Genomic DNA, 140519 nt, shown 5'->3' with positions numbered 1-140519 from the left:
TTAAAATTCATGGTGAGGGAGGGGAGGGCTGGGTATTCTGGCGGGTCTGGGCACAGAGCTGTGCTAAGGTTCAATGAGGGAGCTAAACAATGTGAGAGCGGATTCAGATAAGACAGTCTACTAATGTTCTTACAAGTGGGAGGGGGAAGGGGTCCGTGGGGAAAAAGCATACCTGATTACTAGAGAGCTCAATGAATAGGAAGGATATTATACACATCATAACATTGTCACAGCTCATAAAAAAGAAAATCAACATTAACAAGAACCAAAAAAAGGACATAAAATCTTCACAAATGTCTCAACAGTATTTAAAAATAAAAGCAGAAAAGGTTGTTCAGGCGTTCGTCGAATGTAAATAGTGCAAGACGACAACTGCTACAGTGAGGCACGATGTTTTGAGTGGTGTTTGTTTGGGGTTTGTTTAAATCGGCCACACGTCACCGGTGAGAGCGTGTGTGAGATACGGAGATGAACAGATGTGGAGTCGGTGGTGGGCTCGGACTCGCGTGTCCTTTAGTCTGAACTGATGACAGCAGTGTGGATCGATGGCTTTGTAAATGGGCAAGAAGCAACAGGCAAGAGTTTAACCAGTGTCTATTTACAATTATAGCAATGTGCCGGCAAATCAAATCAAGGGCAGAGAAAGAGCGAAAGGGGGGAAAAAATAAAATATTGATACATTTATTATAGTTTATCTCTAGGGAGTGCAAAATAGTGAGAGCGAACGCCTTGAACAACCTTTTCTTACGTCTTTTGTACAAGCTGGTAATATCAATTCATCTTACATTAACTGGATAAAAATTTAGCCATAGTTTACAATACAATCTTTTTTTCAAATCTGATCATAATTTACTCTTAGTACAAAAAACGCCAGAAAACAGGTCTTTTGTGGTTCATATACAATCATGTAAAGACTGAGTCTAGATTTCTATTCTGTACAAACACTTGTGAAAAAACCACTGCTTTTGTGTATGGAATTTATGGCTGGGGAAAGTCACTACTGGCCTCAGAGATAGTGCTACAGATCTGCCTTCAAATTACTTGTACGTGAGTGTGTGTGTGTAAGTGTAAGCTTGCATGTGTGGAGTTGGATGGCAACTCCAGACAGTGAGAGGAATGCTGGTTTTACTCCTGGTATCAGCCATTACTCTCTCTCTGCTTAAAAGCAATCGAGATAAAAGGAAAAGATTTGTAATAGCCCCTCCATCACATTTTCCATCAGCCTAAATCCCCTCGCCTCAAATGAAGGTGATAACGTGGGCCACACGAGCTCCTAAGCACAAGACTAGCCTAACAACTATACAAGCTGGGGGTGAAACAGTCTGCAAACAGGATGGTAGCTGCTCTAAGTCTAACATTCCTCCTTGATAAATTAACACTAGATATTGCCCGTGTGGAATCAGGTGAACGTAGTACTCGGACGTGTGGTTCTTGAGGCGCCTGTGGGATGGTAGCTAATGCACCAGGGCCGGGGTCCGAGGTGTAGACTATCTTGTAGCACCACGGAAGGCCATGAGCACACAAAAGGCCTAAGCACCACAGAATGACAGCAGGAAATCTCACCTCGTAGCTGCCCTACATCCACCTGCAGGGACGCACATCAACCAGCTAAAAGCTGCTCTGAGCCGGCCACATCTGAAATCAACCAATGTGTGTGTATCCGAGAAAGATTCAGGAGGCGCCTGCCCAGAGATACAGGGGAGTACAAGCACAAGCCAATATTGGAGGTCTGAGACTGACATGTCCGCTGTCTTTGCTGGTTTTAGATTTATACAGGACAGACGGACAAGCAGACCATCAGCTGTGGAGCTTTTCAGGTAGATGTCATCCCCGCAGCCACTACAAATCTCCCACAAAACAGCGCCCCCATGTGATAAATCTGAATAAGCTACCATCCCCACTAGTTTGGATGACAGAAGCAAAGTGGGTGGGTGGGTGGATTTTGAGGAGGAAAAGGACCCAAAACACAAAATATGACGCACAGGACTGAATCGAGCGGTTAAAAAAACAAACCAAAAAAAAGAAAAATAGAGAAAGAAAAAAGAAAAATATAGAATATCTATAACATTATACGAAATCCCTGTCGGCCAGACCTCACTGTACGAATATTTTACAGGTTGTGGTTTCTTTTGTCTTCCTCCTCCGGTGTGGTGGAGGGAAGAGCTGGTAGTGGGAGGGAGGAGGGTTGAAAGGGAGAGGCTGTGGTTGCAGTTCCCCCTGGCGGTGTGGCAGGGACTCACTACCTGCGTGCAGGCAGATGGAGCCCATTGACCTGGGGGGGCAAGTTGGGCAGGAGCAGCTCCAGCTGGGCGAAGAGGGAGAAGTGGTCGGAGGGGATGTGGGGGTGTGGGCAGCCGCTGACATTGTTCTCTACGAGCCAGTGGGGGTCCAGGGGGCCCAAGATACCCAGCACGTTCAGGTTAGGCTTGGAGTAGAAAATATAGTCAATGACACCCTGTGGAGAGAAGAAGATAGGGGGGGGTCACCTCTCCAAAATCAAGTAAGAACATCCTTGATAGACTTCCTGCAAAAATAATCAAGCCCACTATTTCTATTGTGCGTGTATTCTAAGAGTCTTTAATACAACAAGGTTCATGTCTGTTACTTTGTTTACATTTGAACACAAGACTTTTTCATGACATACATAGGTGGGAAAGCACCCTAGGTAAATATTGGTTTGTATGTTTTGGACCACTCTGCATATACAAGGAGATTCAGAGAGCGCATACCACCTCTAAGGCCAACACCCTGTCTTAACATGTTTAACAAAGTGAAAGAAAATTCCTAGATCCGCTCATTTATATGTTCTTTCTTGTCATGCTCCACCCCTCATCAAAAAAAAAAAATCGGTTCATTCGTTTGTGTAATCCTGCTAACTAACAACTGACAAACAAAACCGCTGATGAAAAAATAACCTCCTTGGTGGAAATAATCATTTTTTGTCCCATCAGTAAAACCTACCTTGAAGTCAAAGGTGTAGTTGGTATAAGGCATCAGGCCGTTCTCGTAAGTGCTCTTCAGCTTGAAGCCATGGGTGATCCTGCCGTTGGCCGTGCTGCTCTTGCCGTTGCAGTTAAATTTGGTCAGGCTGTCGCTGTAACGCAGCTCCTTGAAGTCCTTGTGGGTGCAGTCTACTCCGCCAGTACTCAGGTACTCCACCACGCCTGAACAGAGGGGAGAGAGGAGAAAGTCTTCATCAGAATCGAGAAAAGTCAAGTGGCACTACAAGGTCCCAGCATATTGAGCCAGGTCTGTGCATAGAAACTATTTTATATCTCCTTCACTCTTCTGGCACAGTTGCAGGGACACACACCAACATAAATCAGTGCAATACACACAGAAACCTATCGTTTAACAGCAGGGGCATGTTAACACCTTTTCAGATCAACTCTACTTTCAACTGCTGCACCTCAAGGAGATGGACATGTAAAGGAAACAAGATCATGATGATATCATCTCCTCACATAATGGGATTGATGAATTTGGGGCAAGTAGGTGAGGTCGGGACATCTTTTGATCCAACCAAATATTGATTGACATTATGAGGTTAGTGCTGAATTTATATTTATAAGACTCTACAACTACATAGTTAGAGCAAGAAAGTGACTGACTAATGATGACTTAAATTATCAATTAGTCTGCACATTATTTTTCCATTATCTGAAAATGTAAAACATGGACCATACAATTATCGATAGATCACGGTAACGTCTACAAATTACTTGTTTTGTTCAACCAACATGACAAAACCAAGTGTATTTCATAGAAGATAAAAATCTGCACATTCACATTTGTGAAGTAAGAACAAGTCAGTTTTGTTTAAGGACACCAACACTCAGGAGGAGATACAGGAAAACAAACGGTATCATCGTTGCAGCAATGATAGTATTGTTGTATCTGTAACACACCAACAGCTTTATTCATATCGCTCACTTACCAGAGTCAGGCAAGGAGTTGAGGTCAGCGCACAGCACCAGTGGAATGGCATTAGTTTCACCAGAGACAGAGGACAACTTGAGGCTGCGGTTGGCCTTGTCCACTATGTTCTTCACCTCCGATAAGAACATCATGGTCTGGACCAGCTTCACGTCAGAGTACTCTGGGTCCCAGTGCATGTGGGCATTGGCGATCAGGAGCAGCTGTTTCTCCATACCGTGCAGTGACTTTCCAGCTGAAAGGAGAGGAAAGGTTAAGCAGTGATACAAAGAGGACTTAAGAGAAATGAAAACATTCTGTGATAAGGAGTTAACACTTTACATCTATTTTGCTGTAACTGCAGCTTCACACAGATACACAAGTCAGTTCAGTATGAGATGGACAAGAACATCTTAAGCCAACACATGCAATTCCAAGGATCACAATTGTGTTTCTACTTACAGGAGAGCTCCATCATCTCTTTACGGACTTCAAGCAGTACAGCGACTCCGATGTTGTCCTTGGTCATCACCCTGTTCAGCATAGCCTCTGAGCCCTCGGAGTTAGCCATGGCCAGCTGGTTGAACTCCACTGTGTGCTTCTGCACTGCACTGAACCTGGAGACAAACGGAGGGAAACAAGAGAAGAGAGAACTTAACGACTTCTGAGAGCTGTAGTGGGCATGGCATGGGTCAAGCACATAATTAACTACTTGCAGCAAACAGACAGAGTCCTGGATTCCAACTCTCACACAGACTAACATCGTTGACAAGTAGTACAATCTTCAGAATCAAAATGATTGCAGCCGTGTCCCATAGGGCCTCAAGAGGGATAATATTTTAATTATAATTTCCCCAACTAACCACTTATGATTTTAAACAAATAATATTATTCTTTCAAAGAACGATCAGAACTCTCCATTCATTTGGTTTATTTGGTGAAATTAAAATGTTTCTCTCTATCAGAGCAAATGGGACATTATGTAATAATGTTCTAAGGTAGAAGAAGCATTACTGTAATTAAACTAGACAATTGTATATTAGTGTAGAATTACAGTATTTTGTATTCATTTTAATTATAAGGCTCAAGTGACTTTTTAGCTTCACCAAAATACAGAGATGAGAGCTGGTGGGTTTTTAATTTTAAGTGAAAAACATGCTCTTGTATTTACTACAGGCAAATGCTAATCACACAATGTTGCACTGCTTTAATTTCCCCAACTCAAAATTGTATGCATTAGAATAATGCTTTTTAGGAGGGTTTAAATGCATCTATAAAAATCATCCTCTTGTACTAACATTACTTGTTTTCTATCTATTCAAAAAAAAAAATTCCCATCTTGTATTATTTAAAGAATACTCCATTGATTTAGCATTGCACTTCTACAACACAGACTCATAATAGACAGTTGGGGGGGAATTGATGCAGCAGAAGCAGGCCACTGTGTTTATCCAAGTATAATTCTTGCCAAACCAGTTTCCTATGTAACAAAGAGAGTGACTTGAGGCGTGTTGTGCTAATCGCAGTTAAAGTGGCCTCAAACTGCTAACATCAAGCAGGCATGAGGAGAGGGCTGCAGAGGTCTGGTAACTTCACTCCTTTCTATCTTCACACCCACAGAAAGCAATTAGACTTTGTGTAGCTCCATTAAGAACCATATACTACTTTTATCATATGAGCAGCGGTACACCACAAACACCAATAACTGACTTAATTATTCCCTTCTAGTTCAATCGGTTATTGCAGCAAATTTCAACAACTAATCGTAATGTCCCAGCAATACTTCATGTGTGGTCTGATGAGTACTTTAGTCTGAAAGTAGCTATGGTAGACTCAAGCATAAGACCCAACAACCTCATTCATATAATCATATTTTTCGCCAATGTTTTTACAAAATGCGAGAGAGGTTAGTGCTCAGCTAAGTGACACGGTATTGACAGTGACAAACGTCTTGTTTATAATAATTTGTATTCAGTCTGAAGCCTAGGGTTTGTGTTTGGTTATGAATGCAGATACTTTGTGGTTTTACAGTTCCTGAAACCGTATTAAGCAGGAAAGCACCGTAAACAAAGGTTATAGGAGGTCATCTTTACCACGTCGAGCAGAATCAATGTTGACACGCTCTGAAGGCTACAACAAAAACTGTACAGGCCTGATAAGATTTAGGGTAATCTGACCGGTCAACGGTGGTACACCCACTGAACAAAAACAAGGAACATACAAGACACAGCAATATTTAAAAAAATAGCATTGGTCACAGATTCCCAGTATTACAGAGCCTCTGTGATCAAGATGATGTTATTGGAATGAATTGACACTCAGTGTTAACAGTTCAGCAAATATGGCCTATGTCTTAAAGTATTTATCAGTTTCTGGGGAAGTATGAAAAACTATAAAATTCCCTAAAGCTACTGTATCTCTGAACTATCTCTAACCAAATAAAAGGTATTTTTAAACTACTCTGATCTCCTTTTGATAACTAATATCATTTGTTTTTTAAACTCCATTCACTGAGCAACCCCTGAAACTCACCACTTTAAAAACCTGTGTGATCTAATAACTCTTTGTTACAGTTACTGTATCTGTTTAATGATCAGCTATAATTGAACAACAATTAAGCTAAATGTTAGATGCTAACTTTTTTGTGGCTCTGATTGTCTTAGAGCTACAAGCCAGTGATTGAGTGCTTTTGAAAAACAATTAAAAAGTAGGTTTAACTGTAAAGAAGATTTTAAAACAAACTAAACAAAAGCAAATTGTAAATACATACTTATCTCCCTTGTAGAAAATTGCACATCCATCTACGTGTTTACGGTCTGACTCTGACATAGTCCTAGCTCGTGACTTTGGACTGAAGAACCCTTCATATCCCTGCTCCTTCAGCTCAGGCAAGAAGAAATTGTAGTACTGCTCTGTCTCAACTTCCTGTAATCAACAAAAAGAAAATATAAAAACACGCGTTAGGATGGACATCATCATCACAATCATGTAAACATAAACACTTATTCCAAAAAGAGCAGACAGACAACACGTAGAAGCAAGAAATGTTGAAATCGCAGAGAAACAAGTAGCAGCTGTAATAGCAGCAAATAAGTCTAAATGATTGGGAGTAATAATGTTTTTAATTATCCCTGCTCATGTCATGAGGAAATATGTAAAACTAATTATTTGAGACAAACATTTCAATAGAATTATCCAAGTTTCTCTGAACATTTTCTTGTAAAGAGAAACAAAGAACGATCCAAATATAAACAAAGATGAAAGTTCATTAAACCAGACCAACAGACCTTGACAGCACTGATAAATCAAAACGCAGCCCTCTTAAACACATCCAAACGTCAGAACGTAATCAAATCAACATTTTAAAGTAGTATAACAAAATCACATATTTCAGGAAAGAGAAAACAGCCTCACATCAGTGTTAATACAGTGTGAGCACTGAACTTCATGCTTCACAAAGGGAGCATTTATTGCAGGGTTATTGGATTGCATAACAATTTAGAGGCATTTCTTTCATGGTGTTGACTGGATGTGTGGCCAAAAATGTCAAGCTGACATAAGCCAATATTTATTTATTTGTGTTTTTGTTTGATCGGCCTTGAAACACAAAATAAATGTTTTGCTAATTTATGTAAAAAAAAATAAAAAAAAAATCAGGGTCATGTTTAAACGTCTGTGTCTCACCTGTAAACTGATGACGTCTGCGTTGCAGCCCATGATCTCCTGCATGATTGATTTCTTCCTGTATTCCCAGTTCAGAGCCCATGAGGGACAGTAACCATATAGCTGTCGTGTGGCGTACTTATCACACAGCACATTGTAGCACATCACAGAGAACAGTGCTGAGGGGAGAACAGACAAAAGATCACATTTTAGAAATGCTGAAGAAGCTCAGGACTTTTGGTGTCTTTGTCTTTTAAGGTGAAGTATTGACAGTGTCACACTGGTTTAAATAGACGACCAAAATAAAATCTACCTGTGTGCTGTATACTTTCTTTTGAATGTCAGTGTTAAAAACATTTGCATTTTTTTTTTCTTTTTCTACCAGTGTTCACTGAAATACAATTCTACATACATTTGCAGCTGTGAACAAGCCTAAGAGCAGTCGTTTTTGAGTTAGTCAAAACAACATGATCAAACCAAGGGTTCCCACAGTAGTCGTGGTTACTGGTGTGACATGGTGCTCAGGCACATACCGACTGTTTAACTTGCCCATCGGCCCTACGGTTTGTATCAGTTTCATTTTTTTTTGTAGTGATAACATTTGTTTGGTTAACTTTTTGTATCAGTGGTTGCTCCCATGTCACCAATTTGCAATACTCAGTCTGACACTGAAGTTATATCCTGAAAATGAAAGTGTCAGCAGCAGAGTCACATCACAGAGCAACTGTCTTATCACATGTTGAGAACAGAGTTGACCAAGGAGGATTTGGTGTTAAAAGATAATTCAAATTTTGGATTTTTTTAAGGGTTGACCATCTCAGCAATAGATAGGTCAGTGTGTTTGAGAGAGTGAGGCTAGGGACGAAATGTTCTGTTTGAAACTGTCAGAACCAGAGAGAGAACCAAAAACAACAGATTAATGTATCCGACAGTCCATTTTTATGGATAAAAGCTAGATTCATATTTATGGAACAGTTAGGGATTCAAAAAAGGGTTTGATGTTTCTCTTACCTGAGGGCCGTGCTCGGTCTGGTTCCAGGAGTGAGATCCATGACCGGGCTGGGGGCTGCTCTGTTGTTACTGAGCAGAGAAAAATAGTTTCATATGGGTGACCAGATGAACACAGATGTTATATAGTAAACTGTTGCGTTCACAATGTTCCCATCTACAAATACTGGCAAACCTATCTTTAAAGAAATGAAATGATTGTATCTATGCAATTCTTGTGCCAGTCTCAAAATTGCAAGAGAGATGGGGACTCACTGCGCTTGACAGCCCCTGCCAGATTGTCTAACAAGTAGTTGAGCAGTCTCCGCGTGCCGTCAGGTTCCTGGTAGAGGCTCATAATTTCTTGTGCAAGTGGGTTTCCTAGTGAAGGAAAAGCAAAGTGGCTTGAATTGTCGCTAAGACAACAATGGGATTTCAAGGCTAGAATGGCTACAAAACACATTGATAAGCCACTCACCTTTCAACCCCAGTGTTTGTAACTGAAAGAGTTTCCCCAATTCAAATGGCAGAACCCGCAACTGGTTGTTATTTAAAAGCAGTTCCCTGTGGAGCACATAGGGGGATTTGATTATTAGAAATCAGCCCTGGGAAAACAACCATCTGTGTTACCTTTAGAAAAATATTTACCACATTGCTGGCATGAAAAATATCAATGACAAATGCCAACTTTAGTTTGATTGTATACAAGGACTTTTCATCGTAAATTTAAAGGTCCCATACTGTAGAAAGTGAGATTTTCATGTCTTGCATGATTATAAAGCAGGTCTAGTAGTATATGAATACTGTGAAACAGCAGACCTATGAGGGTCCTAGTGACAGACACAGAGGGAATGTTGTAAGCCGAGTTCTGCCCCACTGCTGAGAACTGCATGTCCATTGAGGGAATGTGCACAGCTTAAACATGAAAACTACTGGTGTTATTCCACAGTAAAAACTTAATGGATGTTTTGACGGCCTACCCATGAGGCAGTATTTCTACCAGTGCTGCTGTTGGCCCGTCTGACAGGGAGAGATGAACCGATGGGTTTGTGAGGGAGACATTGGGGCAAAGAGAGCTGCACACAGCTCTACACAATGAAGAAAACTAAGTTAGAGATCCTCTATGTTATTATGAGTGGAGTTTTAAAAAAAAGGTTCATTTTGAGTCAGTGGAAAGACAAAATAAGGCAAGGTGCTATAGTCTAGATAATTTAAAAAAGGAAAAATCTATAGACTGCTCCTTCTCTTGGTAATCAACTCACCATATTTTACTCCTGCAGTCCCAGCTGTAGAATCACCCACCACCCTTAGACCTTGGCTACACAGTTCATCCCAATGGTCTATGTGGCCATGCACACTTCCTTGGCTGGCCACAACGCCTGCCTGTACAGTGCCAGTTCAACCTGGGGGTCGCGCAACTGAACTAGAGGCAGTGGCACCAGGCTCTGCAACGCTTGCACTGGACTGGGAACCAGCAACACAGTGGATAGCCAGTGTGCCTCTGCCACATGATCCAGGGGTTTGTAACATAATTAGACCCAAGGCTCTGGAATTAAGCTCCACACCAAATCAAGCAGTAGTAGACTACAACCTGTAGTTTGATCGACTTTGTGTAATTCAGAAAACAGCAAAAGAGTGTAAAGTATGGGACCTTTAAATATTTCAAGAGATAAAACTTAAATCTGAGATTAACAGACAACTCACATTGCCATGAGTGAAAACACTGCGCAACATGTGTGGGTGCCAAAATGAAATTCAACAGCAACCCTGTGACAGCTATCCTTTTGCATTGTGCCCACATTAAGGGGTAAATGTCTTGCCTGAGATCACTCACCTGAGAGACACCATGTTGCCGAGCTCTGACGGCAGGCTTCTGATCTTATTGGATGAGAGATCCAGGTACACCAGGTTGTGTAATTTGGCAATGTCTGGTGGGATGCGTGACAAAGAGTTGTCACCTAGGTGCAGGGCAGTGAGGTGGGTGAGAGACCATAGGGCTGTGCTAAGACTCCTTACTCGGCCTGTAGAGGCAGTGGGAAAAGGACAGACACGCACACAAAAGGAGAATTAAGTCACCTTATCCGAAGAACGTTCCATTCACACAAAAGGAAAAAACAGGAAAAACTGTTTCCCATGTGAATGGGTCAAAGTGGGTTAACTGAAGCCACAATGATTAAGATGATGTTCGAGTGGAATTTCGTAATATAACAAAGATCAAATAGAAAGAAACATTTTAGTTTACAGATTGTCGATGCTGCTTTGCTATAAACAATTTTACACTGACTCATTTAAAATCTTGGAACACCTACAGAGGGCCAAGAGCTGCAATGAGTAGTTGATTAATCAATTTGTCAATCAAGAGAAAACAAAATGCTGACAAGTTTGATAATATATACTACATAAGTTTATTTTTTTGCATTTGTGTTGAGGTTGAAATGTGGTATATACAGTTTGTGGGCTGTGATACTAAATTTAATGTTTGGTTTATGGACTATTTGTCAAAAAAAAAAAAAAAATCTGAAGTGGTCATCCTGGAATCTTCGAAACTGATGGACATTAACACTATTTCCTTTATGTATAAAGGTCAAACAGTTCATCAAGAGAATAATGGGAAGTTAGTTGATAAAGATAAATCCTCAGCTGCAGCTCTGCATGGGTCGGATGTGTTCAGCACCACAGTCTAATTTGTGAAGAAACAATGAATATTCAATAAAACTATTCCAACTCCCTGATATTACTCACCACTGATTTCAAGCTCAGCCCAGTATGACTTCTTCCCGTTTGTTGCATCTTCGGTAGACATAATTGTATACATCCGCCTGGGATCTGGCGGGTCATATTTTTCCTTGGGCATTCCTATAACACTACAAGAATCATTTGGATTTTAAACGGGAGTCATGATCAGAGCAAACAGTTTCACAAGATGGCATCAAATGCGCACCAGTTAAGTACATTTGGCTTGAAGCTGGAACAACTTTAAAACAAATGGAGGTTAGAGGTTATGAAAATAGCTCATCAGGTGATCACATTTGCATTGAGTTTTAAAATGCTAACATGTGTACACATGATGGCAAAAGGTTTAAATACAACCCCTGCCAGCGGAAAACACGTGGGAGACCGAAATATGATTAAAAGCAGTAAATTGTTTCCAATCGGTTAGAATGCAGATACGATTAGATAACATTTAAACAGCTTTCTATGAGAACTGAATTCAATGGAGTTACATAAGAAGCAACATCAAAATTAGCAACGTAGTGCAATATTTGTCAGGCTACACTTGGCTATTTAAACAGTTAACAACTGACTGGATAAATCAGTGACAAGATGAAACAGCGGTTTCTTTTTGAATTTGCAGGCAGAGGTAGCTATGGTTAGCCGATTTTTCCTCTCGTTTATGCTAGCTGGTTATCCTAGCCTAGCTGGACCTAAATAGGCAGCTATCAAACTGTGCATAACATACGCTAAGTGGCTAACGCTAGCTCCGTTGCTAACTAGCAAGGTGGACACGGACAAGCGAAGTGGGTTCAATTAGTCCAGTTAGCGCAGTTTAACGCCGCGTCCAGGCGGAAAGGGATTCACAGCGACATGTAGAGATACGGCACGATAGCTGTTTACATAATAGCAAAGCACCGACTTGCGTATTAACACTAGGCCACGACGCGGCGCATTAGTTAGCCGCAGCTAGCTAGCTAGCCCACCAGCAGCTGCAACAATCCCCACCGCGGAGATAAACACAGGAGCAAAGGGGCTACACGGCGCTGGCTCCGCGAGCGACGGCAAGCTATTTAGCCTAGCTCGAGTTAGCTCGCTGGCTAAAACCTCAACAGACCCCAAATGGTCGAAACTGACCGACGTCCTGCTCAAATAAGCCGTTTCTCCGGGGAGCAGCCGCGGCGGGTCTAAACATCTACGCGACACAACGGTGGAACTAGTTCAGGTCCTGGAGGGAGGATTGCACTTTTACCTGCCAGAGCATACCAGACCGCGAGTACGACTGCGTGTTCCCTTTTGTTTTCTAGCTACTTCTCAGCCGTTTCCGCTGCTGTATCATGGCGACTGTGAGGGTTTTTTTTTTTTTTTTCCTCTGCCGATAACGGCGCTCGATCCGATTGGTCAGCGTGCAGGCGCTCCAACCAGCTGTTGAAGCGGAGTAAATAAAATCCCTGAGACCGGGGGAGGATAATGAGATGGATGATTGGGATCGCACACTTCACTTCACTCTGCCTCATGGAGACTGTACGTGTAGGTGGCACAATGAGCGGGCTTAGCAATTGCAGCCATGCGGGCTCCAGAAGTAATGATGTCATGGTTTCATCACAGATTGGTCTTCGTTGGCTAAAGTAACAACACATGCGTTCACTCCACAGCACAACCTTTATTTAAAAAAATATACAAAGGAACTTGTACAAAATAAATTAATTCAGGACCTCCTCTGAGAAAAAAATGGGCTCAACGAAGGACATTTCATCAATCCAACGTTCAATTCAACACTGGCAGACATCCAGCAGGTGATTCTGTAGATAGGCGAGCGACTCTTCCACGTGGAGAGGTAACGCTTGGCCAAGGTCAGCCCGGGATCTGGACAGGAAGGCGTCCACAGCTTCATGAGTGGCTGACCTGGATATCTTATCATCTGGCTTGTAGACCATGGTGCTCACCCTGTCCCTTCGTTCACTGACAGAGCTGCACAGGAAGTCTGGGGAGAACATATGAAAGATGTTAGGAGTGAACCAAAGTGGGCTATATGGGAGTCAAGCTAGAATTTGTATTTGTTGTTGAAATGCTTTAATATTCAGGTGTTACATAGACATTTGGTATCAAAAGGTTCATATGTAAGCCTTGTCCTGGAAGAATTTTCCAGTAGAGTCGATACATATCAGCTTTTAAACACTATCCATAATTTACTTGCACTTTTATGGTAGCCCAAACATTTTAATTAGGAGTGGACAAAAATCAATAGTTTAAAAACAAAAGGGCAGAGCAGAGAAATGTAAAAATATTTAGATTAACATAACATTTAGATTTAAATGTTTGCACATTGTGTAAAGAAATAAAGACACTTCTTTGCTGAGATGAATTCAGAAGTTGTCAGTGGGAAAAAGACGAGACTAAGGCCCCGTTAAGACCTGGTATTAACTTCCATCCTGAGGGATCTGATCTCACCGCGTTCAGACAGGAACTTTGCGCTGACCACGTGTGATCGGGTCACACAACACAGAGGTTAATTCCAGGTAAAATTATTTATCAAGATCAGTCCTGCGGTAATTCTAACCACAGTCAAATCTTTGGCTTCACCCTCTTTCCTCTTTCTGCTGTAAAAAACAACAACTGCAGACTACAGTCCCAAATGGCATCAAAGCACACATTGCACATTCACTGGAGTCTAAAGTTTCCCACAGGCTCCATGCACTGTCTGCTCCCTGGCAGCAGGACACCAGCATGGACATGGTGATAAGATACTCCAGCTCACCAGACTTTAGGGAGCCGGATCATGCTGTATATAACAATCATTTATTGTATTTTACATTACATTTGATTTAGCTGACGCTTTTATCCAAAGCGACTTACAGTAAGTGCATTCAACCATGAGGGTACAAACCCAGAACAACAAGAATCAAGAAAGTACAATTTTCTCCAAGAAAGCCAAATTGTATAATTTCATATCAGCCTTCCACCATCACATCACCTGTTATTTTTGAATATTTATGATTTACAAGAGACCCATTCCATAGTCACAGCTGAAAATACTGTTGAGCCCTGCGCTGGTATTTGTAGATATGAGGAAACCAAACGTCTTCACGCTTTCCCAAATTCTCACCTTTCATCGCTACGTTGTAGCTGAGCAGAAACATCCAGAGTAGATGGACCAACTCTTCCCACCTCTTCCACCTCTCCGCACCATCCTGAAGAATGAAATGATCTCATTCACACTGCCACAATCTTGTTCTCATGAATTTATAAGCACAATAGAAGTCAGAAATACCACTACATCTGAGAAGAGTCTGGCTGATGAATGTGAAAACAAGAAATGAAAAACCCTTTACACGAGTCTAATATTCACCGTGGGGTCTGGTGTGAGAGTGCAGTTCTTCAGAAAGTGCAGCAGGAGACTTAGCGACATGGGCAGAGAGGTTTTCAGCGGACATGCATAGTCCAACAGATGTTCCAACAGCTTACATGTCAACAGCTTGCTCTGCAGGCTCTCCAGCAGCAACATCCTGGGAGTTGGAAAGATATCAGTCAGTTATAGCTTGAAAAACAGGGGAACTAGGCATAGTGGACCTTTGGAATGATTATGTAATTCTTCAGTGTTGTACGAATTTGGAAATAATGTGTAAAGTTATTAAATACATTTACAATGTTATTTTAGACATAAATGTATTGTAACAAAATACGCTTTTTTTAAATAGATTTTACTTGAATCAGCAAAGGCTTCCCCTGAATCTTAAATCTCTTAAGAAGCACGGATACATTAAAAGACTGAATGGTTTTGGAGGCTCAGCCCCACAAGGCAATCACATGAGTTCTCACTAGCAAGTCATTACTTTCACTGTTTTGAGCAACAACAAGTAAATCCTCTCTCTTCAGGTGGCTAATGAGAAATCCTGTAACTGCTCTGTGGGCTGAACACAGTTTAAGTTTACTTTGGTGCATTGGTTACATCATTTCAAGTTAACTGTGGAAGATCTAAAGAGAAACTAGTAGATGCCATTTAAAAAGTAAAATGTATAATCCAAAATAATTTTGAGTGAATGCACTCATTATTTATTCATTACCTGAAGACTATATAATGGAATGGAATTCATCATTTACACATGATACTTTAAAAGCCTAGGCAAGGAATTACACCTCGCTGGTGGAGCACAGATACATGAGATGTTTTGTTGCACAGATTACAAAAAAAACAAAACATAGGCAAGTGCATGAAGCCTTTGCAGAAAGTTCCAGGGCCAATGTAAAAATAAATAAATAAAAGTGACATCACTCAGCCTGCTAGCTGACGCAGAGAGAAGGTGAGGACATCTTAATTGGGAAGATTAAATATTCTGATATTTGCTCCCAAATGCATCTGCATTGCATCCAGTCAGGAATCTGTGTTATATTTAACATTATAAAAAGCTAGAATTATGCCAAGTATATCGTGTAATTATGCACAGTTAAAGAAAACACTTCTCCCACTCTCCACCTCTTCACCTTCCACTTGAAAGGTGAATACAGAAAGCTGCTCAACTTGCTTCCCGCTCCTCCTCACCTGCATGCTCGCAAAGGCTCACTGCTGATGAGCATATGGAAGAGCTCCTGGGCCAGTTTGATAGAGCTGAGAGCTGGAGAGTGGTCCACCTCCAGAGCCAGAGACAGCATCCTCTGGAAGACAAGCACCATTCTGCAGGAGAGAAAGAGAAATCTGAGTGAGGCCACACATATACATGAGCCTGGAAACCAAACCAATCAGCAAACTCATGTTTATGCACTTGTCCAGACGGTGAATTGGTCTGGCAATGCCAAGCTATACAAACATCAGTTATTCACCTGATTTGTTCATCTTTCTCTCTGACTGCTTCTCTACTCTCTCCGTACTCTGTCGATTTCATAATGGCAGAAAACAGCCACTTGATGACATCCCTGAAAACAAACAAACAATAAAACATCACCAGAAGTGTGAAAAGTGCTAGCAACTGCTATCCGTGTACTATAACGTGATCACATTAGCGTAGGTTATTTTGTAATGTGTATGTCATGTTGTGGCTCACATCATGAAGCATGTTACAACTTTGAGCTGCCTGTTCATGTAATGTAGCTTCAGGGCGTCTCATACTAGCAATCTAAAATAACAGGCCTCACAATCCTGGTTATTTACCGGCTGTGTTCACTATTGATTCTCTATGCAGGAGTTTGTTTTACAGTAAAGAGGTGGAGGTTTTGGCTGTACTCTTTAAGTAATATGTCACTGTAAATACACTCATTGCCGTAACAAAGCACAAAGCTAGGTGACTGTATAGAAGGCAGTGTGTAGGAAAGATCATTCATGTGATCATTTGATGTGATCACTGGAAGGCAACATGCTCTGAGGTATTTCTAACATTTTGTTCACCTCATTTATATCAACAAAGGGTGGCTACAAAATAGAAGCAACTCAAAGTAAAATAGTCCAATTAAATATCTCCACCAACCTGAAAATGAATGTGAAAGCAGAATTGACTGTTTCAAAGCTACATTAGTTGTACCAAATAAATTGTAAATAAAATGTATTTTACCATGGGAGGGTGCAATGAAACTAAAAAACAAGGTTGAGTCCAACATTGTCTCTGGTTACCAAACTTACCTGACATGAGGAAACTGCTGGTCGCATGACAATGTGGCTTTGGTGATGGTACGATGGAGGGCGGAAACAGAGCGCTTGGCCTGCAAGTCATCCTCCAGTGTCTGCACGACGTACTCCAGGAACATGCGCACAACCTCGCATTGTTTACTTGTACAGTCCTAAGGAAGGATCACAGGGTGTGACAGGGAGACATGTCAATATTTAAGCTGCAACGGTAAATAAATCTGCACATTTAAATTGTGACTATTATCAAATATTTGTATATTAGTATGATGTATTGAATGGCCTCACAGGCTACTGCCTTTTAAATAAGCGGCCGCTTCTGCATCTTTCTTAAGAAGTACATCATCACAACCTCCACCACCATTGCCATGTTTGTAGTGTCAGAAACTCTGTTCTCTGTACTGCCCTCTATTGAATGTATTGCTGAGCAACTATCACAACATAAAAGGACACATGGAAGTACGTGGGTAGTGACAAATATATCATTTGAGAAGGACACATCTCTTTTTGTACGTGCAGGCAGCATAAATGAGCCTTTCCTTGACAATACTGATTGTATCAAATACTGATACATCACCCAGCTTTACTGCATAGTCTCATATGTTGCTGCCTGGAGTATTACCTGATTGGCCATGACTGAGGACAACAACTCCCAGTCCCATGGAACTGTGGTTTTATCAGCCATGTGGTGCCTGCAATCAGACAGCAGCTTTAATCTCTGAATTCAAAGACTTAATAAGAAGAGAGTAGATATAAAAGGCAGATTCAATATTTCTATAAAAAAAGGATACAGATAATATATTACTATTAACTCTGACTCCTATGATTTCCTCACCTCTGTGTCCTCATCAGCAGATTAAACGCCTGCACACACAGGTGATGGGGACGCTGCGGGTTGAGCAGAATGTTGTGCAGTAGATGGGTAGAGATATCTCTGGGGGGATAGAAACCAGGCTGTAGTAGATCAGACAAGAGCTCCAAAGTGCCCTCTGGGTAGTCCTCCTCAATGGTACTGTACACTTGGCTCAGGCTCTGACGGCAGAGCACCTTCGGAGTTCCAAAAGCTTCATATTCCACATTATTCTTAGAAAAAAGAAAACATTTCATAACATTGAAAAGAGAAGCTCGACATTCCGCGTAGAATACAACATATGACAAGTAATGAGAGCTACAGAAAATTACATATACAAAAGCATGAAGAATTGTCTCTCACCAGGCCCCGGTAGGATCCAGACATTATTTCCCTGAGTGCATCGGGGCACACAAAATGCCTGTCCTCTTCACTGGCTGTCATGATGTTGCTATGAAATCGGTTGTCTTCGTTAACTTCGTCACTTTCGTCTTGCCAGAAGAACGACAGTGGACTGTCAGCTTCCAAATCCCCTCTATACGCCTCATTCCCAGGCCCTTCATCCATGTCCTCGGTTTTAGATACCGACAAAGAAGGTTCACCGGGGATGCTATAGTAGGAGTCAGGGCTGTTTGAGGTCCTTTCGACTTCAGCCTCGTCCGACTGACGTTCAGATGTGTTTTCGGCGGGTGTGTGTTCAGACGTGGGAGGTGGATCGACTTGAGGTTCGCAAGAGACCGGTCTTCTCTGTGGCAGAGGGTCAGGGTCCAACAGCTCAGAAGGGTTCAGTCTGGTGGTGGGAGAGTGATGGGATGTGTGATCAGCGAGGTAGTGTAAATGTGTGCTAGAAAAACCGTTAGTGTTCTCCTGCTGTTCCTCTATGATAAGAGACTCAGCGACCTTAGGAGAAGACTCATCAAGTGAAGGTTCCATGCATTGAACATTGGATTCTGTAATCATGGATTCTGGTGCACCATTGTTAATGCCCAGTTGTTTAAAGCTCAGTGACATTTTTGTACAGTCTTTGGTTAAATGGACAGAAGATTTGGATGTTTCCAAATCTCTAACAAGCGCCTCGAGAAATGGCAGTCGTCTCAATCTTACTACTGGTGTGTGATCACAGGGTTGTACGACATCGTTCTTCTTTTGGTTTTGAGTCTGAGGATCCAAACCACTCAGCTCCGGCTTCAGGTCACCACAGTCCTGCTGTGGTGCAAAAACAGTTGAATCTCTCAAAGAGCTTTTCTCCAAGCTAAAATCTTGTTTGATTGAGGGTTTCATCTCTTCTGTCCCATCTGCTGCTTCACATTCAGTCAAGTCTATCACTGTCAAGATAGTGGTAGAATTTTGTCTTTTGCGCTTTCTCTGCTCTGAAAATGTCCACCTTGGATCCGTGAGGTCGATAATACCCTAGAAAAGGGAAAAATAAAGAGAAAACAGTTCAGGTAATAATGTGGTTACACACATAAATCACACATATTAGTAATACAGTTTCTGGTTCTATTTATTTAAAAGGATTGATGCATTAACACGTTTCTCAAAAAGTAACCTTGGATAAAATGTAAGTTAAAGTTTTGTCATTAAATGGACCATGGCACAAATGAAAGTCATGTTTTCAATGTAAGTTAACTGTGTTGTCCATGGCTCCCCTGTCAAACTTAAATAGGAAGCCATAAAAGGAATACAATGGACCTTTTGGTCTCAGCCAATGAGGTAAAGTTACAGAAGCCCTCTTTTTCTCATGTTTTTATCTGTTAGTTTGTTTGTTATTTCGCAGGATTACACAGAAACGATTGGATGAATTACCACAAAACTTGGTGGAAAGATGCCGTACGGGTCAGGGAAGAACCAATACAATTTTGTTAGGAATTTGGATCAGAGGGCACTTTCTTTAATATTGCAAGATAGGAAGTTTTTGGGCAATTTTAAGAAATAATGCAGAGATCTGGATTTTTTTAAGTATCAAGCATATTAAGTAGAGTGATATCTGTGTGTGCAATTTTGTGCGGCTGGATTTAATTTAAGGGGCTGTGGAGGAAGAGTATTAAAACAAAGTGTTACTATTCGTAGTTGTCAGCAATATTACAGTTTCTTGACATTTTTATCTGAAAAGTATTACAGTGTATGGTGTGTACTGTATAAAAAAATACTGCAATATGTATGCAATATATGATACAACAATATGCAGGGGAAGAGTATTGAAACTAAGCGTAACCATTCGTAGTTGGTAACAATATTACAGTTTCTCAACAGTTTTATCTGAAAAGTATTACAGTGTACAGTGTGTACTGTATAAGTAAATACTGCGATATGTATGCAATATGCGATATGTTACAATTAGCTGCGTGGACGTTGTAACAGAACAAGTAGATGTAGCTAGCATACAGCTAGCATAATTGTTAAGGGGATTAACTACGGACTAAAACGCTTATTGAAATCTAAAATGCCCCCCCCCCAAAAAAAAACAAACAGGGGGGAAATACCCTCCTGTTTTATCTGAATATTAACATATTCAATGACGTGTCATACTTATCACCTGACTGAGGATGGCGCTAGAAAGCAGGTTGTAACCATTGCGTGCGAGTGAATTGCGGTTGAATAGAGGAGGAGCTGTTGCTATGGTAACGGCAGGAGTAGATTTCTTACCTTGCCGGTGACGTCAGAGGAGAGGGGCGGCGGCACGGCCGAGTACATGGAGCCGACGATCTCCACATCCGAGTCCTCCGAGCTGACAGAGATCACGTCCATCTTCTCAGCGTCTCACACCCACACCACACGCAGCTCTCTGCGGCCACTGTTCGCTGCTACATCGGCTAGAGCGGGCCGATGGTAGCCGCCATGTTGTGTAGAGAACACAACACGGCTGCTCCAGGGAGACATGAAGCCTCTGGATTCAGTGGCATGTCTTAGTTAGTCTGCTGGATCCGACCAATTCACGATGCTCCGCTAGTTCAATACCTCAACACTCAGCTACATCCAGAGATGTGTTATCCCGCATCATGGTGTGTGTTTGGTTTGGCACATGACGTTTGACGCTTCCTGGTGTTGGTGCCCGCTCATTCTTCTTCTGCAGTTTTACAGATTACAATCACGCACTGAGTTATTTTGTCGCCAACTGCAGGACTGGAGTGAGAAACTGTCACCATCACTAACAGAAGGGCACTTCTATCCTCCATAAGGCCCAATCCTAGACTGTGTATAACAACAGAACCCCGAGTTACTGTGCAGAAGAAAAACTCCCATGATTACTGATTTTTGTTCAGAGTGTGTTTCATCCCCAGAGACCTCGTGGACCTGCTGCAGGACGACCCCTCTGCCTTTGAGAACCTCATTTTATAGTTCAGAGAAGTTATAGGTCTCTAATCCACAGGGCTGCTGTATCTCTGTCTCCTTCTCCGTCTCTCTGAGGAACATTCCAGCTAGAATGGCACTCAGTACGTCACATACCTCAACAATCATGAATATCAGTAACCTAATATTGATTTTCTCTTTTTCTGAGAAATCAACAACAATGTAAAAAACAAAGAAATTAAATCATTGATCCACCCCCTGATCCAGATCGGCGCCAAAACTGAATGGGTTGTTTCCTGATCCTTAACGCATCCTTCAAGTTTTGTGGTGATTCAGTTTTTGTGTAAACCTGCTAATTAACAGACGGACAGAAACACAAATGAAAACATGGTCGCTTGGAGGAGTTAATAAAAACTATTCTCCAAGAAAAGTTAGATAGGTTGTACCTATTTAAAAAAAGGATGGATACATTTATATACAAAACAACTCACGCTGAATATATGAACCTGAATTTTCAGCCAGAAATCCATCAAGATCAAATGCAATATTAAGATGGAGCAATACGTCAATGTTTTTCCAAGTGTTTAATTTGAAGACGTTTGGATATGTTCATCAAGCAGTACTTAGAAAAAAAAAAAACGCAGTAGGGCTTTGGGTTTAATAGATATTTACTAACTTCCTAACTCTATTCAGGTGTCGTTCAAGCTTTCACTTCGCACCCTGCCACAATAAAAAACACTACAAGTATTGATTCAGAATGAGTCAATATAGTGAGTCCTAGAAGTTAACATCTTAGATTGATGTTCATGATGCAATATAGTGAGTCCTAGAAGTTAACATCTTAGATTGATGTTCATGATGCAGACACACTTTTTTGCTGCACTAGACATATTGAAATGTCCCAGTAGGAAAAACCACAATGTAAACAATAACATTATTGTTGGGTTAATTCTGTCTAAGTGGATTGATTTCCTGCTGTTGTGCTCATGTGGAATCATTATAGTTATTATTATTTAGTAAATAGTATATTTTACTACTAAAAATCACTCAGATGATGAGCAGTCATTGTGACTAAATATGAAAAAGAATAAAAGGATGTTCCTAAACCACCTTTCTTTTTAAGGTGGTATTTTTTCATCTTGTTATTTACCAGAATATTCAGTCACAACAACAATTGAACTCAGAGGAGGAACAAATAAGCAAAGTGAAACAAATTGAATTGTTTTAAGTGTAGATTCACAGTGTGTGTTACTGGAGTTGTGTATGCAGCACAGGAGATTCGTGTCAATGTCAAACACCACATCTCCCAGTGAGTTTCTGTGGAAACGTGTAGTCTCACTTATCACCACTGGAGTGCACTCATGTTGTGCAACAGATTTGGGAAGTTGACAGACATTGTCCAGATCTAGAAGCTATCACACATCTGAATGTTCTTCATGTGAATTTCCCTGAAAGTGAACTGTGAACAGAACCAACACAGCTCAGTGTAAAACACATCACTCAAACAGACCCTGCATCCCTGACCTTTGTCTTCCTATGTCTCTGATCCCTGGGCGTGACTTTCTGTGGGCCCAGTGGACATGGACCAAACACAGTGTCATTGAAACCCATGTGTGACAGTGATATAAACACGCAGTGTCCAGGCCGAGAAGGCTACGGGAAATAGATGCAATAGATTTCTGCATTAGCAAGCCAACCACAGATGACGTATTGAGCCGGGGTACACAGTAGCTTACTTCTCTGTCACCAGCCCAGATGAGAGCGTTGAGTGTTTTATTTTGTCTGTGTGGTGCATGGCGTCACTCAAAGCTGCTTCCTTTGGATACAGTGCTGTGACACATAAACACAAACTGGTGTTGATTTGATAACACCACTGTAATTGTGAAAGGCACATTGCTTAAGCTGTCGAAAAGGGGACAATGAACTGTTTTCAGCTTTCAGCCTTATTTATAAAGCCATTCTGTAAAATGCAATTTTTCTTTTTTTTTTTTTAAATCCACGTATTGTGGAAGAGAAAATATTATTCAGTAACTTGTTGCTTGTTTTTCAAGGAAAGGTAAATTGGATGAAAGTAGCTATTAACCTCAGACGGCTCCAACCATTACACAGTGATGAAAACCAGGCAGGATGAGTCATCAGACTCAGACGTTCTCAAGCTCCTGACACCTATTCAGCGATGCGAATAACTTTATCGGGATGGTTATTGAGAGAAACAAATAATATGTGCGCATAAAATGCTTTGTGCGTTTATGTCTGCACACCAGTGTCTGAATTTTGAAAGTCATCCTCGTCTTTTCCACTCATGTCGTGATGCAATGGAGGTTTCAGCTTGAAAACAAACCAATTCTTATTAGGGCCCGAGCACCGACGGTGTGAGGCCCTATTGAAATTGTAAGGATTATTCTTATTAGGGCCCGAGCACCGACGGTGGGAGGCCCTATTGAAATTGTAAGGATTATTCTTATTAGGGCCCGAGCACCGACGGTGGGAGGCCCTATTGAAATTGAAAGGATTATTATTATTATTCAGGCAAAAGAAGGGGCTTTTTGAGGGCTTCAACATGCTCAAAAATATTCTAAAGTTTGCAGATAGTTAGAAAGTGGTGAAAATTTACGTATTCTGGAGTATTTGGAAATGGGCGTGGCAAAATGAACTCAACAGCGCCCCCTGGAACGCAGCCCCTAGGTTTCCCTTTGACCGATCTTCACAAAAATCGTAGCCCAGGTGTATCGTGACCAGACAAACAAAAAAGTCTCAAGAGGCATTATGAAAAACGCAACAGGAAGCCTGCCATTTTGCATTTAGTGGCCATTTTGGGTGACATCAGTGTCAGTCCATGTGGCCAGGTTCAGGTCTTTAGTTCTGAGAACACAAATATTACCACAACATCAAATAGTTCAGCAGCAGAATGTGAAATTAGAGCGAGACGGAGAGCTGCAGAGATGTTTTAAATCCCACATGAACCTCCTTACAACTCTGCTGCTGCCCATACAAGGACACAGATTAAGGATGAACCACTTCATCAGAAACAGAGCACGCGGTTTCCTGTTTTTAAAGGTGAACAAAAGCAGGTCTGTACTCATTAGTAGTTACAGTTGCATCTGGAAGCGGTGGTGTCTAATATAAGGCCAGCTGGCTTTAGATAGAAATGATTGTGGAGCTCCATGAATAACATTGGACTTAAAATAGAAAGAAAAAAAGTCTTTGTTTTCAAGGCAGGCTGTGAAATCCAAACTGTGCCTACTGTTTGTTCTTCAAGTGTTGTATTGTGATAAGGGCCTCACTCTTTATAAATGCCAAGTTACACCTTTTCTGAACTTTCATCCATCCATCATCTGTACAATTTATCATGTAAGGGTCGTGGGTGAGGGAGTTGGAGCCAATCCCAGCTGACAATGGGCGAGAGGCGGGTAACACCCTGGACAGGTCGCCAGTGTATCACAGGGCCAATCCGTCATGCTACTAAACACACCTAGTTTCCAATGAATCTAATCCCAGTCTGTATGTCTTTGGACTGTGGGAGGAGGCCGGAGTAAACCTACACATACATGGGGAGAACATGCAAACTCCACACAGAAAGATGCCAATAGGGATTCAAACATCTTTCATGTGAAACAACAGTGCTAACCCCTTGTTCCACCATGCCACCAAAAAAATAAAAGAGTATAAATGACACTTTGTGGTTTCAGACTATTGGACTATTTCGTGGCTCGGCACATTGACTTTGTGATGTCTCCCCTGGTTGCCTGGCAACCTCATAATGACCACAAGTTGCATGGCCAAGAAATAGTCGTGCACATATACGGTGTTGTGGTTTAACACTTTTTTTTTTGTTAAACAAAGGAGATACTGTATATTGTGTTGGTGCTGAGTGGTGGATGTGGTTGTCTTTGTGTTAAGCTGATCCTATCCTTTAACGGACCATCTAAAGTGTGGTAAGGACCTCTCATCCGACTTTCAGGAGACAGAATAAACAAATGTTAGAAATGTTAAACAATTCCTTTAAATGCTGATGCAATAAAGGAAATAAACCAAGGCACTCTTGCTGTGGAAAACATTGAAAACCTTATTTTTGTGTGGGTAATGATTGGCAAAAATGAAAAATGTACCTTTAGCGAGACATCAGGGGGACATCAGGTCGTCTCAAACACTGTATGTGTTCAGAATTCTTCTGGATCTTTCATTGTAGGTTTCTGTGTAACTGATTATTTTTCTCTAATCTGAGTCGCCTGCACTGTCTAATGAGCCACAATATTATGTCCTGATAAATGTACATGTCTAGTTGATTCTTCCATTCAAGGCCAGTGTGGTGCAACGTGTAGGTGCATTTTCTTATCTCCATGAATTAGCCACATGATTTATTTCTTCCTTTTTTCTTGTGTATTAAAATTGAGCACCCCTGCACCACAGAACATCTTGTGTGGGTTATTTTGCATCTCTTTTTCCAAAACAGACGTGCTTCTAATTTAAAAGAAAATGCATTGTACTTTCTCATACTTTTTTATTAGAAATTCTCAAGGTGTCACCTGAATCTTCTGTGTCTCAACTTTTGATTTAGATCCTACTTTACATTCTCTCCCTTAGGCTGCAGTGAAGGACGGTCCAATGAGAGTTGGAATTTGTTTAAGTCCATTTACTGCTGCTAGCCGCCTATTTGTTGAATGCACTGCACATATATTGGCAATGACCAGAAGCTCTCTGACAACAACACAGTTGCCTCAATTTGGATCCACTTTACCTGAAAATAATAGTATTCCTCACACCACACTCACAGCACAAAAGAAAACAAACAGTATTTTCTTATTTTCTTATCTTCTTTGGGCTGTTTCAGACCATATCCTCAAAAAAGAGCAAGGCAAAACCAGGACACTCACCTGAGACTAACAGCAAAGCATGCTGGGAGCATTCATCATGAGTGTTGCAACACCACAAAATTCATTTTTTGTAGGAGTTTTGAAAATAAGTCTTATCTTAATGTTCCAGGCCTTTTATAGAACAGAAATAGGAAATGGATGGAATTTGTCAGGACACAGAGGAGCACAGAATAAACTTAATTTCAGAGAACAATGTAAAATATTCTAGAATATAAACTGCAAAAAATATGACAATATTCCGGAACAGAAGAGGTGGAGAACCATTAGTCAGTATAACTGGTAGTTTGTTCACAAGGACCAAGTAGACAACTGCATGTGTGTGTCGAGGAGCCGACACTGGGTTTGCGACAACTGTGTTTATCCCTTCCTGTCCCGGCCAGACAGTCAGTTCTCTGTGACACTGACAGAGGAGTTAGCCAACACGTTCCGCAACAATAAGTCAGAGGTCACATCTGCTGTCTTGTCACATTTAGCAGATAATGAATAATATTTAAATAAATAACTGGTGAACAAATATCTTCAGGGGGAAAACAAAAAAACCAGAGTGTCCAAAAAAACAGTCTTCATTGTTTTGAGTGTGCTATCAGCGTCATTAATACTCGGAGACAGGCTGCCTGACAGATTTTACGTAAATCTTCAAAGGGCTATAAATAAACACAAACATTTTGTTGCAAGGACTTGGCAAAGAATGAAAGTAGTTTGAAAGCGATGAATAATGATTCAAAGAGTCTGTCGGAGTGATGAGCGAGTCATAATACACTGAGTTCCGATATTCAACAGTGAAAAAAATGTCTAATAATTTCTTCAGGTTTTTATAACATTCTTATTTTTAGGTGAAATATTGAAGAATCTGAGGAGGCACGGTGGTGCAGTGGTCAGCACTCACGGCAAAACGGTTTTCAGTTCAAATCCTAGTCATGCTGATTAGGGTTCGGTTTGACTGTATGTCATGTGTGTTGTTTGTCTCTGTATGTCGGTTCTGTGAATCGCTGGTTACCTGTACTGGGTGTACCCCCCCCAAATGTCAGCTTGGATTTGCTTCCACCGTGACCCTCAAAGGATGAGCAGTCCAGATAATGGATGGATGGATACTCTGCCTTCTTTGTGCATTCAATAGTTTAAATGAAACCAACTCAGAGGTTTAGAAAGGAAATATCTTAATTGGTGGAACTGCTCAGAAAAACTGCCCCCTCACTACTGGTTTGTGTCCCACTCATTTAAATTCAAACAGTGTAATGTGCTTTATAAGATTAACACGGCAGTTTTAAACTAAAATATGAACTTGAATACTAACAGATTGGAGGGTCATTGAGTAGAGATATGAAGAGGCACAAAATGGATGTGCTCACACATTAATACTTGTTTCAAACTTTGTTTATATCCCTTTGACTTACGGTTAGGTAAATTGCAGTCATAGTTACTATCTGGTAATCTCAAGCAGATGTCTAATTGCTATGGCTATCTGCAGTCTAGCACACTTCTCATTGAATTACAGCTGTGAACGGGATCTTTGTTCAACGTACTTTATATAATAGACACCCCAGGACCTTTTAGAAAAATGGCCCAACCAAGATTTGTAATGTTCTTGTTAACTTGCAGAATTTAATTTCACCCTTATTCTAAAAAATACAGTCCTTCTGTGATATACCAAGACTGCAGCTCTGCAAACTACTGTCACCGAAGATGCACACTTGAGGATCATACTTAACTGACTCTGCCTACCAAGTACATTTTACCAGGATGAAAGTAGATTTTGTACTTTGATTCTCATGAATGGTGCTTTGATCTTTGGACCTTGACACTGCAGGGCAACGTGGCAAAGGAGGTAGCTGGGAATCCCAAAAAGCTGCACCAGATGGTCAGGGCAGAGATAGTCCCGTCTCATGGAAATGTGACTCGACAACTGGAGGCAGAGAGCGACAGGTATGGAGAAAGAACCAGGGGTGAAGTGAAACAGCGGCTTACAGAGCCCACAGGTGTCAGCTGTCGCCACAGGAAAAATGAAAGAGACGGCGAGAAAATGGGGTCTGACAAAGCTCGCCAGGGATTGGTGACAGAAGGACGCTGTCTGAAAAGTGTCCAAAAGCCACCTCCTCAATTTTCTGCCATGCTGTCCACATCCATGTCATGCTCCTAAGCTGCTCAGAGGACGCCTGCCACATGTTCTGCTTCACATTGCCGTCTCATTCCGGAGTATTTGAGTGAGCCCAATGACTCACTCTGCAATCCCAGGATCCTCTAATTGACAAATATATAGCTATGAACAACTGGACCCAAGGGCAGAGGGCAGAGCTGGCATATGCCAAAACACACTGAATCATATAAGCTGTTATGTAGGATTATGAAGACGCCTTATTCTGCTACAGTGCAGCGTCTCTCGTGTGGAACATCCTCCTGTTCCTTGGTTGTGGCTTTGATCAAACAGTCTAAAAAAACTCCCAGCATAGATTTTCTGAATGTTTGAAGCTAGTAAGGTGTAAACTTAATTCAAGTGGAAGCCGTTAAACATCAAAAGCCTCAAATAAGAAATAAGGTGAAATAATATTTTTGTATAAAATAAAAAGCCAATCACGACCATTATGTTCTAATTTTTGTTTTGTATCCAACAACAATTTGTTTGTGATCTTTATGGGTAGTTTATATAGAAAGTTACTTTCAACTAATAGGAAAACACCAGTGAATCAATCATAATAATAAACTAAACATTAAAAATAACCAAGATGTTGTCTGATATCAAAAGGCACAACTGCTCTACACAGGCTGACTATAAATGAACAGGGAACGAGGTCAAAGTCAAATTCTAAATTAATGTTTTAATGAGTATTTGGCCTGGTGGCTGGATGCGTAGGTACACCCTGAATACTAACTGTGCACAGTGGTTAGTATTTGAACACAGTCAGAAAGGAGGATTGTTAGCATGAGGCCCATAATCTAATTCAATGTCATCAACTGTGGAGTTTGTGATGGAAATGTATCTCAAAAGGAATGATATAAGTCCGTCTTTTGTACATTTTATTCTGTAAGTATTTGCAAATGGACCCAAGGTCAGCAGTCTGCACAACGAAAAGCAAAAAGTGTTCTGTGTGTGTGACTCTTGTAAACATAGTAAGCCTGTACTGAAGCCACTGTCAGAAGTAACAGCTCATAATGTCAGTTTCCTGGGAGTGATCCTCCCTGTTCCTGCAGCTGCATGCCAGCCTTGACCGCAGCTTTCTGTTATCTCTGAAACAGAGTCCAGCGAAAAACAAAACACGGAGGACTGAGTCAGCTCTTCCCTTCTCATACTTTTCATCATTTCTGCAACCGAGAGTAGAAAGATCAAGCAGCTTGAAAAAATACTTGTTTCTGTCCATTGCATATAAAATATATTTCAGTGTGAAAACTCTTGTTAACAGCCAAGCTAGCAGCTACGTGATTTGAGCACAGCATTGCTTTGAGCTAAATGCAAATATTATCAGGGTAACATTATATGCCCACAATGCCAATACATTGTAATTTTTAGAGGGTGTTAAGTTTAACATACTCACCATATTTTGCAGCTCAGCCATCTGTTGGTGCAATATAGACAGTTTATAAAAATGGATGACACATCTCTACATCCTCCCATTGCCCTGAAATGAAGCCAAAATATCCAGGATCCGTCCTGCCGATACATTTGGTTGACGAATTGTAAAAAATATTTATTGTGTACTTTTGCTCAGAATCCCATTGACTAACTTGGAGGAGGAGGGATTTATAACCTATACAGCAGCCGCCACTAGGGGGCCATTGAGACAGTAGTCCTGTCGTCCATCTTTATTCACAGTGTATGTTGTAACCACACTTATTGACATATACTGTGCACTTCCCTCCAGACTGTGGTGGTCAGTGCGCTGGGGGAGTTTTTGATTAGTAGTGGCGGTTTGTGTGCTGGCAGTCATGTGGTGAGTCAGCCACGTATCTTCCTGACAGTGATGATCTCCTGATTTGTATTATTGATGCCATCACCAGGTCAAAATTTAACGTATTTACTCATTAATCTATTTAGACATTAATTAAATCACACATGACCAAATTCCCTGCGGGCATATGAAGCACAGATTCAATTTTAGTGGTGACATGTCCTTTCTCTGCCCCCATCCTCAGGCCCAACTGCGCAATCAATGCATTTGGGCCGATACATTTATTCAAAGCAACTTAAAACTAAAGGACACCACTGATGCTTCACTACAGCAGGAGGCTTTGATGTTTTAAATCTGTTCAGTAAAACAAGATAAGTGTAGAGATCAGGTAAAGAAGTGCAACAGAAGTTTCAAGTTGGGCATGTTTGGATGTTTTACTCACGGAAAAAGGTGAGGTTCTTTTTTTTAATCTCTTGAACCTTCTCACGTGCATTTAGCAGAAAACAGAACAAATACAATCACTTGAGTCGAGCATTCACGACGCATATATCATCTAAACTCGGAGTCATCACTGAGTTGTGAGTCATTGTTTTAATGTCTCAAAATGAAGCAGATAAAGGGATTTTAAGTTTTGAGGACAAAGGATATTAGATGGAAGGACTTTGCCCAGTCCTGAAAACACAGTGAGTAAACCCCACAACTGAGGACTGTATAAGACTAAAATAGCCACAGGCCCTCAATCCATTTGTTGCCTCTTAATCCTCATCCATTTTTCTCTGTAGTAGCAAAAGGCCCACTGTGCATTCAACCAAACACCTTGAGCCACTTGCAAGCAGCTACAAATGTGTTCTTTGCTTCAAAATGAGATGAAGGAACTAGTTCGCTCAAGTGTTTTTGCAGGAAGTCTATTCTCTCGGGTTTTTGGAATTGAATATTTAAAGCGCCTTCCTCTGCTGGATGTGTACAAAGTCATTACTGCTGTTATTGAAGATGAAGCCCTTTAAACCACATTCAAATTCAAAGAGCAGCTGATGGAACAAGTTGATCAGTTCCTAGTTTAAATGCATTAAAAAGGACTTGAATTACCTTCAATAATTACACAGTGTATTTGTCAAATTTTCTTGTCATCGTCCTTCCCAGCCGGATGAGGATGGTGATGATTTTAGGTCCGATTCAGCCCTTGTGTTGATTGCAGGGGCTTTGCCAGTTTGAGTCTGATCTGAACAGATTATCTGGCCGAATGATCCTGTAGTGTGACGGTTTCACAGACATGATCAACAGACAAAATGCCACTGACTGAATCAGAGCAACATTTTTGATATTTATGATTCGAAATCGAGGAGACTGGTGTAGCATGAAAGTAGCAGCAATTTGGCGAGTGAGCAGAAACCTGCAGTAACCAATAAAAGTGAGCTGACCGTAAGCGTCACCATATGGATGTTTTTATTTCGAATCGAAACACGGCTGCCTCTAGCGCAAATAAGACTTTTGTTTCATATACCAGGTGGACAGTGTAAAGGAGGACAAACTTGTAGAATTCAGTGCTAGATGATTGCTTTTATTCTGAAGTTTGCGGTCCTGCGTCTCCACTGAATCATCCAGCGTGTAAGTTCTCACGATAAAAATATTTAGAAAACGGTTACGTGTGTTGTTACGTCTGTGGTCACATTTTCCAAATCAGTTGAGATTTGAAAATCCTCTCGTGTGCAGCAGCAGGCAACAAAAACTTCCCAGAAAAAAAAACCCATCCAGAACCTCTGCTGCTGTGGCTTCAATCAGGGAATGTGCTGACATGTCTGACCTTCAGCCTTCATTAGCCCGACCACTGACGCTCTCAAATTCCAGAGTGGTTTTGTCCAAAGCTGTGGAAAAAACTATGTGGAAAATATTATTTTTGGTTGGTGCACAACAAAGGTCAGCAGTGATGCGTTCATCTAGATCCGCCAAGCCCACTGACAGCATCAGCAGCGGCGTTGAAGAAGGTTGGGTATGTGGAGAGATGTGAGCTCTCTGTAAAAAAGAACAGGTGAATCACCGTGTAGCTGTGACATACACACAAACACACACAGAGTCCCTTCCCACTCTCTTGCACACCATCTCACAGAGGGATACACAACAAACGCAACGGATCTTGCAAAACACACACGCGCAAATAAATAGGCATTATATAGTATTATAGAACGAAATCCTGGGTCACGGCGGAATTTCTGCCAACTGAATTCTCTGAAGACAGTGTTTACTATAACAAATCACCTGCAACCTGAGATGAGGTTTTCTCGCGGCCCCTCCAGTCTTATTCCTGGAGCGTTACATAACGCAGCAGTGGGATTCTGCTCACATCCAGCCTGAGCAGCCAGAAGAAAACAGGAAGGTACGAGGGCAGCTCAGCTAACACGGCCATCAGATGCCGCCCTCCCAAAGGAATCTATTCTGTTTATCTTTCCGGTCGTGTATAGTCAATAAACAGTGTTATCAGCTTCATCTCATTGTATGTCATCATACCATACTCCTGACACCGCCTTCACCTGCAAAGGAAAGTCAGCCTCTCCTCTAGTCTCCTGTCGAGCTCTTCTCCACCATGTTCTGTTTTAGTTGCAGCTAAAAAGCACCCACAGGTCCATCAGCTGTCACCTCAGAAGTGAGAGAAAGTGTGTGTGGAGCTTATAATAAGTACAGTCATTGGCAGAGAAACTGTGTTCAGGGACCATATTAATAATCACTGCTAAATGAATCATTTCTGGGAGCAGTAATTAGCACTAAAACCTCATCACTCAACACATTACCTGTTGGCAGAGGGACAAGTTGTTAAAATCACAGTGCATAGCTAATGATTGATGAGTTGACGACATTGAGTGTTTGTGAAGCTTCCGACGCTCCCGTGGCTTCGGAGTGCTGCTAATATTCTCAAATGCCACAGTAGATGAGTCTGGCTTTCCGCTTCGCAGGGGGGTGCTGCGTGTCGCAAAGATATCAGACATGTCACACGTTACGCAGATAGAATACGGATATGGGCCACTTCAGGCAATGATGCAGCACTTCAGGCTTTCTTATGGCACAGACACAATGCATTTGAGCCAAATGTAAAATAGCAAATGTGGACCAAATATCTCAAAACAAATGTGGGCCTTTTTTGGCAAACACGCAGCGCTCTAGACAAGGTGTAATCTGGATGTGACCCTAAAGTGGCCCATGTGGTGTATGTGGCCCAAATAGCACAAAAGAAATTCGGGTCACCCTTGGTTGACATGCGATATTACTATGGCTTACTTGAGGCCCAGATCTGGCAAATAGGAGCCGACCACCCAAGTGCCATTGTTCTACGTGGTATGTGGCTGGAGTGACAGTGGGGCAGTGTGGGCCAAATCTGGGCCAAATCTGGGCCACAACATTTTTGCTGTGTGTGTATTTGATGGCAAAGGCTTAAACTTGAGTTGAGGACACATTTGATTTGTGCAATTTGCAATTTGTGGGAGAACCATCGCCGCCTCACAGGACAGGCCTGTATATCCATCTCTGATTCACAGCCACTGCACAACAGGAAGTTGGAGCCAAAGCAACAGTGTTCTGGGGATTGTTGTATTACTGGGAATGAAAAGTAGACAGAAGGGTGGAAGGAAAATAAGTGTGATTATTACATTTTTTAATTCCATTTGCCGAACACTGTTTACACACAGACTAGTTTCTTTTACCGCACGAGTTGTTTCTCCACACAAAACACAAACAGTGATACTTTTTGTAGGTGTTTTAGGACCAGACGACATTTTGGCTAATCTCCATTAACAGCTATCTGTGTATGAATGCAGATAAATTAAAAAGCTGATAGCACATGCATTACGGTCAATGTGCTCCATCTCTTAAATGCATGCATACTAAGTAGGATCTTTAACGTGTGCATTTTATTCTCCTTCTCTTTCATTTCTTTCTCTTGGGGCGTGCAGCACATAGATACAGTCTGCATATTTTTGTGACACTTGAAATTAAATGGAGGAAAGTGTGTGGGTATGTGTGTGTGTCAGTGCGAGGGAGTTGTGCATTACCTCACACACACACACAGCATATTGAAACGTCTCAAGAAATATTTGACGTTATGTAACCGAAAATTCTGCATTCATCAAGTTTTGGATTAGAGAAGACAAGAGCGGCGTCGAAGAGCTTTGTTCTTCCTCTGTGGAACGGCTCGTCTGCGGCGCTCTGAGCGGAAAGTAAAGTTAAAGCAACAACAAGACGAAACGTTTTGTCAACACCTGCCAAAGGACAGAGACGAGAATCTTTGCATAATTAGTTTTGTCTTCATGGTTTAAAGTTACAGGTGCGGAAAGTAGCGTGAGATTTCTTTTGCACAGTGCATGTTGACTTTCACAGCTGCAGAGACTTTTTGTCTGCTCTCTCCTTTTGCTGTGGAACTAATCCATACATTTGTAAAATGTCCCTTTTAATGTTGAGGAAAAAAGCTCACAGATGAAAAGCAGTAAAATGTGTAATTTCATCTTCCAGCAGAGGATTGCGTAACAAGACTCGCCCACTTGTAGTAATTATAATTGGATGTCATTTCTTGGAGTGCCCTGCAGGTTATAGAGTCAGACACAACAAAACCCTGCGTTTCTGCGTGGCTGTGTTGGAGGTCACTGGTTACTGAGGTCAGTGTTTTTCTCCCTCTGTTGTTCTGCAGCAGGTAGACACCTAAGGGGATGTCGACAGGCCGCTGATGTATGATGACAGTCACCCTTTAGATGATCTTCACTGTTTTAATGTTCATCCAGGGGATTACAGGGAGAGAGAGAAGGAAGAAAAGGAGAAAACTAGATAACGTGAGGAGTGTACTCTATGTGTTCGTTTTGCTGTTGTTATTGTTATGTCCTGGTTTTCCTGCCTGTCCCCATTTGGTTTCGGCACCTGTGCCTGTGTGCCGCTGGCGGGACGGGGTATCCAGATTTCTGATCTCCCGCCAATACTCCTTCACACTTGAGCTTCATTCCTCTATCTAGTCCACAAGACTCTGCTTTATGTAAGAACCACCTGCCAGATCATTGCTCACCAGAAATGCTTCGACACAACCTCTCTGCATTTTTAACAGAGCTTTTTGTTACCTTGCCCTGAATCTAACCGCTGCTGTTTTTGTCTGCACCGAGGGGATCATACCTGCTTTGCTTTCCACCATCACCTCGAGCTTACATCCAGACTCCTGTCTGCTTCTATGTCAGCACACTTCCACACGTGGATTCAGATTCTCAGAACACTAGAGGTTGGAGTCCATTGGAACCAGAGACTCTAAGAAGACACATTATTATGAAATTATTGGATTTATTTACTTCCACCAAGGAGGTTACGTTTTTGCCCCAGTCCATTTGTTTGTTTGTCAGCAGGATTACATAAAAACTACTGAATGGATTTCCACGAAACTTGGTGGATAAGTGGGATGAGAAAGGATCAAATCTCAGCCCGGATGTGGTCAAAGAGGCAGATCCAGGAAATTTGTTTCACTTTCTTTTCTTGTTTAAAAAATCAGGCACATTTTGGAGACCGATATTTACGAGTGTGTGCAATGTGGTGCAGCTTGACTGAATTTAAGGGGACTGTCAGGCCTTGGCGGCGGTATGCAGTCGACTGAGTGCCATTCTACTTCATTCTGTTTATCAACTTGCACATTAAACCTTTTAAACCCATTCCTGTCTCCGCTCCTGTGCTCTGCTCTTAGAGTCGAGCCATTACCTCAAATCCTAACAGATAGGCAGTCCAAACCCTCCTCCAAATCTGACTCCTTCTGTGTTTCATCCCACTGCAGCCACTAAACTATGTTCTTACTAAGCCTCCAGAAAACTCACTTTTAAGGATAAACACAGTTGCGTACACATACACCAACATTGATGCTGGCAACCATCAAACAGCTTTAACTGGACTGCAAATCCCATACTGACAGGCTTCCAGCAGATGCTATTTACTTTATAAATAGACCTTTTTTTTCCTAATCCAAATTGGGTGACGTGTGTCTGTAGGACAGAGCCACAGTCTGCCCAAAAGCATTTTTTCTAAATCTATATTTCACAATGATCCGCTGACCCTGGCCATGTGTGTGTCTTTTTTTCAAATCATTCCTGACTGGTAAATATCCTGCTGCACACATGTTATATAACTGAACCTCCAGAGCAAACAGAGCCATTCAGCAACAGGTGTCATGTCACCTCCATCTGTGCCACCACAGAACACCTCCAGATTACAGTGTGTGACCGTGCATACAAACAAGTCTCTGCCTCCATCAGAGAGGGGGACCGTGAAAAATGTTCTTCTTTATTTCGGAGATAAAGTTTAAGAGCAGATCATTTAACAGCTGCCTCTCACTTTAATAATTGTGGCCTTGTGTAATTAGTACGCCTGCAGGGATGATAAAGTCCAGAGAAACCTCTGGCTGTGCCGTTTTACCACCAAACGCATCACTGACTCTTAAAGGCCATGTCACCCTAAGTACCTCCATCATATCATGTCAGTGGCACGTAAACGTTACAAAAAAACATTTGCAATGATGGGGCATTTTGTTCTGCAAAACAACATTGTGTGAGTTTACAATATCAAACACAAGCAGCTCGGGGGCTCATCTGAAGAGAAAACACTTCTACTTGCAGAGAAATCCCAAATCCAACTGTTTCTCTCTCTCTCTCTCTCCCTCTCTCGAGTTGAGACATGGGTTGGTCCTCGAAGTGATGTCACCTCACTCCGGTATGGGCAGTCATTCCACCAGCAGTGTGCACTGCAGCTCCAAAGCGATGCAGTTCACCAAAACACTAGAGCAGCATTACGCACGGCGATATTGGAGGAGTGACTATATTCCCGGATCATTGGATTGTAATCTCTAGTTTTTCTGACATTTCTAAAACATTTGGAACTTGCTGTGCGCGTCGGGACTATCTGGACCTGTGAATAAGGATTGGTTATTCGTGGGAGAGCATCTTTGTACTGTGTCTTTCGTGGGCTACACTCTGCATTGCCCAGGAGTATTACGCGCAACGCGTAATCTCCGTACGTTGGTGGGTAGCAGCTCGACGCACCCGGTCTTGTCTCTTTTGGAAAGACAAAGGGTGCAAAACAACAAACATGATACGAAGGGACAAGTTGGAGGCAGAATGGATTTAACCCAGTTCAATCTGTTGGTGGGAAACGTGTCCAACGATGAGAACAGCACGGACGCACCGCTTTCCTTTCCACACACACAGGCAGCCACTGCACTTATCATCCTGGTGGTTACTGTGATTATTTCGGTGACCATTGTCGGAAATGTGTTGGTGATTGTAGCGGTGCTGACCAGCCGCGCTCTCCGTGCGCCCCAGAACCTGTTCCTCGTCTCTTTGGCGTCCGCGGACATCCTGGTGGCCACGCTGGTCATCCCCTTCTCCCTCGCCAATGAGGTTATGGGGTACTGGTACTTTGGAAGTACTTGGTGCGCATTCTACTTGGCTCTGGACGTGCTGTTCTGCACCTCATCCATCGTGCACCTGTGCGCCATCAGCGTGGACCGCTACTGGTCAGTCACCAAGGCGGTGAGCTACAACCTGAAGCGGACCCCGAAGCGCATCAAGTCCATGATCGCTGTGGTGTGGATAATATCTGCGATCATCTCCTTCCCTCCTCTCCTCATGACCAAACACGACGAGCGGGAGTGTCTTCTGAACGATGAGACCTGGTACATCCTCTCGTCCTGCATGGTGTCCTTCTTCGCCCCGGGTCTCATCATGATCCTGGTTTACTGTAAGATCTACAAAGTGGCCAAGCAGCGCTCCTCCACCGTATTCGTGGCCAAAAACGGTCTGGAGAGGCAGCCCTCTCAGTCGGAGACCTGCTTCGTCAGGAAGGACCGGACTGAGACAGAGAGCCCCAGCAGCCAAGACTCCAGCAACCACCAGCAGGGCCAGGGGGAGCTGGATGACATTGACCTGGAGGAGAGCTGCTGCCCGTCGGACACCAAACCGCGCAACCATCGCTTCACCAAGCGGAGGAAGGTGGAGGGGTCGGACTGCTGCCCGCCGCAGAGCTGCCGCCTCTCGTGGGCATCGGCCCGGGCGTCGCAGCTCTACCCGGAGCAGAAGACCCCGGCGGAGCGACCCCAGGTGGCCGCGGTCAACAAGACCAAAGTGGCCCAGATGCGGGAGAAGCGTTTCACCTTCGTGCTGGCGGTGGTGATGGGGGTGTTTGTGCTCTGCTGGTTCCCCTTCTTCTTCACGTACAGCCTCCACGCGATCTGCAGAGACAGCTGCCACATCCCGGTCGCACTTTTCAACCTGTTCTTCTGGATTGGCTACTGCAACAGCTCCGTGAACCCCATAATATACACTATTTTCAACAGGGATTTCAGGAAAGCCTTCAAGAAAATTGTATGCAGGACTCCCAAGCGCACATAAGTCTAGAGGAAGACAATCATTTGGCCTCTAATGCCTCAACAGTGCTGGGAAGGAATTATATTATCAAGACTCAGTGCTCTTGGCTATAGTTCCCCTTCCCGAAATCATTTTCATGTAACTATGAGAAAAAGAAAAAAATCCAGTCTTGTGTACAGATTTAAATGTCCATGAATAAAATGTCAAGTGGTGCAAAAGAAAAGAAAAAGATTAAGTTAATCATCACATTTTTATCCCACTGGAGATATGTAAAGTTTTAATGTAGGCCACTAAATGTACTTTTGAAGCAGAAACAGCATGTATTGGATCATGCTGCAGCAAGCAGGAGATACTTCAGAGTGGGGAGGACATCTTGTGTGTAGCTGTAACTGTAGGTGTTTAATATTGAGATCACTGGACGACCTCTCTCTCCACCATCTCATCTATGTATACGCATGGGGATGTGCAAGCGAGTTCCACAGAGAAAGAAAGAAAAAAAGAGAAATGAAATCCTGCAGATTTAAATGTCTGGCATTGTTGCATGTATAATTCAGATACATCTTGTGTTTAACTGCAGTGAAAGCTCCTTAAGTCTTACCAGCGAACCCCGAAACTTACGTAAGAGTCTAATCTGACACCACCGCACGTCACACCACCAGACACCGGAACACAATTGCCAAGCCCAGGCCTGCGTTTTTAAAACTCTGTTGGACAAATCTGCATATTTTAATTTGAACCATAGCTCAACATTTTGCCAGTAAATATTTAAATAGTGTGGGAGCACGATTCTGCCATTCAACGTGGTCTCAGCGTCGTGGGACAGGAGTTTAAATGTCAGTTATGTTGTCCCACTACATTTATTTTCTATTCTTTGACAAAACTCAAAATACTGGGTTTATATTCAAATACTTTTCTGAAAAACAAAACAAAAAAACAGTCCTGCTCCCTCTCTCTTAAAAACAGCATCTCTGCAGCAGGTATTTCAGGTAAAGCTGAACTTCCATCCAGCATTAAATCTCCTTGGATACAGTGAGAGAGCTTAATATCTTCAAGCCATGCCTCGGGCTGTAATCCTTTATAAAGTACTGTAAGTCCTAAGACATCAGGTACCCAGTAACTTTCATATTTGTTTTAAATATCCAGAAATGATTCACAGCAGGAGCAACTCAACTGGCTTCATTGAAAACTACGGCTGAGGTGGGAAAGTCAAAATGGGAAGAAAAACAGCTGTTCTGTTTCTTTTATATTTACGTGGATCTGCCCAGGTGCAACTAGGTGCTGCCGCAAGGAATTGTAGGACGGCATATTCGACCCCCCTTTCGTAAAGGATGGTTCAATATTTCCTAAAGGAGATGAAATAGGAAGCATTGAAGCTCCTTTCCTTATTATTTAGAGAAATCGAACAAGTCTTTTTATGGAAATGCTTCCAGGTCATTTGACTCAGTGGGGAACCTTCCGAAGCAAAATGGACGCCAGCTATGTCACAATGTTAAATAAAGTGATTCAAAAATTCCTGGATCTGCACCAAAAAATGTAATGGGTTCTTCCCTGACCAATAACCGCATCCTTCCAAGTTCTGTTGTTGTCGACAAAAGAATGGACGGGGGTCAAAATATACAAAGTAGTTTACCATGGAGACATTGCTATAAACTATACACAGGAAGAGCAGTTGTGGATGTTAGTATTAGAGCTGCTCATCTCTGTTTTCAACACAGCCTCGTTATTGTGGTGGGTTCACGCTTCAAGGACAGAAAGTGTAAAAATGTGAAATGTTGAAGACATGGTGGAGCTTCTCCGGGGAACACTCTGGTTAGTGAGGAGAAGGCTGACCAGCCCTCTGTCAGCGTATTGTCAGCATGGGGGTGCTGGGGATAAATACACTATTTATATCCTCTCAGGAATGTCTTCAAAGCAGCTCACTGGTGCCTCGCCAAAGAAAATCACCCCGTTTGAGGCGTGTCACGCTTAAAACTGAGTGCTTTTTGTGGAGAAAGTTGAACGAAGCGCTCTGTTGTGAAGCCAGCTCATATTCACGAGGGTGTTGCTGGAAAAAAAAACGTCGAGGGGTAACAAGAGAGAAGGTGGTTGAGCGTTTCCCTTCTTCTCTCGACGGGCACCACCATTTTATTCATGAGCGGAGTTAGACAGGGAGAGAGAAGTGGAGCTGGTGCGAGGAAGGGAAACTTTACCTCAAAGGGATTCACTAACTCTTGAAAACAAATGAAATGTCGGGGCCCAGTCGACGTCACAGGGGGCAGCGGAATTAGCGTCCTCATCTTTCGCGGCTTCCGAGTGATGCTAATTGGGATGCGTGCAACTTAATAGGATGTTATTGTTTCATGTAGCTTAATTTCTCCAGAGAGCACGGCCATCACTCTTAATGGCTGCTGCATTAGTCATGATTGGAAATGTTTACATGAGCATTCACATGTAATTTTCTTCCTGATGCTATACTGATTACTGTCTGACAGGACACGCAACTCCCTGGTTAAATCTCACTTCCCAATTCAATTATCTTTTTAATCAGCCACTCCATTGCAGCACGGATGGCGCACAAGGCTTTTAATTAGCTGTAGTGTTTTCTGTCACTTTCAGACATGTCTCCTCGCACACTTCACCTGTCCTTTGTTTCAGAATCCAAACTGAGAGACAGCGCGACGTCGTGTGGTTTGACTTGTTTTCACCTTCTAGAAACCTTCACACAGGAATAAACATAGATCCCTTACAATGCTTCGCATTTCATCGGGTTAACGCTGCGCTAATTGCATCTCATCTCATTTCATCCCAGGCAAAATTAGCATTGTTTACACTCTGTTGATTCGCAGGCCTCTCAAGATCGCACTCCCATCTATTGAGCCTTTCATTCATCCCAGACTGTAAACAAAGTTGGAAACTAGTTCAGGAAGAGAAGCAAGCGGTGCCCGGTGCCCCCCAAAAACCCCCTCTAAAGGCTTAATGAGAGAAACAGACCAACCGGACAGAGCCCAAACATTTCCTGGTGTGGGATGCCGAAGGGAAAGCTTTATTGAGGGCCTTTTATAAATGTTAGAGAGAGAGAGGCGACTGGGCAGGGTTGACTGCCGGCGCTATTTAGAGTCAGCAGTGAGGGGAAGGCTATTTGCAGTCACAATAGTCAGAGGAGATGTTGTTATAAATGTTTCAAGATGGGTGCAGCGCGGGAAAAAACACAACAGGATGAGAGAGAGAGAGAGAACGACGAAGAGAGCAGTTGCTTTTTCTCCTCCTCCACATTACCTTGTTTGTCAGACACAATGCAGCATCTGCAGGTAATTGCCTTTTTCAATTGTCTCTAACAAGATAAGGGTTGGAGGTGAGCAAGGCCAAAACTAGCGTCAATCCCAGGAAGCTGTGTATCTGGAGAAGAAGTGCCGGTGTGTCATTAGCGTAAATCAGCCGGTGTCACGTCGAAGCGAGGGTGGGACTGAGATCACCGTCTCCAGGCCTTTCTAATCTATTGCCCTGTTGAACACAAACAACCGACGCATGACGCGGAGTGTCAGAGGAAATCAGACGACTGCAGCGGTAACTTCGAGCCGACAGTCAAATTACTGGCCTCTCGTGTTCTTGTCTCTGAATCTAAACATAGGCAGATGTGTATCCTCCGTGTGGACCAATCAAGTGGAGATGACTCACTAACAGAATTGACTTTAGAAAACTCAAGATCTATTTCTTAAAACAATATTTACTATCAAACATTTGTGCGGATGCTCTGCAGCAGAGTTTGATGTGTGTGAGTTATTATGCAAACATTTGCAACTGTAAAGAAAAAAAAATAATTTATGAAATGAATCAGAAGATGAATTAAGTCAAAGATTTACTGTAGCTAGATATTCTGCTCTGTCAAAGACCTGCACTGTGGTCCAGAAATGACTAAAACACGTCAGTGAGTTGACACATTGCACTGACTCATTATTTTCATAGCTGTGAACATGGGTTCTGTAGTTTATGTTGAGTGAATCCCACATATTCTGTCCTGCTGCTGTAAATAATGAATAATGCACCAAATACACTGAATATTAATAATACATATGTTGCTTATCCTTTAAGGGTCATGGGGGGTTAGCTCGAGCAATCCCAGCTGGTACAACCTGGACAGGTCGCCAGTGTATTGCAGTTCCTATAGAGGCAAATACAATAAAATAATAATAATAATAATAATAATAATAATAATAATAATAATAATAATAATAAAACTGCTTGGTAAACAGTAAACTATTTTGTACAGTCCCCAACTGCAGTGTTCAAATTTTTCCTCTTATTGTTATTTTTTAAATAAATGAAAGTAAAGTTTTAAAGATGCCTTCAAGTAGATAGAATTGGATTTGTGGTTGAGCTCCCCAGGCTAATTGGTTTTAATCTCGTCACAAGGTTTGCTGTAAATAATTAATATCAGCAGCCTCAACCTTACTCCAAATAAGGAAATCCATATGAAATGATTCTGACAAGGTCACTCACAACACAAAAGTACACTTTAGCTCTTTCTGTTCCTTTAACTAAAGAAGAAACTCTGGGTGTGATTGATTACTTGCAGTGTTGGAAACTTTCAGTCCCTAAAGATGTGACTTCTTTCTCTATTCATTCATCTCCTCTCTTCTTCTGTTGCCTTGTTCTTTCATTTTCGGAATTAGCTTCACAAAAGCAGTTATTCAAAGAGAGGGTGGAGTAAACATTGTACCTCTGTCATCATTAATGAGCGCAGTGCTTGTTAATTTGAACTATTGTGCTTCGCTTCAACGGTCGTCTACAAAATGTGACTCTTTGCAGTTTTAAATAATTCACTACATTACTGACCATTACAGGATTTTTTACCAGATCTGTGTAGTAAATTTACATTCACAAACGCCTCCAACAGCACAGACGACAGACGCCATAGCACAGAACAGATGCACATATTGTATGTAAGGTAAACATCGAGGTTTCTGTTATTAGTGCTGTTGTTTCTCTTCACACGTCAGTGGGAGATGTTGTCTTCTTCCCCACACATTCTTTCCTAATGCGATCGTGATTTCAAAGCAGTTCTTGTGAGATTAAACCGTCTCTTTTGTTTCTAGTAGGTGTTTTCACAGGTGATATGTAAATAAAAAACAACCATTTATGCTGCTGATTCATTTTCTAGGGAAATCTTGTGCACTGTGTATCTGACAATATCGGCTCGACAGTGCTATACCTGGTACACTCCAGCACTTCCCTTGTTCCTGTGCTGAGGCAGATTACTTGAATGATACCCAGCTGGACCAAAGTGCTTCTCTTTTCTCGTTTGTTTTTCCATTCTGTCCATTTCGCAGAGTGTGGCACAGTAGCTGCACCATTACAAGAACACCTATGACCTGTAGCATATGGGAACTCCGATTTCTAAAAACAGAAAATGGACCATTATGCAAAGGTAGGTCAATGCTTCACGAAAGAGGGACATTATGGAATAACATTATATTGTATGTATAATAATATAAAAACTGGTAAAGCTGAGCCTCTGAGGGATTACTGCTCTTCTCAAAATAGTTTTTCATCCCTCTTCTTAGCATATACTGTTTATAAAGATGGACGACATGTCTCTACTTCCTCCCACCATCCAGAAATGAAGCTAAAATATCCCAGATACGAACGCTGCCATCTTGCACATTTGGAGCCAGAGTCTGTGCAGAAGCGATCAGGGGGATGTGTCACCGCGGTAGCGAGGTACTGCTGGTATCAAGCTCGGCCAATCATGACTCAGTCTCAGTTGTCAATCATGATGTTTTTATAGCATCGAATAACTAATGAAATATAACTTACCGGAGCCTACAGGGGGTGCTCAAGATGCTTTGGCTTCACTTTTGTGGAGCCTTCATATCGTCCATCTTTATACACAGTCTGTGCTTCTGATAATTAATAATGAAGGAGCTCTGGTGCTGCCACCTGCAGCAATAACTAACAATCAGAGCTAATAGGAAACAAAATATTCTAGAAATAATGATAAGGAGGGAAAATACAATGAGTTTCACCTGCATAAATTGTGTGTTTTTTCCTCAGTATGGAGAGAATCCGCTTTATGCTTCTTCACAACCAGCAGCAACTCTGCAACACACACTCTGCTCTGCCTCACTGTCGATGAGTGGGAGGGATGGGTGCAAACGATGAGGGTGTAATTAGAGGGTCCCCATGCTTGTCTTTGCCTCAGGCCTCCAACATCCATGGGTACATCCCTGGGTGGGACAAAGGCAGAGAGGGTAGCACTTCACAGCAGGAGGGTCTTTAATCATGCAGACTCAGAGTTGTATTCATGAATCTTGGATTACGGCCAACCATGCACAGTGAAGTGAGGACCTGCAGTGAGCTGCATACGAAAGGCAACACAGCTCTCGATCTGCACTTCACGCAGAGAGCGGACTTCACCTTTAAAAGTGTCTCATGGTTTTACAACAAAACTCTGACCCTCCTGCGTCAGTCATACTCATGGTTCAATCAACACTGTGTCACCTGTTGAGTAACAACAGGGACCTGCTGCTCGATGCGTTCGCCCTCATGTGGTGTGTTCCCTCACCCTTCATCAACATCAGTAACAAAATCATCAAAAGCTATAACTATAATTTCTGTCAAGTTTTCGGTCTTTTGTTGTCAAGCATCTAAACCTGTGTGTATTTGACTGCCTTGTGTTCATCAGTTATAACACACTGGCGCCGCTCTCCGTATCTTAGAAGATAGGACGTTTAAGTTATTGAACGAAGAGGATCATTTACCTTTACTCCTGTCCCTGAAAGCAGGATCAAATTCACATTCCTCAGAGAATCGGTGGAACCAATTTAGATGCTTGATTGTGAGAATGCAGGTGGAATGTGTATACTTGTACCTCCAGTTCTTTCAGTGCCTTTCAGCTTATTATTTTGGGGTTTTCATGTTCTATATAAAAGGTGCACTCTAATCAACTTTGCTTTCAGTGAAAGACTACATAAATATCCACTGTACGTCACCATTCCAGCTCTGAAAGGCAGAGAGACGGAGTAAGCAATGTGCTGGTGAATATATTGCAGAGTTTAGCAGCTGAAGAAGCAGCTATTTCCCCAAGGAGACGATGTGAAAACAGAGCAAAGGGGGAGTAAAGTGGACTTCATGTACATTCATCAGGTGGCCGTGACCGTGACTCAGAATAAATCTTCATGTTGTTCTAAACCCGCTGGTATTGCAAAGAGGCAACTGCAAACACATTCTCTATATACAAATTATAATGTGACAATATTGCTGTGTGTCAGTGTTGTGTTTACATGTTGCACTGTCCCGGGGGGGGGCAAAAGAATGAATGGTGTAAACTCTGAATTTTCCAGTTGGTGTTGTTGTTGCAGAGACAGTAACAATAGCAGATGATAAACACCCGTGAGAATCATATCTGTATAAGAATAATAATAAATCATATGTATTTCACTAGAAAATAAGTCCATAAACTCAATTAAAAGCTTTAATAATGAAATCGATTTTTTAAATAATTTTAACATACACTAGTGTCTGGTTTATGAGATAAATAATCAAGTTCAGGGATTCAGATGACACAAAGATGTTTATTTTTATTTGTATTGTTTTTATGAACCGCCGACATTTTAAATATTTTCTTAATGCAAACTTTCCGTCTATTTGAAGACTGTGAAAAGATAAATTATGAGAGGACGAGGCAGCTGGTGGGACAGGAAGTGGAGGAAGACGTGGGAAGGGGTGGAGACGGGGTCCCTCGGCCCTGACCTCCGCCTCAGTGACCCTGAGCTGAACGTGACACAAATGAGGCCTGACACTCGTTACACAAGACAATCACCCAGCAGAGATTTGGCTGTGAATGAACTGCGTCATTCGCTCATTCATCATCGACGAGCCTGACAAGGAGGTCACGTGCTGTTTTAATCCAGATTGTGGGACATTTACTCAACTTTCGCCCCCTGCCCACCATTCCCCCGAGGAGCCACCCGGGTCACCCACATACAACCTTGAAGTTGAGATAGTACATTCTCTTGCTGCCCACAACCAGCCCACAACCAGCCCCGCTTATTGGAAGGAGAGTCATTCTGTCTTTCATCCCATCTTCTCTTTTATCTCATTCCCAAGGACAACAGGAAGTAATAAATCAAAGCAAGGGACTTATTGAAGGCGATTGCTGAGGAGAGAACAGCTGTGCATGATAGCGGCCCCTCATATGTAATGGATTCCATTGCGGCATCAAACTATATCAAAAGGCATAACACAGAAGTAATGAAACATTAGCTAATGAGACCCTAAGGAAACAGACCAATGCCCCGCGGAGGATAAAACACAAACCAAGCTCAACAATGTTTAGAGCATGTTTATTTTTAATTGGCCTTGACCTTTATGTACTGAATCTAATTGCATCCATTTCTCTTTGACCCTTTTGCTCTATTGCCTCGGTCAACTGTGGAAAGGATTGTAGGGAATCAAATGTTAAAAAAAATAAAAAGGAATAAATAGAATGAAACATTTCTGCTCAACTTATTTTTACAAAAGTATCCTTAATCTGACACGTTGTAGAAAATTAGATTTCCATGTCTTATCTGATTATAAACCAGGTCCGGTAAATAAATACTGTGAAAAACATTCGATGTATGGAGAAATTCCCGCAGCCAGATATTGCAGAAACTGTGACAAATTCGACATAACTTTGAAAGTCGTCGGATCGGATAAAAACAAAAAAACTTAAACAACACAAGCAATCATTCCATCGCTGACTGAGCGAGCTACCAGACAGATTACATCATCGCACGGTTTTCCCGACATGAGAGGGAAAGCAGTGGAGTTTCACCGAGCTACATCAGTGGGCTACAATCCATCACCTGTGGCTGGCATAGGTGTGTGTCACACAGGCAGCCAATCAGAAGAGACCCATGCATCACGTCCAGTTCCTGCTAGAGTTCCAGAGAGAAGTGTGAGTGAGGAGATGAAATATGAGTTTTTTGACACGTAGAAAATCAAATATATATTATTACGGACATCAAAACTGAAAGCATAAAATATGGGAACGTATATATATTTTACATAACGTCAATATTTAAAGAATGTGTTCAGATTCAGCTTTCATCATCAAAGGAGAAACTTTCCTATTAATCATATTTCTGTCTAAAGTCCCAGTGCATACCGAGGTAATGCAGTACAGAAGTGATAAAAATAATACTTTTGGACCGAGTAACTCGAATGGAATTTAAACTCTGACCCACACTGGACATTTATCAGGGTGTAGATTTATAAGAGTTATCACTTTGCAATTGGCGAGCTCTCTGAGAGGTGATTCATGTTCATCTGAGATAACCACCTCTGCAGATCAAGCAGTAAACTTTAAACTAATAGAAATCTGGTATTTGAGGGTTGTGCAGGGATCTCAGATGTTCAGCTTTTTGTACATTTTCTCTGCTGTGGAACGTGGTTTCTTGTGGGGAGTGGAAGGTGTCAAAGGTCGCTTTTGGTTTTGTTTACTAGACGGGTGGTTAAAATAGGTTTACGCTCTCTGAGCAGCGCGACTTCTTCAGGGGGCAGACAGGATGCTTCGCTGACTCACTATCGATTGTGACAGGACTGAAACCCACAAAGAGAAAGATCAGAAAGTATTTAAAGAAGGCATTTTTAGGTGTTGCTTGGAGCGGACTGTGGGGGTCACACACACACACAAACACACACACACATACACACACACCACACACACACACACACACACACACACACACACACGTTATACACAACATGTGTGTTCATACTTGCTTGATAAGACACTGTGCCAATTCAATTTCCCTGTGTCTCATGCCATTCTCAGACATGAACTCCAGAAAATGTCTGGAAAATTCAGGTGAGGGGTGGAGTCCGGGTAGAGCGCGCAGGAGAGAAATTAAAACATACACACATTTGAATTCCGATCATGTGTTTTTGTTTACAGCACATCGACAGCAGCATCGGCCCTTATCATCAAAAGCATTCGAATCTCATTGTATTTCCAAGTTGAAATCTTTGTTAGCATCTTTTTTTCATCCTGAGATATTTGTATCCCATCTGATTTTGACAAGCAGCGTTAAGTTTTGCCTGAGTGACATAACCTAGGATGCGATATGTTTATAATGACATACTTCTATATACGGTGCACTCTAATATTCAGTGTTTTGGTTTTTCTTACATTTCTTTCTTTGCTAGCACCGAGGTGAGGATTTGTCACACTGGCGTATTATAGTGATGGGTCCCTGTGGTCTACTTATGAATAATGCAATACTCAGGTGGCTTACACAACAATGCCTGACAATAACGTCAGTGTAGAAATTTGTAGCATTTTGTTTTTTGACGCCAGGATTCAATTAAAAATGCTTTGACTGGGACGCTAACTCAGGGAATTGGGTTTTCCTGCTGATGACGAAAACAATAGAATAAACAAGGAGGGGGAGGCAGATACATGTGGTCTTCTTGTGTTTGACATAAACTGATCAAGAAACATTTATCATTATTACATAAATTGGCAGTCTAAAAAGATCCATGCGTTGTGTTGGGGGCTTCATATACAGTGTTGAGATGTATACAGAAGGAGAGGGTCAGTCTGACACAGACAAAGAGTGAAGCACAGGTTGAGGTCAGTGCCAAATTAATTCAGGATCATCAGGGAGAGAGGTTTTGTTCAAAAGCGGCTTCGACTCTCCAGTGTAAAAAAAAAAAAAAAACTGTGACAAAACTAGAGAAAGGATATGAATTAACCAGTGAGGTCTTCTCCTCTGTCAACAAGTCAAAGTTGGATGTAGCTTTTGATCCAATTAACCAATTTAAAACCTCATTGCACCGACTAGAGTTATATCAACCAAATAGCAGATGGAACGCAATGTAATCGGCTGCTGCAGCATTTCCTTGAAAGGCTAACATGAATTCTGTTGGTTTGAAAACTACAGTGATAGAGCTCCTAGAACAAGTAGAGACTCAACGCTGCTCAAAATCCGCCACTAGGACTGCAAGAGAGTGAGTGATGAAAAATGTACTTTTTTTATATTCTTTCATCAATATATATAATAAATGAGCAAACTGAGGGTTTTGATCGGATGTAGGCCAAGATTATTTCAACAAGTTTACATATAATAATATCAGGAAGATGAAAGACAATTTAAAATAGAACATGACTATGTCTGGCTTTGAAATTTTCATTTTTAAAAGCCATCAGCAGGTAGGTCAATATATTAGCTACTTACCTTTCAGGCTTTCTTAACATTCACTCAGTAGGTGACATACGGAAAGAAAAAAGAGAAATTCCGTAAACAGTGAACAAATATGGATATTACTCACGATCAGGGTGATGGAGTCAGTGAGCTCACTCCGAAGATGGGGATAAGACCAGGTGGAGAATCTTTCCATGGAGCTGCAGAGGGAGCAGACCTCGATTCTGGAGCTCAGCAATCAGTTCCAGAGCCAAAAAGAAGCCTGTCAGCAGGAATGTGAGGACGCAAAAGATTTGGATTGCTCAGAAAGAGGCTCTCCATCAGGATCTGGTCAGACTGAGGGAAACCAACTTGACAACAAGCTCAAGACTGAGGGGGACGTCAGTGCAGCCCTCGAAAGAGAAGCTACCATGCTCTCTACCAGGTTGGAGACAGAGACTAAAGAGAAAGATCTTCTGCCAAGACTGATGCAGGCTGTCAATGATCTGAAAAAGGAGCTGAACTTGAGAAATGAACTGAGAGATGAGTTCCTGAGACAAGAGGAACTCCATCAGCAGAGACACATCTCAATTAAACACCAACAATGAGAGAAAGGCTCTCCAACTGGAAGAACTGAAGCAATTGCAGGACTTGAAATCAACCAACGAATTCCTGGTTAACTCAGGGAGAGTCTCTTACCAACAAGCTACAGAAGGCGCAGACCTGCAGACAGGAGCCGAATGACAGTTTGCTGAAACATAAAGTCACGTCATACACACTTACTAAATTTCTTGGCAACTACAAGTTCACACTGCTGTGCTGAGACGTCTGCATTCATTAAGAGGGAGGCTTTCAGTGGCAGCTGCATTTATCAGAGACTCCAAAGCTCAACAGCAGCTTAACAGCAGTTGAACGTCTGCTGCACATCTGTGTTCAAGTGCGTCTCTGCTGTGAGAGAGCTTCAGTGACGCAGCCTGTTCCGTCTCTGAACAGTAAATGAAATCTACGTGCAGTCATGTCACAGTAAAGGAGACTGTTAAATAGGACAAGTGGACTTTCTCCATAAGGACATTTGGCACTCGGAATATGGGAAGTCTTGCCTTGTTTAGGCCCTCAAACACGAACTCTCATCAGACTTAAGGGTTCTCCAGATGTTTGTGTGTGGGTGTCATTCATTTTATCCCGTGAGGACGTGATAGACGAGAAATTAGCATCCAATGCGCGATAGGCGCGGGTTGACAGATGTTAATTTTGCATATATCATGTCTTTATATACCTGTAGACTTTGTAATCTCAAATGGGGAAAAGTTTCAAAATTACCATTTCAAATTCAAAACATACAGTCTAGAAGCACATCAAGCATTATGCTTCTGAAGTCAGCTTTCATAGAACAAATGGCATTCAGGAGTTTGAGTGAAAACATTTTGAGTATTGTATGTGTATCATTAAAATCGGACTTCTTTGTCTCTCTCCTGGAAAGTGGAGCTCTCTCCCAGCAGGGCACTTGAACACGTCTCCCAGCAGCCCACTGTGCGCTCACAACCAGACGAAACTCAGCTTAGCTTTCTTTCCACAAAAATGCAGTTTATTATGTGTGAGAGCCACAGTCTGGGTTTTATAATGTCAGCCTGCAGAGCAATGGGGGCTTAGACGTCACGCTGGCACAACCACTCTGCTCCTGAGTGTCATCAGTGAGAGTGCAGGCAGGTGAAGAGCAGAGCGCCATCAATGCTCCTTTCAACTTTAGACACATTTACATGGACACCAATATAACAACCATTTACCCCATCCAGTCTGAATAAGACACCGCCGTGGAAACAGCATTTTCTGATGACCTTAACCCAAATAAGGCCACGGGGGTCAGAATAAGCAATAATCCCAAAACGTATCAATACGCGTGGAGTATCCAGATCTGGGTCGCATTGTGAAGACATTCATACGTCTGAGGGCGTTTTAACACCTGAAAGTCTGGATCATGGTCTCAGCCAAGGTTCAAGTTGTTTACATTTGATCTGGTTGGCTTTGGTTTCACACTGCAATTAAGGGAGTCGAACATGTGACATCCGTACGTCCCGTCGTCACAACCTACATGGGCTGCATCTACCTGTACCTGACATTGATTGGTGTGTGGAAGGGCTTGTTTCTGACGTCAGTTTGTTGTGAGTCCGGTCGGCCGGAGGAAATGGATGAACCGGTTCATATTATTTTCATTGTCACTGTAATAAGTTTTCACAGCATTTTGCGACACGACATGTTGGCTTGATGTCCTAATGAGGCTCTGCTTTGAAACAAGTAAATGAGAATATGACCCATGTAGACATCATAATCAAAATAGAGTGTAAGGTCAACAGTCTGAATGTTGCTGTCCAGTTAAAACGTAGTCAGTGCCTTATGAAATCTGAAGCTTGCTTATCCCCAAATGTTCTTGCTGATTCCCTTCTGCCCATCAGCCTTCTTTATCACATTAATCTTTCATGCTTTTCATCTTTTATGCAAATTCTCCTCTTTATCTCTGCCTTCACGGAAAAGCACTGAGGCTCTGGTGCAATGCTTCTTAAGATGTAATCCCAAAATGGTTCTCAGCTGGACCTCTGTCCCCTACATCACTTTCAATCTTTTAAATGGTGTCAATGTGTTCTTTCGACTCCTCCTTATCTTAATATCCTTTCTTTTATCTCCCATTTCAGTTAAATAAGCAAAAAGGGACTTTCGCTGACTTGGTGTTTAACATTTTACTTAAACGAGTGCTTATCTGTCATCCGTGCTTTGATGTATCATTTCCAACAAAGCAACACGTTTCCGTATGCAGTCACTCTCGACTGCTGCCCACTGAAGTGCACAATCAAGCCAAATGAGTCCATAAACAGACACTGACATGCAAGCTGTCGTCCGACGGACATTTGGCTCTGCCAGTGCTCATTTGAGGCCGAGTTAGGTGAGAATATGCATGCGCGCCCAAACACACACACACGTAACACACACACATATGGACTTACGCTCGCTCAATTAGAGCCTGACAGTGTCATTCCTCATTGGAAACCAAACCAGGTAAGTTCCTCATGCATTAACCATTGCACATAGCCAGGCCACAGTGCAACAGGAACCTGTCAATTAAAATGGATTCATTCTCCTCAATGGGCTGCTACTTCAGCCCAGAAAAAGAGGGGAAGAGGGAGGTTAGAAGAAGAGCGCTAAGGTGAGCAAGAAGGGGACGACTCGGGAGGAGGGGAGAAGAGTGTTTTCACAGGATGTCATCACAAGTACGTGCAAAGGGATTAGAAGTTATTCAACCAAGCGACAGACGCACAGAGTAACTGCATGTACCAGTGATGCTGCTGTTAGTCAGTGTCTATTGTGGACTTTCACACATATTCACGGTGACTGTTCAGTGCCGACTGCAAGCTGGAAATGACTCCTGTTGGGACTGTCATGGCAACCTCTGACCACCACCCGCCATTGTATCACCTCCCTCCTCTCCATAATGTGTAATGAGCACCCAAGAGAGTAACCCATTCATTTCAATGGAAAATACACCAACATTTCCAGGCATTTTTAATGTCGGCCCTTACGACATGAGCATCTGAGTCTTTCTCTGGATCACTACCTGCAAGAAAAACAATATCCCACAGAGGCTTTGAGATACAATTGGACGTTATTGTGTAAATTACAAATGGCCATATCGGTTCCTGGGGACATCCTGGACACACAGGTCTACGCAGGTATTCTTTAATGGGACACTGCATTGTGGACACCATAATCAAAACATTATTCCTAACACTAACCATAACCGATTTCTGCCTAACCTAACCCACTGACCTCAACCACAACCTCAGAGATGATGTTTTGACTCATTACGACCAGGCTTCGGTCCCCATGAGGTCTACTGTTTATGCCGGAAAAGTTCCTATAGAGGTGAAACGAAAGACACACACACACACACACACACAACCTTCCGCTCTGGGAAATGAGTGGGAGTGGAACAGGAAATTAAAGTAAGTCATGTTCAATGTGACTGAGGTTGGATGTTTTTAAGGGAAGGAATCTAAGATCTTCACCTTTAACTTTGATCAACATCCAGAAATCACCATTTTACTCAAAATGAATGAAAACCCGGCTGTTACACCTGCTCTCACTGATCCCAGGTCATTCTGTGATGTTGATTTACTCTGGACACTTTTGAAGTCCTGTACTTTGACCAGTGTTTGCTCAAACCCACAGATATTTTAGCAATTGCCTGAATTCAGAGGACTTAAAAAATATATTTTTTTCCTCTATATTGCATTATTCGGTCATATTTTAGATTATATTTTTGAAACATTTCCAGGTTGCTCAAACCTGCTAAAGATTTGACAAACAGTCTCATCAATGGTATGTTGCCTCTTGAGTATATTCTAGAATACAGGATACACATCCGAACAAGGTTGCCAGTCCTCTTGGAAAGTCTCATGGAAAATATCCAAGTGAGACCATGTGTGAAGACTCCAGGAAGAGGTTCTTCACACTTCACAGCAAGTGACTGAGTGTTGATGATGTTTCCAACACGTGGAGGACGCAGGCAAGTCTCCAGGTCTCAGGGTGAAAAACAGGACCCACACACACACTTGTGTGTGTATGTCTGACCAAGACAATCTCCTGCTACAGTCTTTATATGTGAAAGACAAACATGAACCAAACTTCACAGACAAAGCTCACATCTGAAAACGGCTTTGATCAGGTTAAAGTAAATATCTTGGTTTGGGTTGAAACAACTGTTTCAGAGTTACAATAATGATCACCTGGTTATGGAATGATCATGGTTCAACAAATGGAAATGGAAAATGGGAAGTTATCAGCCATCTCCTGTGGTAAAAGCCATTTTGTAGTTTTGGGGCACTTGCTGAACAACTTCTCGGGAGGACAGAGGTTCCTTTAAAAATCATGTATTTGGTCCTTAATCACATTGAACCTCGTTAAAGGTGAGAGGGAAGAAGCACTGACAATAATGCACAAAGCTGCATCATCAGCCAAGCGCACGGTTCACATATTGTAACTTAGTTGTGGTAATTCAATAAACCTTCATTTTGGCACCATTCGCAGCTTTTAAAAGTGTGCTCTATTTCAAGGCCCCATCACGGATACTCATCAGTACTGGGACACTAAGTACATTGCATCACAGCAGTAGTTTGGTTTCAACCTGCACTGCAATGCTGGTGACAGGGTCCAAAGGAGATAATAATAAAAAAGGCCACAGCTCATTTTTGCCACTGGTCCACCTGGTGATTTAATGTTGTTCTGTCAAAATGACATTTAAAACCAGGCTGTAGACATATTTCATGTGGGAGCAGGACACCAGCGAGGGTCTCCACTCTGAGGCACGTAGTTGTGCTAGTGTGGGGAGCTGATCAAGCAAATCCCCATCGACAGGAAACAAGAATTCACAAGGTTTAAAGAAACACAAATGATGCAATGTCTTCCCTCTCCTCACAGCTTGGGACAGAGAACAGGAGTGAGCTGAACTGCAAGACAGGATGTTCTTAAAGTAGATAAAAGTTTAAAAAATGGGGCTTGAGTGCAGCACCGCTCTGCTCCTCTAAAATCAGCTAATAGCTCGAATGGATTAATAGCACTAAAGCCGTTTTCAGACTCCAGAGAATGTTGGAGTTTGTTTTTCAAACATGAACAAAGCAGCAGGAGATTCTGTGTTCAGACGCGTTCACAACATCACAGAAGTCCTCGGAGGGTCTGGCGAGGTTTGGTGCAACAAGCAGGAGGCAGGTCGCGATGTATAGATTCCACTGTTCGGCCCATAATCACAAAAACTGCTTGACTCTCATCGTCTTTCCAAGTTGACATCTTTTGTCTGCATCTCCTACGTGTATGACACCTGTTTTCCATCCTGAGGTATTTGGACTTATTGTTTTTCCCAGTTTTGCTCCCACTTGCTCACTGAATCTGAATATAAGCTCTCTAACCAACAATGTTATTCTTAAATCTGGGTTTATTCATAATCTCTTCACGCTCATGCACAGAGGGTTTAGTCTTTAATTGCTCATTGTGACTCTCCAGACTAAAGTTCATGGTAAATTTATTATTTATATTGTACAAGAAACCTTTGTGTAAAAAGTATTTTCCCCCAACAGATGATACAATTACATTTAAGAATACAACACATAGTCCAAGTAGAAAACTTCCTCCTGTGACATATGGGTCGTCTGTTTAGTTTTTTTTGTGTTGCAAATTCAATTCCCAGTTGAACCAGAGTAGCCAACAAACTGTCAACAACAGGGAGAGAGAGAGACCCAATGCAACATGGAAGCATGTTTGGACGGAGGAGAACTCACATCTCTCTCTCTCCATCTGTCTGTTTGCATTTCCGTCTGCACTCTAAATGAAGGTGACAACCTGAATGGGATTGACCAGGACTTTCCTGGTGATGTGTGTAATTGTTTTAAGATATACGCAAAGTAAATTGTGCATAATCTGAGTCATTATAACGCCGTCTGTATGCAATTATATTATCTCACCCTTCCCTTGTGGCTGTAAGCGAATAAACAATCTCTGCTTTTGCCCTGCTTGTGAACCTGTCTGGAGTTTTCTTTCAGTCTAGATGAAGTGAGGGAGATAAACAGACAGAGACACTTGACTTTTAAAGATCCAACACATGCGATCTAACCTCTGAACCATTTGAATGAAGAGCTCTCTCCTTGTGCAGCTGCTGACAGACACTGGATGATATAACAGCACTTCACACACTGGTGGAAAAAACACTTAAGCCAGTAGAAAGCCACACGGCTTAAAACCAAAAGTGCACTTTAGTTGTCAATAAAAATTCCATTACTTTTTGATTCTTGGTCACTTAAATAAAAACTGCAGTAAAATTGCATGGTAAAATATAGTATTGGTGATATGATAGAGCATCAAACAAGACTTTCCCAATTTTTCTCCTTCCACTAATGTGTTACATATACACTTTTTGTACATAAAAGTTCAAAAAGCCCAAAGTCCGAAGTAACGAGAGTCCCCCCCCCCACACAAACACACAGATAACCCTGCTCCTAAACCTCCTCATTTGAATATTTCCAGGGTAACGTGACGTCACATGACAATATTCCCCACATTTGCATAATTCAGATGTGGTGGCTAGTCTGGCGAGTCCTCTAACAAACCAAGCCTTTAAGACAGAGGCTGAAGAGAGGAGCTGCACCAATGGACAATATGAGGAGAGAGAAACGTTCTCTGATTATTAGAGCATGTTAACATTTTCAGAACCCAAATAAATAATCAACCTAAATATGAGCATAATACGTCTTCTTTAGTATGCAAGTACTGTAATATGTATTAAATCAGGAAAACAAACTCAATGCCAGCCACATCAGAGAAAACAGTTTCAAAGCGGAGGCACCAGTACAGTTGTACCGGGCAGATTGCTTTTTAATTTAAAGAGTAAATAGCTAAAGGCCTGGTGGAGCTGAGAGGCCAACGAGAACAGCAGGGAGTTTACAGTTCACTGACATAATCCGGCTCCAGGCCCCGTGAAGCTCTGTGGAAAAATAACTGAAGTAATGTGGGAATTAATACTTTTACTTGGTCTTAGTCAGATGTCTGGCAGCAGAACTGAAAGCTAAAAAAGGACATGTAAACATAACATTACAGAATTTAAGATTCAAGGCAAGACTAACAAATATGATTCAGGATTTACTAAAAGAAACATTTTGTGAAATTGATAAACACATGACCAACAAAAACTTGAACTACCCTATTACCTTATCATTTTGGGAAATTTGGGGTCGTTTTAAACTCTGGACCTCAAACAATAACCTGCCTCCTGCACGTGTAGACAGAGGTTTAGGATGAGTGCTGCCATTCTTTAATATTCTGGCTCCAGGACCTATCAACGCAATATTGAATCAGTGATGACAGATGAGGAAATTAGGGTTTCCAACAAAGGAAGAAAACATTCCATATGATATCGAATAATATAAATCCATTCCATGAACTGAACTAATAAAGATATACTAGTAACGTAAGAAAACTTAATCTGTTCACTAATGAACCATCAAATGAGGCAAACTCGCATTTTCATGAAGGATGAGGCCTCCACCGTGTGGCCAGCCAGGTCTCTTTGTTCAGAGAGTGAGCCAGGTGAGCTGACTTCCTGTTTAGATTCTGTGGGTGGAGCCACAGGAGGAAGTAGTAGTAGGCCAGGTAAGGAGAGGAGGGGAAGTAAGCATTATGAAAAGCAGAATTTAAATGCACAACAGCTGCTAGCAAACACAGCATGGTCAGCAGCGCTCGGTATTCATTATCCATGTTACAGTTCCCACTGGAAGTCAATGTTCGTGTTGTTTGTTTTCTTCCAGAAAAAGGTCACGTGAAAGTTGTGTGACGAATTAAAATAAATAAAATAAAAACCAATCAGAAAACAAGTGAGGTCACATCATGTCTATCTGTTGTAGAACCAGTCCAAGGTCTTAATGTTCCGAGTGGACTCTCATTAGTGTCAAAGTTTCAGTGCAGATATCTCTCCGGACTCAGCAGCCATCAACAAATAATTAATAATCCTAAAGATGAATTTCTCCAAATGGAATAAACATGATACCTGAACCTGTGGAAAAATTACATCGCTGCTGGATTAATTTAAAATCACTGAGTGGTTCTCAACCTGAGCTTCCAGAAAATGGCTTGCAATTACAGAGGGCACTGACACATGCATCGTATCAATCAAATCAACCACTGCCTTCGCCCGTCGGGAGGAAAAGTCGTTTTGCTCTTCACGCTGTGATGGAATTAAATTTGCAACACAATGATTTATGGCTGAAATTTGACTATAAGTTTGTATCCGTGTGTTTTTTCTTATGTGACCTCCAGCATATGGAATTAATGGATGTGTTGGTTTCTCATAATGTTTTCTAAATTGACTTGTTAAGCAGAACACAAGCTCAAGTGTTTATTGTAGAAGTTTGGTAAAACAACCCTGCCCGTCCCCGTTCCCCCTCATGCCAATATAAAAACATGAAGCAGAACTACCCTCCTGGGGACGAGCGGAGGAAAAGCTTGTTAGTAGCGGAGACGCTGGATCATCAGCCAGTAAAAGCACAGACTCCAGCCAGGATTCCAGCACAAGTGCAGCTGATCCACATCCAGCCTCAGCCTCCACCAGCACGACAGACCCAGTACAGCACATACCACAGACACAGGTGAAGTACACGCAGCCTCAGCCAGTTCTAATACTAGCAGAGATGTACTGCTCCAACAAATTACTTTGGCCCATTTGCCTGGCTCGTGGGACAGGAGGCAGGGCTCCTTAGCAAACAAATTAGCTTTGGGCCCCAGGGAGGTAAAGTCTGGCTCTGCTTACAAGTAAAGTTCTGGTTGTGGTTGGAGAGTGGGTCAGTCAGAGAGGTAGGGCAGGTATCAGGACCAGCCTGGAAGACGGGAATGAGGCCGGACTCGGTGGAAGACGTTTCAAGCTCGACTGATTAAATTGCACTGCTGACAGACAAGCAGGTAATCACAGCCGGGATGTTACCACGCTCAGTGACTGAGCCATCGGGAGGGATCAATCAGGACAAGGACGCTAGAAGTAAGATGTGCTGAGGGGGCTGCAGCACCCCCTACTGGCAAGGGTTGTAACCACAAGGGGGAAACATTTTCACTTTGAAAGTTTCACTTCATTTCATTTTCTCAAGTAACATGTTGAGACTAGCACAATAGCATTTGTATAACATTTGAATTAATTTTAAGAACAGTCAGTGTATTTATCTGATGCACAAATGTAAAACAGAACATAGACAATTCTGGGCAAGTTCTGAAAAATCAAAAACATGCATTCCTAACCTGACATACGTTTAATTAAAGTATCCTGTCTGTTGTTGTGTAAAATTAAATTAAACAGGTCTTTGTTGTCAATGCTAAATGTTAATGTGAAGTCTTTATATGAACTCTGACTGACTTTCAGCATTGATGATTTAAGGGTGGATGGTTTAAATGCTGCAGTAGGTTCACCCAACAACACACACACACACACACAAGCAGGAGGGAAAGGGAAACAGTGTGAGGAACAGCTGTGTTAAAGTGGCCATTTATTTCTGTTTCAGATTCTGAGGAAAACAAAAGTCCTGCGTCTCTAAGTAATTTGATGGATCATTTGGTGTGTGTGAGTGTGTGTGTGTGTGTGTGTGTGTGTGTGTGTGTGTGTGTGTGTGTGTGTGTGTGTGTGTGTGTGTGTGCGTGTGTGCTCCCATGTTTGGGTATGCTTGATTGTGTGCATGTGCATGTGATTAGAGTACTATCCACACAAACAAATGAGCTCGGTAAAAACTCATCCATGACTCCTGGTCACGACACCAAATGAAGCTAGAAAAAAAGAAAAGTTCATTGATTTGATTCAATGCTGGAAAAGAAACGACTACATCACATTAACTTCAGGATAATGAAAAGTTACGACAGTGATTTTACACTTAAAAAGTGTGAAACGACCTGGCACTTAACTATTGTTAATTCATGCTGGCAAGATCTACTGTGAAAATTCATGTTCCTGCTGCAGATGATGCTTGTTATTATATCACAGACATTTTCTTTTACAAAACTGTACAAATGTATATTCACACTCTCCAGAACAGAAATGCATATCTGGAGAAGTGAGTACAAGAGCTTCACAGCTTCCACCAGTGCTTCTACAAGCCTCCGTTCACACACTGAAGTGAGTCCAGTTGAAAAGGTCACGGCCGCTTGTTGTTGAGCAAAACTCTAACAAACCTGTGCTCTGTGTTTAACTTCTGATAACAACCAGGTCACAGAGGCTTTATGAAGAATGTGGACATTTCAGCTTTCAGTTTGACAGTCTAGCATGACATGGTTAATAATAATAATAAATAATAACAATACAAGCATTATTCATATGGTTGACATGAAAAAAATCGTTAAAACATAAGCAGAGGCTTAAAAGCAGAACATGCTTTAATTTGTTACTTCAGTAACTAGATGTCTCTCAATCAAAACAATAACAAAAGTTATTTTGGTGGCAGCAGCGTGGGATCACGGGAGGTGTTGTCTTCACATCATTGCAGATAGAAATGTAGCTGACACGACTCAGACGCAAATCATGTTCGCGGATGTGATCATGTCAAGTTTTATTCACATTACGCAGCAAACAGTGATGAATAATCATGATCCATCCCAGGAGGACATGACCAATACAAACAGTGGAAGGAAAAAAACAGCCAGTTGGCTAACGGACTACTGGTGTATTTTTACTTCGTCATATCTTTTTGTCCAGGATGTTATAGCAGAGTTGGGCCAAAACAGGTAAAGCAGATGCAATTAAAGGTGACAGAATTGAAACGTGCTGACATAGGTCTAATCGTTTTTATACATTTTAACTAAGGATTTCAATACATTATGTTAAAAGAATCAAATCTTTAAACGGCCGGATCTAAATGTTGCAATTTTTCTTAAATGATGAAAAGCTTGTTGCTCTATATGAAAATTTAAAATCATCTCTGATTTTGCATTATTCTGCTGCGTCACATCAAATAAAAAACACATCACGCATTGTTGTTGTCAGATCTATTTAAGACACATTGACATTGATGCGCAGCTTAACAGACTGTTGGCAGTGGTGATGTCTGTTTATCTTTGAAGACAGTTTCCAGCCTGCTGTGGTAAATAAAACCAAATAAACAGCACCCAGTAAACAGATGTGTTGGCTCAGTTCTGTTGGGTTAGTATCTACGTGCTGGCTCCAGTCCAACGAGTCTTTATCTACCGAGTCAGACGCTGCTGTTTCTCCAAAGACAAATCAATAAACTAGACTTTATGTCCTCGAGCCACTTCAGTGAATCCTATGGTACCAACCATTGACTGTATGTAAAAAAATAAACATGACAGCTGCCCAAAAGTGAAGCCAAAGCATCTTGATTGTCCCCTAGTGGCTGGTTGAAGTATTGCTCATGAACCCCACCTCCTCCTTGTTAGCAGAGGGGACATGGACCAAATTAAAAAGCAAAAGTAGACGTCAAAGTCATTTTTCCCATCGTTGATTTCTGTCGTTTTAGTTTTTATCACAGTGATGTTTGTTCAAGCTCTCATGTTTCTGGTAAGTTTAGTTATAAGTAGTTATTTTTGATGTTATTAAAGTATGATTTACAAAGTATGATTGACAGCTGAGACTGGAGGAGTGTGTGTATCTTAATAACGTGACTGGTGCAGCGTTCGTATCTGGGACATTTTGGATTCATTTCTGGATAATGGGAGGAAGTGCAGATGTGTCTTCCATCTTTAATTAGTCTATGATGTGGATCGTCTTTTTTTTTTAGCTGTAGAAAATCCTGGTACCAATCATTTCTCTAGTTTCTGAGAATATTAATTTCTGAATCATATTATATTTTGTAATTTCTCATTTTAATTGGAAATACAGTTTCCTTTAATTAGATATTCAAAAAGTAAAGTAAGTAGTAAGAATTATCTTTAAATGTGGCACCATGACTGTGTTTTCAGGCACTGCTTAGTGCCTTAGTTACGGCTGTATTCTATTTTTTTAATTAGTATTTATTCTATGCTCCGTCTGACAAGAGCTGCTTTCAGACATGCACTAAACTCTTGACATTTTCCGGAGGGCCTGTATGTGAGAAGGCGAATGTCTGGGTCAGTTGCTCCGCACGTTTTTTTTCTGTCAGCCCCCAAGTCAAATGTCTGGAAATGCAGCAGGAAAACACCCAGGAATATTCACTGGGCATGTTAACTGAAGAAAGGAAGAATACAAATATCTCAGCATGAAAAAGAGGCTCCATACTTTTAGACAATGGCAAAGAAGACGTTAACTTGGAAATACAAGATTTGAGAGGTTTTGTTGATAAGTGCTGGTGTGGGTGTGGATGTGCTGTAAATAAAAACATGACATTTCCACAGTGACATTTATAAGTCCATCCTCCTGCGTCCTCTACCCAAGTGCCACCCCTCACCTGAATGTCCCAGAGATTCCCCAGCTGTTGTGAACACATCTGTCCCTCCTGCAATCTTCATATGTGAAAGACAACAAAATGTTCATTTTCCAGAGTTCATGTCAGAAAACGGCTCTAACACTCTGTTCTAGCAAAGCTTCACATGCCTTTCACAGACACCTCTTTGTTATGCAGCTAACAAATCTCCCTAAAAAAGGATTAAACCTTTATGAAGCACAAATCCCTGACTTAAACTCACACTAATTTCTTCTTGACTAATCCCAAATCCCAGTGGAGATAACTTGAATTTTATGTCGGCTCTTCATCTTTGAAATGCTGACGCTGTAATAAAACTGTTCAGGCTGGTGTTTTATGGACCCAGAGGCAGATACAGACACAAAGAGTTGGATAAAGGTGGATTTTATAAAGAGTAACAGCTGGATGAGGGGGTGAGGGAGGGACAGACGGAGGGGAATGATGGAGAGCGGCTTGTTGCTCGCAGACTCAGTGGTGGACTGGCAGAGTTAAACAGAAATCCAGAAGCACGAGAGAAAATCCAGTTTGAGTTGTGGAGGGAATGTGTGGAAGTAGAGCTCAAACTCTGTGTGAACTGGTTTTGTTCTGTTTGATTAAAGTCCCATGAAGGTTTTATGAAGTTTCTCTGTGGCCTGTCGCACTCCAGCCATTCGTGATCAGTCATCGTCAACACTGACCAGATTATGAGGTGGATCTGGGGCAGGAGGGACACATTTGATATTACCTGGCTGAAGCCTGAGTTCTCTCCACTTTTATGAAGAGGGTTAATCATCTTCAGCCGACGCTCAGCCTTCTCGCGAGTTCAGGGTCGGTGACTTCATGGCACATTGTGAACGTGTAAACGACGAGCACCGCATCTCAAATCACACATCTCACTTGAGTTGAGATGAGGTGCCTTTTTTATTTGGAATCAACATGATAAAAATCAGTTTAGATTAGATTTTAACGTGCTTATATGATAGATTGTATATAAAGAAGCATGATATGTCGCTAACTAATTAAAAGCAAATTTACTGGATAAATAAACACTAAGAACAACCTAAAATGACAGAAACCAACATTGAGAAACATGAAACATGAAACAATTAGATCAGATCAGATTAGATAATATCAGATCAGATCAGATTAGATTAGATTAGATTAGATTAGATTAGATTAGATTAGATCATCTACATATTGACATTATCTTCACTGGTATATTAAGTTTTTAGTGTAAACATTTTAAACAGTGTTTCCTGTTCCAATGCACAGAATGGAAAATAAACGAGATAATGTGCAGTGTGAGGCTGGACTCAAGGTGTAACATGTGCTGTGTAGAGCATCAACAGAAATACACAAAAGTTTCTTTCTGTCTTTTTGTTTTGCCGTGTCGCCTCGTGAGGAATCTGCTGGTCTGATGTTGTTTTCTGCTTTCCCCTCCAGTCCTGCTGTTTATGTTCTGCTTTGTTTACATTCTGTCATAATGAACAAGCTACAAGAGACTTTGCCGGGCAGAGTTTTAAAATTAGAAACAAATGACTTTTTTGTAGATGTCAGATTTCAGGTACAGTGAACTTCACCTTTATTCCTTGTATTTTTACTTTATTTACTCTGACTTCATTCTGACTTTTAGAGAATATAGTTTTATTATTATTATAATTGCATTTATACTGTCAGCTCATTATATATCATTCATTGTTAGTCTGCACCTTGAGTTGCATTCATTGCAGCGGTTAGCAAACGTCCCACCACCAACACACACAGATGTTATTCTCCCCTGGGTGTAAATCTAATTCTGTGTTTTATCATAGCAACAAACATATTTATATTTGAGACATTAACATGATAAAATAACAATTACAAATGGCTCTAAATAAGGAAAATAATGCAGCTCAATTTCCTGTTTAAACAAGATTCTGTCAGTAACTGAAGTGTGACCACTTCCAGAAAAGATGCTGTAAAAACAAACTGCACTAACAGAAACGACACAGAGAGCATTACTGCGCATACACAAACATATTTCAAATCAACCACCCACCTCGCCCTGCAGGAAGAGAGCGTTTCACCCCCAAAACTCTCTCTCTCTCTCTCTCTCTCTCTCTCTCTCTCTCTCTCTCTCTCTCTCTACCTCTACCTCTCCCTCCGTCTTTCTCTCCTCTATGTCATTTGCATTCAATACAAATGGCGGTAATTATGTGCGTGTGCAGCGCTGATAAAGAGAACAGCTAAAAACTCGTCTCTGCTTGATTTACATTGATTTGCATCAATTTCCTGAAAAGAGTTTCCCAGCATTCTGGAGCCAATCATTTCTCATTTATGATGAGAACTTCCCAAGTATCTGAAAACGTTTTGTCATGAATTTAGTGATGAGAACATTTCAAACCTCATGAATAAATTTTGATATAATTTTGTGTGTGTGTTGAATACTGGAACCCAAGTTAACTTTACCCCCTTTTTTGTCTGTATGTACAGCTGAAAATAGAACAGTTCTTATTAGGATAAAGACTTCAAATTAAATGCTGAACACAGATTCATTAATTTAATATTTCGTTATATATTACAAGCTTTAATGTTCAAAAAGCTGTTGCTGCAGCTCCTCTTTTCAGCCTCTGTATGAAACATTAGGATTCAGCTCCAGTCTCTTTGCTCCTGCTTTACCTCACTTTCTTATGCCTCTTTTATACCAAAATAAGCAGTTGTGTGCAGGTTTTTTAAATGTGGGTTCACCGTCTAAAAAAGGTGGACTCCTTTCCCATTGCCAAGTAGAGGAGATTTGTTTCTTTATCTTTTTGTTCTGCCAGGAATGGTCGAAAAAAATCTCCGTTAGATGTTGTTCCCAAGATAAAAAAAATAAGTACACCTAACATGAAAATGTTCGTGGCTACTTAGACGCCAACGCCCGAAAGTTAAATATGTATCATAAAGTCGTGTTGGAAAAGGTGCAGCATCTGGCGTTTCTATCTCTGCCAATCGGCGCTGGAGCCAATAACAACTTGTATCTCCTGCTGAGTCTTTTGACCCATGAGTGAATGACGATCGTATTCATCCCAATTGCAGACCAAATGTCACCAATTTCTACAAACTGAACCTTTTCGTTGTTGTGTGGGGCAGAGGAGCTCCCTTTACTGCAGAGTTTTGGCTTTTTAACTTTGCCAAACTTTTACCTTCACAAAGAATCCATATGACACACTAGAGGAATAAAAAACTGAAAGTGCACAATATGTGTCCCTTAAGTTCTTCTTCATCTTCTGACATTTATCATTATCCCTGGTTGTTGTAGCAGTGAGCGTTGACCTGCACTTCACACTTCTTTACCCTTTTTCTCCAGTGTTGCTGTTGAACAAGCTGCCTTATACACCGGCCGAGCCTGAGCCACTAATACACCCTCCTACAGCACAAAGGCTTTGCAGATATAACACTTCACTGTGCTTTAATACATTTTGACTCAGTCTGTCTGTGGCCATCAAGGTCTGATCCTGCGTTAGTATGTGTGGGCAGGCAGGTCCGTCGTCACATAAGGTCACTGCACTGAAAACAAGGTTCTCATTCAAAATGCATCCTCATGGTTTGAGTGCCCGAGTTATTAGAAGAACAAATGCAATCGCATGTAACAAAGCGTGTGTTACATGGATATCATGAGGTTTGAGTGTGTGTCTCAGCAGAGAAGGGAGAGAGAGGATTCGAGAGCGGAGCGGCCGCTGCAGGTTTGTGTCACAACAGACGCACACTTTGTTGATATGGCAACAGCCACTGGCCACGTAAGAGCCGCTTGTTTTCTGTTGAATATTTATGGATAATTTTCTGTTCTGTTAGCGTGGTTAATCTCTTAGGAAAACAGTAACCAGCCTTAGCGAAATCCACTCTGAGTAATTTGGATCTGGAGTGTGGTGTCACAAGTCTGTTCCTCTCGGTGAGTTGCAAACGTTAAAGTGTGGATCGAACTCATTTCACATCTGATTAGTTTTCTTTTGGAAAATAATGAACGCTCACTTTGTAAAATAACTGCAGCTATTTGTTGGCTAATTGCAACCATTTTATTATACTTTTAACGAAAAGTCATAGCTAATAAATGATCACTGCATTCGACCCACTGAACCTTTTGTTTTAAATGCATGTTTTCATTTGTGAAGCACTTTGTGACTTTGTTTTGAGGAGAGCTGTATAAATACAGATATTAATACTATTATTATTTCTTCTTTTTTTTTTCTTGTGACAATGCATAAGGGAATCATTAAGTGTTATCAGACATACAGTAATACAGTATAATTAGAGCCTCTATTAAAAGCTGAAATTAAGACTATTTGTGATTACTGCTGGGAGAGGCCCACTCTTCTCTTTTAATGCAAACAAACCAACTCAGTGGGAACAATACTGCAGATGGTCTGGTGATGAGGTTCAGGTTAGAGCTTTACCGCCACATTCTTGTTTCAGCAGTAACAGATTTAATATTGATCAAGCGTGTCACTTTAAGAAATACTCAACATTAGACAACATCTTACACAGCAAAAAATTGCTTAAGTTAGATTATTGCTGAATTCACAGCTGCAGGGGTATTGAAGCAAAAATCCTTCGGAAGCAAAAATCGGAGGTGTTGAGAGGGTTCATGAAGTAAGTTATTGAAGTATGTGTCGGGCTTTTAGCTCCACACGACGGAAGCTGCACTTACAGTAAATGGCAGAGACAAATTACTTTGAAGTGTCCAAGAGGTTGATACAGGATTTTCGCTTGTAGCCAAAACAGGCACAACTCCTGAACACCTGCAGAGAGAGGCACGATGAATGTGAGTCAGAGGAATAAAAGGCATTAAAGAGTCGAGATAGATAAATAAATAACGTAAAATAACGTAGAGACAGAATAATAATGATGACAGCAGTTCAAGGGCCTTCATTGGCAGCTCCGTATCTCCCCTGTTTGCCAGGACACAGGGGTCTGGCAGGACTGTGACCCGACCCTGCTGGATCCGACTGATCCAAACTGCCCCCACACGAGTGATAATCACATCAGCTCTAGGACTGTGCATCAGGTGCTTTTTTGGCAAGGAGTGAATGTCACGGTAGTTTCTTGCTCCTATTTCTTCGCACACTGCTCTGGAAAAGCCTTCCAGGTCCACAGGAGATTCAGCAGGATGATGCAAACTCTGTCCACACTGCCACGTCTGACGAGGGAGACGGTTGCATTTCATTTACAACACCACAACATTAAAGGCCCCGGCAGGATCAGAGGAGTATGATGAGAGACGGCCGCTTTTGTTGAAACGAAAAGTGTACGTTTGCAGATTGTGCAAGGTTATTGAATGGGCACAAAGAGAAAAAGTGTTACAAAGCAGGATGGAAGTGTCTGTTTGACAGTTATGAACAGAAAACGGTAATTTTACCAGCAGACACAAACAGTCTTGTTATTCAGTTTACGTGCACTTTCATCCTCTTTGTTCAAAGTGTCATTCTTTTGTCTGTCACCTTCGCAGTGAAAGCAAAGGAGTCTGACTTTTTCTTCTTTCATTACCTCCTCAGTACGGAGAGAGTCAACATTTCTTCAACGCAATGATCAATTGTCACCGTGCAAAAGCGAAAGCGGCACATATTCACACGTTCGACAACAACACCTCCCGAGCGCACACACTCACCCACTTAGGCGAGCGTGCACACGCATGCACACACACACACAAGCCACAGCACATTCATACACTCCTTTGTAGATAACATTAAGTAACTAACGTGACGATTCTTTGAATGCTCAGCGTCTGCGTTTATTCAGTCGCCCACGAACGCTTATATAACAAGTGAGTACATGTCTTTTAACATAATAATCAAACATTTGTCCACGTGGTAAAAAACATTATTTTAGTATCAGACTCTGCTGCTCACAACAGAGCTGGCGTCCTTTTCCCTCTCTCTTCTCTCGACAGAAACAGAAAACACCAAATTGATGAACTTCTAGGAAAAATAAGAGCTGTCATTTCTCACTCTGAACATTAGCTTTTTGACATATGACTGGATATTCACTGAATAGGATCCTCGACTGATTATTGGCCTCTGCAAACTTCCAAATGGAGAAAATTTGTGGCTGTTCTCAAAATTTCCTCTGAATGTAAAATGGTCTGTATTTATATAGAGCTTTTCTAGTCTTGATGACCACTCAAGCACTTTACAGGACAGTTTTCTGCTATTTACACACATTCATACCATGCATCTATGGGATGCTTGCTCAAGGACACTTGGGCATGTGGAACGGGGAAAAATGGGATCAAACCACCCACCTTCTGGTTAGAGGAGGACCCGCTCTACCCCCTGAATTATGTTCATACATTTGCAGCAAGAAATATTATTGACGTATTGAAGCTGACCTAAGGAGTTTATTGCTAAGACATTTAGTGTTTATCACCCAAAGTTAAATATATTGATCATATTTCCTTCATCACAAAACATTTGCAATATTATTATTTTTTTTAATTAAAGTCCAGTGTTACATGGCAACGATGTAAATTGTGGGCATGTGTGTCTTTAACTGCAGTTACAGGATCGTGCTTCATTTTCTGCACTGTGTTTATTCATGGTTTATTTGTTAGGGACAGATTTACTGAGAGCAGCTGTCGATGCAAGTATCATAGTGTTTCTAGAGAATGCTAATTTATATTTTGTGTGTGTGTGTAATTTTTAACCTTGATAAAAGCAGTTGAGTGGGAAAAAAAACAACTTAAAGTCCCTTTCATAGCTGTTCTGGAGCTTCCACTAATGATTGCTATCAGTGGATAAAGCTTGAACCAGGTAAAAGAAAGTCGAACATTAATGAAAAGTCGTGAAAGAGCTCGGTAAAAATGCATATGGCTCTATCTGTTAATGAAAATCATGGGATATGCCTCAAAGCTCCAGAACATTAAATTAAAAAAGATGTCAAATCACATCTGCTAAATTATCAACGCTGTGTGGCGTCGTCCACTCTGCTACCGCGACTCTCTGCAACCCAGCGTGTGTCTCCACAATCTCCCGGGACTTCAATCACGTTTTGCACATTCCCAATTTTTCCTTTTTTCCTATTCACTCACTGTGTATATCATTAATTGTGTATAGTTGTTTTTTAATTTTACATTTTCTCCTTCTCTTTACCAGTCATGTGTTGAGTAAGTGTGACAAAGTAATTTCCCTGCAGGCATCAATAAATCTTTTCTGATTCTGACTGTGACCATGAGAGCCACTAACAATAAATTACTATTCGGTCTGGCTTCAAGCTGCAGAGCTACGTTTTCTGAACTAAAATCTCATACTTGGCTCATGATACTTTGGAAGTTATAATTACTTAAGTTAGAAGTTATATCTAAAACCATCAATCAATCATTTATTAGAAATGGCTTTATTTCCAAAGTATTGTAAAATGGCTTTTCTCAGTCCCATGATCAGCTTTTCCCATGATTTTGACAAAAAGGGTCATAAACTAGGCTTTTGTTATTAGTCCGTCTACAGCGGAGTGCTGTTGCATCTCTCCAGCCCTTTTAATTTAAGAACCTGTACCCCTGGTCTGCTCTCATCCGGGTAATCCAGGACGGGGTTGTCATATGCCTGCTCTTCCTTCCTTTGCACGGACTCCTTCTCTTGGTCGACAGAGTGCGTCTGTGTTGAGATATACTCCTCATCTTCCTCTCCCTGCCCCTCTTCGCACAGTGAGCTGCAGCAGACAGTTGCCCTGGTGATCTGGCGGTCGAGCGGTCTGAGAGAGCGCATCCACTGGGGCAGGAAGTCCCAACTCTGGAGCTTGGCGGGCAGGAGACGGGGGGTGTGGGCCTGCAACATATTTACCACGGCGATGAAGATGGTCACGCCCAGGAAAGGAGCCCCAACGCCAGCCATCACTCGCCAGCCAGCCAGTGAGAGGCCCAGCACCAGCGAGGGAAGGAGTAAGAAGCACAGGAGAAGGTACAAGACTGCAAACCAGCGGTACTTGGCAGTGCGATCACCCAGGACACGAGCCATCCTTATCGGCAGACGCATGAAGGGAAGAGGATACCACAGCAGGATGCCAAAGACGTTGAAGAAGAGGTGACACAGAGCAATCTACGCACAAATATAATTATACAGTTTATACAGTTTATACAGTATACAAGTTTGAATGACGATTCATCAGAGTCATTGCAACATTTATACCATAAACACAATTTTATGTCCTAGAGAACACGGAAAGGCCATCCACACAAAAAAATAACTTTAACAATGGTTATAAATATATTGTTTGAAAGAAGATCACATTTAAGAGGTTAAATTACTTCTCCTCCATGTTAGCAGATGAGACACGGACCAAACGAAAAATTCGAATTCTTATTGTTGTGTCACTGTCTGTGTTCTTCCTCGTCTCTGAGAGTCACGTCAATGGAAAACATATTCATGAACTTGTCTTTTCTCTAATACCTGCAGTTTGAAAACTCTTTCAGCCTATACCTGCAAAGCAGCTGCTAGTGTGTTCCCGGGACTGGCCAGAGCTGCCAGCAGGGCCGTGGCAGTGGTGCCGATGTTGGAGCCGAGGGTGAGAGGATAGGCCCGCTCCAGACTGATGACGCCGATACCTGAGAGAGGTGACAGCAACATTCTAGTGTCGGTGTAAACCAGGAAATTAAATAATGAGGGTTAACCAGGAAATGCAAAAAGCTACTGTCGTCTTCCTGGTGACATATTAGCAGAGCACCCGCGACTTTCTGATGCGCTTGACACCACGTTTGTGTTAAGTTCACAACAATCATCATCTCCTGTCATAAACTCTGTGACAAAGACAAGTGACAGCGGAGATATACAATCTCAGAAATTATCTCAGAGTTTGTCGAATTCAAACTACACTAATCTATGTTAAAAAAATTAATCTTGCCCGAGCATTAAAAGCTGAATTCAAACCCCAACATTAAAATAATGTCCCGATAATGATGGAGGCTTTTATCCTGGGTTTTAAAAAAGAGCCGTTTCCACTATTCAAACTATTAGAGTCAAATTACACCTCAAATAAAAAAAAACATAAAATAATGTGTTCTCTGTGTTTGAGATGAACAAAAGCCAATAATAATTTTTAAAAAAACACTGAGGCTGAAAAATCACCTTGCCAGAGAAAATGACTAATGAGTGTTAAATGAGTGGCTGCTTGACAGAAACTGACAAACACAGCGAGACGATTCTGCTGCTGCTGCGTCCATGAAGCTAAAACTACTGAAATCAGGAGTAAATGTTTGTTCTCTGTCTGCTCTCTGCCCGTTTGTTTTCATTGCAGAATGCATGACATGGTGAGAGCGAGGGATGAAGAGGAGGTAAAGCTAACACCCAGAGGGAAATAAACGCATCCTTTTTTTAAATTTCATAAATCCTCCTCCGTGTGTACGCGATCTTGCCTTTTAGCTTCATTTCAAAACCAGGTAATTATTCCTGTTTAGAATGAGAAATTATTCCCATCTCACATTTATCGCTGTGCAGCAGGCTGATGGCTCTGATTTGACATGCTTCATTTAGCCAGCGGCATACAGTGCCGGTTATGCAACCTGCTCTTTCAAACGTCACAAGACTCAATCAGTGAAATTAAGCAGCATTATGTCCTTATTTGGCCCCAACTATAGCTGATCAATGGGCTATTAGTCATTAAGGGATTTCAGCGAATTTTCTGGTAAGTAGGAGAGCACAAGGATATTAATCACTCGATAAATACGTGACTAAAGCAATCGAGTTAACCTTTGGTCAGTGGACTGTTAATTTATCACCGTAGCAGCAAATGTTTGGGGATTGTGATCACATAACTTAAAACTTGGAGCAGAAACCAGCCGTAATAAAAACAACAGCACAGACTCTGTGCTCGATCACAGTGGTAATTACAGGAATGATTGACAGAACGAAAACTCGGAGCTGTTGAAAAACATGAAATGACACGATCACATGTGAAGTGACTGTGATTTCAAACACCAATTGCCCAAATCGGAGTTCAGACAATTGATGTGACTGATGTGCCACCTCTGCACAGCGCTGACCCGCTGTGACACTCAGCACAGTACAGCTCCGGTTTAATGAGACATCACAGGAGACACTCTCCCTGAAGGCCTGAACCAAATGAAACAGAGACATGATAACGACGGGGTCAAGATGAGAAGAGACTTCACAACCGTCAAACTGGACAAATGCTGGGTTCATACACTGGGATTATAAACAGCATCTTTGTCTGAGCTGCCACAACAACAAACTGGAGAAAAAAAGAAGGGGTTCAACTAAACATTGTATTTGACAGATCACCCATGAGAATAATTGTTTGTGTCAATCATGGACGTATAATAATAATTTGGCTTCATTTGTGGATAGTGGGAGGAAGTGGAGACGTGTCGTCAATGTTCAGTGAATCGGACCAGATGTGTGCACTGGTGTGCAGCAAAACAAATAACTAAACAATTGTATCATCTTGTATGAATTATATTATATATGAAGACAAACAGTTTTGAAATTGAAAATAAAGACCCCAAGGTACAACTTCAATACAACAACAAAATGAGTGCACCACTGATACCATCATGTGATGCCACAGACAACATTGTGTCACATTGCATCGTGTTACATCATATGGTGTTGTGTCGTATCACCTATGAGCGGAGTCATGGCCGAAGTAAAGACTGAGCTACTCTGGACCACGAATGTCACTGCAGCTCCCACGCACATGGCCACGTATCCTGTCAGCCAACCGAACGGATAAGGCAGGTCTGCGGAGATAAAGAGCGGAGAGATGGAAATGACCCATATGTACTGAATGCAGCATCCAAAGCAGCCTCAAATGGCTTTTGGGGGGTTTCTTGCAGACAAATTCTGTATTTGCCACATGCAGGAACACTGAGTAAAATCTCCAGCGGCTCAACGTATGCCCACCTGTGTTGATGACTTTATGGACGACCTTTGCTACATGGCCTTTAAGGAGAGTGTTGAGCAGCTTGACCAGAAGCAGCAGACAGGAGCAGAGGACGACCAGGGAGGCTGCGAGGAGAATCAGCCCCACGGTGAGGTCTGACAGCGAGGTGGAAACAAAGAGATGCCTACCTGCAGAGTGATAGGGCAAACAATCATCAGGACGCTACCCCACAGACAACTTGGTAACATTAGTGATACCATAATATGAAGCCATAGGCGGCATTGTATCGTGTCGTGTCATGTCATATCATGTCGAATCGTATTGTGTCGTATCAAGAAATACATCATGATAATGAAGAGCGAGGGTCACGGATGTCACTGTGGAACTCACACTTCACTGAAGGCTGCATGGACAAGTCAGGACTGCGACCACAGCTATCACTGCTCACATTGTCTGTGGACTGATGAAAGAAAGAAAGAAAGAAAGAAAGAAAGAAGCTCTTATGAAAATTGGCAGCAGACACGGGCTATGCGGTGCTATGCGAGTCAGTACCGTAACAAGGTCAGTCTGGCACCATTCTTTCACCAGGCTCCTGTTCCTCATGTCCTCATTTCCCATGGCAATCCCTGTGATCACACACTTGTCCAGCTGAGGATGGAAGCAACAACATTTTTTTCAGCTCTCAAGTTACAGGAGGGGAAGGTCAAAAGATCAAAATAACATCCTTCACCCTTTTTAAACCAGATGCCCTGGGTTCAACTCATTAACCTCGTAGACCCCGGCTGCCCCCTAAGCTGCACTCCTCTTGCTGGTGGTTATGTCGGTCGAGTTTTCTGTTCTGGCAGATTTACCACTTTAATTATTTTCAGTTATCAAATCAATGGGCCCTTGGATGAGTCAGAGATGGACAAATGCAGTTTTTTCTTTTCTAACTGATGACCTTCAAATTTGTGATCTGAAATGACAACTGTCACTAGAAGATGTTACCAGCCGTAGTTAGCATGAGTGATCGACCTTATTATTATAAGTAGGCTTAAGGAAGGAAACCTGAATGGAATTCAGTAGAGCTCATACCTCTGCCAAGGCCCAACGTTCCCCTTAAGTCCGATCAAGCCTTGTAGCTAAGCCAATGAAAAAAATGCAGTTCATGACATCACAAACACCGTTCAGGAAGAGTTTAAAGTTTAAGTTCCTTCTTCTGCCATTTCCCATCCTTCCCCAAAAGCCCCTGATACAAACCAACTAACCAACCAACCAACCAACTAGCAAACCAGCCAACCAACAAACAAACAAACAAACCATCCAACTTACCAACCGGCCAACAAGCAAACTGACAGGGGTGAAAACACAATCATCTGACTCTCTTCTATAACAGGCTATATATAATAGGATTATCTTTATAGATTACACTGACGAGTGTTTTATAATAAACTTTGACAGGGGTCGAAGAGTGTAAACTTCCCCAAATTCAATGAATAAAAGGACGGCTGCTAACGCTAACCTACAGTGTGCAGCATCCAGTACCTGAATGATAAGCCTGGTGACTGGCTCGGTGATGACTTTGAGGAGCTCCGGTGCGTCCTCTCCAGGCCGGAGCTGGAAGCTGGTGACCAGCAGGTGGGACAGCCGGGTCATGAACCCGCTCACCGCCTCCAGCGGCAGCAGGACCAGGACCGACAGCCAGTTGAAGCAGTCGTGGATTGTGGCACCAGCGAAGGCACTGCACAGGGTCACAATCATTTTCTGTGATAAGGTCAGCCATCAGCATGATCAACTACTCTGAATGATTGCTTGGTAATCTGCTTTTCACGGCTTAACTGTTTGGGATGTGTGTGTGTGTGTGTGTGTGTGTGTGTGTGTGTGTGTGTGTGTGTGTGTGTGTGTGTGTGTGTGTGTGTGTGTGTGTGTGTGTGTGTGTGTGTGTGTGTGTGTGTGTGTGTGTGTGTGTGTGATGAAATGAGCATTTTACTGTGTTTGACTATTATGAAAGATGAATAAACCTTGTTTATTTAACCAGATGCAGATTGAGTAACATGCCATCTGCTCTGTGCCAAATCTCTTCACGCCAAAGGGCCACTGGTTTGGGATCAAGGTGATTCAGTGACATTATTGTCAATTTTAAAGAAATTAGACTCAAATGGAAGCTGGAGAAGAGGCAGCAAAATAGCTGTTAATGTTTTTCCTTCACCCGCGTCTTCTTTCTCCCCAGCACTTGTATCACCGCTATCATTTGTCCCTCCATCTCCCCACTTATCCTCTTCACTTTTCCATTTCAATCTCAGTTGCTCCTCTGCTTCTCCACCTCCCCTCCACTCGTCCTCCGCCGGTCGTCACTCACCGCTGAAACTCGGTCCTCTCGGCTGCTTGCATCATGGCCACTATGGTGTTTGTGACTGAAGTCCCAATGTTGGAGCCCATGATGACTGGAACAGCCGACCTCACCTCTAACACTGCGAGGTGACACCACAGAGGGAGATATGATGAATGAAGATAAAGGAAATGATACATCATGCAGATAATACCAAACATTTCAGATGCACCATGAGTTTTTTTTTTGGTGTGATTGTGATTTGCAGGAGAGTGGAGGTAGCTTAGCTGGCTATGCATGTTTCTCTCTTTGATAATTACCTATTGTTTCCCTCTTAGCTCTCTGACAGAAAAGCATTGCAGAGGCAGTGTACTCCTCCAGCATACTGATTCACTTTAACCACATCGAAAAAAAACCTGCATGGACAGGTCGTAACCTTATAAAGCCTGATGAGACATTATAAACTGTCGACTGGGGCTGGAGATTACAGCGTGTGAGACGGTTGGATTTGATTATCTGCCTGTTCCAACTCTAAACCGTCGGATGATCATTTTCAGGTAAAAAAAAAAGGAAAGATTCAATAATTTTATAAAATCTAATGGATAATGCCAGTTATAGATTTATTTTCGTATTGCCAAAAAATTCTTAAAAGGTATAAACCAATACAATTTATTTCCACCAAGTATTTCCTCTGTCACCTATGAACCCAATGTGGCTTATTATGTCCCATAGCGCTCCATTGTCATCCAGAACACATCATCCGTCAATGTTTTTATGTTGTCATTTGTTTTTATGACTGTCTGCCATTGTTGCTATGTTTTTATGATTGTCTGGACTCATGTTGTTGCTTTTTTATTGGTGAAGCCAAAGACATTTTTCCACTTTGATAGACAATTCAGTTTTATTCTATTCTATTCTGTTTTATTCTACTCTGTTCTATTCTATTATATAATCAATGAGTGACAAATTGCTGTAGTTTAACATCCTCCTACCGGACACACTCACAAGAGTAGTTACTAAAGTTATCAGAAACCATATACCTGGGTTCCCAGAGAGTGGCCATGAAACTTAAGCACATATGAATTCTTTTTTTTAGAGAAATACAACTTATATTTAATAACACTGATCATAAATATGCATCTTACAGGTCTGAGCTTTCTTCAAGCAAAATAGAATATTGTTCTCTGGGGGAAAAAAGAGTAGCGACCTAAAGTTAGTCAATTTGCAGCCAAAGATACAAATACTGTTTCAGTAAAGTTCACAAAACTGTTCTTTTTTAAATTTGGGCGTTTGGGGGTGTGGGGCAATGACAGGGCTGAGAACTCCAGATATTGCTAAATGAAAAAGCAATGTTGATGTGATTACGTCACAATGATATTGGCATCCTGTGCTATGAAAAAGCCGTTCTGGGCTCCTCACCTGCTGGTTTACTCCTCTTGACTGCTAGAGCACGTTTGAGTATACGTAAATAAACAGAGCTAAATCTTTAACTGTACTTATACAAATTCATTTGCTGACATCTATGTATTCAATAAGCTGCATTCAATAATGTGTTCCTTAAAGCTGAGCTGCAAAGTGATAGCATCATTTTCTGTATCCGCCAAAGGGAGCACAGAATGAAATTGTGCTGGGAGCCAGAAGACTCAGATTAAAACCATAAACCACAAATTAATTAGATCTATTTGTAATTGCCACAGATGCACCATGGGAGTCTCCTGTCTTTTCTGTCTTCACTGCTGCGTCTCTGTTTGTCTGCGTCTTTGCATGCAACATAATCGCCTGCAGAGGCTTTATAACTCATAACCGAGGCTGGATGAGTCTGATTCTTGTTTAAAACTCACGCTGCAGGATGTTAACACACACACACACACACACACACACACACACACACACACACACACACACACACACACACACACACACTTGTATGTGCCTACTCACGTCCAGAGGCTACCAGACTGACGATAATAGAGGTGGAGGTTGATGAGCTCTGAACCAGCACAGTAACCAAGATGCCCACCACCAGCCCTGCCACAGGGTTGGACAGCACCGCGTTGTCCTGGAAAATGTCCCCCGCCACTTTACCTGGTTAAACATGCCGCCCACATACACACAAACACACACACACACACACACACACACAGAAGCACGCTAGTCTCATACACGACAGGGATGCCAGGAGCAATGTAAAACAAGAGACCAGCCAGTCGTTTCTCGAAATCTAAAAAGGTCACCAGATGAAAACGTTGCAGTAAATTATACAGCAGGGGCCCAGTAGGACAGTGTGAACCCTTCTGCAGTGAATCATTTATTTAACAGACATCAGCTGGCTGACTCACCATCAGCCTGCTGAGGGGGCAGTGAGGGTCAGAGTACTTACCCCCTGCTAACTGGAAGGCAGAGCTCAGAGTGTCCAGGGAGCAAACAAAGAGAAAGAGCAGGACGAGGAGGAGCGGGATCTTGGACAGACCGGTAAGGTGCTGGCCGATCGTAGCTGTTCAAAACAAACAAGGACCAGGGAGATGGTTAGGCTCACAATGTGAGAGCTACGCTGACCTATTTTCAACAAACGTATCAAAGATAACACCAAAAAAAAAGTGGTTGGTTTCTGGCGGCAACACAGAACTGTCTTTTCTTTTCTTGTTTTTGTGCTTTTTTTAGTTTTCTGGATGAGAGAAATAGCCTCAGAGAGCAATTTGCACACGACGAGAGTGAAGCCATATAACACATTACATTACCCATACGCAGCCAAACACTGCAGGAGTTTGCTTTTATTGCCCAGATCCTACTGGTTTTATGTGTCGTTTGAGCATGTCCTTATCTATTAAGCACGAGCTTCAGCCACTAGTGTTATTATTTGCCTTTTAAAAGAGATCAGACCCACTGCCTCGATGATGAGTGTGTGATTCTCCTCTCCATGCCCCTTCGTACCTGTCTCCAAGGGGAGTGTGTCAGCCTGTGGCAGTGAGGGTTTGTTGGAGTGGTGATCGGTATGTTGGTTGCAGCCCTCTAAAGCGCCGCTGAGGTCAAGGGTGGAGTGGAGGCCAGCCTCCCTGTCCTCCTCCAGAAGGAGTTTGGGCTGTGAGGAGAGCCGAGTGCCGGGCAATCGCATCTCTAACAACAAAGAAGCAGAGCACACTCTCATGCGCGGGAGATCACCTGGGAAACGTTTCAGAGATTGAATCAAACAGAAACAAATAAGTTACCCTTGTGGACGAGCCCTGTGCTCCTTCCGTAGGTCACAAAAGTTATGGACATGGTTGCTTTGAATCCTGTGTGGAGACATGCATTGTCATTAAAGTCACAGGATGACCGCCCTGCAAAGGGAGCAAGTGTGACAGTGAATGGGTTTATCAGGCCCCCGCAGCAGTAAGAGAAACCAAATGAGACCGACATGTCTGTGTATGAGCCTGTAACTTGCTACACTCGATCGACAGACGAGCAATTACAGGAGAACGAAGGTGGCTGGCTTGTGTGTTTGTAATTGGCAGCTGTCTTTTTATTTGAGGTCGGACCGCACTCTTAAACCACGCACACGGCGAGGCATCATCTCGCCTCTCAGCCGATGAAGGCCTTGTCAGAATCAATAAGGGAACATCAGCATCCGTGAAACTCGTCTCGTCCTCCACTTCCTGCAGCTGCGAGTCATCTCTCAGGGGGACTAAAGGGACGATCCGCCGTCGACGGAGCAGCAAACTCCCCATCAAAGGTTTTCACGGTCTTGGCTTAAAGAGACTCTTTTCTCCCCCTTTTCATGTCAGCCACTTTTCACATATTTTTGGGGACTCCAGCGGAGGAGGGAGTACTAATGTGTCTCTTAAATGCAAAGAGGAGGGAAGTGGGTTCAGTAATTACAGCGGGCGAGATTACAGTAATTACAGCTACTGCATTGTTCTCTTTGTGCGCGGCATCCTCCCTGCAGGTTCTCGTGTGCACAGAGGCGCTGATGGCATATGTGCATCTATCTATACGTCCCACAGACTGCAGCTGAATAAACTCTGTGTGTGTGTGTGTGTGTGTGTGTGTGTGTGTGTGTGTGTGTGTGTGTGTGTGTGTGTGTGTGTGTGTGTGTGTGTGTGTGAACTGAACGTTATCCTCTAATCCACCTGCCCCACGCTCATCTGTTTGTCTTCTGCCGCTCTCTCTGATTTGGCTCTACTTTGTAACTTTGCCGTGTTTCTGTCTGTTTCATGCAGCAACACTGATGATTGAGTTTTTTTTTTTGAAGTAGTGAAAAATAAAGGATTAATGGAACATTAATGGATTTTCAAACGTTTTTCAGGAGGATGTATATATATATATTATATGAGCTGCGGGCCCCACAGCATCAGATAAAAGAAACAATTGATTATTTAGTGGTAACAGAAAGCTTCAATGACGATGATAGTGGCTTTGGACACATGATATTAGCACAAATACGCCATTTATCAGGAATATAAGATTACGGTATATTCAGCGTAGTTTATTCTTACCTTGTGTGAGTTGTTGTGTGTGATCCCCTGGACAGAAAAAGCATGGAAGTGTAAATCATCTTTAAATAAGCTGGAGGTGTCAGGAGGACACCTCATCCCTCGTCGATGAACCTGCCCGATCAACAGAGGCCTCAGAGTTAATCAGCAACACAAACCCAGTAACTTAATGATGCATTAAGTTGAGAAAGCACGTTGTGTATTAGCTGATGAACGATGTTTACACAATCGGTTGTTTTTCACCTGATCTGGGGCTGGATAAAGATTCCAGGACTCGGAGGCCTGTGTGGTGTGATTAACGACCCCTTGTTGTTTGAGTCTTACACTTTCACATTTATGAGCAGGAGAAATCTGACATCTAGTGGGAAGTGTTGGAAGAATGCATCATTGCTGCCCTGCTTCTCACGCAGGCGTCTTTATCCCACACTGTCGCCCCGGCAAAAGGTAAAAGCCCGGAGTATTAAATGATCATTTCTTCCTCGAGATAAGTCCGTGGAAGTATTTCAGACATGTACGGTGTAATCTCAGATGATCAGGTGCTTAGCTGCCCTGCCAGGACTCAAGATCAAGCATGTTGCGATTGGAAATGAACTATCAGGGAGATTTTTGCAAAGATCCTCTTAACGCGCACGTACACACATTTCCTTGCACACCCCACCGCTCACAGGCGATCTCCTCCTCAACCCAGGCCGTGTGGAGCACTTGTTAATAATTAGACGGGCTAGGGTTCTGTCAGATCAGCAGTTCTCTCAACCACATCGGCGAAACCTGCTGACCTCACACATTTGCATCCATGAACTCAGAGGAACAGAACTTAATGACCCCCCCCGACTGAGCTGTCCAAACTACTACGAGAGGTGGGAGCCAGAGAGAGCGATAACGGCCGTGTTGTTGTTGTTGTTGTTGTTACAGAAATCCTTGAGATTTGGTGCAGCATTAAGAAGTGGGAAAGACAAACAGAGATGCACACTCACATTATGGAAAAACACATGTAATAAATTATACACACATGCACACACACACAGCAATGCCTAAATCTGTGGCCGGGTTCTGGACCTCCATGCTGCTGCTGATCCCCTCTCCAGATGTGCAAGTCAAGGCGATGCCACTGCGCAGCCTGGGGATAAACCAGGCAGAGGCCAGCAGGTCAGCACAAGCCATCCTCCCTCTCAGGACACCCGCCAATCATCGTACTGTAAGTGCGCAGCGTTAGTCCCGTCCTGTCCACCCCCCCACCCCCAGAGAGCGGTGTTATCCTGTGTTAATCTTACACTGCGGAATGCCAGATGATGCTTTCATTAAGCTTTCCAGTCTGTTAATCAAGCGAAGGGGATCAGAGGGACATGTCGGTTTGTTGTCCCTGGACCTGTGGCAAGTGATGCACGGACATCAATGACGTGCTGCGGTTTATTTTTGTGTTTATTATTGTCAGTATGAAAGGGGGTTGGGAGGTAAAGTAATGATGTGTCCTCCACTGGACTTCCTCAGACGCTCAGGAAACTCCATTTGTGCTGAGTTTTCACTTAAAGGTACAAGTATATATATTTTAAACAAAAAAAGAGCTGCCAAACATACTTTCATCCAACCGCATTACCTGATATTATTATTATTATTATTATTATTATTATTATTTTGATATTGTTTTGAACCACCACTTGAGTTTGTCTAACAGTGTTAAAAAAAAAACATAAATGCAAAAAATTGCTTCACCCTCGAGGAGACTCGAAAACTTTTAACTTATTTTATCACTTTTAGAAAAACACCTTTACGAAACTATATCTTACATCAATCTTCTTTTTCTGAGGTTTTGATTCCTGAGCTAATCATTAAGCACATCTCTTATTGCCTCAGTTTGAGACTACGACCTCTAGGAGGTGCTACAGGGCCGTGTGTCATAATTTCCTCCATGGTATCTTAAAGGTTCAGTGTGTAAATTTCTGCCTATAGATCCCTTTTCACCTAAATCTTACACACTGGACCTTTAATGAATGTTATGTTTAAATTATGTTTATGTTGCTATAAACATGTAAACAGGTATAAAAGAAATGATAAAACAATGTAAAAAATTAAGTTATAAAATAATTGATTTGATCCTTCTGATGTTTGATTGTATATGACCTCATTAGATCATTAATACTGAAGCAACAGTGTGTAAACAACATGTTGTTGCTGCTACAGATGAAGCAATTGAACTCATTTATGTAGAGTTTTAATAAACAGTGGGTTAATCTGACGGGGTCATGAAATAAAGGAGATGAAGGAAAAATAAAGTTCTGAAATAAAAATCATGTCGTCTCTTATCTTATAGTTTTTTATCAAACACATGAATTGAATTTTTTGTCTTCTTATGTTGTCTTTTCTGAATAAAGTACTGTGGTGAGCACACACACATTCACACAGGAGGATGTGGGTTATCAGTTTAACCTCACAAAATGATGCTCTTTCATTCAGATACTTTCAGTATTTTGAGTTTTGCAGTAGTTTATTCCTGGAGTGAGAACAGATGAGGAATCATTTTATTCTCAAGACACATTCAGTGTGGTTTGTATATGACACTGACAGTACAATGAAGACAGCATCCTCACGGCTGGTTGACATGCGATTGTCTCAGATCGTTTGTGTGTTTGTTCAATTTACCTTTTTCTTTTACAGTTTCCTTTAACAAATCGTCACTTCGTTGATTTTCTAATGTAGTTCACTATTATCCTCAATATTTTGCATGTTACCTTGTGCACATTATTTACATTTGTATATGTGTATCATGTTGTTGTATGATGATCTTGTAGCTTTATAGTCCTGCTGATCCCTTTTATTTATTACTTTCTTCGGTGGAGGACGAGGGTGTGTCAGAGCCATCGGGACACTCCTGCAACACAGGGAACACATGTGTCTATGCTTTAACTGTACAATAATAACAACTCACCAGAATGGCACAAACTCATATCAGTCCCCTAAACATGCAAGATGTTTTTTAAATTCAAGAGTCATTAACTAATCTCTGAGAAATCAACGAAAATGTGGAAAAAGGTCTTATCTCACAATGTCAAAGTAAGTGAAAGAATTTCCTGGGTTCGTCCTCTGATCCAGATCCAAACCAAAATTGAAAGATTTTCCCCCTGAGCCATACCACAAGTTTCCTGGTAATCCATCCTGTAGTTTTTGCGTAAAGGAGTACAGACACTTCTCGAGCACTGACATACGACTACACACACACAGCTCACCTTCACGTTGTCCAGCTCTGGTCTGCCGGGGAGGGATTTTTGTGAGGAAAAGGCCTGTGAGATTACACAGGACGGTCAGAATAAAGATCTGATCAGAGGCGAGAGATACTCAGGATGTTTGGACGTCGGGCCGCTGCTCACCTTCTTCGACTGTTGCATCTCCTCCGTTGACTTGGACCTGTTCTTCATCTGCTTCTGAGGAGAGGTGGTGTTGGAACTCTGCAGAGATGGATGCTCGTGTGAGACACGGCCAGAATGACTCCGGTGTTTTGCATATCAGTGTTTCACTCACCTCATTTGTCTTCTGCTCCATGGCTGAATTTTTTCTACTTCTATTATTCCTCAGCAGACGTTCAGTGCTGACGGAGCTTTGAGATTGATGATGTCCTTTGGAAGCTCTGACTGTAAAAATGAAAAGACAGGAGACAGAATAATGAGGAGCTACTCAGTCGTTTGGTTGATTTGCAACAACAACATTTAAATACCAGACATTTCACACAAAGCCTCTCAGAGAGGACGTACTTGGCGTGAAGCCGCAGACCAGGCTATGAATGCAAGGTTCAACTGATCCAAGATTGATCTCGAGCTCCTGATGGACACAAATGAATGAGACGTCACAGGCGAGCTGAGGAGTCTGCAGTTCTGGTCTCTTTTCAGTAGATGGCGACTGTGACTCAGACTCACTTCACTGATTTCAATGTTTGGTTTTTCCCTCAGTGGTTTCCCCCTGGTCTTCCAAGTTTATTATCTCACTATGTAGATGCTGCTGCTGCTGCTGCTGCTCCCATTATTGTTTGAAGATGTCACCACTAGATGTCACTAAATTCTACACACTGAACCTTTAAAAGCATATTACATATTCAAAACTACCATGGCACTAGGAAGAGGGCATACGTAAAAGAAAGTGAATCCGTGGATCCTCGCAAGATTTATTGTGTACTGTCTTGGCCCAAGTCCCATTGTTTCCCGAAGTTTTGTGGAAATCTGTTAATAGTCTTTGCGTAATCCTGCTGAAAACAAACAGACGCTGGTGAAACCATAACATCCTTGGGGGGGAGGTAAAAAAAAAGAATGACATACAAAAGGAGGCAGAAGATTGCGACACCCGATGAGAAGAAGGAGAAAAACCACCTCCTGCAGCACTGAAAGGTCACAGTGAACACTGGACACAGCCACATCCACAGCTGGCGTCAGGAGCCTCAGCGGCCGGGAACAAACCCCCTCTGGGACTGGGTCAGTCGCATAAGACTGACATTTTTTATAGTCCAGTGATGTCGATGTGATATAATAGTGTTGTTCATGTCTGCCTCTGTCTGACCCATGACCAGTTTGATCAGATCCAAACGTCGGCTTTTCATCACAAACGGGTGGTTTACTGGTTTCTCACTCTGCCTGGTTTCTAACAGATGGGATTGTAATCACAGAGGAGACATCAGGGAATTTGGAAGATGTGGTTGAAACGTGTTGCTCATCATGAAGCCATTATATAAAGTAGGTATTCTGTACAAAACAAACGTGAAGTCTGACTGAAAATATAAACACACGGTGCACTAACTAATCTTTCAGCTACAAAGCACGGCCTTCATCAACCACATGACATCTGAGCTGTAGTTGTCCAGAGCTCCATCCATCTGTTGAGGCCACGGGACGTCGCTGAAAGTTTGGGAACCATCTGTAAGAGCATCTTGTGGTGTAGCTTTGTTTTTGTCATGGTACATCATGATTAGAATGATGTTATAGGACTTTTTTGAATTCCTCTGTCTGGTGCTTAACAACATCTCATGCACACATCGCAGAACTGTGATTAATGGCTTTATTAATGGGAGTAGACACTTGGACTATTAAGCATAAATCAATGAATCTGTTTATCTTCATGATAATATAGTACACAGATTTTACTATTTAAAAAACTGTTTACAATACACCCATTAAATATTGTTGCATTCGCTGAGTCGGTGGCCCTGATTGGATAGTATGAGTACAAATACTCATTGTACTCAATACTAGCTGCACTACAGGTCATGCATCGTGCCTCCTCTATGTTAGCAGATTGGACCAAAGTCAAAGCACATGTCAAATACATTTTTCACAAAGATGGTTTCTGTCATTTTAGGTAGTTCATATCACACTGATGTTTGTTTATGTGCTTTGTTTGAGTTATTTGGTACTTCTGAGACTGACTCACGATTGGTCGAGCGCGTGTATCGGCGGGACTTCGCTACCGTGGCTCCACCCCATCATCGTTACTGCTCAGACTCCAAATGTGCAAGATGGCAGCGTTGGTATTGGGGATATTTTAGCTTCATTTGTGGAAAGTGGAAGGAAGTGGAGACGTGCCGTCCATCCTTATAGACAGTCTATGGTGGAAACCTTTCTGGTGAAATGTACAGAATTGTTCTAACTTGGATGGGAATGTATGTTTTGTGTAGTTTATAGCCCACTGAGTAACTAGGATGATGAAATGATTTCTTCCCAAGATGTAGGTTCCTCGAGACCTCTCCTGCCGAGCCAAGACATATTAAAAAGCTGATCCACAGACCACCCTGCTCTCTGCTTCAGCCCGCTGCTCCACAGGAAGTGTTCAGCTCATAAAGAATGAATGGGGGCTGATCGACAGGAACTCACTCGCCCCCTGTGATGGCTGACGTCAGTGGTAGCATCATATTTGATGCTGTGGGGAACTCCATTAGAAAGTCCCAGTTGGATTTGATTATATGTGATATCCAACAAGACCCTACCTGCTGGACCGCATTCAATGAAACAACTGAATCCCCAGAGGGACTTACCAACTGGAGTCCTCGCTTCTTTCACACGAGGCCTATTACCACATACATGATGGTTCAGTTGGCACACCCAGGCCTGGGTAAGGCTGTTGTTCTTCCTGCACTTAGTTTAAAATGTGCATTACAGCCCTTTGAGGAGCAGAGCAGGATAATCTGAGCCCTGATGGCTGGGCAGGCTTTCACTGAGTCCTGAGTGCTCTCTCTCTCTGACCAGCGCCCGCAAGGAAATGACCTCACAGAGAATGATTTCACCTCACCCTGTTTTTCTGTGTCACTGTCTACCCGTCTTTGCGTACATGAGAAATCCCTCCTTGGCAGACCCCGACAATGACCCAACGCTAAATTTTAAGGACGGAGGCGACACAGGCAGGAGCTGAAGCTGCAGGAAATGCATCTTAGCTGCTTTGAGAATCACTTCTCCACCAATTAGCACACATGAGCAAACCAACAAAGTGACACGCCCGACAACACGCACAAATGCACAAATGCTCAGACACTATTACGTGACCACACAAAAGCAATAAAAAAGACTTTGGACTTAAAAGCTACTCAACTCTTTCTGCAAGGATGGTCAAAAAGAATGTTTTGCCTCCCAGTCCTCCCAAACCTTTGCTCCTCCTCCTCCCCATCACTCTGACTGACACACGACAAGAGGAGGATGATAAATCTGAGGTATAATAGTTCAACAACAGAGTATTTATTCTACGAGATTGTGAATATAATGCTGAAGCGAACATCTGCATCTTATCAGCAGAAATTCTGCTCCTGTGATTTGAATCCAGCAGCAGAGACCATTAGCTCAGTTTTAATGTTGGGTCAGTATTAATTAACTCCCCAACTGAGGAGCGCAATGCAATAAGAGCTTCTTGAGCTTAATCTCAGTGTGTGTGTGTGTGTGTGTGTTTCATAAGAAAAGGAAAGATATGAGGGAGCAGTACAGCCAAATTACACCTACATCTTCACTCCTGCTGTCTTCTTGCAACTCGCCACAAAACGTCTGCCCATCTATCAAACAAATACCTGCTGGAGATCATCAATGTCCATTCATTCGATCATCTAGCAGTAATGACAGTGACAGGAAATGTCCCATAAGCCCCAGGTTGAGTGATGAAGACCTTGAAGATGGTTTCCAATCTGTCGGGTCCACTAATCACTGTGTAGCTCCAGACCAGGAGGTCAATCTGAAGTCCTGGTCTGACATTGTGGCCTCAGCACATCTGTGGTGAACGTCGCATGAGCTCACATGTGCCGGATGTGCGTAATCGTAGAGGCTGTATACGTGCACATGCATGCACACAGAGGTGGTCAGTGCACGGAGGTGTGCATGTGGCCAGAAGCTGCACCAGCAGCCGTCCAGAGAGCACATTAAGACGGCTCACAGGGACAAGGACATGATGTCCTGTAATTGATGATGATGGGCCGTCTGTTCTGCCACGTTCAGGTGTGACACATTAACACACACACACACACACACAATGTAACCCCCCCAGCTGGATGGATTTAGTCTGGAGACGCCCGACACAGCTGCTCCCAGCCTGAATCGCAGCTCAGGCATGTGTATCTCATCTGATAACTGCTTCAGTGCTAATGAATGCACTATCATTTTCAGTTTCAACACACTGAGCACAGACTCCACGTCCTTCACCGGCTCAGCAGAATCTGTCAATGCACAGTAAACGTGCGAGCGTTGATCTGATGGATGGCTTTTGTTTTACAGCACTTATGTTTTCTCCCTGCAGGACGCTCAAAGGCACAGAATCTTGCAGAGCTCCCATTAGAACACTTTTCTTTTAAGGTATCAAAAAAACCTCTTACAAGCTCGAAAATAAAAGAGAGAAGAAAGAGCCGGAGCTCAATCTTCATGAGCTCAATGAGATTATCTGAAGAAAGCATGAGACACAGAGGAGGGGAGGATGAATGATGGGAGTGACAGAGGGACAGAGGACAGGCACACTCATCTACTGACTGTACAAGCACAGCGATCACCCAGATGAATGATATTGATGAAATGCTTCGGGGGGGTAATTCAGACACTCACCTCCCTTCGTCTTCCCTCTTCCCTTCTCTCAGTTCAGCAGACGTGCGGTGTAGTAGACGGCACTCCTCATCTCACTGCTGCTATGGTGTCTGCGAGAGCACACCCCTCTCTGCCCATTCATAGGTCTGCCGACGCACCACGCACACACACACACACACACACACACACACACACACACACACACACACACACACACACACACACACACACACACACACACACACACACACACACACACACACACACACACACACACACACACACACACACACACACACACACCAGGTGTGCCAATCATAGCTGTGCATGACAATGTCTCCATCAGCCCGGCAGTGGGTGGGACAAACCGGTATTGAACTCTGCACATTGACGCGTCCACATACAGCTTTGTTCATTGTTTCAGGTTAATAACTTCAGTGACTAGTACAAGCTGATACAGACAAGGTGGGTGAATCAGATGCCTTTTGGGAAATATGGATGCTGCTGACATCATCCATGTGCAATAATCCATCTATGACTCAGCTAATTTGTTTTGTAACCCACACAATGGCTAAACACTTCCCCCGTAATAGTCCTCTCAGGCTCCTCGACTGGAAAACACCTGCCAGCAACAAGTCTGCAGACACGAGGCGAGTTATTGGCCAAAAACTGATCGCAACGGGCCAATCAGAGGGCTGCAATGGTCCCCATCACTGTGCAGAAATGACATCATTACATGACAAGACTCAAGTAAAGGAGGCACATGGAAGCACGTAATCAACCGAAGAGGGTTACAACTATACTGACCGGTCTGACACTGCATGACTCATACAGCCAGTCCACTGGGTCAATGGGCGCCGGCTGCACTTTGTATAAAACCAAATCACATAACATTTATCAAACCAGAATCTGACCTCAGTGTCAAAATAAAGGTCCTGTCTGAGGCTATAAAGGTGAAAGCAGACGTTTTCCCTCCCCTATCAGCAAACACGGACAAAAAGGATCACGTTCCATTATGAAACATTTTAATTCTTTGCATACACCCTGTGATATTTATGATGATCACAACATCGGACTCACTCTCCATAAGATCACTTTACTCAAACAGATCTGGAACCTGATGTACAGTAGAATATAGAGTGACAGGAAAACAGGTCTTGACCAGGGCTTCATGAAGTGCCATCACGGCAAACCAGTAGCGCAAACATACATTCCACAATCACAAGTATAGGCACACGATATGAAAACAATAATTAAAAATATTAAAAGCTGTAAAAGCATTACAAAAATATTCAATTAAGAAAATGCAATCATGCAGTACACTTCAAAAAAGCCCGTCTGGACATTCACCGGTTCCTGCACAGAAACATGTTTTAGCTTAGAGTTTGGAGAAAAGCTGGAAGAAACAAACTCACACTGTACAGCATTAAATATCACAGGAACACTATTCAAACACTCGGTTATCAGGGTGAAATCTTGAGATTTAACTTCTTTTCTTACATTTAGGGGTGCATCAAACATTTCATAGCAAACATACCCCCTCGGGGTGTGTAGTGTTTTTAGATGACACTATAAATGCTTTCCATGATCTCTTCTTCCTCATGAGGCCGGTCATCACCAGCAGAGGTGGTAGCTCACTGCTGTCTCAGAGCTTATACGCAAACAGTCATAAAAAGTGCTTAACAAGTTCGGACTAAAATTTGTTTGTTTTCTGTGATGGGCAACATCACACTGCGTGTTGTCTGAGTCCATCCCAACACATGGATGCTTTTCAAACTGCAGTTTCTCTTAAGTCTTTCGATTCAGATTCAGCCGATTCAGGGACTCCCTTCACTGCTCCAGCTGGACGCGGAGGCAGTGGCGTCTTGTTCCCTGATTTCTCTTTGGGCTCTGCAGCGGAAGAGCTGGTTGCACCGCGCTCCTTTGACTCCATGTTGGGCCCCTGGTCTGAGGGCAGCTGCAGAAACAGCGGCACCTGTAGCTGCGCTTTGGTCAGAAGGCCCCGCTGGTCGTCCACCCTGCAGCACTGAGCTTTCGTCAGCATGTCCAGAAACCCTGACGCAGACGGAATATCAAGATCATCCCAACATTTATCTTAATCAGCCTGAGGTATTCCAATTTTGTAGAAGAGAATATGTTGTAGTATGCTTAAAACTTTCAACGTATTCTTGCTCAATAAAGCTTTAAAAAGCAGAATTTCAGAAAAATAACATTCCATGTAAGAACTAAAACTTCTGTCCTGACTAGATACTAGGGTTGGGTGATATGGATCAAATCTTTATCGATATACAAGATTTAGTTGCACTATTGTTTTATGTATATGATTTTACTGGAAATGCAGCTTCCTGAAATACTTCAAGTTCTTTGATGACCTTTGTTAAAAGAATCTGACAAAACAGTCTCGCCACTTGGTCCATTATGTAGATTTTATATATTTTTTTATAAATGGAACAAATTATTATAAAACTGGGTGGAAGGATGTGTAATGGGTCAAGAGAGAGAACACATACAATTTCGGTGTGGATCTGAATGTTTTCCCTACTTTCTTTAACATTGTAATTTTGGGCATTTTTCTCCACATTTTTTATGATTTCTCAGAGAATAATTGAAAAATCAAGCACATTTAAGGGACTGATATTTCTGAGTCTGTGCAATTTGGTTAAGATCCAAATTAAAACCCTGATCTGGTGAATTTGAACGTGCTTTCATAAGGGGACTGTTGGATCTTGACAGAGGTATATGCGCTCTAGTTATTCCATTCTGTTGTAATCCTGCTGTAATCTGCTGCAAAACATGTGATGGAATTACAATTCAGCTTTTAAATGCACTTTGTGGTGAGACTGCTTTGTAAAAAAGAAAAAAACTTTTGAACAGTGTCCACTTCTTTTGTGCTGTAGGGTCACATTTCATCCAAGGTCAAGAAGACATTTCCAAGCTCAAACTGAAAACCAGATTTTTCAGTACATTGATTGATTGAAACCTATATATTCTGTATAGTTATGGCCGCCTCATCGAGGGGTTGTATTTTCTTAATCATCTTACAATACGTGCTGCTATATCGCCCAACCCTCCTTGTTACTGCTGAGGCCTCCTACCATCTATGTCGCGGTTCTTACTGGGCTTGGAATGAGTCCTGGCTCGGTCTGTCGATGATCTGGCCAGCGCGCCACCTCCACTCGCCGCTCCTGCCTGCAGGACCAGAACAGATTCCAATATTGTCTACATATAGAACAACATTTCACAGGTTGTAAATCCAAGTAACTAATATGAATGAAATCACACAATATTTAAACTTCTTACTGGAGAGAATTGGTGACGTCTAAGCCTTAAGCTTTGTTAACAAAAAACACCATAGTGCACTGTATATACTGTCAGCAACCAGATTTAAAGGTTCAGTGTGCAGAATTTAGTGACATCTAGTGGGGAAGTTGCATGTTGCAGCTGAATACCCCTCACCTCACCCTCCCCTTCCAAACATGTGCTAGCTTTCAGTTGTCAAAAGGGGTTATTGTCCCTTCTTCACACAGCCTTGGTATTTAGATGATAACCTTCATTATCTTTATTTAGATAATAGTAATATTAATAATAACAACCAAGAGCATCTCAGCAGCCTCACCTGTGTGGCTACAGCTGAACCACTGCTTCTGGAAATGTTGCTCTGCTCTTTTCCTGTTCAAACCACACAAATACACAAAATGAGTTTAGTATTTCCTGGTACAGAAACTCCTCAGTGGTCATGTGATGATGGTACGGAACCTAAACACAGACATTAGCCAAATAAAAATATTCTTGACTAGAATGTAACTGGTGCGATTCAGCCCCTCTCCTTTCTAAGTGCTGCGGATGTGAGGCGGGGAGCACTGATCCGAGGTGAAGTCGGTTCTGGTCTCTCAGCGGTCGGGGAGATCAAGTGAGTGAACTCGAAGTGACACGGCGCTCAACAAACAAAATGGTCTCTGACATTTCAACCCACAGAGAAGAATGAAAAGACAAAAAAAAAGCAACACACAAATACACAAAGAAATCAGAGCAGGAAGAGAGGAACGTGCAGACAGTGACGCAGAGGAGAAGAAGAAAAAACCAACCAGGGCAGTGAAGTGGACATTGACAGGGATTTCTCTTCTTCCCCGCTTAACATGCAGAAACACTTCAGTCACTCTCATCACATACAGTGTATCAGGCACAGGCACAGGCAGGGTTCAGGCAGTATTCAGAAGAGGTCACATAAAGCGTAATCCCTCAGGTCTACCACAGACAAACAAAAAACTACCATGGATTGAAAGATAGTATGTGCCTCATCATGTTGTCCTCATTTGCCAAAGTTTATTTTATCCTCTGCTTTGAAGAGCAGTGTGATCAAATGAAACAAACAGGACACAACGAAATGTGTTGGACGGGTGGGGCATGACCCGAGGAAGAACCTGTTAAGTTTTGGTGCAGGTCTGGATCGCAAAATCGTTATCAGTTTTTGTAATATTTTTTAAAATGTTGTTGATTTGTCAGAATGATTTATGATCTAAAAGAAAAACAAATATCAGACATGTTTAGTGGACTGATTCATGAGTGTGTGCAACTTGGTGCAGATCCCAATAAAAACCCAATCAGGGTCAGGGAAGAAAGAATTAAACTGTATCAGGATGAGCGGGCGGAACCAGGATTTTTTTCTTTAACATTGCAAGATAGACTTTTTTCAACATTTTCACCAATTTACCAAGAATAATTCATGGATCTTGATGGAAAAAAATAAAAAAAATCAATCTGGCACATGTAACTAATATCTCTGGGTGTGTGAAATTTGGTGCAACTTGATTGAATTTAAGGGAGCTGTTGAGCCTTGGCGGAGGTATGTGCTCTACTGATATTCTAGTTCTTTCTAGTTTATATCAAAGTAAAACAGTTTTGTTTTAAGTTGACAAGAACATTAACCTTTGGATTTGTCAAGTCGTAGCGTCTTATTGGCCAATCCTAACACAGAGCTGCTCATGTTCACAGGCTCATCGCTTCCAACCTTAAAACGAAGAAGAGAATAAAACATGAAAGAGTTCAGTTGGACTGACACACAATGAGTTGCACAGTTTTGTGAAGATCAAGATCCACCTCATTACTAAAATGATGTCATCTCATTACTTAGTCCAATAACAAAATGGTGTTACACATTCCCCTTTCAGTAATCACATTAAAATGACAGATTTGATATAAATATTAACATGCCCACTGACATGTAATCCGTTGCCTGGCAACGGCTGCTGATGGGACAGACAGAACGCATTTTGAAAAAGGATTATACTTTAACAAATGTGATAGACGGTAGTGAGTCATTGATGTGAATTACTTTTGTGAAATTTAGTAGGTTGAAAATATCAGAGAACTTTTCTAACATGCTTGTATCATTACGTGTCTATTCATGAGTTTTTAAAAATGCTCCTTCCTGTATAATTGAGAAAAGATGTTATCTGGGGAACAGGCTACATATTATGGTCTCATTCATTCAGAAACACACTCACCATGGTGACAAGGGCCTCTTGTGGCTTGAGGTCGTGCTTCTGCATCACTGCAGAGAGGGCGTCCTGCAACGTCTTACTGGACTTCACCATGATCCCCACTGTCTTACCAGTGAAGGCGATCTCCAGCCTGAAACACATATTGACAAGTCATGCAAATCAGAGAAGTCAGCGAAATCACACACCCAATGTTATCTCAGCAGGAAATCCAAATATGATTTAATGCAGAAACTGCTCTAATTGCATATAGTGCAAATGATGACTCAAATCATTTTGGGCCAGCGAGTCAAACGTCTCTAGGTCTGGTGTTAACCCACGGACTTCCCTCCAACATGGTGAGAAGTGACATGCTGTAGTGGGGGATGAGGGTGTGAAACCCTGCGAGGCTCAGACAGAAAAAAAAAGGAAGCAAAGGAAGTGACACATTTGACTCACGCAAACATCACCCTGAGCTCGAGGGAGACCTGCTGATCCCTCAGTACGGAGCAGTCCTGGTCCAGCGATAAGGGCTGCTGCAGAGAGAGCAACGGTGTTACAGACCGAGAGAGGTTACAGAGGTCAGCTTCAACCTGGGACACTTGAGTTAGACAGATAGTCCAACGTGAAAAGAAGCTTTGAGGGACGGATGTTGGGACAGGAAGAGCATAGTCTATACTTTACAGTGTCGTCCAGTTGATATTATTTCTTAAGGGTTCAGTGTGTAGGATTTAGTGACTTCTAGTGGTGAAGTTTCATATTGCAGCTGAATACCCCTCACCTCACCCTCCCCTTCCAAACATGAAGGAGAACCTATGGTAGTCTTCAGTTGTCATAAAAACTCAAAAGGTGTTTAGTTTGTCCAGTTTGGGCTACTGTAAAAAAACATGGTGGCCTCCGTAGAGAGGACCCGCTCCTGATATAAATATAAAGTATTTAAATATAAATACCCCCAAATTAGGATAAAGAAAACTATTTAGATGAAAAACACTTGGATTATTTTATATGCAATTTATGCCAATAGATCCCTTTCACCTCAATCTTACACACTGGACCTTTAAAGCTGTGACCGGCCGCTCACCTTGTCCTTCTCGTGAAGGTAGATGGTGACATCTTTCAGTGGGAAGCCTCTCTTTTCACACAGGCTGGCCAGCATGTTTTTGATGGGTTGGCCGTTCCGCGTGGGGGCCAGGGAGGCACTGCCATCGGGTAGGTAGACACAGCAGTAGCCCCCTTCCACCTCTATCCGACTCCCACTTCCCTGGTCTGGAGAGCGGGGACTTGATTTGCCGTTCTACAGAGAGAGAGAGAGAGCGAGAGAGAGAGAGAAGAGAGGAAATGACTTTTAAAAAATATATATACCTAGAGTAAGACATTTCACATATGTACATTCATGTGTGCCTCACTGTCTATAACCAATTTCACATAAACCAGCTTCAGCTACAAAACAAACCAAAAACCCATTGCCACTGCCAATGCACTGACCTCCATCTGCCTGCAGAGGGAACCAGGCTCCACGCTGCTGGTTGATACTGCCGACATATGGGATTCCTTCCGGGAGCCTGCACCCTGTGTGCTGGATAAATCTATTGGAATTGATGGCAAGAAATAAAAGTCAGCATGGAATAAAGTCACAGGATGTGAATTGAGGCCTAAACACAGATGCCCACTGTTCGTCACTCGACAGGAACTGTACCTCCCCAGGATCCTCTGTTTTGCTGCGGTTTCTCTGAGACACCCCTGCCCCCTGGCAAACTGTTAGAGTCTGACTTCTTGTTCTGTTTGAGACACAAGTTCTTTCAGCAAAATTAAGAACAAAAATAGTTTCCCCTCCCTGGCCATTTCCTCCTCAGCCATCTACCTTTGTGTCACAGAACGAGGGGCTTCTTGTGGCCACGTCCTCCCAGGATCCCAGGCGAAGCTGCTCATTGGAGGGCTGAGGAAGAAGTTTTCCTCCCAAGGTGCAGCTGTGGTACACAGGAGAACGCACGAAGCGCCTGTAGCTGTCCATCTTCATCAGCTTGAATATCTGACGCAGAGCAGGGACAGTGGTACACATTGTCAGCCGAGGCACCGGCACTGTGTTACTGTGCTAAGAACGGACTCTAAAACAGACCTGTGCTTGGGCCTTGTTAAACATGTCGGGTGTGGGCTGCTCCAGGTCCTTCTCCTCCGTCCTGGCGGTGTCATCGATGTTGACCGAGTAGGGAGCGCTGGTGGACAGGTAGGTGTTGTAGATGGAGCGAGCCGCTGTTTTCAGCTGGAAATACAACAGTGCTCTCAGACCAAATCATCATCTTGATACCTAAACTTTGTTTGACTGAGTGACACAGTGAACCAGTTTCACTTTCCATTTCACCTGAGTCTATGTTTTCATTTGGTTGGTGTCTTCCCTTTTGAATTTTTTTTTACATCCTGTACCAATAAGAATGAAATCCACTCTTTCCATTCATCCACTGAAAGTCATACAATCAATAAGTAATTCAAATTTGAGTTGTTTCTCAGAGAAATGAGAAATCGCAGCACAAAAGTTGATGTAAGCTTTTATGCTACTGTTATTTGAGAGGTTGCTGCAGACGTTTTTGTCTCAAACAGCTTCATGTATCACTGAAGTCAACAGGAAATGTATCTGTTGTTGAAAATGCTGCGTAAACATTGTTAACATCATTGAATCACACATTGTGGCTGCAGATCACTACATGGATTCATTTAGAAGAACATAGCAGCTCAGTTTACAATCACTGTAAATATTCAACTTCTTGTCTACAATAAAAAAAAACACAGGAATATTTATCAAACAATGCAAATGGTTGCAAAAAAAGCGTCATCTACCTCGTCCAGGCAGGTGGGTGGTGTCTTCCTGAACTTCTCACAAGCTTGCCAGAATAAAATATTCTCTGCACTCACCTCAGACCTCAAGAAGGCCTGTGGAGAAACACACACTGCATGAACACACACACCTCTAGTGAGGGGTCATTGGAAAGCTTGTATGTGTGTCGGGTGAAACTCACCGTGAAGTAACGGACACCGGAGGGGTCCTCCAGCAGCTTCTCAAACGAAACAGCCCAGCTCAGCACGCTGTTGGCAGGGCCGGCCTCTCCCCCCGGAGTCCCCGGGAGACTGGAGCTGCTGCCTCCACAGCTCCGTGCAGACATGTTCAGCTCTACAACACATCCAGACACAAACACACCCAGCTATCAGCACGGAGAAGCATGACCAAGAATGAGACTGAATCAGATATTTTCATCTGTCGTGCATGGACATGTTCAGACTGTAGAAATACAGGATTGCCAGTGTGCACGTCGACAGTTCACGCTTACCTCCGTCTGACACCGCCTGGCTCTGTGAAGAGAGAGATAAAACAACACTTAAAACAAATTCAAACTTGAGAAAACATCTGATAAGACTGAATACAGGTCATCACGGACGAGTGGTCGCTGGTGTAACTGGACAAATTCCTGTACTTCCTAAGAAACTTTCCTCTCAGTTCAACAGTCACTTGACTATTGACTGAAAATCATAAAAACAGTAAATGTAAATTCATAATGATATAATCAATCAGTCACATGTATTCAAAGCACAGAGGCTGACATTAAGGAAGTGAAAAGTTAACACCAGCTGCATGTTATTTTGTACTTTTTGTTTCCCCCTTCATGTAAGAGTGGTTTAGTGCAATCAGCCCTGGCTGTTCTCACAGGAAGTGGTTGTGACACTGAAGAAAATAAGTCATTCAGCTTTCAGAGCACATTACATTCTCTTTGCAAATGATTCTGTGGCGACAAACATGTTTGTCTGTTACTCTGAAGAACCAAAGTACAAATCTGTCCCCCAACAGGGACGGATATCAGATCAGCAGGTTAACTGAATCTGTTTAAAATGTGTTTATACTTATTTTTGCTAACTCATTAGGACCCTGACTAGCATGAACACTGACCCTGTTCGGACTAGTAGACCACATGGGGACCGAAACCTGGTCCTAATGAAGCGACACATCCTTTCTGAGCTCCTGGGTAAGATTTGTGGTAAGAGGTGCATTGTGGTTAGGTTCAGGTTAGGTATGGATTCAGCATAGTTGCGGTTAGGAGGTATTGGTTTGGCTGTCCACAATGAATGGAAGTCAATGCAAAGTCTTAATGAGGATAGCCGCGCGAACCTGTGTGTGCATGTGTGTGATTGTGTTACTTCTGCCGAGTACACACCAGGTGTAAAAGTTTGTAAAAATAAAGTTGGAAGTAACATTGTCACACTCTCAACGTCCTTTGTCCAATCAAGTGGTTCAGTTCTTCAAGAAGAAAAGAAAAAACGTCCTACTTTCTTCAATGTTGCCTCACAAGTCGTTTAAATGTTTAATTAAACTCCTACTGACTTAACTCTTCTGTTGGTTCTTCTTGCTTTTATTTTCATTCTTCATATTCATTCTCCACTGATCGGAGCTCGACATAGCACCGCGGTCATTCACGGACATGCAGCTTTCTTGATTTGAATTTGCCTGAAATGCAGGTCATGGTTTTCACAAAATGTTTTGATTTAGCCAGATTCGATTGCTGAGTCATACAGACAGATACGTGTTGGGTTGTTAAAAACGTGTGTCTCTCTCAGCATCGACTCATGTCACACAAAAAAAACAGGTAAAAGCCGAAGGCCTAAATCTAGCTCTGGTTTTTAAAGTAATGCAGAATTCTTGGGAATCAAAGTTGAAAGTTTTGTCGTCTAAACTCATTGTTGGAGTATAAGTAAGTACATAAGAGGAATGACGCAACAAAACGTTTATATATATAATTTTGCATGAAAATCGTCCTGAAAGGTCCTATAGTCATGCACCTTTCATTCTGGGGAGGCTGTGGTTCAGGAGGTAGAGAGGGTCACCCGTTAAATCGGAAGTTGGTTTGATTCCGGTCTTCCCCATTCTGCTTGCCAAAGTGTCCTTGGGCAAGACACTGAAACCCAAATTGCCCCCGATGGCTGCACTGACTGTGTGCGAGTTGAACAGAGAAAGTGCTGCACTGTATGTGTGTGTGAATGGCCAACTCTGTACAGTTTAAGCACTTTGAGTGATCATCAAGACTAGAAAAGTGCTACATAATATATCATTTCAGACCATTGACCAGTTAGCAGCAGAGAACAATATGTAAGGAGTAGGATTCCCTGCAGAAGATAAGCAAACATGTTCTGTGCGATTGATCTGCGATTGAAATTTTCTCCTTATTTCAAAATAGCTTGTGTTCATCAGAATCAACATTGACGGACATGTCACACAGTTATGAAAAGAAACCGATCAATCTTCTGCAACATCCGTGTTTTCTCCACCTTTTATAAGAAATACATCTTTCTCACCTTTTGACTTTGAGTTGAACCATTTCAAGAAACCTAAGGGTGTCACGTGGAGTGGACCGGAGCCAGCTCGGCCTCCGCTTGACAGCTTGCCGTAGTGGGATGGCTCATTTACTGCGTCTGACTCAGTAGCTACCAACCCCAGCCATACCGCTTCATTGGTTCTGGATAATGAATTTTACAAGCCACCACAAGAAAACACCACTGTCAAACAGTCTGTACTCAGACCTGGATCTCGGCTTGACAGTGTCAGAAAGGCAGATTGAGAAAGTATCCCAAGACTTTTAAAAGACATTCCTGTTCATTACAAGTATACACACCCAACACCAGCTCAGTCCCCTTTGACTTTACACACTCACACTTCTAAAGTTCCACCATGTTGAGGCTGATAAAACATAAATAAATGGATAAATCTGATCCAGCAGGAGCAGCTGCAGAACCAAACCCATCCAAACAAAGACCGGTTCCAGCTCACCATGTGGCCCACAGGAATCCTCGGCGCGTTGCAGTTCTTCGCCATGATGGCCCAGACACCAGACTACGAGCTGAACTCCTATGCGACGTGCACACTCTCAGGGGACACAGCAAAGTGCTCCACCCAAACATGATGCACACTCCTCAAACACACACTCAAAAACTCATCGTGTTACTTCCTGCCTGTAAGGGAAGTCTTGCCATAGCAACAAGCCGCAAAAGAGGAAGTATGGTTACTCTGATCAAACTGTTCTCAGCCTACGTCTTGAGAAATACTCTGATGTGGGAACACGGTCAAGGCAGATGTGCTCATTCTGCTTTTGATGCACTGCAAGAGTCACTCGATGCAGCTTTATACCGTGACACACTGTCAGCAGTAGATTTACAATTACTCTTCTGCATCCGGGACGTTCTTCAACGTGCTCGTGTCGAGGAAATCTCTGAGATTTAAGCAGAAAACATCTATAATCATGCGATGCAGTAGTTTCGTGAAAGTCAGAATAAAGTCAAATGTATGTTTTTGTCCAAACGTTTTTGTTCAAACAATTATTAGATTTTTTTAATAGTTTTTACAGATATGACAGGGACTAAACATTGACACACTATAGGCCTACGTACTGACCGACAACACTAATACATCAAATACAACACTAATATACAACCACATGTACAATACCAAAACTAACAGATAAAAAAAATCTTAAAAATATAATAGAATTAAATAAAATATAGATATAAAATGTACCCTGCCATGTACATATTTCATTTAAAAAAAGATTTTCAAGAGGCAGGGAATTTGTCATGATTTGAGTATTCTTCTTTAGCTAAAGCAATTAAATGATTGTAGATTAGATTAAAATACATTTCCAAAATCCAGGTAAACAACTTCAAAGAAGTGTTCACAATGAAATCATTGTCATACCTCATCATGCACAATGATGCCACTTGCTGTGCTGCACCATTTGTCATATTTCCTGTTTTGCGTTTGAGCCGCAGCCTTAGCCAGGCGGCAGATCCTGCGATAAAGTCTTCTGACAGTGACCATCCTCAGGAGAGCAAGCACACTGCTGCGAGTGGAGAGCAGGGGGCTGGAGAGGTGTGACAGCTGAAAGCCCTCACTCAGGTTCAGGGGTTAATGAACACGTCTTACCTGAGTGTCCTCAGTGAGGCCCGGCACCAGCCAACGAGCCAACGAGCCAGGTGAAGCAGGACATCTTGATTGAAGGTGCACTGTTGGTGTCACAGCTCAGATGTTGTCAGTTATCTGTCGAGGTTCATCAGCTTCCCCTGCCTGGATATAAACAATGCAAAGTGGCCGCACACAAGCAAAGCAGCTTTTTTCACATGCAAATACTTATTGGGTGGTCTGGTGCTGCTGGGTATCATTGTATTAGAATGTTAAGATAATATGAAGAACTTGCAAGCGCAAAAAAAAATCAACCTTACTAACGATATATGAGAAGAAATAAGCAGTTTCACAAGAAGAGGAAACCTCAAGCTGTTACTTCAATAAACATCTCCACAGCAGCACTTTTTGGTTTTTTTGTGTGATGCTGTTACTTTTCACACCTGAATGTTCAGTACGGTGAATTTGTGTAGTCGGGGACATTTATTGCAATTTTGACTTCAGGGACTTATTCCGATATCTGTTTTTCACATTATATCAACATATTAATAATAATAATTCTGTAAAGAGGTTTTCTAACCACACCAGGATAAATAATGGAGACATGATACAGCTTTGAGTGTTCTTTGTGCCAAAAAAGAAAATTCTGCCTGATTTGATAACCTGGGACAGGTCACTTTTTAATCTGGGACACGTGTATTATTAGGCTTTCTTTGTTTTTCACAAAGAAACCTATCTTAAATAAACAAACTATAATATTCATAAAGGTGTATCGCATAAAAAAAAAAGAATCAATGGACAGCAAGCAAAGAATCATAACAGATTATTCATTCAGGAATTCCTCATTGTATTGAGGCGACTCGAGGAACAAACAGTCCGTGCAGGTGAGACACGATCATCATCTTCTTCTCCACGTGTTTGGTGAAACCAGTGGCTGCAGACCACAGGACAGAAACTCTTCTCTGCTTTTGATGGTAAATTACATGATAATCATAATAATGACAGGAACAACACTTATTATTAAAATGAATTATAACGATTACAAAAGTTTAATTATTATAAGTACAAACCATAAAATACAACAGACCAGTCATATCCTCAACTTTAAAATTGAACAGGTCACAGGTCAAAACATTTTTAATTCATAAAAACCACTGCCATGTTGTGACAACTCTGACCGCTTTCTAATAAAAACACGTCATCAGAGAAGATTTAAAAGACATCTGCAGGAGCAGGTGACACTCACATCCTGTCATGTACATTTAACCACATCCTAAATATATCTGATCGTTAAAGCATTTCAAAGGCCATTATTTATTTCAAAACCAAGGTCCAGGTTCACTGTGCATTCTTCAGCAGACTGACAGCATCAGCATTTTTGAACACTCACTTTATACTTATCTTAGTCCGATTTTCTCTTTAACACTAACACAAAAATTGTGTTTTTATGTGTTTTATATTTTATCTTTTGTATATATTTTAGGTGTACTTTCACATAAGCCACATGTACTTTTACCTTTCGTTTATGTATTTGGTATTTATGTGGTTAGAAAAGCAACATCAGTTTTCTCAGGGACTCGCCAGCATCTCATTCACTGACGATCCAGTGTTGTCTTTAATACGTTGACATGGGATAAAGAAGTCATCTGGAGGCGGACATTGTCTATTCAGTTATTCAACCTACAACATTTCAACAACAACAAAGTGTTCACAGGCAGACAGAAGAGGTTTTCCATACAGTGTCTAATTACTTAGGGTTAGTAATCCTGCTCGGATAAAAACATTCGAAAAGTAAAAGAGCTCTTTCTTCGTTTCTGTTTCAGTTGTATGCACACAGTCTAAACACATGAAGTTTTAGTGAAATTAAAACTAAAATATAAAATATGAATACAAAATAATAGCAATAAAATAAATATTTAATCAAATTGTATAAAATGTATGTTATAAATAATAATACAATTAAAAAGAAAACAATAAAAATAAAATTGATGAAAGTTAAGTCGACGGATGGCTGATCAGCAGCACCCTCTACTGGCCACTTTCTGAATATATTCTATGCATGAAGGCCCGGCATGAAGATTACAAACGTGTTTCTAAGCTTCAGTTCTTCAAAGGAAGGTGGAAAATTAGCCATAATTTGAGTCTCCTTATGTGATGAGTGCACAGGCAGTGGATATTTTGCATAAGTAAACCACACTACCTTTCTCTTTCTCTCTTTTCTCTCCTCCATAACAAATGTGGACATGCCATCATTTTTAACTTCAGTGTAACTCAAATAACACGCAGTAAACAGCAGCCTGGCTGTCACGGTAGCAACACTCCCACTGACACATACAATCGTAGTGTTGTTTGTTTTCCGTGAGCTTCCAGGAAGAACATGAATTTTGCATCCTTATCAGTGTTTATGATCTGAATTCTGCCATATATTTTCCAATGCAAAGACCACAGACAAAGCAGAGCAGGTCATCACTCGGCTCAGTGTGACGGGACGACACCACAGAAGGTAAAATAAAATACTGAACATTTTAGCGTTGTTATGTTTATTTTTGTTTATTTGACTTCTGACGACTTGTAGTGCCTCATGTAGAAGGTGTTGAACGTTTCCGTGCAGTGACATTTCCTTTTTGTATTTGCATTTTGTGTGAATGCTGTTGCTCTTATTTCTTGGACATTTACTGATTCTGTTCTTGAACTTATTCCCCACACAGAATCGTTATGAGAGAGACGTTTCAATATCTTCTGCTTGGTCATCTCCTCATAGGTAAGCATTCTGTGTGAGTGCGTGCGTGTGTGTGTGTGTATTAACATGTGTTCTGTTATTCTAGCTGGTGTTGCCTCTGCCTGTGTTCCGTTCCAGTGTCTGATATGTAACAGCACAGAAATGACTCGCGCAGGTACAAATAAGAAAAAAACAGTATTTGTATCTTTATGGACGCCATCTGGAGATGTTGTATTCATATGAAATAACTGTGAGAGAAGATATAAAGGGCAAATATCTTCAATGCTATTTCTTCCATCTCTGTAGGTGCTTGTCCCAGCTGTAACACTTCCTGCATTCCGGGTCTGTGCCCTCTCTCTTATATATATATTTTGTATTTACAGAACAGTAATTGGCAGTGAGGTGTCGTAGAATAAGGTTGACCCAAGGTTGAGTCACTCTCAGCATCAATTAAATAATCAAAATCAAACCCACAGAAAAAGAATAACACTAAGAAATTAGTGTGCGTGTATAACCTATACTGCAGCCAGCCACCAGGCGGTGAGATGTTTTGGCTTCATTTTTCGGGGAGCAGTCATATCGTCCATCTTTATGAACAGTTCGTGCAGAAAACAGCGGCGAAAATGAACTGAAGTGTCATGATTTTTTTATCTTAGAATAAACTTTATGAAAACCTAGGATGTGTCATGAGTGCTGTGTTGTAAATGTAATTCTGACAGTGACTGAACTCCCTCTGTTCCTCTTTACTCTTCTCTCAATATATGTGCAGATGAACAATATGCAAATATTTCATCAAGCTGCAAAAAAGGTAACGTGCAACAATATTCTGATTAGTGTCTCTGCACTGAGACACACAAAGTGACTTCTGAGTGATTATGCTCTTCTCCTCCCTTATTGATTATTCCCTTCAGGCGTACAGGTTTTTGCCAACCGCACTGGCTCTAACGTTGACGAGGGCAAAGACGTCAAATTGAAATGTGTCCATGACCTCAAAGGGCAGGTGTGGTTGTTAGGATGGAAGATGGACGGGGAGGAAATCTTGGATAAACGAAACAAGAGCAAGATAAGGCTGAAAAAAGTTTTGGCGCATAAGTCGGGCAAGTACAGCTGCTTTGTGAACAGCACATGTGGCTTTTTGGAGTCCGAGCCACATGATGTCACAGTTAAAAGTGAGTAGACGTTTCTCTGCTTAAAACACACAGCCACAGATTTTCTTTAGCTTTAAAATATAATTTAAATTCAAAATTAAAAGCGCAGGAGCCATTAATGGCTTTAAATGCTGTATTGACCCCTGACGGCATGTGTCTCTGTCTGTCTGTGTTTCTGCCTCTGAAACTGTCCAGACAACAGTGTGATCCTCCTAATCGTCTGTGGGATTTCAGCTTTGGCCCTGGTCGTGACTATGGGACTGGTGTTAAAGTACAAAATGAAAAGAGACAGCGGTGAGATCTCAGTTCAGTTCGACTGACAAACTAGAGGGAAAAACCATATAGCCATCCATCCTTTCTCAAATAGATATATTTTTAAATGCACGATGAGGTCTATATTACTCTCTGATATACGCTATATGACGTGTGAATCATTTGTTTCAAATCCCTGTAAACCGAGATCAAATGTGAACCTCAGAGGTGCTGGTAGGTGGATCTTCATGTGTTTGATTATCAAGTGTGGCACTGATCTTCGTGTGTCTCTTTCTGCAGCAAAACACAGAGAGAGGATGGAGATGAGGGCCCAGGAAGGGAGGCCTGGAGGTCCAGATCCAATCGGGCCGAGGGTCTAAACTCTCACTTTCAAAATTTATCAGTGCTGATACTGTTTCACAATCTGCTATTATAGTAATTCATATCGAAATAAAACTTCTTTAATCCCTGTCTTTGAGGCGAACTCTGTGTGTGTGTGTGTGTATGTGTGTGTGTGTGTGTTTGTGTGATGTCAAAGCTTATGTAGGGGCCGTTTCCAGTCCAGGGTGGATCCATTGTATAACACAGCGTTCATGTTAGCCACGCCCACTGACCAGCAAGCCTCTCCGGTTGAGGGAAAGAGCCCAGAAATGTTTTAATCCAGACACAGGACAGACTTGTTCAAACTAATCCCGCTGAATGCTCCATTCACACGAGCGCACACGACACCGAGCAGCTTTGCGGGCGCTGCCGTGTAATGGATATATGGGCCGATAATGCTTTCCACTCTTCTCCAAGAGAGGGATGGACGTGGGATTTGAAAGTTGACTTATGAAAACAGAAATGCAAAGTTCCCCTGGTTCAGCGGCGCGCGATATAATCCTCTCTGAAGTTTATGCATTAAAGCTCACACTGTCAGTCTTCACGCTGCCCTCGGCCTGCACGGCAAAATGGGTGGTGTGTTTTTCCTCCTCGTGAGATCTGTGTTTGAGAGTGTGTCAGGACGGGCTGTTTAGTCAGTTTCCTCCCAGAGCAGGTGGCTAAGGGATAATCCAGGTAAAGCCACTGCAAAGTTGAGATGGAGGGATGGGCAGAGGGAGGCCGGCGGGGGAGGGTGCATGGGGTGGCCTTTGCATGGACAGGGCTAATTCTGGCCTCCTAATCCCAGTCCCATCCACCCTCCCCCCTCCTCCTGCTCGCTAACTCCACGGCGACAGTGGGGAGCAATTGACGCCCAGGTGGACATTACTACCACATTCACACACGTTGCACTGAACCCACCCAAGTTTACTGAGGTAGGAGAGGAAATAGAGGAGAGGCTGCTGGGACCTGTTGTGCCTGGGTGAGCCGGGCAGCTGACACACCTGAGTGAGCCTCACTGGAGAATGTAGCCGCAGCCCTCTGGCCGACCCACAGGAAACACGCCACCATGGGAGAAGCTCAAAAGGTAAGAGCCCCTGATCTGGAGCAACGGGACTTATGAAACCTTTGCTGTCTACTTGATGCAGGAGAATTCCTAACGTGGCGTGACCCTGCAAGTGTGAAGTGTGTTTCAGAGAATGGCTTTTTGTAGATGCAGTTTTCAGCCATGATGGTTGGATTTTTAAATTCTTTAGCTTCTCTAGTTATGTTGATACCATATAAAACTTTAATTATACACCTAAGAGGACCCTCTAATACCATTTGATTTACAGTTAATCACGTATATGCTCCAGTATCCATCACCTTGAATCAAATATGTAAATCTAAGTGCGTCTTTAGCCTGCAGTTGTGCAACCTGGCCTCAGACCAGTCCCAATAACTGGAGAACTATTATTATAAGAGCAGAGGTCTGATCAAAGTTTTCTAAATGAAGCAACAGATTCATTCTTGCAGAATAGTGGTGGCAGCCGCGCTGGAGCTCCAGAAATCAGGGCAGGAGATTGGCTGTTGGGTGGGCGGAGCAATAAGTGTGTAAGAGGTCAGTGGGATTTTCATCAGGCGCTCGCTCACGTGCTTTCATATTCCAAACCCAAACATTACAAACTTGAAACATCCAATGATGAACGGCCTGTCATGATATTTGTTTGATTTCCACACTGAGATAAGCATTGAAAGTATTGAAAGATGCTGTCAGTCAGCGTGTGGGTGCTTCCCCTCTGCAGGGCTTACTCTCTGTCATTGAGAAGCTGAAGGGATCCACTGAGCGGGAGGTCAGGATCGTGCTCCTGGGCCTGGACAACGCCGGCAAGACCACCCTGCTGAAGAGCCTGGCCTCTGAGGACGTGAACACCATCACACCAACGCAGGTGGGGTTACATGTTCAGACTCATACACTCACACATCATGGGCTCATGACGTCATGAAAGTCACACATTAAATCAGAGACTGCACAGAACTGTCCGCCTTCAAACCCCCACCTTTTCAGGAGTGCTTTTAATCTTTGAGTATGATGTGTACCTTATATTTCAATATGGGTTTGGGATGTGTATTTAATTATTATTGTTAATTGCTTTTATTTCCTTTTTTATTATTTTTTTTAATCTAAAGTATAGTGTCATCGAGCATTGTTAAAAGCACTGTACAAACTAATTATTATTATCATTATTGTTATATAATTTTATTTATTATAAGAAGAAGAGTAAAAGTAAGAATAATAATAATAGGGTTCCTCTATGTGCCACAAAAATATCATTTTGAATATATTTTGAATTTCCGTGACCCAGCGTAAGAAGAGGCAGAGGGATTGTATCTAATCTTGCTCAGAGTAATGGGATTCACATGACCTTTGCTTTTCAGACACTGTGAAATGAAATGATTGGCTGTACAGTAAACACACCGATCAGCAAAGAAAATGACGCAAAGGACGTCAGATCATCTTCTCACTTATATTAAATTACCTCTCATCTGTAGATAAACCGTGTTCTCACATGACCTTCTTACGTTTGCATGCTCCCAACGCGCTTTCTGAGAAGATCCACGCAAGGCCCCTCCTTTTCGTTAACGCCCCGTTCGGATATGATTATCTAACCTCTGATATGATTATCTAATGCTCTCACAAGACAAGACATGGAGCAGATGCAGCGCCGGGTTGAGTGTGACAGCTCATCAGACATCAGGCAGAGAGGACGCAGTCCAGTGCAACATGGCAATAGTCACCACAAAGCTAAATCAGACCTGACACACACACAACACATACACTGCACTTGATCCTTCCAGTCTTATCCTCAGATTTGCTCCTCGTATGGCCCTCGGGATAAAGTTGTTACACAACCTCGCCAACTGAAACAGAAAGGAGCTGTGTTATGAAAAACACAGATTAACTCGGTGGCCATCTCCATATAAACACCTAGACTCCTGCACGTACGTAATGAGAGCGCAGCTAAGAGCAAACAAACAGAGATTAACTTAACACATGGGTTCAAGTCCTAATTCATAACCGACTGCGAGGTCGTCTACGGTGTTAACCTGAGGAGGGTGTCCTGTGCAGTACAGTGACTTCAGCTCTGTGTTTTCCCCTCAGGGCTTCAACATAAAGAGCGTCGCCTCTCATGGGATGAAACTCAACGTCTGGGACATCGGAGGACAGAGGAAGATCAGGCCCTTTTGGAAAAAGTATCTGGAAAACACGGACCTGTTGGTGAGTGGCTTCAGTCAATTCAATTCAGACGGAAACAAAGTGCGGTTCATTCTGTGTTTGGATCTTCATTCCAAATCTGCTGCTTGTCTTTGGAAATATAAAGAGAACACAATAGAAGCAATAATCAGGCGTCTCACTGAGGCATGATGGAACATTTTACAGAACAAAGAGCTGATACATTAATTACTCAGGACAGGAGACAAGTTAAACACTGTAAAATGATCTTGATGAAGGGACTTTCTTATTATATACTTTAACTTTATTGGTCTTTTTTACCTCCACAAAAGAGGTTATGTTTTTGTCCGTTTGCTTGTTTGTTAGTTTGCAGGATTACGCAAAAACTGCTCAACAAATTTCCTTTAAATTTGTTGTGGAAGGGTGGAACATGACCCAAGGAAGAACGAATTGAATTATGGTGCAGATCTGGATCAGGGGGCAGATTTTTCTTCATACTTTCTCTAACATCGTGAGATATTTTTTCCCCCCCACATTTTTCCTGATTTCTCAGAGAATAATTCATGGATCTTGATGAAATCAGTGTGTGTGCAGTTTGTTTAAAAATCTGAATCTAGTGAATTTAAATGTGGTTTCATATGGGGACTGTGTGTGACAAGGTGTGTGCTCTAGTAATTAAAAGGAGTTTTATTAAAACTGACAGAGCAGCTTCGTACTAAAAGAGTCGCCAACATGCAGACAGAAAAATGTTGAGGCCAAAATACAAATACTTCAATTTTGACTTTACTTGTAGTAAATAAGAGTCTGACTTCACTGTTGTGTTTGCTCTTTCAGATTTATGTTATTGACAGTGCAGACAAGAAGCGGTTTGAAGAGACGGGCCTGGTGAGATTCATACAGCAAATACATTCTGACAAAAACCATAGCAAACCTAACTGCGCACATTTAACGACATAGATATGCTAACACATCAATAAATGTTTGTTTTCTTGTAAGTCAGTGACTTTATTAAAAGTCTTTGCGTGCATGTTTGCAGGAGCTGTCTGAGCTCACTGAGGAGGAGAATCTAAAGGGCGTTCCAGTGCTCATCTTTGCCAACAAGCAGGATCTGGCCACAGCGTCGCCGGCCAGCGAGATCGCCGAGGGACTCAACCTGCACACGTACCGGGACCGCGAGTGGCAGATCCAGGCCTGCTCTGCTGTGTCCGGGGAGGGAGTTCAGGTCAGACCCAGCAGGATTCCTCCTTCAGATGGAACCCAAACAACCGTATAGATGTGATCTCTGCCTACCTAACTTTTAAAATTGAATTGTATCAACATCCTCTTTGACTTGCTGAGTTTTACTTGATTTTATTTCAATCTTTAAACAGTTTGAATTTGATTAAGAAACCAACTTGACCAGTTTTATTGTCATTTCTCCAACAGGATGGCATGAACTGGATTTGCAACAACATCCTGAACAAGAAGAAGTGAACCAGCGGCGACACTGACCACAGTCGAACCGAGAGTCGGCATCTCCTCATTTCACAAGGGAATCAATATACTTTAAAATGAATGCACCTATCACAGATCCTGCTCCGCTCACAGATCTGAAAAATGGCGTTGTTTTTACGATTTGTGTCATTTTTATGAAAATATTGCGAATGTAGCTCATTTAAATGTAACATTTCTAGCTGAGATAAGTGACTGAAGCTCTGACTAATCATTGTTCGGCCCTAAACATGTGTTTGTTCCCTTGATCCCAATGATCCTTGTCTGGTGAATCTGTGTGTGTAGCCATGTTTAACTTTTAGGGTTTGTCAGTTTCATAGACATCAGTTCAGTGTGAGTGTAAAGTATGTGTTTGAGATTTATAATAAAATAACTAGTCATTTCTGCTTCTTTGCTTTATTTGTTTTTGTAATCAGGATTTCCGAGCGTGCTCATACAAACTTGCAGAAACAATAGGAGCAGGCAGATTAATGATTAAGTCACAGTTTTAATAAATTGTCTCAGAAAGCCCATGAGAGCGTCTGTAAAGGCCGGAGCTTCCCTGAGTGACATGAGGAACAACAACAGGCTGACCTGCCGCTGCTCAGCTGTCGTCTGTCTTTGTTTTACGTGCCGTGACCAGGAGCTCATTCCCTGTACGAGAGAGAGAGAGAGAGAGAGAGAGAGATGAGAGTCTGCGTTGATGCACTTGTGTGGCACAACAAGATATCAAATCCTCCAGGCCCGGCAGAACAAACTGTGCAGAAAATTACACGCAGGAAGGCTGACTAATTTTCAGCAGGGACACTTTCACTGAAAATGTTAGTTTTATATGTTAATTCTGGGGCTGTTACACAACACACAGTCTCCGCAGCAGAGAGGCTGTGTGGAGGCTTACTTGTTAACGCCTTACTACATATTCACATGTTAAAACTCTCACGTCCATCTGTGAGAAGATGAAATACTAATAAAATACTTTGTGGGATCAGCTCTGAGGTAGAAATCCCTCAAATAAAACACTGTTCATACGATTGATTTGAGATCCTCACATGATTTTCACATCCAGCAATAAGTCACGGAGTCGGGAAGGCCCACGCAGCCCTCTGGTCTCTCCTCACATATTTGTCCTTTATGGCGACCTTGGGGAACAATCGTCAATTCAGCCATTTTGGCTCTACTCGGCTGCAGCTGGATTTAATGGGTCTTTTGTTTCTATTGTGTGGAGCTGTAATTAACCCACTGAATGTTTTCAAGAATCACATCAGCTCTTACTCTCCTACTCCACAGGAAATTATGCCAATGAATATGTTTTTTCTTTTGTCTTATCTGGTATTTATTTGTGGGGTTTTGTTGCGGGGTGTTAACAGCTTCCTGTCTTACTTGCTCAGTGTTGAGCAAAACGACTGAATATAAGCACAGCAATCGAGTCATCTCCATGGCGACTACAAGTTGGAGCAAGTCCTGAAACATTTTTGCAGGAATCAGCCCCTGTTGAGGGAGCACAGCGGGGGGGTGGGACCGATTACAACTTGTACCAAAGCATCATTATGGCTGTTTGAAAGGGACCAGACGGCGCAGGAGCCGGGCCTGTGATGAGACGAGCTTGTGTTTTGCCGTGTGTTGTTCGGTGTCGTTTGCCAACAGGTGGCAGCATTGGAAAGCCTGTTCAATCCGAGGGCAGACGAGGAGGCTGTGCTCTTCACAAAACTGGGATTTGACACGTCTAAATTTAATAACAGATTTTATTTGATGCTCTTGAGGCTCATGTTCGATTTGACTCACACTTGTACTCCTGCACAGATTGGGAGGACCACCGCAAAATTATAGAGTTTTATATAAAAAAATATATATAATGTTTGTCCATTGGCCACAGGTGGTCGAGCCATGCATTGTGTAGTTAAAAAACTGAACATGTTTCACAGGCTCTTTCCCCTGCTATCCACGTTTGTGTATTGTAAAACACATTCTTGAGGCTATGTGATATCAGTTTCATATTAGTGGCCCTTCAGCAATTGTTGCCATGGCAACACTCCCTGTTATCCGTGGTCCACCAGCCTCTCTCATTCAGTCCAGCCCTCCCTCTCTGTGGTCCTCCATTGCTTTCATTTTTCCCTAGCTCTGCTCATCAAAAGACGCTGCAACAACTCAGTCCAGGTAAGAACAAAAGATTTAGAGCTGACAAAAGACTGCTCATCTTTGATAAAGACAATTAACCAGCTGCTTTTTAAAATACTGTAAGGAAATATGTTTCTAAAATGAATATTTTTGAATTGCTATAACAAGCTTTACGTTGCTGATTACTGTATTGTGTTGAGAAAGAGCCAACATCTTAATCTTAATATCATGACTGTGTTAACATCAATATTATTATATTATTATTATAAAAAATCATTTCTACATGTGATAAACCAAAGTAAAGGATGTCTTTCTCCTTAAGGCAGCAAGAAAAAATCCCAACCCACAAAGGCCACACATTGTCGCATCATGCCGGAAGTCACCCCCCTGACCTCCATGAAGCCAAACCTGACCTCAGTGACTCCACAGCCCAGGTTCAATGCTACGTCACTGAACCTCGGCGCCCTGACCCCCACCACCCCGCTCCCGTGGGAGGAGTTGCACATGCAAGTGCACACCATCCTGATCACTGTCATTTTTTGCGTGGTCTGCCTCCTGCTGCTACTGGCCTTCACATACACTTTCTGCCTCCACTGCTCCATCGGCCCATCGCCTAAGGACTCGCACAGAGCCAACGGATGCAGCCCCGACCGTGAGGACGCCACCTACAAGAGAAGTTCATCAGACGGCCCGTCAGTGGGGAACGTTGTCTGACTGGGAATCTGGACTAGGATAACTCATATTTGCTTTATGTTAGGATTGTTGCTGTTCTTGGTTTAGCATTTAAGGCACTTGTGGATATGACTTGATATTTATATGAACCTGTTATAACCTAGGAACACTAGGCGATCACAAAAGCTTAAACAAAAGGACATATTTTTTGTACCAGGCAAAGTTTACTGGAGCTCTAGTAAGATGAGCAAACACACGCATGCAAATCATGACACACAATAAAACATGTCCATATACTGTACACCGATCCATGGAGAAATGTGTTTAATAAAAACAAATGTAAAATATATGCAAATGTAAATGTGAGTATGAATGCGAATGCCTCGGAGTGACAAGACAAGACAAACAATAACGAACGGAACCACAGACAGCCTAGCAGTCATCTCTCTTTATTTTCAGTGAGCTGACAAGCGTTTACATTGTGCCGGGGCTGTGGATTTGACGAGACCGAGATAGAATAATGAATTCAGAAGCGAGGAGGGAGAGGGAGGAGAGGGACTTCTTTTCTCACGGGATGAAACAAGATGTCAAACCTGTGAGGTGCAGCAGGACAAACAGTGCAGGGAATTACCAAGCTTGTGTCCACTTGGCAGGGAACACTTTTTGGTACTAAAACAAATTACAATACGGGTGCACAGCAAAATCTTTCAGTGGCGATCGCCCTGAGGTGACTGATGTGACAGATCGAGCTCCGAGGCAGCTGTTCCAAACACTCACAGTCTAAAGTTAACCCTGATTTGTTTATGTATTGTCCAAGCTAAATGAGCATGATTTTTGCTGTGCAGTATTAACGCCACACACAACCGCTAGAGATTTAAAGCTTTACAGTCTAGTCCATGTACAAACAACATGTCATCAGAGGTTGCCATGGCATCACCAATTTAAAAACAAGCCTCAGAAAAAGGCAAACAATAACAGCAAAATCCCTGCATTTCTATCTGGTGTTGGGCCTAACATTCACTGCTTTGAGTGAGTTGTACAAAAAGTGCTTCAGAAGTGGTAGAATTACTAGCTATAGCATTAGCTAGCATCCGCTTGGGTTCACGACACAGAGCACATGGCACTCTTGGAGGAGTGGGAGTCGCAGGAGCTGTTGCGGGACTCCGTGATGGAGTCTCGGCCGTCAGGCGAGTTCAGTTCCAGGTGAGAGTCCCCGAGGCCGTCCTGCAACGCGTCCTTGTGGTGCGCCTGTGGACGGAACAGTTCAGGGAATCATCAAATGAGTCATTAAGGCAGCAAAACACAGAAATCCTAGAGAGCAACATACGCCCTCCCACCTTATGACCAGACATCTCCTCCGTGTGGCCCTCCTCCATCTTCTCCTCCGGGGAATGGCCTGAAATCTCCATCTTGATGCGGTGAGAGGGAATAGACTTGACATCGTCCTTGCCCTCCCCCGCAACCAGAGGAAAAACCTGCAGGCAAAGACAGAAGGAGACGAGAGGATTCAGAGATGATGATGGAGGCAATAAAGAAAATGAGACCCAGCACCATTCAAGCACATCTTAAGCTGATTTTTTTTTACCAGTCCCTCCTCATCTCGTTTGGCCTCGGGGGCTTTGATGTTGGCCTTGCTGATGGTCTGAGTCTCAAACTGTGGACACGCTGCCTGAGCGTTCCCATCCTTGTCCCTCTTTCCTTTCAGCCAGTACGTCTCGATTTCAACATTCCCCTAAAAAATGGAGCGAACAGAGGAAAAAAAGTAAACATCGGACATACACAAATATTCATACAGCATCGATTTCTGTCATGGAGGATGGTAGAATGGCAGGTGGCAACTTTCCATTAGTCAAAATTTCCTGATAAAAAGTGAGTCACCATTGGTGTCTTGAGATTGGTCTCTGCAATCAGCTGCCTTAGAAACCTCTGAGAGTCACTTTGCTGGCTTTATCACTGACTGTGCACCCTCAAAGTCAGACCCACTGATAACATAGACTGGCAAATCAACAAGCGGGCTGCCAAACACCAGCTCTGAATACTGAGTGTGCTGACTCCCCAGAGCCAAAACACTGAGTTTTATTTTCTATATTTTCCCCACTCTGTTTATTGTGTGTGAGAGCTGATATGCAAATCTTTCATTTATACAGATTACAGCCTCAGTGATGGGCCTACGGGGGGGGTAGGTTGTGTGGAGAGAACATGCATTTACTTTTGAGTGGTGACACACACTTAACACTTACAATACACCTCCTTAACACAACCATTAACATGTTACACATACTACACTGAGGATAAACAAAGGTTATTTGAATTGAATTTAAATGAACAACACTAAACTAAGCTAAACTAAACTAAATTGAATTAAATAAGTTGCTATGGTGACAACTCTGATCCTTGACCTTGATGGTGATGATGCCCCTCCTTTCGAAAATGAAGTGACTTCCTTTCAGGTGCTCATAGGTGGCGCTGCTGAGCTGAATGTGCATCTCCTGATTGAGACAACAATGACAGAAAGCTGGTTCAACACTTCAGAGGGTCAAACGATAAATGTAGATATTCTGACTTGACTTAGCCTTTATTTGCCTCTCATGTGTCATCAATGTCACTTTCACAAATTTCTTCATCCGTACCTTGCCGTTGCTCTCCATGGCAGATGCGGTGTGGACCGTGTCCCCGTGCAGACCGTAACGTGGCATCTTATGTCCCACCACACCTGCCACAACCATGCCAGAGTGGATCCCTGCACACAAAGCAGCAGGTTGGTTCACTCAGTCAAACACATGAACACACTTACAAGTTCACACACTTTCTACCCACCAACACGAATCTGTATGTGGTTGCCGTTGGAGGGATCCTTTAGGTGGTCGATGGAGCGCACCATGTCGAGGGCCATGTCACAAATGTTATGAGCGTGGTACTTGGTTTTCTCCGGGGCCCCAGCAACCACCATGTAGGCATCTCCAATGGTCTCGACCTGGAGAGGAACACAGCGGCGGCTCTTACACAGGAGCACTATACATGTGTAAACTGAATTACACAGAGGACAAACATATACACGCAAACCTTGAAGACGCGGTGCTTCTCGCTGAGCGTGTCAAACAGCGTGTACATGGTGTTGAGCATGGAGACCACCTGCATCGGGGTGATGTGGCTGCAAATGCGGGTAAAACCCACAACATCGCTGAAGAGAATGGTCACATCTGGGAACACCTGGGGGGAAAGACAAGATAAGATAAGACAATCTTTTATTAGCCCACAATTTAATGGGGTAATTTGTTATACATGTTATATGTACAGCAAAATAGGCATCAGTAAGTAATAAGTAACATGCAATACTAAAGAGTAAGGAATATAACAAATATAGTAAAATATGAATGGAATAAAAAAAATGTGTACCAAAGTGGTACTTGATGGGCAGGCAGGTTGCCAGGAGAGGCAGACATAAGGGAGACTGAACTATAGCTGATTCTGGCTCAACAGCTATGTTAAGGCAGGGAAATAAAACCATATCCATAATTATCATAATGTCATTTTCATCAATGTCATTATAACAAGGTTCAATATACATCAATATTATGCTTCTGCATTGTGCAAGTCCAGCGAGGAGACATAACACTGATAAGATGTTTTGCTGTTTATCAAGTGTTTGTCATTCTCTGCCCTTAAACCTAAAAGAAATAATAATGTGACATTTATCTTTATAATTATCGATATTGGGTGATACGATATCTTGACATGATTTTGTATTGCTCACCACTAGGTTGTGTTGTGCTTGGTCCCAGTAACATAAACTAATAAAAGAAATGAATGGCCCATATTGGATGTCTGCAAAAAGTCACTGTGTACATTGGATAAAATTAGAACTGAGAGAGTATTATGTGAGAATATTGGTATGGCTCTCATGTCTGTAGGATAAATACGAAGCTCTGGCAGGCAGTCATCTTAGTTTAGCATAAAGATGCAAAACAATGGGAAATGGCTAAGCTGACCAGCTACTGTATATTTACTGTGCATTCATATGGTGTCAATCATCTCATCTAACTGTAAGAAACCTAATGAACATATTTCCCTCAATTTTTCTTAAAACCTATTGTTCCCTCTGCCGAGGAGAGGACTGATATTTATGACTGTGTGCCATTTGGTGCAGAGCCAATTAAAAGTCCATATCAAGTGAATTTAGATGTTTCTTAAGGGGACTGTTGAGCCTTGGTGGACGTATGTACTCTCTGACTACCATTATAGTTTTAAAGAGCATTACATTTTTAAAAACTGAGATACTTATTTCTGTTGTTATAGGCAATTGCAGTGTAAATTCAAAAGTGAACTGTGGTCTTTTTGCGGCGCTATCTACAATCCTGACCTCACAAGTGTTCACAGCAGGCTCTCCTTTGCGGAGCCTCTTAGCCACAGGCTTGGGAATCATCCTGTAGAGAAGGTCATCAGTCTTCTTCATCTCATAATCCAACATCTTCATGCTCTCCTCCAGCTTGCTGGACTTCTTCTGCTCCTGTGCTCACAATGAGGAAGAAGAGGGAGAGAGAAAGAAACACTGTAAGTGTGAGTCTATTTCCTTCACCTCAGGTCTGCGGGTGGAAGGTGATGTGGGGCTGCTTGACTGAAAGAAAAAGGCTTCAGAGACACTTTACATAACGCAGAGTGACAAGTGGGCTGATATAAAATGCAGCTGCACTTTGGCTCGGGGCACCTGTATGAGAGCTCTCTTCAGCTCCTCTGACTGCTGAGTCCCCGCCAACACCAGGTCTCTGCTGGAGTCGTGCATGCTCAGGTCGTTGATGTACAGGCCAGTCCTAAACATCGCACTCAGACTCTCCATCCTGCACATTCACATACACACAGTGAAAAATTGAAGAAAAGTTACAGTGATTGAATGAATGCAAATAAGAGTATTAAAAAAAAAGGGGGAATATAAAGGCTATAATTCTGAGAGCTATCTCATGTTTTCTACATTAAAGAACATGCAAGTTTTGTCAATGCCGGCATGAGGGCATTTACTTGCAAAAACTAAATGTTTTAGATGAGGAGGGAAATGTTTTGGTAATGTACTCTGTGGAAAACCCTCTTGCAAATTGGTTCCCATTACGCTCACAAGAGCTGCACTGTCTGATTACAGGCTAATTAGCAGCTCATTTCATGCATGGAAAGTGCTGTTCGAATGGGCCCCTGATTTGATTCACTGCCCAGGCTTTTATTTCCAGCCCTGTAATTCAGTTTGGCTATCGCGGCTTTTTAGAATGTTTTACTTTTCAACAGCAGCATTTTAATAAAGATCTGTGTCTATGGCAGCGTGTGTGTGTGTGTGTGTGTGTGTGTGTGTGTGTGTGTGTGTGTGTGTGTGTGTGTGTGTGTGTGTGTGTGTGTGTGTGCGTGTGTGCGTGTGCGTGCGTGCACGCCTTACACAGGAGTTCCCAGGAAGATGATGGACTCCCATTCTGGCATGTATCTCATTTGTCCTTTTAGTTTCAGGCAGCGCGTCCCATCACCCCAGCTCTCCATCGCATTAGCGCTGTTACCGTCTAAGAGAGGAGCACATTGAAATGCCAAAAAGAGACAAACATCCAGAGAGGTGTGTGAGGTTAAACTTCAGCAGTAAATTGTAACGTTAAAGATGTCATCTGAATGGAAGCAGCAGTTTAGCATTTTTAAAGTGCAAGTTCAAAATAGGGTTCTTTGCTTTCTTGCCAACAGTAAAGAAAATCAATACCACTCTTGTATCTTTATGTTTAATATGAAGCTATAGCCAGCAGCTAATGAGTGTAGCTATGCATAATGAAACCTCTTCTGGCTTTCAGTAGGTTATAGGGTGGACTACTTCTTGGGAGAAAAGATTGACTGTATATAAAGATGGACAATGCATCTCCAGTTCCTCCCATTGTACAGAGATAAAGCCAAAATATGCTAGATGTGGGTGCCGCCATCTTGGGCTCTTGAGGTAATTTGGAGCTAGGGTGCTAGTGGACTCCCGACCAATCGTGAGTCAGTCTCAGTTGTCAATGATGACTTTTTATATAGCATCAAATTACTAATAATAAAAACAAACCTAACAGAAAAATCAACACATAAAAATACATCACGTCCATGTCCAATCCGCTAACAAGGAGGAGGTGGGGTTTATAACCTATACTGCAGCCAGACACCGGGGGGCGATCAAGATGATTTGGCTTCACTTTGGGAGAGCCGTCATATCCACCTTTATAAACAGTCTATGTGTGGAAGCAGTGACTTCCTGGAGTCTCTGCTTGTTGCCTGGCAGCCAAACAGTGAAAACAAGTCAGTGCTCCCAGACAACAGGAAATATAATTCATCTATAAGTTAAACATTATTTTCATTTAATATTTTGTACAAATTAAACAAATGAGATGTAGCAGGTGAACTAGGGAACTTAAAGATGTGGTGGTAGTTTCATTTTTAGACAGAGCCACACTAGCTTTTTGCTCAATGACGCAAACTAAAGTTAAAGCTGTGCTGGCACCAGCATCATAGAGCACACAAACATGAAAGTGGTAACCATAATCTCCTCAAGTCAACAACTTTCAACAAGAAATCTAATATTTCCAACTTTAAACTATTCCTTCAAAGTGAGATTGCTTTGTATTTCTTCTTCTTTGTTCGGTTTATTGGCGGGTGGCAACCAATGTCAAGGTGCATTACCGCCACAAGTGTGTCTGTGTCTATTATTTTGTCTTATCTTGTGATTAGAAAGCCAGACAATCTCAATGCTTATGTCTCTCTATGGTCTATGACCATTTCTCTAGGTCATGACCTTTGTAATCATCTCCAATGATGGACTGGAAGGCCATGAGCTCCACATCGACGTCAGCGGTACGATTGGCATTTTCATAGTCCAAATCTGTGGAAAAACAAGGTCGACTGTCAGAGCCACAAACATTCATATTCACACCCTCCACCCGTCACAAACAGGGCAGAGATCTGTTCCGCTAAATTCAATCAATTTAGGTGGAATCAAGACATCAAACAATTCAATTTTCAGCAACTGTGAGACTTAACGCACCACTTTAATTCAGCTGCGTTCTCAAAGTTAAATGTTAATGTTCAAGCTCTTGGGGGAGAAGATACATCCAATTACCACAAACCTGCTCTTTTTTTAAATTAGTGAAAGTTAAATTGAGCAGGGTTTTTGTGTCTGACTGCTTCGAAATTGATCTGACCACACGCCTGTGAGTGCTCGCCCACCAGACACACACGCACACACACACACTCACACACACACACACACGCTCACACTCACACTCACAGCCCTGCAAACTGTTAACACCACTCTTACTTTGGACTCGGTTGTGAAGGTTCCTCTCTCTTTTCACTGGCTCCTTGGACATGATCTCAAACCCGTTGTTGGGGTGGGAGATGATCTGTGTGCGGATTACAAAGTCAGTATTCTCACCTGTTTCAAGGCAATATTTTAAGATGCACTGAGGAAAGTTTGATCTGAAGTGGCTGAAAAAGATTCAAGTTGTCTGAAATGTGGACGTGTGATGTCTCACCATGTTCCAGTTGAACTCCACTAGGGGGCGAGCGAGCAAGAAGGCATCGGTGATTTTCTTCCCATCCAGATCAGGGAAGACTGTAGACAGGCCCGAGCCCACGTTATGCACCACCATGTCCTGAAGAAGAGAGGGACTGACCGTTCATTCACTTAACACTTTATGTTGTTCATTACTTTCCCTTGGGAGGCTGAGGGGAGATTACCTGTCTGAAGACAATATTGAAGGGGAAGACCTCAAAGAAGAAGTCTGAGGTAATGGGCAATATCTCCTGCTCTTCCTCATCCTCCTTCATGATGTAGCGGTAGGCTGAGTTGTCAAAGTTCAGCCTGCATGGAAACACAGATCAGTATTTTAAAGTGGAGTATAAAGTGTGTTTACAGGTCATTTAGGTTGATAGTACTGATGCATTATTGTAAGACATCAAAAATCAAAGAGTTTGGTCACCTCTGGCTGTGGACCTGGATCAGATCAATATGCTTAAGTGTGAGATTTATGACCTTTTTACCTTTTTCTCCAGAGAATAATTCTTGAATCTTGATGAAATAAATCAGGCACATTTTGTGAGCTGATATCTATGACTGTGTGAAAGCTGGTGCAGCTTGCTTGAATTTAATGGGACTGTTGGGCCTTGGCGGAGGTGTGCGCTCTACTGAGTGACCGTCTAATGTTTGAATGTAAAATCCAGATCTGTAAATTAACTAGTAACATTCGCTGCCAAATAAATGTAAGACGGAAAAATCTTCTTCCTAAATGTAATGGAGGAAAAGTATGACGATACATGAAACAAAGTACACAAGTGAAGTACCTCAATACTGTACTATAGTACTTGTACTTGTTTACTTTTCACCAGTGGGTATAAAAAAGCTTGTGTGTGTGTGTGTGTGTGTGTGTGTGTGTGTGTGTGTGTGTGTGTGTGTGTGTGTGTGTGTGTGTGTGTGTGTGTGTGTGTGTGTGCATACCTCATGGTGACGTGGGAGTAGTCTCCGACAATCTGCTCAGACATCACCTCCACTTGGATGTCCGTGTCGTAGAACTGCTTCCCCATCTGCCTCAGTTGACCCATGGCATAGTGCAGGTAGCCTTTACGCTTACTCCTGCAGATCAGAGAGGAACAAAATCTTTCTGAAAAGGTTCCTGGCACAGCTTTCTGTATTTTCTGCTCTGTTCTTCTATTTTTACACGTAATGTCTGATAGCCCATCAATCTGACCCACTCCAACCCCCGGCCCTCCTCTTCCTCATTGTCTCAGACCTGTAGTGCAGGGTGACTCCAGTAGCAGACTCCTCCTGGCAGAAGAAGGTTGGGGGCTGCACCTTGGGGTAGCTGAAGCGCAGGTATTCATGGAGGTTGTCAAGGCCGTTGACAAAGTCACGTACATGGCGGCCCAACACCTGAGGGTACAGACACGGGATGGAAAGACAGAAAGGTTTATAGTAAAATGGTAAATAAACTGTATTTATATATCACTTTTCCAGTCTTATCAACCACTCGAAGCCCTTTACAGCACAAGTAACATTCACCCATTCACATACAGTGCTTTTTTCTATCACACACAATGACACACCATCGGTGTCAGTATCCTGCTCAAGGATATTTTGCAAAGCAGACTGGTGGAGCCGGGGATTGAACCAACAACCTTCTGGTTCTCTACCTTTTTGAGGCACATCGGCAATGAGTGTCTGCATGAATCCACTGATAACCTCTCACTATGAACAATGTGCAAATGCTGAAGCTTTAATATTATTTATCTACTTATTTGTAAAGAAGTACGATTTTCAGTCCTCAATTGTCTCAGGACTTCATGTTTAGACGAAAAACAACACTCACAATCATCTCTTAACTCTGAGCTGAGCGATTTTGTTTTGAAATGTCAGCAACAAAAAATAAGACACAATAAGAGATATAAGAAACTATGAAGACTAAATGTTTCATTATCAAAACGACAGTACTGAGGATACATGCAGTAATTCCCCTGTGTATTTGATCATTCTCTCACACATCACATACACCAGAAGATCTTTTCTCACCTTGAGGATCCTGTCATAGCCGTACTTCCCCACAAAGCCCAGGAAATAGACACCCCAGGAGTTCATCAGCTCATTGTAGGGCGTCCCTGTCACTCCACTGGCTGCCTTTGCAATACGGGGAATCACGCTCTCGCTATACACCTGCAGATACACGTGTGTAGACATTTTCACTCAGAAACCTAGATTTTCTGACATCAAGACTGTGAAGCTGAAAAGTAGACAGAGTGGCACATGTCCCTGTAAACGCACATTATTATTATTCTACGCACACAAGCAGCATCACGTCGTATTATTCATTTCAGGAGCACATTGTACCTGGTGGGTGACAAAGGAGTGCAGCCTGACATCTGCTCTCTCCCTGACCAGCTTCCACACATCATCTCCGTACGACTCCTTGATGAAGTCGTGAAGACTCTCGCACAGCAGCCCGTACATTATGTCTCGCTGGGGTTGAAGCTCAAAGTGAGCACCGTGAAGACAGCTCTCCCCAACTGATTGACTTGCAGCGATCCTCCCAAAGGCACCTGCAAGCAAATCCCCAAAAAATTCAGACTGATGACTCCTTCAGGGCTGCAAGCTGAATTTGAATCCAGCGTTAAGCTATATATTTAAAAAACTTTCTTATCCTGCTCTCAACGCGACCTGGGAAGTTTGCGGACTGGCTCGGATTAGCCAGCCAAGTAAGGTTTCATCTGAAGGCGAGTGGAACAGACGGTTTTACAGGTGCCCTAATTACACAAGCCCTTGTGTCTGAACGGGCCTCCATTGTTCTGGTGTCAGCTGTCAGCGCCTGGTGGCCGTGCTCCTCTCTCTATGTGACACAAACACACTGCAGAAGCCACCTCTCAAACACAGATGACTCCGGTCATGAGAATTTGTCCTTTTTTTTTTTTTTAAATCGTTCTTCTCTTCGACAGAAAGACTCAAAATCAAACACTTTTCATAATAACTCCCTTTATAATGAATTGTTATCCGACTAATCCGTGGAAATTAGAGATTGATCCTTATCACTAAGACTCGCAGAGCTGATGTTTTCTTTGTTAAAAGAAGGCTGCCAACTAAATGGGGTTTCTTGTCATGAAACAAAATAGCTTTTTACCGACTAAACAAAGACACTTGAAGAAACACTTCAAGTGCAGCGACTGCTCAGCTTCCACCGCGTGTGTGCAGATGATTTTCTGTGACTCAGGATGACTCCACATTTTGTGTCAGAGGCTGGGAGGCTTCCCACGGGGGGATAGTGACATTGTGGAGCAGGGCAGGTGCAAAATCGATATCCAATCTCAACGGGGATAAAGAAAATGTTTTTCCCCCCCCTGGCTCCTGCTGAGCTCAATGAATCAATTTGTGGGGGAAAAAGCTGCTCGATGAAGACTAAGTTGAGTTCCAAAAGGGCAACCAAATCCACAGTTAAAGGGCATCACTTCATGGAGAATCGCAGCTCTAGTTTCAGAGCATCAATAAATGAAAACAAAATGGATATGTAGTGCACATCTCCACCAAGGCCTGATAGTTACCTTAAATTCAATCAAGCTGCACACACTTATAAGCCCTCTAGGTATTATCGGATCCCAGCTCAGATTTCACTTCCCTGCCCTATATGCAAATAAACTCTAACATGATTTCCGCTCGCAAAGATGCAATGCATGGCGGGAAGCAGCAAAGAGAAGAAGAAAGAATCAAAACAACACAAACGACACGTTCAAAGCAGAGCAAATCTCCACATTCACGTTCACACTGCAAAAAGAATTTAATGTTTTTTTCCTTATGCCATCACTCCACCGAGATTTGTGATAATCCGTCCATTAGTTTTTAATCTTGCTTGCAATCAATCAAACAAACAGCCGGGTGAAAACATAACCTCTTGGCAGAGGTAAGAATATTGTACTGTCATTAAGTTCTTTTAAACTCATAAATAACTGAAAGGTATGTTGATTGCTCGTAACTCATGGCCGTGAGAAACCAAATGGGCGTCAGAGGACTCACCATCAAAAAATGTTAGAGTTTAACCTTTGACCCCACACTGGAAGACAGAACCACAAACTCTGATTGCCGCAACCTCATCAATTTTACAGCTTCCCCTGTAAAACTGTCTGTGTGTGGGAAACTTATCACGAGCAACTAACATATAGCACCGGGGTTACTGAGGCTTTAACGGGTGTAAAGAGAGAGAGAAAATAGAAAATGTGTTTATGTGCCTATGTTTGCCGCGGGCAGGTTGGATGCTTGGCCTCTCATATAGCTGTCACTGTCTGGACAACAGCTGCTGTGATGCACTCACACACACACACACACACACACACACTCACACGAAGAGGGGATCAGATTTTTATTTTCAAAGCGGCTCGAGGTCACGAAGCAAATCTTTATCCTCGCCCCTTCCCCTCGACATGCCTTTTATACCACCACCACCCGCCCACACCCACCAACAAAACCCCCCCCTCCATCCATCTTCGCTCTCGGAATCCTCTGCTAAAATAAACTGGGTGAGATAAGCACCGCAGGCATCCCTGGATGGGTTTTATACGGACGGTCCCCGCTCTGCCGCGGAGTGTCAGAGTGGAGCGAGGAAGCATCTCAGCTCCAGTCCCGGATCGACCACACAACACAACCATCCAGAGGATCTCCCACCAACAGACAGACGGACAGGAGACACAGGTAAGGAGCAGCTAAGTGTGGGCCTTCAAAATCAGAAGGGACAAAAGGGCCCTGAGAGGAGCGTTAAGTTTGGAAGTGTTGCATAGGTTTGGAAGCCATTGGGTTCTTTAAAGAATTGTAAAGAAAGAACCCGTAATATCATACATTTCTGTGTTGTGGGAGAAGCAGCTTTGAAATCTAAAGATGGTGCTTGTGCTGTGATGCAAGTAGAGTAATAATAAGTATTTTAATTTGAGAGATTTAATCAGATTATGAGCAAATGCATTGCTTCAACAAAACACTGTTACAGTCACACTCACTTAACAAAATGGGGCTGGACTCAGTAACATTTATAACTTGTGACTATAAGATATAATTTAGGTTTAGTTACTTGTGGTTTACAGTCTGCATAAACATATAAGAGAATCGGCTCCTATAAAGAACTGTAAATTCATATAATCATACATTTCTGTGTTGCTGTAGAGGAAGCTTCAAAATGTAACTACTTATATAATAGTAGTAAAATTATTAATATATTGAGTATTTTAAATTGAGAGATTTAATCAAATTATGAGCAAATTCATTGCTTGAACAAAACGCAGTTATAGTAACTTAATAAAACTGATGTGCCCTTAGTAAGATTAATAATTTCTGACTAACATATAATTTAGGATTTGTGATTAACAACAAACAGAAACCTAAAGGAGTGTGTTTCTTCTGTTTGTCACTAAACTCTAATCTGTCTCAAATAAACCAGATTATACATAGAATCCTACAATTTAAATAAATCCTTGAAATAATTATTGAACTGTTTGTGTCCATCGTAGAAAAACAACAACGATGATGATGATGATGCAGTCCGGCCAAAATGACCTGACTAAACAAAGGATGATGAAGGCTAAGGCTCTGTCCAGAGAGGCCAAAGGAGGTGAGTGCACAAGCATTGGTTTTGTTTCAGACTGTGTCACAACACTGGGACACAAAATTGATTTACATGTACATGAAAATCAAGAAAAGATTAGTTTACATATTGCATCAACTACTGCCATAGTATGCGATCACAGCCGGGGGCCGTCAGATGAAATTGAGCCAAACATCAAAGAGAAATCGCCTGGGGACAAGTGGAGCGCGGTTCACCCAAATCCCAGGAGAGCCAGTATGTTGTGAGAATTCTCCAGACGTTTCCGCAGGGAGCATCCCAGTTGCACTGTGTGTTTTTCCTGCTCGGTCTGCCAGCTAGACTTTGAAAAAAAGTCCCCTGCACTCAGAAAAATGTGACTCGATCAAAGGCCGCTGCTCAAGGGTGACGTAGGTCCAGACTCCTCCTAATTCTTATAATGTGCGAGAAAGAGGGGCCATCCACTCTTACATTAGTCTTTCATCCGAAGTTCCTATTTATACGCCCAGTTACCCGTGCAACCCCCGACCACAACAAACATTACACACCTCTTGACATCATCTTGAGGCTATTTCAGATCCTCCTCTGTGACATGATATAACACGAGAAGAGACCCTCAGCAAAAGCTGTGGATACCAACTTAGTGATGCTGTGACACGGCTTGGCTTTTTAAAATCAGCCCCCCTCAGCTGTTGAAAGTTGACAGAAACAGGAAGATCAGGATTTGCCAACAGCCCCTATTAGCCTGTGTTACTTTCCTTCTTCTGCCACCATTGCTCTTGCGCTAGAACAACCAAACGTCATGATGTATTTCAAGGTTGGAGTCATCCGATGCCACGCCACGCGTCACAGAAACCCGGGGCGAACCTCTCCCCTCTGATGCTGCCATAGTGAAAATGCACAGGGACATTACATGCAATCACTTATTAAAATGCCTCCATTTGTCTGTCATGTTGTGCCAGGGGGCCTGAACCTGGGGAAGAAGATCAGTGTTCCCAAGGACGTGATGATGGAGGAGCTGAATCTTCCCTCCAATCGAGGCTCTCGCATGTTTCAGGAGAGACAGAAGCGAGTGGAGAGGTTCACCCTGGAGAACACCGGCAACATGGCTTACAACGCCAATACTGTAAGGAAATGACACACGGCACATAACACACGAAGACACATCAACTAACCTAAGTGTGCTCTACTTGAACTTATGAACCTGTGTTTCCGACATTGCAGTGAATGCATTTAAACAGCTTCTTGCTGTGCTGGGTGTATCTACACTATAATTATTAATCAGGAGAGTTTCTGCAGTCCCATTTCTTTGGAGTACAGAAACAGAGCTTTAACATCTGCTAGTCATTAAGTGTCTTCAAATAAACAAATGAGCAACATATATACAAAAGAAATACATTTAAAGAGACATTTAAAGAGATGTTAAGGAGCCCTGCCTGGCAATTCACACTTTCAGAAATGCATAAAAGGACATTTGAAAAAGTATATGAAAACATTTAAACACCAGAGTTTGAGATATGAGGATATTTTGTTTGGAAAAGGCTTGTATTTTACATTTCCCACAATGCACTACAATATCTTTTACGGCGTTCCAGTGAGTACAAGTCATGACTTTTGTTTATTTCACTGGGTGGGGCAGTGCACATTGCTAAGTTAACACAGCAACATGTCCACAGACTGAAATTGGACCGTGTGTGTACGACTGATTTAATGAAACACATTTAAGACAAAGTGCTTATAAACAGAATATCACAAAACCTTTAAAGACTGTTGATATGCAGGGCAGCCATCTTGGATTTTGAAGCCAGGGTTGACAAGATTTTTCTGACTTTCTGTGACAGAATCTAACTTCGGGTGGCAATAAAATGTCCAACTGGGGAAATTCCAATGCAGGGGGTCAGAGGGTAATACAAAGTCCTTCTAAATTTCAGCCTCTTTCCCACATTTAAACACCCCCAGGTTCTAATACAGGCTTTCGGTAAGAATTAATAATGGCCTTGAGCTCAAACTGAGATTGACAGAAGGCAGTCTTCCTGACATGTAAAAGTCATTTCATGTCTGAAAATGGTGGAGTCCCCCTTTGTTAAAAACTGTCTTACAGTGTTTTTGAAGTAAATAAATTCACAGAAATCCAACTTCGTCCCCTCAGGTCCATCTCGATGCCCCTCAAATCATCTCAGAGCCTCAAGGAGGGAAAGAAAACAAGGCTTTCACCCTCCCTGGTAAGCACAGCCTGGTCATGAACCTACAGAAGACTGTAGCAAAGAAGGGCAGTCCCGACGTCATCGCTCCAGGTAAATGCTTGTACACACGGCGATGAGGGCATCCCCACCGACTAGTTCACCGCTTGGCTACTTTTCCGCTTTTATATGGACATGTGTTGAGCAAATAAATAGAATGTTATTATAGTTGCCAGTGCTCGGAGTGTTGGCAGTTTGTACAGAGCTATTATCTGTGTGCATCTTTGCTGAGTGCTGTTGTGTATTTGCTCTGACAGAAGTCTGACTGACTGAGCTCTTTTTATTATCAGGGATTCACACTGAGATCTAATTACTGTATTTCCTATTGTTGTTGACAGTAGTGACAAGAAGGATATTTTATATGTAAATTAGATCTGGCGGGTGTTGTTAGATCTTGCTTTTACGTCAATTATCGAATAGGTTTTGTAATTAAATTCAAAGCGCAGAGATAATCCATTTTTCTCGACACAGGAGACCTAACATTTGCTGGCTTGAAATTTTAAATATATTAACACGGCTTTCACTTTACCAATAGTCGTTGTCCTTTTTCGCCATTGATGTGAGATTTTTATTCGTGCCAGGTTATACTGGCCCTCTAAAGGACATCCCTCATGAGAAGTTCAACACAACAGTGATCCCCAAATCCTACTCCTCCCCATGGAGGGAAGCTTTGGGAACCAAAGAAGAGCTCCTGAACGCCCTCAATACCCAGCTGCCCCAGCTCCCACAAGGGCTCCAGCCCGCAAACTTCAGAAGCTTCAACAGGTAAAAGTCGGCTGCCTCACTTCACCAGTCACTGCCCAGTTCACCCAAATAAATCATAAACCGCTCAATCCCGCTCAGTGGGAAGCACCCGTCTTCAAATAGACCCGCAGATGACCTCACCGTGTCATCCATCACCATCATCCCTCTCCCTCGGCTCCACTCCATGTTTCCACAGTTTGAAAATTAATCCAGTCTCTGGCTCGCACCTCCTTGAATTGTGGCTATGCGCTGGCTATTTTGAACCCTGGCTCTTGAAAGATGATCCACTCGAGGCTAAGAGCTTTTAATGTCCCCACAAGACTGATTGGGCGGGAAAGGGAATCACCTTTCTCATGGCACACGAGGAATTGTATCCCATCAGCGAGGCAGGACAAACGTTAGGCTTGAGCAGAGGAAGAAATGGAGAATGTATGAAAGACAAGTTCAGACTTCGGTCATTTAAGGCTGTCGATCAATAAGCTTCTGTCACTGTCTGGAAGTGTAGTACCACTCTGTTCCGGATTTAGGATTATCAAGAAATTGTTTAGCGTTAATTAAACTTGAACATTCTGGAAATTACATATCTCCCAAATGTGTCCCTAATGCTGGTTGACACTATTAAATTCAGATTTGTATTAAATAGTGATGCCTCTTCCGTTTTTGGTAGAATTACTGACACCATGTCCTTCCCAGTCCCTTTCTAATTTGTTAATTTCAAAGAGGCTCCGGCTAAAATGAGTCATTTGATTTCATTTAGCACTTTTGAAACAGTTCATTTTAAAAACAGTTCATCACAGATTTTCTTCTTTTGATAAGATTTCTGATCCCTCTAATAAGAATAACAAAGCTATTTATATTGAACCTTTCAAAACAGATATACAATTGAGCTTTAGAAGTTAAAAATAAATAAGAATGGGCAACAATTAAAGTCGTTTGAAGATCAGATGAAAATAAGATCAAATAAAACCTAAAATGATAATAGTCAGTTAGATCAGAGCTAGAAATCACACCTATAAAATGTGTCTCTATAAAAGAGGATAAGGACTTTGCCAGATATAAAATTCCATATCATGTTAATACCAAGTTTATTAACATCACATATTGGGAAATAAACCAAGGGACAGCACCAATAACACTCTGCCAAAAGAAAACTACACAAAGATGGAAATAACTCCCTTTGTCATTTTTTCCCAGTGACGTGAAACACAATGCAAGGAGTCTGCTTTGTAAGAGCCTTTCTTTCTGTTTCTCAGATCTGCCATGCCATTCGGGGGTGCTATGGCCAGCAAGAGGGTGACACCGCTCATCGACTTCGAGGCAATCGAATCTCAGAACCTGCCTGGCGTCGCCCTGGACCGCATGTGCCGACGACCCAACTTCAACAGAGCACCCAGGGGATGGGGAGGTTATTACAGCCCAGAATCTAATGAACTATGAAGGACTGATAAGAGAAAGACTACAAAGTGCTGATCTATGCTTGCACCTCTCCCGCTGCGAAAATGATCCTCCTGTTAAATAGTGGGCACTGCAAGAGGACTGCTATACTGCTCTAGTAATGTGCCGCTGCTGAGTGGGTTGACCAGCTCAGACCATCTCTGGATGCTGGAATCTGGTAATTACCACAGTAGAGTCCAGGACAATGCTGCCACAGGCTTTTCAGTCTGACCTATTTCTATTCTTCACCAAAAAGAGTTGTTTCTTCTCTGACTTTTTTTCTCACCCACCCACACAACCCAACACATACACATGATGATGAATTATACACACTACAAAATTATTAATGACAATTTGGGTCAATTTAATAAGTGAAAACATCATACAAAGAAAGACCAACAATAACAGACTTTATGTTGTGGAATATTAAGATTATGTCAAATAAAAAAAGTAAATGTAACTGGAAATTTAAAGGTTTAAAAATGTTCCCCAGAATTAAATGTGATGCTTTAAACAATGCGACAAATACATGTTTAACCTAAAGTATTCATTTTTATATGTACAACAGCCCTGAACACACCAGTCCTTTAAAAAACCTGATCACATTGGTCAGCACTCTTATGTTTGAAAGCTTTTACATTGTGAAATTCCACTGCGTAGATGCTGCTCTGGTGCTTTTTAACTTTCCAGTTGCTACAGAGTCATCTGATAAGACTGGTTGTTGTCATCCCTCCAGACACAGATGGTGCTCCTTCAGTTCATTAACTGTACTGCAGGTGGCATAATAAAACAGATGTTATCCTCTAAGAAATAACTGTTTTTTGTACAGTATATTCCTCCCTGTAGTTGTTTGCTATTTTCAGGCCCAGACACATCATCTGAAGAGAAAGCACCTGACCAAGTTAACTGGAGAAAAAGAATGAAAGCTAATCACAGTATGATTTCACTACCAGCTACTCTCCATGGCGTGCGCCATGTGCTGCATGGGCACCCATGCGCTGAGGATCCTGGGAGGGGTAGTGAATATGACCAGGAGGTCTCATGCTCATTGGAGGGGGCATAGGTGGAGCCATGTGAGCCATGGGGTGGAACATTGGAGGCCCAAAACCTGAATGAGCAGATGGGGGAAAAAAATCATTGAATAAATTCTTCTCAGGTGAACAAATGTAAATGTTTAAAAACATAACAGCTGATGATTACAAAACTAAATACCAGTATAAAATAAGAGATTATCTAAATAGTTGTTTCATATTTGATAGATATTGTATTTGGCTGTGGACCTGATGTCAGCTGCATCTGTGAGATCAAGGTTATAATTTTACCTGGGGGAGGTGGGTTGATTCCTGGTGGTGGGGGCAGAGCTATGTTCATGACAGCAGGAGAAGTGCCCGGGTCCAGGTTGAAGTAATTTGCAGGAGTCTCTTCATCCAAAGCTGGTGGTGGAGGAAGAGCTACAGCACAAAAAGAAGACACAGAATGAGTAAAGACAAATCTATAAGATAAAGATCAATAGAAATCATTGCGTTACTTCGTTCCACTCTAAATGGCAGTACGTATTTATAATATTTCTGTACATCAGGATTATGATTGAATTATCAAAAGAAATCATGACAAGTACAAAGAAGATACTACTTTAATTTAGACTAACATCATATGGCTATGTCATTATACTATGTCATCTTATTTAAGCTGTCACAGTGTTTGCAGACTCACCTCCAGGCAGGCCAGGTACAGGATCAAGTCTGGTACCCATCTCGCTGACACCCTCTTTGATACCCTCCTTTCCTCTTGCTGCCTGAGACCTTAAATACACACAAACCATACAAGTTGTAAATATTCATCACATCACTCTGTTAAATACCTCAGCACAAATGTGCCCAGAGTTTCCTGCTCTGCTGCTTAGTCTGTGCTGTGGTAAAAACCTTACAGTGCGTGTATAAAAAATACTTAACGCTCCTGATCTCAGTTTGCTGTTAGTTATGACTGTGATGATAATTAATTAGTAATTTCAAAACACACTCTGAACACTACCTGGTGTTAATTAGCAAATTATCACTTTAAACCTTCACTTCACCTCCCAAGTAGCCCTGATTAGAGCGGCATATGTAAGCTAATAAATGTAACCAGATGGCAGAGGAGCTGTTTTGGTTGCATAGTAAGATTAATATTTGATAAGACCAAAATAAGACCTTTTCTGTCTCTGGAGCACAAGCACTCTATCCTGGGAATCCCATTCTCCGGGATTTACCACTAATCGTGTCCAGAAAATACATGAGCTGCTGTTACTGGATTCCAAGTCAGGAGGTCTGGTCAGAGATGGACACACCAAGGCTTAAATTCACTTTCTCGATCAACTTCTTACCTTCCCCATTTGACAGTGAGCCTTCGTCCATTAATGATCAGTTTGTTGAAGGACTTCTCTGCAGCCGTTTCAGCAGACTGCCGTGTGGCAAACTGGATGAAGGCACACTGCTGCCGCTGGACGATGGTAATGGTACGAATCTCACCAAACTGGTAAAAGTGGCTCCTGTAATAACACCGAAAAATGTCAAATAGAACCGTAACAATGGATATTATGGTTTAAAATTGTAACAACAGTGATTGTAGTATATCTAGAAAATAAGAAAAACTTGCTCTTTGTGGACAAACACAAAGTTGTGTAAGAGTCTGTTGTGAAATGGGGATTCTTACTTGAGGTCTCCATCCGTGACAGTATCTCCCAAACCTCCAATGTAGAGGGTGGAGATTGACTTGTCATCTGGTGGGTCTAGTCGTGGCATGGTTGAGGCCCTTTTCAGCAGCTTGTCTGCAACAGGGTCATTGATACCGTAGTAACGGTCTTTTATGTTCTGGTCAGCCAGAGGGTCGTCGGGATCCGTGGGCTTCTCATGCCTTTGTGAAAAAAAAGGAGAATATTAATGAGAAAATGCAAATCGTATAACAACTGTGATTATAAGTTACAGTCACACTGAGCCATAAAAACAAATTAACCCTGTTGCCTAATGTAGCAAGTACTCAGAAAAGTTTTAAATTTATATATACATTCATTAACAAAAAAAGAATATCAACATAAGAAACAATCTTCAGAAATCCCAATTAATCTCTAATCCCTAATTCACAGCATCTTTAGCCAGTTTCAAGAAGTGTCACTCACCTGTAGGGACACTCCTCCCCTCTCTTACACTCTCCCTTCACCCAGAAGGAGCAGATGTGCGGTCGGTTCCTCTTGTAATATGGCGTCGTACGGGCCAGTTTCAGCAACATATCACTGGAGCTGGGAGCCTTACCTAGCTGACCCACCGGCCGTGTGCCATCGGTATTTGCTATCTGGGAACAGAAATGTCCAAATATGCATAAGATCAATGACAAATCCCAATTTCAGAATAGAATCTAATTTAAGGATGTCCCTAATTTTGTGAACATTTTTGTGTGAGACAATCCTCTTGGTGCCATTTGTGGTTAAAAATGCATTTGCTTTCAGTGTTTTTGTCAGTGTGAAAATACTTTACTGTCACAACTATTCACAAAGCCTCTCCTCTCTGAAATTACTGTATGAAACTCAAAAGGAAAACTGTGATGCAAGAAATCTTTTCGTAATGCTTTAATTTTCACAAGAGAGATTTCTAAATCGATTCAATCATTTAATGTTAATTTAACTATGGGCCATGTTTATACTTATACTTATGTTCAGTGAAGGACATAATTCCATTTAAAACAATTGGACCAGGCTGTTTTCCGTAAATAATAGTTATGGATGTCAAAAACTTTTGCAAGCATAAGAAAAGAACTGTACCTCTCTCTCCATGTTCTGAGTGTAGTACTCTTTGTTCACATCTGACTTAGGAACCTCATCCTTAACAGAAAGCCCAGTGTCTCGGACCTGGATAGGCAGTCCTGTACAACAGAAAGTGTGACAAGAGGGTTGAGGTCACATAGATTCATGCTTCAACAAACTGTAGTTAAATGCAGATCATATTACATTTGCAGATTAAAATGAGTCACTTCCCAAAACTTACCATATTCCAGGTCTAGCAGACATGTCTGACAAACATTCTTCATTTTGCTGCAGGTCTGACAGACCTCCGTCTTCTTGAAACGCATCCGTGTCCCTGGACACCATCGGAACACAGTGAAGGGTCGAGCACAGATCTGAAGTGCAAAGAAACAAAATTTATAAATGTTCTTACATGTAACAGTATAAGGTTACAGACATTTGATTTGTGCTGCATTATCATGATTTGAAATATTAATACAAAAAATACCTTGCATTCTTTCCCATACTTCTCCTTAGTCTGTAATACAAAGCACAGATTAATTTTACACAGCAAAGAATCTACCTCCACTTCATTGCAATGACAACGTACTGCTCACTCACCATACGGATGTAAGGATTTTCTCCTAAACATGTCTGACACAGAATTGGAAAATCCTGAAGGAGAGAGAAAAAATAGATGTTAATTTTTTTTTGTAAAGTTCCACATCAGTTATAAACCCAACAAGTTTGTGAAGCGGTAACTTGGCCTGTATTCTGGGTTTTAATTTCTTCTGTGGTCATCTTAGAGAAGTTGCATGTGTGACATGGACTTGCTCACTCTGACTTTGCCATCTGTTGAAGGATGCTGTTTCACTCTAAGTGCTAACTGCAGAAAATGACCTTGCGTTAATCCCAACCCACTGACAGCATCAGCCAAACACCTAAATATAAACAGCTCTTGTGGCACAAACGTCATCTTCATTGTCTAAGGTTGCAAAAGTTTATATTCTCATGTCTTGATAAAACCAACATTGGTCACAGGCCAAGTTGTGTCAAGTCTCAGGAGAGAAAACTGATTTGATGCCTATATATAGAAGTGCGAGGGTCATTTCAGTGGTCGGGGAGCAGAAATATAGTTGCTTGATGTGCAAATAGTGAACTGAAAAGCAAGATCAGGTAGTTGTGTCAAAACCTCAACTTAGCTCAAATTCTAGATTACCTGGGTGTGGTAGTTTCCCACCACAAAGGCTGATTTATCCCTTCTAATAACAAAAACTCAAATAACAAATCAGATACGTGTGTGCACAACTGAATGATGCTCATGACACAGACCACAATTCTGTGATATTTCCATTGATCCAATTGCCACGTTAAGGTTGTTCCCTCGTCAAACAAGCGGGTCTTCTTCACCACAGCGGCCACTGAGCTCTACTTACTATGTGATGCGAGTTAAAACTGATATAATCATAACGAGCTTTTACAAGTGAACGCGTGAAACTGGTTCTGTCCAGCGTGAAGCGGTTTTGTTTGTTTTACTATAAAACTTTCAGTTGGTGGACGAGGATGCGTTTTATTGTTGTTAGCCTGCTAATGCTAGGCTAGTTCAGTAGTTAGCTATAGCAGCTAACTTTAGCATAATACACGTTTACATTCCAGTGACTGCGAGTTAATTCTGAGCCCAGTCTCAAGTGATACGGTACAAAATGTGTAGCTCGTTGTAGCTGATTCCCGATCAAACTGTAATTTATATTCTTAATTATGGTCAGCAGCGAAGCTAACACCCGACATGCTAACAGCGCAATAGCCACGCTTCGGCTACTAGCTCACGGGGAGCTAACAAGCTACCAGGCAAAGCTGCCGTGTTTGTGGTGAGCGGGTCGGCTTCACGAACACGTTCATTTCTAAAACTTAGCGAGGAAAACGTTGCGTTTCCGTCTCACTCCCTGCTGTGACCACTGTGATGTCGATTAAACGTACCGCGTCTTCCCAGTTCTGTCTGTTGTAGGTGTTGGATCCCAGGGACGTCGCCATTTTGCAGAATGTGAGCCAGCCGGGCCAGTGTCCGGACCACAATGCACCGCGGCAGAGAGCCACGCTTCACCTTAAGGTGTCGCCCTCTTTCAAGACGATGCTCAACAACTCGACCACCTCAGTCAGACCAATAATAAATACCTGGAAATATTGTCTGTAGTATACCACAGACAACTCTGGAGATCAGCTGTGAAGCGCTGAAGCATTCTTTTTCTGTCCTTTCTTACGGTTGTTTCAAATTCATATTTATAGTCCACCTTATTTCTGAAGTGAGTATAGTTCCTTTTATTGTGTTTTAACATCAGAACATACATACATACATATGATTAACAGTCACATAAAAAACGATAGTACTTATAGTATAAAGTTGCTAAAATAGGTTCCATTCACGTTAACAATATTAAAATATTAAAATATGAACGTGTCAGTGATAAGTAACATTTTTACAGGAGGAGAGGTGCAAGCATAGATCAGCACTTTGTAGTCTTTCTCTTATCAGTCCTTCATAGTTCATTAGATTCTGGGCTGTAATAGCCTCCCCATCCCCTGGGTGCTCTGTTGAAGTTGGGTCGTCGGCACATGCGGTCCAGGGCGACGCCAGGCAGGTTCTGAGATTCGACTGCCTCGAAGTCGATGAGCGGTGTCACCCTCTTGCTGGCCATAGCACCCCCAAATGGCATGGCAGATGTGAGAAATAAAGAAAGGCTCTTACAAAGCTCCTTGCTCCTTGCATTGTGTTTCCCATTACTGGGAAAAAATTACAAAGGGCGTTATTTCCATCTTTGTGTAGTTTTCTTTTGGCAGAGAGTTTTTGGTGCTGTCCCTTGGTTTATTTCCCAATATGTGATGTTAATAAACTTGGTATTAACACGACATGGAATTTTATATCTGGCAAAGTCCTTATCCTCTTTTATAGAGACACATTTTATAGGTGTGATTTCTAGCTCTGATTTTACTGACTACGTTTATCATTTTATCTTTTATTTTATCTTTTATTTTCATCTGATCTTCAAATTGCCTTTAATTTTTCCCCATTGTTTGGTGTTTTCATTTTTAACTTCTAAAGCTCAATTGTAAATGTGTTTTGAAAGGTTCAATATAAATACGTTTATTATTCTTATTAGAGGGATCAGAAATCGTATCAAAACAAGAAAATCATGAACTGTTTCAAAATTATAAAAAAAATCGAATGACTTATCCTTGCCAGAGACTCCTCTTGTCACAACAGTCTGCCATGCCTTGTTTTTAATCCTGTCTCTTCTGTCATTTCAATTCCTGTCACACTCACTAGCCTCTGATTACTTCATTCCCTTCACCTGAGCTCATTTAATAAATTCTTCTCAGCAGCTAGTGAACAAACTTAAATGTCTAAAAACATAACAGCTGATGATTACAAAACTAAATACCAGTATAAAATAATGAGATTATCTCAATATTTGTTTAATATTTGTTGGATATCGCATTTGGCTGTGGATGTGATATAAGCTTCATCTTTGAGATCAAGGTCACAGATCAAAAAATAATGAAAGCTAATCACAGTATGATTTCACTTCCAGCTACTCTCCATGGCGTGCGCCATGTGCTGCATGGGCACCCATGCGCTGAGGATCCTGGGAGGGGTAGTGAATATGACCAGGATGTCTCATGTTCATTGGAGGGAGCATAGGTGGAGCCATGTGAGCCATCAGGTGAAACATTGGAGGCCAAAAACCTGAATGAGCAGATGAAAAAGAAGTCAAATACAGCATTAGGCATTTTTCTCAATGTGTTTCAATAATTTACTCATTTAATAAATTCTTCTCAGCAGCTAGGGAACAAACATAAATGTTTAAAAACATAGAGCTGATGATTACAAAACTCAATACCAGTATAAAATAAGAGATTATCTAAATAGTTGTTTCATATTTGATAGATATTGTATTTGGCTGTGGACCTGATGTCAGCTGCATCTGTGAGATCAAGGTTATAATTTTACCTGGGGGAGGTGGGTTGATTCCTGTTGGTGGGGGCAGAGCTATGTTCATGACAGCAGGAGAAGTGCCCGGGTCCAGGTTGAAGTAATGTGAAGTGGTTTCTTCATCCAAAGCTGGTGGTGGAGGAAGAGCTACAGCACAAAAAGAAGACACAGAATGAGTAAAGACAATAAATAAAATACATTTCAATAGAAATCAATGCGTTACTTCATTCCACTCTAAATGGCAGTAAGTATTTATTTTATATCTGTACATCGGGATTATGATTCAATTATCAAAAGAAATCATCACAAGTACAAAGAAGATACTACTTTAATTTAGACTAACATCATATGGCTATGTCATTATACTATGTCATCTTGTTTGCAGACTCACCTCCAGGCAGGCCAGGTACAGGATCAAGTCTGGTACCCATCTCGCTGACACCCTCTTTGATACCCTCCTTTCCTCTTGCTGCCTGAGACCTTAAATACACACAAACCATACAAGTTGTAAATATTCATCACATCACTCTGTTAAATACCTCAGCACAAATGTGCCCAGAGTTTCCTGCTCTGCTGCTCTTATTCTTTGCTGTGGTAAAAACCTTAGTGTGTGTATAAAAAAATACTTAATGCTCCTGATCTCAGTTTGCTGTTAGTTATGACTGTGATAATAATTAATTAGTAATTTCAAAACACACTCTCTGAACACTACCTGGTGTTAATTAGCAAATTATCACTTTAAACCTTCACTTCACCTCCCAAGTAGACCTGATTAGTGCGGCATATGTAAGCTAATAAATGTAACCAGATGGTAGAGGAGCTGTTTTGGTTGCATCGTAAGATTAATATTTCCCCCCCAAAATAAGACCTTTTCTGTCTCTGGAGCACAAGCACTCTATCCTGGGAATCCCATTCTCCGGGATTTACCACTAATCGTGTTCAGAAAATACATGAGCTGCTGTTACTGGATTCCAAGTCAGGAGGTCTGGTCAGAGATGGACACACCAAGGCTTAAATTCACTTTCTCGATCAACTTCTTACCTTCCCCATTTGACAGTGAGCCTTCGTCCATTAATGATCAGTTTGTTGAAGGACTTCTCTGCAGCCGTTTCAGCAGACTGCCGTGTGGCAAACTGGATGAAGGCACACTGCTGCCGCTGGACGATGGTAATGGTACGAATCTCACCAAACTGGTAAAAGTGATTCCTGTAATATTACAGAAAAATGTCAAATAGAACCTTAACAATGGATATTATGGTTTAAAATTGTAACAACAGTGATTGCGTCATCTACAGTATATTTAGAAAATAAGAAAAACTTGCTCTTTGTGGACAAACACAAAGTTGTGTAAGAGTCTGTTGTGAAATGGGGATTCTTACCTGAGGTCTCCATCCGTGACAGTATCTCCCAAACCTCCAATGTAGAGGGTGAAGATTGACTTGTCATCTGGTGGGTCTAGTCGTGGCATGGTTGAGGCCCTTTTCAGCAGCTTGTCTGCAACAGGGTCATTGATACCGTAGTAACGGTCTTTTATGTTCTGGTCAGCCAGAGGGTCGTCGGGATCCGTGGGCTTCTCATGCCTTTGTGAAAAAAATGAGATTATTAATGAGAAAATAAAAAAACTGTGTAACAACTGAAACTTATATTAGGACGTTACAGCCAAACTGAGCCATTAGAACAAATTAACCCCTTTGGCAATAGTAGCAAGTTCTCAGAAAAATGTCAAATTCATATATAAATTAATAAATAATATCAACATAAGAAACAATCGGTTCCAGAATTCACAAGTTATCTCACAGCTTCAAATTTTCCCCCTAATTCACAGCATCTTTAGCCAGTTTCAAGACGTGTCACTCACCTGTACGGACACTCCTCCCCTCTCTGACACTCTCCCTTCACCCAGAAGGAGCAGATGTGCGGCCGGTTCCTCTTGTAATATGGCGTCGTACGGGCCAGTTTCAGCAACATATCACTGGAGCTGCTAGCCTTACCTAGCTGGCCCACCGGCCGTGTGCCATCAGTATTTGCTATCTGGGAACAGAAATGTCCAAATATGCATGAGATCAGAGACAAATCCCAATTTCAGAATCATATCCAAGTTAAGGACGTCCTTAATTTTGTGAACATTTTTGTGTGAGACAATCCTCTTGGTGCCATTTGTGGTTAAAAATGCATTTTCTTTCAGTGTTTTTGTCAGTGTGAAAATACTTTATTGTCACAACTATTCACAAAGCCTCTCCTCTCTGAAATTACAGTATGAAACTCAAAAGGAAAACTGTAACGCAGGAAATATTTTCTTAATGCTTAAATTTTCACAAGAGAGATTTCTAAATCGATTCAATCATTTAATGTTAATTTAACTATGGGCCATGTTTATACTTAAATGATGTACAGGGAAGGACATATAATTAAATTAAATTAAATTGGACCGGGCTATTTTCCCAAATCAATAGATACGGATATGTAAAACTTTTGCAAGCATAAGAAAAGAACTGTACCTCTCTCTCCATGTTCTGAGTGTAGTCCTCTTTGTTCACATCTGACTTAGGAACCTCATCCTTAACAGAAAGCCCAGTGTCTCGGACCTGGATAGGCAGTCCTGTACAACAGAAAGTGTGACAAGAGGGTTGAGGTCACATAGATTCATGCTTCAACAAACCGCAGTTGAATGCAGATAATATTAGATTTACAGATTAAAATGAGTCACTTCCCAAGACTTACCATATTCCAGGTCTAGCAGACATGTCTGACAAACATTCTTCATTTTGCTGCAGGTCTGACAGACCTCCGTCTTCTTGAAACGCATCCGTGTCCCTGGACACCATCGGAACACAGTGAAGCGTCGAGCACAGATCTGAAGTGCAAAGAAACCAAATTTATAAATGTTCTTACATGTAACAGTATAACGTTACGGACATTTGATTTGTGCTGCATAATCATGATTTGAAATATTAATACGAAAGATACCTTGCATTCTTTCCCATACTTTATCCTACTCTGTAATACAAAGCACAGATTAATTTTACACAGCAAAGAATCTACCT

The 140519-nt window shown here is 42.1% G+C and overlaps 11 protein-coding genes and 1 long non-coding RNA gene across 18 annotated transcripts in view; 4 read left to right on the top strand and 8 right to left on the bottom strand.

Moving 5' to 3' along the window:
- The window catches only part of LOC118112145 (CCR4-NOT transcription complex subunit 6), a 15087-nt gene extending 2356 nt beyond the window's left edge, over positions 1-12731 (bottom strand). Inside the window, exons 1-12 of one of the 2 annotated variants that reach the window (XM_035161205.2) lie at positions 12530-12731; positions 11308-11429; positions 10400-10586; positions 9044-9129; positions 8842-8946; positions 8590-8658; positions 7600-7757; positions 6686-6840; positions 4378-4532; positions 3938-4171; positions 2962-3164; positions 1-2455 (exon numbers count right to left, since the gene is read on the bottom strand). The exon at positions 1-2455 is cut by the window's left edge and continues 2356 nt beyond it. In XM_035161205.2, coding sequence (XP_035017096.1) covers positions 2240-2455; positions 2962-3164; positions 3938-4171; positions 4378-4532; positions 6686-6840; positions 7600-7757; positions 8590-8658; positions 8842-8946; positions 9044-9129; positions 10400-10586; positions 11308-11419 — 1680 coding nt within the window. In that variant the 5' untranslated portion in view covers positions 11420-11429; positions 12530-12731 and the 3' untranslated portion in view covers positions 1-2239. The other variant, XM_035161206.2, reaches the window with a different exon arrangement.
- A 189-nt stretch (positions 12732-12920) lies between these two features.
- simc1 (SUMO interacting motifs containing 1) lies at positions 12921-20825 on the bottom strand. Its single transcript, XM_035161204.1, has 10 exons — positions 20388-20825; positions 18105-19151; positions 17727-17974; positions 17514-17583; positions 16889-17046; positions 16096-16188; positions 15818-15949; positions 14627-14783; positions 14384-14468; positions 12921-13261 (listed from the first exon to the last, which is right to left on the bottom strand). Exons 1-10 carry the CDS (start codon positions 20487-20489, stop codon positions 13050-13052), a joined length of 2304 nt encoding a protein of 767 aa, XP_035017095.1. The 5' UTR covers positions 20490-20825; the 3' UTR covers positions 12921-13049.
- A 15682-nt stretch (positions 20826-36507) lies between these two features.
- adra2db (adrenergic, alpha-2D-, receptor b) lies at positions 36508-43266 on the top strand. The gene has a single exon (XM_035160544.2). The coding sequence runs from the start codon at positions 36903-36905 to the stop codon at positions 38172-38174; it is 1272 nt and encodes a 423-aa protein (XP_035016435.1). The 5' UTR covers positions 36508-36902; the 3' UTR covers positions 38175-43266.
- Positions 43267-67953: 24687 nt separating this feature from the next.
- Positions 67954-80114, bottom strand: LOC118111876 (sodium-dependent phosphate transport protein 2A). The gene is made up of 13 exons (XM_047340477.1): positions 79855-80114; positions 78589-78654; positions 78314-78496; positions 77763-77876; positions 77324-77467; positions 75413-75524; positions 74599-74794; positions 73627-73722; positions 73465-73534; positions 73095-73262; positions 72815-72931; positions 70656-70780; positions 67954-70274 (listed from the first exon to the last, which is right to left on the bottom strand). The coding sequence occupies exons 2-13, from the start codon at positions 78638-78640 to the stop codon at positions 69681-69683; spliced, it is 1971 nt and encodes a 656-aa protein (XP_047196433.1). The 5' UTR covers positions 78641-78654; positions 79855-80114; the 3' UTR covers positions 67954-69680.
- Positions 80115-82314: 2200 nt separating this feature from the next.
- LOC118112438 lies at positions 82315-88033 on the bottom strand. Its single transcript, XR_004697218.2, has 5 exons — positions 87894-88033; positions 83365-83474; positions 83214-83291; positions 83073-83126; positions 82315-82717 (listed from the first exon to the last, which is right to left on the bottom strand). It is a non-coding gene; the product is annotated as an uncharacterized LOC118112438 (long non-coding RNA).
- An 847-nt stretch (positions 88034-88880) lies between these two features.
- Positions 88881-100399, bottom strand: LOC118112757 (regulator of G-protein signaling 14). 6 transcript variants are annotated; one of them, XM_035162301.2, is made up of 15 exons: positions 100305-100399; positions 96670-96691; positions 96361-96512; positions 96182-96274; positions 95466-95609; positions 95211-95378; positions 95046-95127; positions 94835-94935; positions 94431-94643; positions 93809-93885; positions 93377-93503; positions 92799-92880; positions 91489-91541; positions 90968-91061; positions 88881-89927 (listed from the first exon to the last, which is right to left on the bottom strand). In XM_035162301.2, the coding sequence occupies exons 3-15, from the start codon at positions 96502-96504 to the stop codon at positions 89644-89646; spliced, it is 1662 nt and encodes a 553-aa protein (XP_035018192.2). In that variant the 5' UTR covers positions 96505-96512; positions 96670-96691; positions 100305-100399; the 3' UTR covers positions 88881-89643. The 6 variants fall into 6 exon arrangements, with proteins under 6 accessions (XP_035018192.2, XP_035018190.2, XP_035018189.2 ...); XM_035162299.2 differs by lacking the exon at positions 100305-100399 and adding an exon at positions 100077-100264 and having other exon boundaries at positions 90989-91061; XM_035162298.2 differs by lacking the exon at positions 100305-100399 and adding an exon at positions 100077-100264 and having other exon boundaries at positions 93809-93882.
- A 2293-nt stretch (positions 100400-102692) lies between these two features.
- Positions 102693-104872, top strand: LOC118111878. Its single transcript, XM_035160640.2, has 8 exons — positions 102693-102783; positions 102989-103041; positions 103106-103174; positions 103306-103341; positions 103769-103807; positions 103911-104168; positions 104343-104441; positions 104700-104872. Exons 2-8 carry the CDS (start codon positions 102996-102998, stop codon positions 104777-104779), a joined length of 627 nt encoding a protein of 208 aa, XP_035016531.2. The 5' UTR covers positions 102693-102783; positions 102989-102995; the 3' UTR covers positions 104780-104872.
- A 655-nt stretch (positions 104873-105527) lies between these two features.
- On the top strand, positions 105528-109850 carry arl3l1 (ADP ribosylation factor like GTPase 3, like 1). The gene is made up of 6 exons (XM_035160641.1): positions 105528-105846; positions 106544-106687; positions 107902-108018; positions 108808-108858; positions 109010-109195; positions 109399-109850. Exons 1-6 carry the CDS (start codon positions 105829-105831, stop codon positions 109444-109446), a joined length of 564 nt encoding a protein of 187 aa, XP_035016532.1. The 5' UTR covers positions 105528-105828; the 3' UTR covers positions 109447-109850.
- Positions 109851-113331: 3481 nt separating this feature from the next.
- On the bottom strand, positions 113332-122215 carry LOC118112188 (soluble guanylate cyclase 88E-like). Its single transcript, XM_035161303.2, has 18 exons — positions 122096-122215; positions 121781-121921; positions 121005-121144; positions 120713-120847; positions 119956-120079; positions 119751-119870; positions 119534-119618; positions 119012-119098; positions 117647-117764; positions 116936-117065; positions 116591-116737; positions 115294-115440; positions 115048-115204; positions 114861-114970; positions 114630-114719; positions 113816-113962; positions 113568-113705; positions 113332-113478 (listed from the first exon to the last, which is right to left on the bottom strand). The coding sequence occupies exons 1-18, from the start codon at positions 122213-122215 to the stop codon at positions 113332-113334; spliced, it is 2283 nt and encodes a 760-aa protein (XP_035017194.2).
- Positions 122216-124229: 2014 nt separating this feature from the next.
- Positions 124230-130547, top strand: LOC118112190 (myozenin-2). Its single transcript, XM_035161306.2, has 6 exons — positions 124230-124438; positions 125245-125345; positions 126278-126441; positions 127465-127609; positions 128137-128320; positions 129553-130547. Exons 2-6 carry the CDS (start codon positions 125258-125260, stop codon positions 129734-129736), a joined length of 765 nt encoding a protein of 254 aa, XP_035017197.1. The 5' UTR covers positions 124230-124438; positions 125245-125257; the 3' UTR covers positions 129737-130547.
- On the bottom strand, positions 130077-135589 carry rbm22 (RNA binding motif protein 22). Its single transcript, XM_035161305.1, has 11 exons — positions 135465-135589; positions 134109-134162; positions 133996-134025; positions 133750-133882; positions 133527-133627; positions 132888-133060; positions 132425-132625; positions 132096-132260; positions 131447-131535; positions 131056-131184; positions 130077-130841 (listed from the first exon to the last, which is right to left on the bottom strand). Exons 1-11 carry the CDS (start codon positions 135516-135518, stop codon positions 130687-130689), a joined length of 1284 nt encoding a protein of 427 aa, XP_035017196.1. The 5' UTR covers positions 135519-135589; the 3' UTR covers positions 130077-130686.
- Positions 135590-136021: 432 nt separating this feature from the next.
- LOC118112705 (pre-mRNA-splicing factor RBM22) lies at positions 136022-139879 on the bottom strand. The gene is made up of 8 exons (XM_047340676.1): positions 139868-139879; positions 139334-139506; positions 138855-139055; positions 138517-138681; positions 137867-137955; positions 137494-137622; positions 137079-137229; positions 136022-136265 (listed from the first exon to the last, which is right to left on the bottom strand). Exons 1-8 carry the CDS (start codon positions 139877-139879, stop codon positions 136022-136024), a joined length of 1164 nt encoding a protein of 387 aa, XP_047196632.1.
- Between the last annotated feature and the right edge of the window lie 640 nt (positions 139880-140519).

The sequence above is a fragment of the Hippoglossus stenolepis genome, chromosome 7, assembly GCF_022539355.2.
Source record: "Hippoglossus stenolepis isolate QCI-W04-F060 chromosome 7, HSTE1.2, whole genome shotgun sequence".
Classification (NCBI taxonomy): Eukaryota; Metazoa; Chordata; class Actinopteri; order Pleuronectiformes; family Pleuronectidae; genus Hippoglossus; species Hippoglossus stenolepis.
Note: the sequence above shows the minus strand (reverse complement) of the source record. Positions and strands in the feature narration are given on the sequence as shown.

What these genes read in the sequence shown, in the direction of transcription:
- arl3l1 (XM_035160641.1), top strand. An exon ending in ACACCATCACACCAACGCAG is followed by an intron (nt 106,688 to 107,901) that starts GTGGGGTTACAT and finishes TTTTCCCCTCAG; the next exon opens with GGCTTCAACATAAAGAGCGT. An exon ending in GGTTTGAAGAGACGGGCCTG is followed by an intron (nt 108,859 to 109,009) that starts GTGAGATTCATA and finishes GCATGTTTGCAG; the next exon opens with GAGCTGTCTGAGCTCACTGA.
- adra2db (XM_035160544.2), top strand. Translation starts at nt 36,903, where the DNA reads ATGGATTTAACCCAGTTCAATCTGTTGGTGGGAAACGTGTCCAACGAT.
- rbm22 (XM_035161305.1), bottom strand. Translation starts at nt 135,518, where the DNA reads ATGGCGACGTCCCTGGGATCCAACACCTACAACAGACAGAACTGGGAA. An exon ending in AAAATCCTTACATCCGTATG is followed by an intron (nt 134,026 to 134,108) that starts GTGAGTGAGCAG and finishes TTTGTATTACAG; the next exon opens with ACTAAGGAGAAGTATGGGAA. An exon ending in AATCAACCCACCTCCCCCAG is followed by an intron (nt 130,842 to 131,055) that starts GTAAAATTATAA and finishes CTGCTCATTCAG; the next exon opens with GTTTTGGGCCTCCAATGTTC.
- LOC118112188 (XM_035161303.2), bottom strand. Translation starts at nt 122,215, where the DNA reads ATGTACGGGCTGCTGTGCGAGAGTCTTCACGACTTCATCAAGGAGTCG. An exon ending in CTGCTGTGAACACTTGTGAG is followed by an intron (nt 115,441 to 116,590) that starts GTCAGGATTGTA and finishes CTTTCCCCCCAG; the next exon opens with GTGTTCCCAGATGTGACCAT. An exon ending in CCACATACAGATTCGTGTTG is followed by an intron (nt 114,971 to 115,047) that starts GTGGGTAGAAAG and finishes CTTTGTGTGCAG; the next exon opens with GGATCCACTCTGGCATGGTT.
- LOC118112757 (XM_035162297.2), bottom strand. Translation starts at nt 100,199, where the DNA reads ATGGTCACTGTCAGAAGACTTTATCGCAGGATCTGCCGCCTGGCTAAG. An exon ending in CCCTCTGCAGGCAGATGGAG is followed by an intron (nt 94,644 to 94,834) that starts GTCAGTGCATTG and finishes CTCTCTCTGTAG; the next exon opens with AACGGCAAATCAAGTCCCCG. An exon ending in TAAGAACCGCGACATAGATG is followed by an intron (nt 89,928 to 90,967) that starts GTAGGAGGCCTC and finishes CGTCTGCGTCAG; the next exon opens with GGTTTCTGGACATGCTGACG.
- LOC118112190 (XM_035161306.2), top strand. Translation starts at nt 125,258, where the DNA reads ATGATGATGATGATGCAGTCCGGCCAAAATGACCTGACTAAACAAAGG. An exon ending in TGGCTTACAACGCCAATACT is followed by an intron (nt 126,442 to 127,464) that starts GTAAGGAAATGA and finishes TCGTCCCCTCAG; the next exon opens with GTCCATCTCGATGCCCCTCA. An exon ending in TCCCGACGTCATCGCTCCAG is followed by an intron (nt 127,610 to 128,136) that starts GTAAATGCTTGT and finishes TATTCGTGCCAG; the next exon opens with GTTATACTGGCCCTCTAAAG.
- LOC118112705 (XM_047340676.1), bottom strand. An exon ending in GGGGAGGAGTGTCCGTACAG is followed by an intron (nt 139,056 to 139,333) that starts GTGAGTGACACG and finishes TTTTTCACAAAG; the next exon opens with GCATGAGAAGCCCACGGATC. An exon ending in CATGGCGCACGCCATGGAGA is followed by an intron (nt 136,266 to 137,078) that starts GTAGCTGGAAGT and finishes ATTTTTTCCCAG; the next exon opens with TAATGGGAAACACAATGCAA.
- LOC118111878 (XM_035160640.2), top strand. Translation starts at nt 102,996, where the DNA reads ATGAGAGAGACGTTTCAATATCTTCTGCTTGGTCATCTCCTCATAG. An exon ending in GCTTGGTCATCTCCTCATAG is followed by an intron (nt 103,042 to 103,105) that starts GTAAGCATTCTG and finishes CTGTTATTCTAG; the next exon opens with CTGGTGTTGCCTCTGCCTGT. An exon ending in CAAAATGAAAAGAGACAGCG is followed by an intron (nt 104,442 to 104,699) that starts GTGAGATCTCAG and finishes CTCTTTCTGCAG; the next exon opens with CAAAACACAGAGAGAGGATG.
- LOC118111876 (XM_047340477.1), bottom strand. Translation starts at nt 78,640, where the DNA reads ATGTCCATAACTTTTGTGACCTACGGAAGGAGCACAGGGCTCGTCCAC. An exon ending in TGCCTTCCAGTTAGCAGGGG is followed by an intron (nt 77,468 to 77,762) that starts GTAAGTACTCTG and finishes ATGTTTAACCAG; the next exon opens with GTAAAGTGGCGGGGGACATT. An exon ending in CATGCAGCCTTCAGTGAAGT is followed by an intron (nt 73,263 to 73,464) that starts GTGAGTTCCACA and finishes ATCACTCTGCAG; the next exon opens with GTAGGCATCTCTTTGTTTCC.
- simc1 (XM_035161204.1), bottom strand. Translation starts at nt 20,489, where the DNA reads ATGGACGTGATCTCTGTCAGCTCGGAGGACTCGGATGTGGAGATCGTC. An exon ending in CCTCTGACGTCACCGGCAAG is followed by an intron (nt 19,152 to 20,387) that starts GTAAGAAATCTA and finishes TCCCTTTTCTAG; the next exon opens with GGTATTATCGACCTCACGGA. An exon ending in GAGCCTTTGCGAGCATGCAG is followed by an intron (nt 14,784 to 15,817) that starts GTGAGGAGGAGC and finishes TCCAACTCCCAG; the next exon opens with GATGTTGCTGCTGGAGAGCC.